A 144,179-nucleotide genomic window follows, 5' to 3' on the forward strand; every position below is an offset into this window, starting at 1 on the left:
GGCGAGATATGAAACCGCATCTTTTCGGACCTGGCAAGGTTGAGAACGCATCTTGTTTTCTCGAGGGCACTCATAGTCATAATTAGCTTCCCTACGAGCGTTGTGGCCCTAGCGGAAGACCCGTTTTAAGGTTGATTTCTCCTTTTCTTTCTTTTTTCTTCTCCCTCGCACATTATGACGAAATTTACACAAGCAGAAGTTGAAAACTCTCTCTAGACCCTCAGTTCAAATGTCATTGACAGTCTGTAGAAATGGACTGATAATGTTTAATGATCATAAACGGGCGGTTGAATCACTCCATTACATTTCTGCTGTATAACCTTGACTGCGTACAGATCAAAGTTGTCAGCACAATGCATGTATTAAACAACTGCATCCTATACAACTTCATGTACACTTTTGTATGACTTCTTGTATGTACTTATTGATCAATATAATTGATGCATTTCCCTGTTTGATGTGAATTCCATTTAAAGAAATACATACAGTACATGTATTTCTTTGTAATGGTTCACATCAAATTAGCCTGAATATGCCATATTTTAGGAATTATAACTCTGAAAAGGGATATGTACACTGCACTCCCCTTTACCCCTCCCCCCCCCCCAAAAAAAGTACATCCCACAGTATGTGCAATACAGAATTACCAAGGAGGTATATACCTGCTTGAGGTTACACTACCTTTTTCCAGGGGGGGGGGGGGGCAATACTGGCTCCAGTACCAACGTTCAATGACCCTCTATGAAATCTTCCGTCTACATCAATGTATTACAATAAAAATGCAATATTCTGTGGTGATGAAAAGCACTCTTTCACGTGTGATTTCAGATTGTAACTGATATCTCAGCAATACATGTCACATATACTGTACTTACTTCAACCCCATATTTTTTATTTCTGTCTTGTTTTATTCTTGTGATTTTTTTTCTTACTGTCCGATTTGATCTTACTGCCTTCAAAGTCACCTAGAACACAAACATGGAGTTCATCTTTCAGACGAAAAATGTCACGATATTGTGGCACTAGGAAATTAATTCGCTTGAGTGCATGGACTTACACCTGACAAACTAATCCATCTGACAGCATCAAACATACAGAAGTTTTATATGCAAATACAATGTACACACACACACACACACAAACATAAACCTGAAAGGGCATAATATCATACACATGGATGTACGCACAAATATACAGCAATGCAAAACAAAATCATACAAACACACACTCTCACACATGCAGAAGATGACACATATATGATGGCAGGTGAAAACAAACAAACAAACACACACACACACACACACACACTTTTCTGGGAATCTATCTGATACCTCACAAAAGAGTGGGTTCTTTTTTCTTTTTTTTCTTCCTTTTTTTTGGCCACAATTTGTTATGCCAGCTTCATGCTATCATATTGCATGCACGTTTCTCACCCAGAGGCACAGCTATGCCTATCAAATTATTAATCTGGCTCCTTCCCCCCCTAAGGTACACTGAAATTATCAATCACTGGACACAATCAAAACAAATGGACACAGTCTAGACATGAAATTCTACCCAAGCAAACAGTGTGTATTTCTGTACAAAGCTCGTTTCTCTGTTCCTTCAATAATGCGAGAGAAGGTGACGTGAATAATAATTCAAATGCAATTTACCACATGATCATATTACATCTGTATTTGAAATATGTAAATACTTTTTGCCATACCTCCAGCAGGCTTGAATAATTCAGTCAAGTGTTAGAACTTGACTGAATCATTCTGACAGTATTAGCAAGAATACCATGGGTGGGGGTAGTTGTAGTGTTTTAGCTAGTTTCTTTGGCCATTCCTCCCATGATACAAAGTATATTGAAATCATGCTCCTTGTATCCTAGCCAGATTCACTGTAGTTTTGTAGGTTTTTTGTTTGTTTTGTTTTGCTTTTTCCTTTTGGGGTATATAGAAATGTGCTTGTCCCAAATAAGAGATCTGTGCACTAAGCACACACACTTTTTTCATTGATAAAGAATTCACCAGAAGGTTATTTTAAATGTTGTTTATAGAATTGCTCTCATCAGTGGTCAGCCAGGGAATGTATCTGAACACAATATAATTCCAGATAATGGCTTCAGTATCCTACTCCCAATCAAAGGTAAAACCACTCCTAGGTCTGGTCAATAACTGATCATGGTCACTATTCCGGATCTCAAGATATGGCTTCTCACTGCTTCAGGCTTTGAATTCTCCATGGTACGGTCACAGTCCAGTGCATAAAAATTGTCAATGTCGTCAAATCTACTGCCGCTCTGAGTGACAGAAGGGGCAGGGATGGTTCCCGCAAGGTGATGACTGAAATCGGTATGACATGGACGCCGGTGTCTAACACTTTGATCAGTGTCAAGAATAGACAAAGTTTGCTAGAGTAGACACGTGTGTGTGTAGAGTCCCTGGTTAGATCTTGTTGAAAGCAGCAATGTCCACAGACTGCACGATCTCCATCTCCTCTATCTCGTCCTCAAGATCTTGTACGCTGACCTGAATTTTTTGAAAACAGAAAACCACAAAACAGTACAATGCTGTAAGAATTCTACGAAAGTTGTTAAACTATACCTTAATGGACATATGTACAATACATAAACATGTATATTTTTATATACATATTTATTTATTGTTATTTTTATTTATTTATTTATTTTCTTTTTTTTGTGGGGGGGGGGGGCATGTTATAAAACCCCATGGTACATATCATATGTATGCAGCATACCTGATTCCCCAAACATCAGTAAGATTGGGAGATAGGACAGTTGCATATTGCAAAACATGATGATAATTCCAAAGACAAAAAGAGGGCAGAGTCTGAAGAAGGAACTCTAAGCTTAAAAATGATGTATAATTTAATACAGGTGTACACATAAAATTTCCTAACCTATCTAAATAATGGAAAGAATGTGCATATTCTGGAAAAATTGTTTACTGAGAAAAAGAGGCTTTGAAGCATGGGGTCTATTCAAGCACTCAATCTCACCCAGCTGTGCTCAATGTAATGCATAGGACAAAAAATAGGATGTAAAACTCCATAGCTACCACAATGAAGGGATTATCAGATTAAGCTGACATTTTGAGAACTCCACTAACATATTCCATTTCTGACTACAACTAACTTTCAATGCAGTAGTATATGCCTTTCAAGAGTTGAAAGCAAGTGCCTGTAAAGGCTTTTGAAGAAAAGAAAGAGGCTTCTCAGACATACCTAATCACTAATTACACTATTCTATGAAAAAATATTCTAGAAAAACTGTCAAAATCAACAACCACCCCACAATTTATATTCATTTCGTGGTCTCAAACTTGAAAATTATGTAGAATTACTTGTTAAGATAATAATAAAAAGCAACTTAAAAATCATATAGAATGACTTGTTTAGATTAAAAAAAAAGATTGACTAGGTTGACACATTTCACCTATTTAGAGTCCTCACATAGAATTGGGTTGTGTGACTTTTTGTTGGTTTTGGGATGCATGGTCATATATGATGCAAAGGCAAAATCTTTCTGTCACCTGCAAACATAATACTCTGCTATTTTTATCATTTTTTAAAGAAATTAAAGAATAAATTGTACCCTTTCCAAGTAGTTATTGACTGACTGTTGAGCAATGGTGACTCAAGAGACGGAAAGCCTTAAAGCTGCTAGATTGTTGACAAAGAAGCTGATTACCAGAACAAGTGAAAGTACACTAAACATTTTCATAGCTCTCCTTATTTCTTGTTCTATATTTAGAAAAAATAACCACAACTTTCTCTGCTGTTTAATTTCTGCAGGCTCTGAAAGGATTATGAGACTATTGCCCCAAACTACTACCTAGAAATCTAGAAAAATATCACCCTTGACTCCTGGGTATACTGCAGTATTCTGAATCGTCAAAATCCTGCCTCTTAATCTCTGGTGACTGGATAATGCCTTGGGCAGTCGGGACACACAATGGAACAGTCCAATAATGCCCAGTATTTGTTTGCAACTTTTGTATACCACAGTGAGAGGCAGTTTTATACAAGAATTTTTACCAAAAACCATTCTCGTGTCCAAATGTCATCAACAAATGGACACTGGAAGGACACAGAAATAAAAAGAGACCACCTCTGACATTTTTTCAACACAGTTTTCAGCCTCCCCTTGGGTTCTGTCAATTTTTTGTATGTTGTTCTTTTAATTGACAAAAAAAAAAGTTTGATAGAAAAATCATGGCACAGCATTCAATAACATAAAAAAAAACAACAAAAAGAAAATATTGAGTTGGATTTTCAAGGCCACTCCAGGGATAAAACTAGAAATGTCGCTACAGCGACTGATGCCTCCGCCATAATGCATGATTCTCCCAATAGATGTATAGTACAATGTCTTGACAATGTGTGATGACAGTTTCACATAACTGGCAAAATATCGAAATAACAGGTTTGTCAGAAATATCTTGAATGTTCACTTTCCACGAACTGGGTTTGCTATAATTGTCTATTAAAGAGTGCAGGTACACATATTTGGGGAATTGAAAATTTTTACTTGACTTCTGACCGACCTTATTATAAGTTTATGCATTGAGTATAATTTTCAAGGTATGAAGAAAGAGTGTAATTACAGTACAAAATATTTTTTTTTTTCATTTAAACCTGACCTTTGACCTTCTGGCTGGAAATTTCCAAGAGAATCTCCATCAAGTAATAAATGTACATATATTAAACACTTTTAAAACTAATAATGCAATCATTGCATATACTAGTATACATGTATGAGGGAAATACAGTAGTAACATTTTGAGGAGTTGACCTTGACCTTTGAACCCCTGACTATTGACCCATGACCCCTAAATTCCCTAGATAATCCCTGCCAGTCAGTACATGCATATGTACCATGTTCCATGAAGATACATTGAACCATTTGCGAGAAAAGTGATATTGCAACATTTTCACCTAACCTTTGACCTTTTGACCTTTGACCTTATGACATGAAACTCTCTCTGGAGAATCCTTACGCAGTAGTACATGTCTACACTAAGTTTCAAGAAAATAACTGTGGGCATTGCATAGATATGGGGGAAATAGCAACATTTTTAGCATTTGACCTTGACCTTTTGACCTTTGACCTCTTGTCAATGTCACTAGAATCTACTCAACTAATTGTCCCATCATACATCATCCTTGGACCAAGTTCGGTGAAAGCTGCTTCCTCCAGTTTTGAGTTATCACATAAACAGATAAATTTTAGGATTTGACCTTGATCTTTGACCTTTGACCTCTGTCCGATTTCACTGAAAAACTAATCAAGTAATTGTCCCATCATACATCATCCTCCAACAAAGTTTGGTGAAATTTGCTCCATACAGTCTTGAGTTATCGCGTAAACGGATACAATTTCATGATTTGACCTTGACCTTTGACCTTTGACCTTTAGCCGATTTCACCCAAAATCTTATCAAATCGTTGCCCCATCATACTTCATACTTGGACCAAGTTTGGTAAAATTCCAGTAAATATTACTCAAGTTATCGCGTAAACGAAAGCGGACGGACGTACGGACGTACGGACGTATGGACGTACGTACGGACGTACGTACGGACGGACGGACAACCCGAAAACATAATGCCTCCGGCACCACTTCGTGGCGGAGGCATAAAAAAAACCAGAAAGCAACAAAATTGCAGCACTAACAGTGAACAGATCTATCACCATATTGAAACAGTAGGAAATAAAAGCTTTTCCCTGTCCTTAGCGATCTGACAAACGTTTGGTTGTTTGTGTGTTTGTTTTTTCCCCCAATCACAAATTTTTGGCTTTGACAAATATGATATGCTAAGGGGTCTAGGGCAATTACCCCCTGGGCAATTACCCCGGACCCTCCCCATGGCCCTAATCTAAATCCTAATCCTGAACCTAATCATAACCCTAACCCTAAACCTAACCCTAATCTTTACTCTAACCTTACCATTAACCAGTATTTAGCCGGGGGGTAATTGCACTCGGGGGTAATTGCCCGGACCCTCCCTGTGGCCCTAATCTTAATCCTAATCTGAAACCTAATCAGAACCCTAACCCAAACTCCTAACCCTAAACCTAACCCTAACCCAGTCTTTACTCTAACCTTACCATTAACCAGTATTTAGCTAGGGGGGGGGGGGGGGGGAGGTAATTGCCCGGATACGATTTACATGACTTATTTCAAGATCTATACAAGTCCTGTACAAGCTGAGAAATTGTCACATTAAGATATTACCTCACTTTGTTACCTCCTGGGTGCTATCAATAAGCCAGTTTACAGTTCCACTTTGCGCATGAGCAGAAAAAGGTCATTTGTACAATCAGGCATGTTTATCGTTATACCTCCGCCAAGGAGGGAAATTATGTTTTCTTCAGCATTGGTTTGTTTGTTTGTTCGTCCATGTGCAAAATAACTCAAAAAGCTGTGAACAGATTTGGATGAAACTTACAGGAAAGTTTGAGAATGATACAAGTAACAGATGATTAAATTTTGGTAGGGATCGGGCAATTTTTATGGATTTTATGAAGGATTTTCGATATTCTGGCAGGTAGGGTCAATGAACTTGGGAGTTCAAGTTGCGCGTATTTGAGGTTTTCATATGCGCACTAAAGTGCGTGCTCTAGATTCTGCTAAGGCGAGGTGTGCTATGCAGCTGGAAGTTGATGACGTAACAAAAGGCTTCTATATTGGGAAATCGGGCGACTTTCAGCACGCATATGATACATATGGGTGGAAATCACTGTTCTCTATGGAAGAAAAAGATCAGTGGTGGAAATGAGCTGCTTGGTGGAGGTCTACCCTCTCAGAGTGCTTCTAAAGTTAATTTTGTAGTTGTGAGGGTCTTGTGCTTGTCACTTCCCCTTCAATGAAAATACACAGTGTACAAGAATAACAAATGACAAGACTAGTACGAAATGTTTCACCCAGTAATACCCAGAATATAAACAAGTGTGTTCTAAATTCAAAGTCCTGTACTAGCATCTTGTTTCACTCCACATGTAACTTCATCGTGGCCCGTACAATATGCTAGACCTAAACAGTTACTCTTGGGCAGTTGAGCATGATCCAGCCCTAGCACGGGTCTTGATTTTTCAACTTGTTTGTTTGTTTGTTTTTTTAATAAGAAATTATCTTTTGTGAAACTGAACCACAAAAATTTCAGCTTACACAGTTGTTGCAAGCTCTTCATCCCCTCTTTCCCCTTCCCTCTGAGGTACCCACAAAGTACAAGCATATTGTTTTGAATGGGTACCATAATTTTTTTTTTCCCCCGCAAAATATAAAAATATGTTTGTACTGTAAAAGTGGTTTCTTTCGCGTACAGAAACTTTTGCGGTTTCCATCGGTGCCGACTTTTTTCGCATGTGCTTAAATTCGCGGTCGGTAATGATAGCGTTGTAACAAGCGACGAGTTCAAAACATTTTTGCGTGATGTTAAATTCGCGGTTCAACCTCAAAGCGCGAAAATAAAACCACCGCGAAAGAAACCACTTTTACAGTATGTTATATTATACCTCTTCTTGAAATGATCATAGACATGAACATGTTATCCTCTGTTTAGTTTGTATCATTTGATAAAATGCATGTACAATTTCACACATTACTTTGTAGATTCTGTTGAAAAAAAGAAAAAGAAAATCAAATATGAATATCTACACAACATACCTTTGCATCTTCAACAGTGCAGAGGATTTGGAGCTTCTCAATTCCATAGCAGATTGGTACGGATTTACCTGTGGGTCACAAGAATTACATAACCTCAAAACAGATCTTGCCATATAAACAGAAATGAAAAAGAAAAAAGATTTATAACTATATCAGCTGCAGAGGGTTTATCAAATCATCAAGACGCTTGACATAACCATTATACGTAAAATGGGAGGAGAAAAAAAAAGGTCAAGCCCTAAAATATGCCTTTACGAAACCTGTGAAATAGAAGACACATACTCTAATTTTTATTTATACATGTATATATCTTTCAGTGTTTTCAAAGCAGATATTGCAAGACAAAAAAAAAAACACAACAACAACAAAACTTTATATTCACGCCTACTAGAAATGTTAGTTGTGATGTTTGGTCGGATCCTGATTTTGCTATATCAACATGCCTCCAAGTCACATCTTACAATTTCTTTTTCTTGTCACTTTTTGTTTAATTATCAACAAAGTCATGAAAAATGTAATTTACCCTTATGTCCAGCATGAAAGCTGTAAAATTAAAGCTAAAAACTAAGAGTGAGCTTATAGACCAAATTGGTTTAGGTACTTTTTTTTTAATGGTAATTTCTAATTGGGGGACTTCAATTAGCCTAACAAAAGATAATTTATGCACTGACATACATTGTAGGAGTGCTCCTGGCTCATTGCATAACCTATTAAAAGTGTTTTGATCTTCTTTGGAAGCCCCCCAGTTATAGCTGCCAAAAGTTACAGTGCTCTGAAGTCAGATTCATCTATTGGATAAGAATTGTTGGGGGCAGTTTGAATGATGTCCACAGACAGCACACATGCAGTACCATTGCAATCTAAATGCATGGCTACCTCAATCATATGACCAAGGGCATCCTCAAATACCCATCTGCTTTTTCCACAAAAATAATCTCCATTTCATTGCAGGAAAAAAAATTCAAGGCTTCACACAGATTGAAGCAAATTATATTTCCAGCCATACACCATAAACAAACTAAATGAGGTTTGCAGCAACAATACTATTACAAAAGGTAGCTATTTAACCAATGCACCTGATGCTAATAAGATGCAAATACATGATTGAATAGGTCTGAATCATACATGCTGTACCAATTGTCCCACATTTACATCTTAATCCATCTGCTGCTAAAATGCTTCATTCAAACATTCAAAATAAAGTGTATAAAACCTGGTAAGCGGTAGGTTGTAAGCCGCTGATAAACTTAGATTAGTTGTCGGATACATCTATTACTACTTTCTAATAGCACTGCGCCATAAGCATGTGCTGAAACGAATGCCAAATGATTTAGTTTTATCCAGTTGGGGATGTATTTCTGTGAAAATTGACACCTTGCCCTCAGTACCTTGAGACTATCTGCATTTTTTTTTTTTTTTAAAATTCTAATAGCATCACATATACTTACTGGCACCCCACTTCAGGCCATCCTTTTCAATAGCTCTGACGGCCTTCTCGATGTCGGATAATTTTGTCTCGTCGTCGCATGGTTTCACGTCGAAAAGGATGCTGGACTTTTGGATGACAACCTCTGTGGAAGTCAAAGTGGAAGTGAGAAGGGACAGCAAATTGATTAGGGTACAAAAAATTGTAAATTACATGTGCACCAGATGGCACAATTAGGTCATCCATGGTAATTTTGACTAACCTAACCCCATCTCTAAATTCATCCTTGCACACACATACTTGTACCATTATTATGAGTGTAACTGTCATCTCAGAATGCCCTGGTTGTATCATTGCAATGGTTACTCATACATTTTGATCAACAGGTTCATGAAATCATGCATTTAAGTCATCCTGAAGGGTTTCTTTTTTATGTATATTGGTGGCATTAAGGCTGTACAGACATTCAAGGTTAAATGGTTTACCTGTTATATTTGAGGGTGAAGACACTTCAAAGGCAATATCGTGTTTGTTTTTTTTTTTTTTCAAATATAACAACCTAGCACGTGATTTTCAGATGACTTTCTTTCAAGAGCTTTTCCTCTCTTGCACAGACATAAAATTTCTCTCCATTTACTGATACTCACTCGCTGGTTTCTTGGCCACAATTTTGACAGGTGTGGACTACAAGGTGAAAGAGAGAGGGAAAAAAATGAGAACATCAAACATTTGAACATCCATGAAGTGCACGACAGTGTAAGCAGGGGTAGTTCGAATTCAAAAACCTGCATTACACCATGGTAACTCGAGACAGGCTAAGCTTATACATCAATCATTCATGCACAACTTTAATTTCATGCATTTCATGTATTAGCAAACACTCACACAAGCACATAAAGAAAGACCCATCCACATACATGTGGTAATGTGTGCCATATTTGTTTATTTTTTCTACAGTGTAGGCCTACTCCTGTTATAATGAACACAGTTATAAAAAAGTTCTGGTAACAAAGAAGTTAAAATTCGGGCTGCAACATTATCCACTCAGCTTTTTTATTGTTTATTAGTTCGGTTAAGACGAAATTTCAATAGAGCGAAAAAAAAAAAACTGCCGGTCCAGAGGACTTCATTATAATGGGAGTCCATTATGTATGTATGTATGTATGTATGTATATATACATATATATTTTTTTTTTGAATAAACATAAAAAGAACAGTGCAGCACACTTTTTTTTTCACAAATTGATGGGAGCACTGGTTTCAGTTTTGATCCTTTCACCTACATCATCGTCATCAGAGTCGTCAGAGCCGAAGCAGTCAAAGTCATCAGAGTCGTCATCTTTGGCTGCTGGAGCAGCAGTGCCGGATGGGCCGTATTCCCCAAGAGCCTTCTTGACACCAGGGAGACTGGAACGAGGGTAAAGCAAAATAGAAGTGGCTTTACACAACAGGCACAGTCAAAAACAAAAACAAACAAACAGATGGAATTCATGGAACCACAAGGAAAGTCTCTTCATAAAGCTTGGCGCAAGTACTTGTACTCTTTTGCTGTCACATTATTCTTTGCCAGACATAAAGAGTGTACAATGTATTTGCACAAAGCATGGTTGCTTTTTTTTTTCTTTTTTGTTCCCCTAGGCATGAACTGCAAAAAGCTGGTCTAAGTCAATTATCTTTGTAGATCAAGTAAAAGAATTGGGTTGAAGTGACTTTTTTTCCCATTTTCTCCCCCTCTCTTCATTTCATCCTCAATCTTAACTACAAAAACATATTGGGCCGCTTTTTGTTGGTTTTCTCATGCAAGGTCAAATCATGATATCAATGCCACAATTCAGTGCAAGAACTGTTATGATTACTCAGTTAGTTACATCTTGGCTTTCTTACCATAGTTTCCTCTGGAACTCTTACATATTGTATGTGGAGGAAGGGAACTCATCAGTTCAAGTCGTACAATTGTACAATAGCAACTAAATATAGCAACTAAAAATCTTTAATCTTTCTTTGGCCATTAATGCTCAATAGAATGTAGGTTGCAAATTATGTGCAACACATGATGGGTGCTGCATTATTTCTGACAATTATGGCTGCCATGATAGTACATTGTTACAGTATGTTGCTCGTCAAAGAAGTGACTTTGCACCTGAAAAAATTAAAACTTTACTCTTGTAAACAGTTGGTCTCAAGAGCCAATTGCTTAGAGCAATTGAGTAGACATAGGAATAAACACTAATTCTTGTACAAAGCTCATCCAACCATTCACCTTCTTTTTTTGTACATGATCAATACAAATGTAGCTCTGGCAACATACCTGTCAAACTGGGAAGAATATGACTTGATCTGGTTGTACCATCGCAGGGCATTGAAGAGCTCAGCCTTGGGGGCACCACTCATCGCCTTGAAAACAACCACATCAGCCTGGGAAGGTGTGTACCTGCAGTTAGAAATTACCATTGTACCACAATAAGTTACCTGGTACACACCAATCGCAATAGATGCAATTGGTCATAAACATCCTAGTTAAATACAGATACCCATTAGTTTAAAAAACACAAAACAAATGGCCTTTCTACAAGAAACTGAAACAGGTTCTGTTTCTGCTGCAGTCTGAAGACCTCCCAAATGCATTTTCTTTCCCTGTAGCAGTAGTATAATATCACTATATACATGTAGATGTACCAATGTGCCAGTCTACTGTAATTATACATGGAACAGCATCCGTACATTATGAAGAACCCAAGATTCACATTATTATCATTTTTTTTTTTTTTTTTGGTGGGGGGTTAAGATTTTTAAACCAGGGATTGTTTCACATGGATGCTCAAGTGCAAAATGCGATGGGAAAAAGCATACAGACAACAAAGACATTTGTGATATTTTGTGCAACTTACAAAAAAACAAAACAAAACAAAAAAAAAAACAAAGAGAAAAACAAAATTTCTGCCAGGAGCCATATGAATTGCAAGCTACATCTAATCTTCCTAGGTTTAATGCTGATTCAAAGGAAATATGACATATTTTGTTTTATTGGCTAAGGGCAAGGCAGTCTTCATTGTCATAGTCTTCATGATCACTGTCATACTGTGTGTACACTTTATGGTAAAATCAAACTATTAAAACAATCTGTGATATAGGAGTTAATTTTCATTTGCCCAAATATTCACACATTTTGCATATCACATGTAAATAGCAACCTAGATGTTAAAACATAAAAGAAAAGGACAACAATCAGGAAAAGGAACGAGTACAATAGTGTAGCCTACATGTATTCATTAAAACTGATTAAAACAGACAAAGCTCTACCCACAGTATTCTCATGAGAAAGATGCACCTACACTATCACTGACTATAAATTATAGTATAATGGCATAGAAATAAATAAATGGATGAAATAAATCTGAAGACTGCATACTGGAAGTACTGCATTTATATTGCACTGCACTTTGGTACGGATTCTGTATACTTTGCAATATAATTTGCACCTCAACCTAGTTAACACACACACACACACACAAACACACTTCAACTTCAAGATAAAGAAGGATCAAGGAGGCAAACTGAACCAGAAAAATTGAAGAGAGTGATAGAGCCACTCTACTAGAGTTATGTATTATATTTCTCTAGGGCCCTACTCTCATATCATCATGAATTTAGAAAGTCATCCATGTTTTTTAGATCATGAATCAATGACAGTGCACAATTGCAAATCAATGTTTTTGAAAGTGATTCATTGATTAGATATTGCAGACCATGACAACCTACCATGGAGATTAGAAACAATAATCAGCTCATATTAAAATGAAATGAATGTAGAACGTCTACAAGTAGCATCTAGACAGTCTATCTCTATCTAGTATTCGAGCAATTTCGAGGTCCCGACTCAAGCTGTCTAGCTAGATTTAGCAGGGCTGCCAACTCTCACGCATTGAGCGCGAGACTCACGCAATTCAACCAATTTGACTGTCTCACTCTGATAAACGAAATCTCACGCTAAACCCCCAAAATGGAATGTATATGTCTACAAAAATAAATTTATATAGGGTCTATCTCTAAATTCTCTGATATTCCGAATATCGATATGCCCACCAAGCCCAAAATTTCGAGATTTTCCCGCACGGGTGTAAAGCTTAACCAATAATAATCGTTTTCGGTTCACGCGCAAAGACAAGCTATTATGGATTACGATTGGTTTCTACCTATTTATTCCACGTGAGCGTAGCTTAGTACTTTTGGCAAATTACAATACATGTATGGCTATGACGTGTGCTTTACATCGCTTTACATACTGGTACACCGACTGTGTACGTAGTACATACATATGTACGGCCGCACAGCAGGCCGCCAGGCGCTAGCCAGGATTTCGCTCCGCTCCCTCGCAGTGTCTCTCACGCCAAACTCTCACTCAAGGTTGGCAGCCCTCGATTTAGTTAGTGTAAGTAACCAACCAAGTCACTGTAATTAAAGTTTGATCTTATGTATGAATCTGATGTAGGGCAGAGCTAGGGCCTCGTCATTCAGTTTCTGCTTTTCAAAGTTTCAGTTCTTGTTCTTGACTTTATGTCTATGAGTATGAATATGATGACTGAATGAGGCCGATCTCTCACACTATCGCAACTCCCCGCTGCATGCTGACTGCGAGTGAGATGTGAGTTGAGCGCGAGCGGTCGCCGTCGTCGGTAGCACTAGCTCTTGTGACAATTGTGTTGTGTCGTGATGACTGATGTCTGTTAAATTTTTTTCGCAATTTAGAATAAAAAAGAAACCTACCCTTCAATGTAACTGCGATCAACTAGAAATTGGTTGAGGGCTGCTTGGCCGCTTGCGTTTTTCAGGTCTCCAAAACCCATTTTTGTCATGTATTTTGTGAGAAACTACGGAGACTGAGAGAGGTGTCCTTCCTTGCACACGTGTGAGTTGCGAAAGGGCGTCGACTGTTCAGCATGTGAAGTCAGTGGTCTATGCACTATACACGTATGTTTCGCTGTCCCAATTCATCGCGCAAGATACATAAGGTGATAATGAGAGCAGCCAACTGTGCTGTCTATGCTGAACCTCAGCATTGCGCGAGCATAGCACAAAACAGGTTTGACGGTGTGTTTACCAGAAGCAGCGAATTTTGAATGGGTGCACGTGTAGTTGACAAGTTGAGTGCTGCATGTAAAGCTCCGCTCGACTCCCGCTCCTCCGCTAGCTCCATGAACATGATGAACATGGAGTCGAAGGCACCGTCTTTCCGAAATCTGACAAGACACGACTATGGTCAACCTGAAGGACAGCAAAACCAGGTTTCACCTGCAGTTATATCGTTTTACCCCTTCTTCTTTTATGAAAATCCTTAATATGTTTATATTTATGAGGAGTGTGTCGTTTCAAATGTTTGACATATTTTCAGCTGCGCCTGCATAAGCAGCGTTTACGAATACGTCCAATGGTGTAATGCTGTGGTAATGCAAAGCCGCTCTGTTTTGGGAGCGCTGTTGTTGTTGTAGAACTTGCAGGCAGGGTACTCCAGTAACTGCTCTCACAAGTCACAGACTAGTAAGGAGCGCCCCGGGTTACAGGCAGGGCAGGTGCTGCTGCACTGCTATGATCTAAAGGGGGGGGGGAGATCAAGAGAAAAGCAAGCATGCTATAAATTCAGCCCTAATTATATGATTAGTTGTAGGGCATATTTCGTATGTAAAGTTGTATTCGAACTTGTCACATGGTCACTGGCACTGCACTGCTATTAGTTGAGCAAGCAACATGCAAGGCATGAGATGGCATTGGAACCTTGGCAAAGCTAAGGGTTAAGACTAAGTAAGTATATTAGTAAGGAATGAAATTGTGTAAAAAACTTACTGTCCACACGTCCACGTCCACAGCCTGCAGGCACAGCACAGCTCCCAGCACAACCACAACCTTTCCAGTTCTTAATTGAGATAGGAATTGGTCTAGCATGTCTAAATTAGTTACAAATACAATCAATGACAATAGTGTACAAGGTAGTCTTTTCTGTGTATTATACTGTACCATACATCAATATCAGATTCTAGCACCTTTGACTTCCGGGCATGTTTTTCATGTGACGATTTAGGGTTTCAACCCAAATTGGAATGGAAGAAATTCTCATGTTACCAGCAATGTCTGGTGTTAACTCTTCAAAATTTTCATCACTACATTTTGTATAGATCTGACTCAAAACAAACCTGATATTATAGAGTAAGTGTCCCAGTTTGCAGCCGCATATTACCTTAGGGTTTTTCCACTCTGAAATGCAAGCTTGCAAATTGCTTTAACCTAGGTTTTTATACTTTTATAGAGGTTGACCACTTACCAATTCACGTTATTGTCACCATTGCAAGACCAATGTCCATTGCCATAGTAAAAAAAAGACCACGGCCGCGACGCGATCCGGTACAGCGCGCAGCATCTGCCGGTTCGCGACTGCGGTAGTCCGGTTCGCGGCCTGATATACAATTCCTATGCGATACGTACGTGCTCCACGATCTTCTGCTGAACACCTTTATTTGGCTCATGAACGTTGCATAAGTGCCAAGTCCCATTGCGAAAGCACATGAAATTGGCTCGCACGCTTGCACTGACCGCAAACAGGCATGGCGGTGTTATTGTTGTCTTTCTCATGTTTTTCCTATTTTTTCGATTGTAACATCTACTTCCGGAAAAAAATGGCGACCCACATCGGCTTGCGAAAGTTCTACTACGTGAGGACACGTATTCATCATCCCTGTGTGCATTGATGTAGAGTGCCTTATTCTCTTTAAAAATGTCTTCACCTGGCTTAGATATTGCCAATTTATGTTTGGCTGAGTTTAACCCCAGGGCGCTCCTTGTACACAGTTATACACTGTGCTTCGTGTTTGGACTGGTCGCAGTTAGGCTGAGTTCACACATATGAAGCACCTCATAAGTGGTTTGTCATCATGTTCCCCTCCCTGTCTGTTACAGCTGCTGCAAAATGCCGTGCGACCTCATATCGAGTCTTTCAACTATGTGCTGGAGGAGGGTCTATCCCAGGCAGTGGGGAATATGTCACCTGTGGAGTTTCTGCTGAACGATGAAAGAGTGTCCCTTTCTCTGGAGGTAAAATTGACATCTCGTCAAAAATGGAATTCCTTACTATGATATACATGTACAGTACATGTAATCATTGATTCGTTGGGGAGGATATCTGACCTGTGCATTGAAAGGGATACGGCAGGAGTTACATATGGTATACAATTTATCAGAACTGCAATGCTTTCTGATAGTGAGTTGAAGGGTGCAGTGTATACGTAATCAAAGAGGGTGGTACTTCCTAGAGCGGGATGACCTAATTTTGCATGGCCATGAGTTACTAATCAAAGAAAGAAAAAACAATACATCACATTACCATTTGTTTAAGTTAGCCTTTGATTAAAAAAAAAAGTAACATACAACTATGAGACAAACTGAATGGTAAAGAAATCTTAAAGTTTTCATTAATCAGTGACATAATTTGCAACCTTTTAATCAGTTTGGCAGAGGAGATGATGTCATTGCCTCACCAGTTTTCCAAGAGAGAGGTACTCGGATCTTCATGAAATTTCCTTTGAAGATATTCCAGACAATTTTCAACACATAATTTCACATCATACCCTCTCCACCTCTCATCTGATTTGCTCGGTGACAGCAATCCAAATGCAGAAAATGTAAACGAGTTGTGTGACAAGTGTAATGACTCTTGGAATAATTATTTTGCTCTTTCCATGCAGGAAGCATCCATTGGTATTCCCACAACGGTGCATGGGAATATCTATGCCTCAAATCTGAAAGTTTATCCATCAGAGGTAGGTCCTAAGTGTACTTTGCATCAGTCACACTAATCTAGCTTTACAGAAAAGTGCTCAGCAAGAAATATGAAGTCATACACTGTCCATGATTCACTGATGTCAACAATTGAAATTATTTCAACATGTCTTCGGCTCTTCTGCTTCAGTTCTAAAGCATTTACATCCTTTGCAAATGGGCCATCATAACATTCTATATTACCAGAAAATCTGGAGATAAGTGCATGCATTAATGTAATGACAGCTTCCAGTCTATACTCCTCTAACACTATGGTTTTCTGTGATCTGTTTATTTGTTGCAATGTAAATGTTCAAATTGATTTGTGTGTTTGGCTAATGCTCAAAGAAAATTAGGATTTACACATTCTTGTCAGGTTGTTGTGTGAAGCTATACTTAAGGATCATATGAGTAAATGTCATTATCATAAACATGGTTTAATCTTGTTTGAGTGCACTTAGATTCTACCACTTTGTCATTGTACAGGTGTATATGTTAAAGTCCTAAAAAAAAAAAAAGAAAGGAAAAGGAAATTAAATGCAGATGGAAAAGGGGGTGGATGTGGCACTGTGGATAAGTCCACAAACTTTCAGTTGTAAAATCTTTTGTTAGAGGCAGCTGGTGGCGCTGGTTGTGCCCCTATGCAAGGCACTCGCTCTTCGTTGCCAAGACCTTAAGAGGGGATTGAAGACATTGGTTCCTCGGCAGCTCACTTATATGTAAGCATTTAAGCCTTTTCATAGGGGGCATTTAGAATTGACCCACAGATATGGGATTATGTAGAATTATTCCTTTATGTTGTTGGATGTTGTAGTGTCGTCAGAGAGGTATCACATACCAAGCCCCCATTCAGACCAGGCTGAGCTGGCACAGTAGTAAAGGAGAGAGTGGTGCAATGCAAGTTGGCCTGGGCTCCATACCACTTATGGTGAAGGTAAGTTTGTCCAGCTTATGTGTTTTACTCCAGTTGTATCACGAAGATTTCCATTAGAGGAGAAAAACAAATAACCACACCAGTACACTGTATTTCTTGCTGTAAGAAATTCAGAGCTGAAAGATGATAAATCATTGAAATACGTGACTAGTATATAATGCTAATAATACTGTTAGAAGTGATGAGTCATCAGATAGTAATTTTGTAATGTTTTTATTGTTGCATTGCTGTTGTCAACAGTACCAGTAGTAGTATTGTATAAAAAAAAAAAGAAGTACCAACATTAGTAATAGTAGAAGTCATTTACAGGAGGAGTGGTAGAAGTAAAAGTATAACGTCATAGAAGAAGATGGGGAAGGAGGAAATGAAGAAGAAAGACTATGTGATTATGTAATACAAATTCATGATTTTTGTTCCATGTCACTGCATTTCTTGTCTCCACCAGTGCAAGAACTGTAACCTGCACAACCTCTCCCCCAGTGAGCTCATCAAGCGGAGAGAGGACAGTACTGAGATGGGTGGCTACTTCATCACCAATGGCATCGAGAGAGTCATCAGGATGCTCATCATGCCAAGGAGAAACTTTGTGAGTGATTGATGGATATCACAGTCTCAAGGGTCAGAGGTCATACATGTAGTTAATACCCACGAAGTATCATTGTGTCTCATGGCCAACTTTGAATGGGTGACTCATGACTCATAGGGATTACTAAAGTATTGTAAGCACTGTATCAAAGGCAATGATTATATCTAATATGATATTGAATGTGATAGATCTTTCACTTTGTCCCTGCAGAAAGCAAGACTATACATTATTATGTAATATGTACTATCAATACTTTTTAAGGGATTTGTTACATTTTCTCACTTTGAATTCTTTAAATGGGGGTTATGGTTATCATACACTGTAGTTTAAAATTTATGTTAAGATTATATCCTCCTTTTCTCTTTATTTGCTTCTACAGCAGGCTGAGATTAATCTTGATGGCTGCTAAGAGCATTTTGACCACTTGTGTTTAGAATTTATAAAGTTCTGTGATGAAATGTCATCCTTCATAAAAGTGCTGCATATCACCTTTGTTTAGATGTAGATGCTTTATACTACCTTGGTACTGATTTACATCAAGTTTAATGCCATTTTTTGTATCTTTTGCTCTGTTTTTCTCTCTCTTCTTAAGTTCAGTTATCATATTTTGGATTCTTGTTCCGCAGCTCCCATAGTGTTGTGACTTGATATCAAAATGCATGCCCAATTTCACACTAAATGCATAGCAAAAACCTAACAGGTAAGAAATATATACAATGAGTAATGATAAGTACTTCATATGTCCAGTATGTTATACACCTGTTTAAAGATAATGTTGCATGGTGCACCAACAGTTCTTTTCTCACTTTTTCTATCTCTCTCCGTGCATGGTATTTCCTTCCACAGCCGATGGCCATCAATCGACCGAGATGGAAGACAAGAGGAAAAGCGTTCACAGAGTTTGGTGTGTCTATGAGATGTGTCCGGAATGATCAGTCAATAGCTGTAAGTCTCATTCCTGCTGAGTTTAGCACAAAACAGTGATGGTTGTAGCAACCACAAATTATAGGGGAAAAAAAGTCTCCTGTAAATCTTCAGACAAGTTTTCACCCAAGTTTTTTATATGATATGAAATCAAAAATGAAAACTTGTATCATTTGCATCAAATTTTTTGATGTGCTTCAAAACTGTTCAAAGCAGTAGTGACTTTGTTCTTTGCATGGACAGTCTAATAGCTGCTTGATCGTGACTGAAAACACAATTGTTTAGAGATAGAGTTTGAGTGCAAACATAACGCCTATATCACTTAGGTTTATTTGCATATGTGTATATGACTGCAATGTAGTAAAAACATTTCAAATTTCAAATTCTCTAATAAAGAATCACTTGTTGTACCTCTTTCAGAGAGCAGGGGGAATAATATTGCCCTTTTAATAGCATGATTATGCCAATGACAAGTCGAGGGAATGTTTACAATGTACTTCTCATTGAAAATAAAAAAATGAAAGTTGTGGAATTCCCTTACATTTTCTTTACATTGGTGTCCTGCAGTGATGTCACAAACTGTTGTAGTCTTCTCATCCAGCAATGGCACTTCAAAACTTTTAATAAAATCGTAACTTTTGAATGGATTGTCAGATTTTTTTTTTTTTTTCAGTTTTCACTGATGTGTCCTACTAATATCATAGCATTTACTCAATCCACATAATGTTGGGTAATATTCCCTTTAAGTCAAATTTTGATGAAACTTATAACATTCTGTTTTGTTTATTTTTCACTTTGTTTTAATATAATTCATGTGGATTAAAAAATGACATTGAACAGCACTGTAACTCCCCTCTCCATCTCCACCCTTCTCCTGACAGAACATTACTCTTCACTACCTCACGACAGGGAACATTGTCATGAGTTTCTCCTTCAACAGACAGATGTTCTTCATACCTCTGATGCTCATTCTGAAGGTAACACCCATTCACTGTGTAACCAGTATTGAGCCAAGACTACCCCTATTCCCTTTTCCATGGTGTGGCCTATTACAGCCAGCAATAATTATTATGGATTTTGAAAAGAATGAAAAAAACATGAAATAATCATTCTCCTAAGATGTTTCCGCAAAATTAAGGAATGATATCAAATGAAATTAAGTTATCAGTAATGGATCGATTAATATGAAATTCCTGAGATGAATTTTTAATTCATAATGATGATGCACCATTTCATCGTTGTTATGAAGTAGTGATGTTAATTTCTTTTTCTTTTCTTTTTTTCCGCCATTACAATGCTGTTTAGGGAAAAGAGTTGGTGTTAAGTAATTGTTATGAACTTGTGCTGGTTTATAAGAATTCCTCACTTTACAATTTTGTGTTTGTTTGTATTGTATTCACACGTCAGGCACTCGTTGATACTTCTGATCAGCATGTATACGATGAGCTCGTCAGGGGGAAAGAAGATGACACCTTTCTCATAGGGTAGGTGATGAGAGTTTTTCATGTATTTCTTGTACGTATCTCTGTGTGTGTGTGTGTGTGTGTGTTTGTATGTGTGTTTGTGTTTATGTGTAATTTTGTTTTCAGTATTTTCAAGATTGAAGAAGCCGGTTCACAAATAATGGCATAAACACTTGGCAGACGTAATAGTCCTCAGTATGGCAAACATTGATAAGAAAATTTTGTGTGCAGATTTTTTTCCCCCATTTTCAAGAATTAGATAATTAAGTAAGGGAAAAAATAAAACAGATGCTGACTGCTATCTTTCAGGTCATGGTTAAAACTATTTACCCTTGGTGATTACCCAACAGCACTGTTGAGAAATCACCTCTTGGCAAATAGTTTTAACCATTTTCCTCAAAAGCAGTCAATATTTTTGTAATATACTTACATATATAACATGTACATGCAGAGATGCCAACTGTAACTTTTTAAAATATTTTGTACAGTTTTTGCCAACATACTGCAGGTTTCATGAAAAAAAAAAAATCACCATAAATATACAGTACTTTTCCAGCCCCCATAATGTTGCCATGCTGTTTAGAATAAAAGGTTGACATCCCTGTGTATACGTAACCATACACAAACCTTTACATAAACCTTTACTTGTTTATGGACAATAATGTTAGTTTGTTTTAATTTCGAGATTTCTTTATTCATTCCGTCATTCAGTCATTAAGAATAATCTTTTCCCCTCCCTGCTTGTCCAGGTGTGTGACTGGAATGCTCCGCCACATCCAGACCCTGAACCTGTCCACCCAGCAGGCCGCCCTCCAGTACATCGGCCAGCTCTTCAGGGTCAAGCTCTACCTGCCTCCGTGGTACAGTGAGGAGCAGGTGGCCAAGTTCCTGCTGCAGCAGTGCATCTGTGTCCACCTCACCTCCAACCAGGACAAGTTCAACGTCCTCACGTAAGCAGAGATCTGACAGGTCTCCTAGATTGAGCACACAGCAGCTCACAGAAAAGATAACATAACTAGAATATTGCTTCATACCTTGACTAGAGAATGGATTACACTCCATAATTTCAAATTTTCTTTTTCTACTGAGATACATGGGATGCACAAATATCATCTGGAGGGTGTTTCACAAAGCCGTTCTTAAAGTTAAGAAGGACTTAAGTGCGACTGGTGATCAGTTCTTGTGTGCTATACATATCAGAATCTCAATAATTCGGCAGCACAAGAAATGATCACCAGTTGCACTTAAGTCCTTCTTAACTTTAAGAACGGCTTTGTGAAACACCCCCCTGGAGTGCTCCAGAGAACTGCCTTGATTTTGATATAATGGAATGTTGGCCGCCTTTCGTTTGACTCAAAAAGATGGCCTCCTTTTTGTTAGAGCATTTCATTCAGAGGTTTTAGACACCTATTGATATTATTCAGTAGATTCATTTTGCACTAAATGGAAGTTCATTTAGGACATTGCCTCCTTTCTTGGCTTTGAGATAGACCCTGCATGTATCAAAGAATAAGTGATTACCTTGGTATTTTCAAAATTGAAGCCATGCTCATACTCTGCAGTCAAAACTCTGCTTTGTACTGTCTTGACAAATGAAGAAATTACTGCAACATGAGGTACATGTACATAGCGTATATGGAACACTTCTGATAGTGTTCATGCCACAGAAATGCGCGAAGTGAAATTACTACAGCTGTAACCAGCTTTGTTTAATCTTCTAATCTTTCTTTGTATAATGTATAATGGGACTATGATAAACTTTCCATTGGCAGATGTAGCAGAACTATAGTTGGATCTATGACAGATTTGTACCCCTTGCCTAGTTTTATGAAAACAAATGGTATTGAGTAGTGGGATTGTTTGCTTCTGCAGTATTGGTTGCATCAGATGCCGGTTGGGCTCTTGAAGAGAATATGTCCTGCAGTAGTTTCTCATTGACCACTTGTGATGACCTTTGATCTTCTTTTTTTTCGCTGACAGATTCATGACCAGAAAGCTGTTTGCCTTCACCCAAGGGGAGTGTGCAGCAGAGAATGCAGACAGTCCAATGAACCAGGAAGTCCTCCTGGCTGGTCATCTGTACCTCATGGTGCTGAAGGTTAGTCTTCTCTCAAATGAACCCGTTCCTTATGGAAACCTGGTTTACCAGGTTCCCAAAATTTAGACAAGAGTGTCTGCATTTTGTAGCCTAAATGCATGTTTATTTGTGTTATGCTGACCAGAAAAATTACTTTGATCGAAAGATTAGAGTTTCATCTATCAATATCCGTTCTTCTTGTTCTGAATTTAAACTGCGTGTATATTTGTCTAATTTATTTTTTCAAACATAGTATTGCGCTTGTTTTGCTGTAAAACTCATATGAAGACAGTGAATAGTAGCAATCAAGGCTGAGCTGACTAGATTTTGACTTTCACCGACCCTATTCCGGTGACCTTATTGTGTATATCAAGAGTTTCTTTGCCAATCGACACATGGCTATTTACTAGTATATCGTTCATCCAATCGATATTGTGCATTGTTCAATGGCACAGGCAGTTCATCGTGGAAATTAGAAACATGTATGGCTTGACTACTATCGATTACCAACCTGTCCATTCTTTGTCGACGGACAAGAATGATTTCATTTGAGGGTTCTCAGAGAATTGCGGAAACAATGATTAACCCATGTCCATTGTATGTCTAGTTTGTGTTGCAAAATAGTTGCTACAGTGAGTAATTTGATATAACCATTTATTCTATATGGAAAATGCTCTATAAAGGCTGAAGCCCTCTAAATTCCCTTTTTGCATTTATTGGTCTAAAAGCTGGTTAGATTTCTTTTTTTTGTGTGTCTATTTTTAAGCTGCCATGTGCATAGACTAGTGATTTTAAGTCATCTCTCAACTGTGGCCAGGGCTCGTACGGGTCAGGGAATTTCTGGAAAGTCAGGGAATTTGAAAGTGCTTTTTCCAGAAGCAAAAAGTCAGGGAAAGTCAGGGAATCCATCTATTTCTTCTGGAAAGTCAGGGAAAATCATTTTTTCAAGATATTTGCTAAAATGGTATTTGATTTCTCTTATCAACGAAGGAAAAATAGTTTGTCAAGTTTGTGGTTTCTCGTATTAAGACCGTTATCGTAATAAACTCCACGCAGATATTGTGTTGCGTCCTTCATGTGCATGTGCACGTGTACTTGTGTGTATGACTATCGACTTGCAGTGGTGTAAGGTGCCGTGGTGCCTTTGTGTACACATACATGTATGTATGTGTCACATGAGCGCTGCTGGTGATGTGATTGCGTGCATGATCGAAGCGTCAGCCATCTAATAACACAAATGTATGATTACTTTTGGATCGAGATAGTGCTTTGATTTTGATATAAAATTTGAATTAAAGCATTTTACCACAGAATATTGACAACACAATCATTTCAATGTAAATAATTTTGCATCATATGCCACTCATGTGTTCTTCAGAACCAAAAAAAAAAAAAAAAAAATCGTGTGTGCTTAGCTTACTCGACGGACGATATCGCAACCTCGTGGTTGCTTATTTAGTCCGCATTTAGGCTGCGCATGCGAGCTCTAGCTAGCTAGCGCTAATTTGCTGCAGTGCGACCAGCCTATCTCATGGTTGTTTTCCGCAAGTCTGCCTTTTTGTAGGTACATGTACAGTCAACCTCGCGTAAGTCTACATAATCGGGACTGAGCAAAATCGCGAATGTCGACTTATAAATGAAAAATAATTTCCCTTGTACAGAGTAAGATTTGGATCACGATGCGGATCGCTACCCAAATCTTCCTCCTTTTGCCGCCAAAACATGCCAACTGACACTAACGCAACAATAATGTTTTAGCTTATGCATAATGTTGCGCGGGTTAGTAACGACAACGCACATTTCCCAAATCTCTAGAGAGATTTTGAGAGAGCGGGATCGGAAACTTAGGCCCGTTTCTAGACACTTAACGTTTTAAACTTGATTTGAAATATCAAACGCAAATCCCCAAATTGCATTAAACTTTGCGATTTAAATTCAAGTGCGTCGCTGCGAAGATATGCGTGTGATTTCGTATGATTCTGTCGAGATGATTCTGTATGATTTCGTATGATTCTGTTCAGTGCCGACTGAGTTGAAATATGTGTGATTTTCCTTCCCCAAGTCGCCATATTTGTTTTGCTTAAATTTCTACTGCCATACTCTGAAAATGAATTGTTCGCGCGCTCCGATTTGCAACATTAATTACCGCTCTGTACGGCGCGGGCCCGGCTGAAATAAAAAGAAGAAGAAAAGTTTGTTCATGCGAAAACGACATCTTTCGGACTACTAACCTTCGTAAAAACAAACCTCTTTCCATTGTCGGACTAATTTAACTTTGGACTGAGATTTAAACCTGCGGCATAGCGAACTTAAACAATAATTTGTTATCATTTTTCATTGACATTTCGTGAAGCAGCATGCGTTTCGGTAGTTTGAAACGTCAGCATGGTCAGTGTAAATGTTGCGATGTCTTTCCCCTGCAAGTGCAGACTAAGTTCGGTCACGGCGAAAGTTCCGTTACGAAATAAAAAATAATGCGAGTCTTTTCAACAATAACGCACTTCCGTAAATTTTTATACGTTTAGACGCAGTTTCTAGTTTCGGACAAAAAACGCAAGTCTTTTCTGCAACGCTCTTGCGTTTTAAATATAGCGTTGCTTGTGATTTGATGAACTTGCATTTGATTTTTAGAGTTGCGTTTATACGCAATTGAGTTTAAATTTCCTACATTATTTTCTAGTTTTGTATGAGTTTTTTTCAGCGTTCCGTGTGATTTGAGGGACTTGCATTTGATTTTCAGAATTGCGTTTAATTCATAATTTTGCTTACGAAATAAAAAATAATGCAAGTCTTTTCAACAATAACACACTTCCGTATATGTTTAGAGATTCGTTTAAACGCAGTTTCTTGTAGTTTCGTACAAAATCCGCAAGTCTTCTCTGGAATGCTCTTGCGTTTGAATACAGCGTTACGTGTGATTTGATGGACTTGCATTTGATTTTTAGAGTTGCGTTTAAACGCAATTGAGTTTAAAAAAAAAAGTTCCCTACAATTTTCTAGTTTCGTATGATTATCAAACGCAAGTCTTTTCAGCGTTCCGTGTGATTTGATGGACTTGCATTTGAGTTTTAGGGTTGCGTTTAAACGCAATTGAGTTTAGTTTCCTACAATTTTCTACAAATCGTATGATTATCGACCGCAAGTCTTTTCAGCGTTCCGTGTAATTCGATGGACTTGCATTTGGTTTTCAGAGTTGCGTTTAATTTTTGATTTTGCTTACGACATAAAAAAGTAATGCAAGTCTTTTCAACAATAACGCACTTCCGTATATGTATAGAGATGCTTTTAAACACAGTTTCTAGTTTCGTACGAAAACCGCAAGTCTTCTCTGCAACGCTCTTGCGTTTAAATACATCGTTGCGTGTGATTTGATGGACTTGCATTTGATTTTTGAGTTGCGTTTAAACGCAATTGAGTTTCAGGTTCGTACAATTTAGTTTCATATGATTATCAAACGCAAATCTTTTCAGCAGCGCACTTGCGTTTAAATGCAAAAGTTGCATGTGATTTGATACACCTGCTTTTGTTCGTTCATTTATATTTTACACATTTCACAAATGAATATTTTCATTCGTTCAGAATGGTCTCATAATGAAGATAGGCGCAGAAAGGATCCCGAAATCGGCTTTTCCGTGTACTTTTTAAGAACACATGCACAAAATGTGAAGAGATAATCGGGAGAAAAAAAAAATCATGAAATCATCGCAGTCCCGCTGACATAATTATTTGAGGTACTAGAAATCGGCCCAACAAGGATCATGAATTCGGCCACGTCGTACACCTTTCAATAACGCATGTACGAAATGCGAAGAGATTATAGAGGAGAGAAAAAAAGAACACATTTGGTGCGTGCATCACAAAAGATTACAGCCGAATAACAATTCATGAAATCAACGCAATCCCGTTGAAATTTGAGGAAACAATACAAAGGCGCAAAAAAGGATCTTGAATTCAGTCCTGCATGCCGTGTTGGTTATCAAAAACGCATGCACAAATGCGACGAGATTATCGGGAGAAAAATAAAGAACACATTACCCTTCTGGTGCGTGCATGACAAAAGATGACAACCGAATTGATTCATGAAATCGCCACAATCCCGCTGATATTTCAGGTAGAAATGGGCGCAAAAAAGGATCGTGAATTCGGCCGTGCCGTGTACCTTTTAAGAACGCATGTACGAAATGCGAAGAGATTATCGGGAGAAAAATAAAGGACACATTTTCAACCCCTTTTGGCGCTTGCATCATAAAGATTACAGCCGAATAGTAATTCATGAAATTATCGCAATCCCGCGTTGAAATTTGAGGAAACATAATTGGGCGCAAAAAGAATCTCGAATTCGGCCCTGCATGCATTGTTTAATTTTAAAAACGCGTGCACAAATGCGAAGAGATTATCGGGAGAAAAATAAAGACCACAATTTCAACCCTTCTGGTGCGTGTATCACAAAAGATTACAGCCGAAATAATTAATTAAATAATCGCAATCCCTTTGATATTTGATGTAGAAATAGGCGCTAAAAGGATAGTGAATTCGGCCGTGTCGTATAGGCCTACCTTTAAGAACGCATGTACGAAATGCGAAGAGATTATTGGGAGGAAAATACAGGACACATTTTTCAACCCCTTTTTGCGCGTGCATCATAAAGATTACAGCCGAATAATAATTCATAAAATCATTGCAATCCCGTTGAAGATTAAGGAAACATTAGGCGCAAAAAGAATCATGATTTTTGGCCGTGTCGTATATCTTTTAAGAACGCATTTACGAAATGCAAAGAGTTTATCGTGAAAAAATAAAGGACACATTTTCAACCCCTTTTGGCGCGTGCATCATAAAAGATGACAGTCGAAGTAATTCATGAAATCATCGCAATCCCGCTGATATTTGAGGTAGAAATAGGCGCAAAAAGGATCGTGAATTCGGCCGTGTCGTGTACCTTTTAAGAACGCATGTACGGAATGCGAAGAGATTATCGGGAGAAAAATAAAGAACGCATTTTCAACCATTCTAGCTGGTGCCTGCATCACAAAAGATTACATCCGAAGTAATTTATGAAATCGCCACAACCCCACTGATATTTGAGGTAGAAATAGGCGCAAAAAGTATCATGAATTCGGCCGTGTCGTACATCTTTTAAGAACGCATTTACGAAATTCGAAGAGTTTATCGGGAAAAATAAAGGACACATTTTCAACCCCTTTTGGCGCGTGCATCATAAAAGATTACAGCCGAAGTAATTCATGAAATCGTCACAATCCCGCTGATATTTGAGGTAGAAATAGACGCAAAAAGGATTGCGAATTCGGCCCTGCATGCCGTGTACCTTTCAAGAACGCATGCACAAATGCGACGAGATTATCGGGAGAAAAATAAAGAACCCCTTGTGGCGCATGCATCAGAAAATATCACAGCTAAAATATTCATGAAATCATCGCAATCCAACTGAGCACCAAGAGTGAATTACGCAGCAAGTTAAGAAACGTATACGTGCGCCGATGTTGAGAAAAAGTCACAAACGCATTTGATACGATCTGATTTTACACTGTAATTCACAAACAAACATTCATTCTTTTTCTTATTCTTTTTCAATTTCTTGTGCAATAAACAATGCAAGTTTACAAAATACTAATCTGTAAAATGTACATTTTTTTTTTTTTTGGGGGGGGGGAGGTAATAGTAGTCCATTAAAAACAAAATAAATTCGCAAGTCATTTAATGTTTTTTTAGGTTGTTGTTTTTGACCAGTAAATTTTCTGCTCGGCCAGTAAAAAATTGTAAAACGGGGCATATACTGGTTCGACAGAGACAGGTTGGACCGGCAGAAAAAATGGGTTAGTGTACAGCCCTGTATACACACTTATTTTGCTTCCTTGTATTATGATGATGTATTTTTACACACTTTAATACAGAATAAGATGTGCACATCGTGTAAAATGGTCATGGAAATTTACATTTTCTGCTCTGAAAAGTCATGGAAAGTCAGGGAATTTTGAAAATGTGGAAGTGTATGAACCCTGTGTGGCGATTCCTTCTTTGTAGATTCAAATTCAATTTCATCAGTATTCTTATTTCTGGACACTGTGACTCTTATTACAGGAAAAACTAGAGAGCTGGCTCTTCAACCTTCGCTTCATTCTGGAGAAAAAAGCAAAGGATGCCCACAGATTTGTTTTCAGTGAAGGTAATGACACAACCTTAATCCTTACCAGATTGTGCAGTAGTGTATAATATACCGCATGTGCACATCTCTTGTGCAGCTTGAAATCTTGTAGAAATGTCTCTTTCACCAATTTCCCATCTTTTTCATTTTGCTCCAATTTACAGCAAAGTATTATATTGAATGGAATAAATGTTGTCTTGTTACATTTTTATGTGTTTTTTTTCTACAAAATTGTACAACAAATTATAAAGTTATTAAAACATACATTTTTTAGATTAGGATTATTGAGATGTATGGTTTTATGTATACGTTTATAGAAATAGTATTTGAAAAATATATCAATCATTGATTTAAGAGTGCATTTTATATTTCATATCCATTTTTTTTATAGTATTGATAGCATTGTTATGTTCACTGCAACACATAAACACAGGTACTGAAAGCATTCTTTTTAAACAAGAGAAAGTTGTTTTCTGTGAAGTTTGATGAGTTTTAAACAATATAAATGTAGAGTATTTCAAGAGTACCAATGAATGTGTTTTACCATTCCATACAAAGCCTCTGTGAGCATGGCTGTCAGAAATGCCGGAGATTTGACCAGAAAGATGGAATACCTCATTGCTACGGGAAATGTAGCTTCAAAGACAGGACTCGGTCTGATGCAGGTTTGTGTCGTGTGTCCCCTCCTACCCTTCCCTTCCCCTCCCCCACCCCCTCAAGAGTTCATCTATGTAGGTATTTGATTCTAAAGCTGACACATTGGTCATAGGGACCATTGTTGAAACTTCGCTGTGAGAATTTATCTCAGTTCGGTAAGTAACTGGTGATGAATGGGAGTGAAATAATCGTGTAAATCTTGCATTACAATGATGCACTGCATTACCATAGTAGCTTTAACTATCTCATATCACATTCACCTCATAGTTTGTTTGCTTGTTTTGGGGATCGGGTGTGTTGGGGATGGGGTAGAATGCCACCCAACCTGGCCAGACATGTTAAAGTGTGTGATCTATAGCCTCTAAATTGGTAGATTTAGAATTGACAACACTTTTAAGAAGATTAAAGGTAGTGTTTCAATATCAAATTGCCAAATCTTTGGAAATATCTTTTTCCTTTTCCTGATATTTCTTGTCCCTCACCCCCCTCCCCCTCCCCGACATTTATTGTTCTACAAAATCTGTACATCATACATACATTCAATGTTCATCGAAACAATTTTTTTTCTGATACAGCTGTATCTTGTAGCTTCTCTGAATTCATCCTGTACCCCGTCTAATGATTCTCAAATGTTAGATACTGAGTAAATTTTAGAGTTGCTACTTTAGTGAGGACAAGATGAGAGTCTAATTGGTTGTGAGGAGCATGACTTCACGACTTCATCTTCTCACATTCCTTCAATGTTTGCAGGCCTCAGGGATGACGGTGGTGGCAGACAAGCTGAACTTCATGCGGTTCCTCTCCCACTTCCGATGCATCCACAGAGGTGCCTTCTTTGCAGAGATGCGCACGACGTCTGTGAGGAAGCTGCTGCCAGAGGCTTGGGGTGAGTCTCGTGTTGGGATGTTCACTTTCCCCTAGGGGTACTTGCCATCAATAAAAAAAAAAAAAAGAAAACACTTACCATCTTATCAACTCCTGTGGAATTGTTTCACCCTCTACAGGGCCATACACATGCATGAATTTTGTCAAAGTATACCATCACACCACTTTGAGGTAATCCTTGGATCAATTTGTACACCATATTTGATAATTTTGTGAAGTGTTCGCCAATTTGAAAGTTGTAATTTTTCACCCTTGCAGGGTTCTTGTGTCCAGTTCACACTCCTGATGGGGCTCCATGTGGATTGATGAACCATCTCACTGCATCGTGCCAGGTATGGGCATTCCTGTAAAACGTGGAGTACGTATCTCCTTCAGATTTGATAAAGATAAAGCTAAAACAACATGGGAAATATGCCTAATAGACCAGTGTGTGGTAAGCATCATTCATTTTGTCTTTTACTGTGATGAGTCATTTTCCAGGGGCATGAATTACACAGTCTGGTGAAAATATTATAAGTTACTTCAATTAGTAGCTCTGTGCTGCAATTAGGGGCTCAGTACATTCCATTTTTCATTACTTTTATGTTGTGTTATGTATTGATGAAATTTCTGCTGATGCTGAGGGGTTTAGTCCAGGGCCCTGTTTTATAAAAACTCAAGTTGGTTAGTTGATTTCAACTGTAAGTCTATGGCAGCCTGTGTGGCAAGGAAATTTAAAATCAATTTTATCTTTTAGTAAAATGGGGCCCTGTTATGTTAACCCTAAGAAGTGTCTATTTTCAAGCAACTCTAAAGTAATTTCGTGTGTGATATCGTTATGCTCTCTTTGCCAAGGTTGTGAACACTCAGCCGATGGTGGTACCAGTAGCCCGTGCCCTCTATGACCTTGGCATGACCCCTCTGGATGGCCCCCTTCCCTGCAGGGCTTCGGACTGCTATGTGGTGGTGCTAGATGGGCGTGTCCTTGGTTACCTCCCCCACGACATTGCTGCTCAGGTGACATCCAGAATGAAAAGCCTCAAGGTCAAGGAGGAGAATGGGGTAAGAGCCGGAGTCTAAAATTTTGAGGAGGATTTCTTAGTTTTTCTGCTGCCATGAGTTTGGTGATGGCAGTGGTAGTGGTAATTCTTTTTGCTGGTGTCATTGTTGTCATCATTATTTCTTCTGCCAAAGGTATTAATGTTTTTGGCAGCATTGGTTTGTTTTTCTGTCTGTCAGTTTGCAAAATAATCTAAAAGTTTGAACAGATCTGGATTAAGTTTTGGTAGTCACCATTCTGGATCCAGGATTTGATTTTTTTTTTTTGATTTTTTTTTAAAGGGTGGAAATGTAATACTTGGCATGCATCTGTGTCGTGTGAGTGCTTTTCGATCTACACCCTGTAGTTATCTTTTGTTTTCTTGTGTTTTGATTGTCCAGCAGCCAATGATTTCTCTAGGGCACTCTACTTTGAGTTGTCCTTGTCCAGTCTCTTCTTTCTTTAGGCTCTCTGTCTTTCTTCTCCTTTCCTTCTGCCACTTTCTTTTTCTTCCCATAAAAATTTGGTTAAAAACTTTTCACATCTGTCAAAGCTGCCAATATATTCCATGTTTTCATTCTATTCACTGTGAAAGAAACCTGTCCGAGAGATGATTCTTCTGTTCGTCACCATCAGAAAGAAAATAGAATGTGAAGGAAATAGACTTCCTCTGCCTCTTGAACTAACAGGTGTCATCGACCACTGAGATAGTCTTGGTCCAGTCCAATGGCAAACTAGGGGGACAGTACCCGGGTCTCTACATCTTCACCACACCAGCAAGACTCATGAGACCGGTTCGAAACCTGGCCCTCAAAACGACAGAGATGATTGGCACCTTTGAGCAGGTCTACATGGACATAGCAGTCACTCCCTCAGAGGCACATGAGAAGGTCGGCATTTATTCTCAGTCTATTTTCTCTTTTCCTACCTGTTCCTTTTTTTTTTTTTTATTGTCAAGTCCTGTTTTAAGAGACTTTGTCCAGATATCATCTCAAAAATGTTCGCACAATGTCCAGAGAACAAACACAGGAAAACATTTCTTGCCTTGGGTAATAAAATCACAGGAGGGAGCTAGAGCCACCGTCTTGGCAGACACACACCGAAAAACCTTTTTTAAAGGTGGTATCCGTGTCAACCAAAAGATTGCCTCAGCAACATCCTTTCAGCACTCAGCGTGGAGTGTTTTAACAGGCAGAATGAAAAAAAGACTGTCTGAGCATTGTTGTGGTGGAGTGTAAGTTTTCATGATGACTTCAAAGATATTCTCTGTACTATTCCATTGTTTACAATTGTGTCAGATAGCTATACTTAATTAAAGGGAAGATAAACCCCAAGAACAATGTGGATTGAGTGAAAGCAGCAACATTATTAGAACACATCAGTGAAAGTTTGAAGAAAATCGGACAATCGATGCAAAAGTTATGAATTTTTAAAGTTTTGGTGTTGGAACCGCTGGATGAGGAGACTACTAGAGGTTATGACGTATGAGTGGACTACAATATCAAGAAAATATAAAGAAAATACTACAAAAATCCATTTTTCATGAAAATTACATATTCCATCAACTTGATACTGACATAATGTTAAGGGTAGCAATTATTCCCCCTGCTTTCTGAAAGCGGTTGGTCCACTGCTCTTTCATAATTCAAGAAAAGTGAATTTTTGTTGAATATCCTTTATATTTTCTTTGTATTGTTGTCCACTCATACCTCATATCCTCTAGTAGTCTCCTCATCCAGCGGTTCCAATACCAAAACTTTAAAAATTCATAACTTTTGCATCAATTGTCCGATTTTTCTAAAACTTTCACTGATGTGTTCTACTAATGTTGCTGCTTTCACTCAATCCACATTGCTCTTTGGGTTTACCTTCCCTTTAAAGTGCTACTTAGTGTAGAGCTATGATTGTTCCTATCTGGTATCGTTGTGGTCATTATCAAAGCAGTTTCAAGTTCATAAGGTCTATTGAAGTTTGTAATTTATTTGCTGTGTGTAGTTTCAAATGCTGTTTAAACATGATGATAGAATTGGATGAATAATCTATAAAGTTTAGATACACATTTAGTTAAGTTTAATTCTCCCTAGGAAGAGGCAAATGAATAGTTTACTCAAACAGGACCCAGAAAATGTTCTTCTGTTTTTTGTAACTCTTGTGCAGTCATGTCATCCCCTTGTTAACAAAAAAAAAAATAATGATAATAATAATCTCATGATATCACTCATTTTGTTGTTACAGACTACCCATTTAGAGCTGGGCGAGGGCAGCATTCTCAGTATTGCAGCAAGCCTGACTCCATTCTCTGACTTCAACCAGAGTCCAAGAAACATGTATCAGTGTCAGGTAGGGATCAGAGCAGCCTAAGTACAGTATTAGACTATCCGACAAAGAAACAACCTGGCAAGTGGCAAAACATACTTCACTCACTGAGACCGAAATATTCTCTGAAACATCCAAAGAATTGAATGCTAGCAGTTCCTGCAAATTCTCAGAGCACAATTTGAAAGCAGTTAAACATAATGTCTGCCAGAGTCAGACAGTTTTGTGCAGAGTCTATGTTAGGTAATTAGCAAAGTTGGGGGAGAGAGGGATGGGTTATATGGTTAATTGAATCCATTTTCTTTACCACAGCGTACATAGTGTCAGCATGATTAGTACTGTGTTTTTTTTTTTGTTTTTTTTTGTTTTTTTGTTTGTTTGTTTTTTTTTTGTACCAGCTAAGCAGTGAGACAGTCGCTATCAAGAACTCAAATGTTAGATAGATCTGAGAAGGGGTGAAAAATAGTGATATTATACTTTTCATTCATTTCAGACTGAAGGTAGGGAGTTACTTTTACTTGCTTCACTTCAGTTTCATGAAAACTTAGTCTATAAAGTGGGTCCAGCTGACACATAAGAGTTCATTTTGATCTAACTGTTCCTTGTTTCTCAGCGTCATGTATAATTTCAAGACTACATAGATTGTGTTTGTGATGTTCACTTCACTGAAACTGAAGTCATTAATGATATGTTTATGATAATAAATAGTTCATGAAAAATGACCCTTAGTCACACAATCATGTGGTAACTGGTATGTATCCATTCTTCTTTGACCTTTGCATTTCCCATTAGATGGGGAAGCAAACCATGGGATTTCCTTCTCACACTCTCCCCTTCCGAGCCGACCACAAGATGTACAAGCTGCAGACACCCCAGGCACCGGTTGTCAGACCGCACACATACGACAAGTACGAGTTTGATAACTTCCCTCTAGGCACCAATGCTGTTGTAGCTGTCATTTCTTACACGGTAAGTTCAATGGCATAAGCATGCCTTAGTCCCCTTATGACAATCATGTGTTTTCACTGGTTTTGCCACTGTGTTAGATTTTTGCTTGACTTGTATACATCTTTGTGAATTCCACCATTTGCTCCTATTGCTGTTGTATTGGTTATGTCTCCAGTCCAGCTGTATCGGAAATAATACAGCAAGTACTGTCATTTCAGTGCCAATTCAGGTTCTGTGTCATTGATGATGTGTGATTCAAGATCAGTTTCTATGCAATGTCCTGTGCAGGCATTACCACCACCAGTGCTTTTACAGGGCAGTCTTAGCCGTGTGATTTTATTTGGTATCTCCTGTTTGGGCATTTAACATTTAGACGGGGCTTGACAGAAGCATTTGCCTGTGGCAAACGGAATGATATGTCAGGCAAGTGAAAATATAAGAACATTAAACATTACTTGCCCTACCAGACAAATAAAATTTTCACATCAATAGACATATCAGAAGCTCCTCATACACAAGGCAATGAATACATTATTGCTAAGTTTGGCAAGTACTCTTTCCTGTTGGGCAAATTAAAATCTGAAAAGTTATGATTTTATTTGCCCAATAAATGGGCAAGTAATGGGCAAGAGATTGCGAATGTTAATGTTTGGCCCTGATTTAACATCAGAAAGTAAAATCTTTACTAGATTCACACATGTTTATGTAAGGATACATAAATGTGTACTTTACAGGAACAGAGGAAATAATATACTGTACGAGCTGAAATTTTCGCGTACAGATATTTTCGCGAATTGCTACTTGGAGGACATTTGCGCGTGTTGTTAATTTCGCGGTTGCGACGGTCTAACTGAACGTAACTATTTGCGCGTTGTTATTTTCGCGTGTTGTTATTTTCGCGGTTCAAAGGCGATTCGCGAAATTCGCGAAAATAAAACCACCGCGAACATTTCAGCTCGTACAGTACAAAAGACAGGAATGTGGAAAGATAGTACAAGTGATAGTTGTACTTGGAGATATATACAGAACAGATAAACATATTGGTACAGTGACAGAAAAAAGGGAATCAGAGGACGTTTTTTGAGTGATAGAGTGATGAGTCTCCTCCATGATGCTTTTTTTCTATCAGGGATATGACATGGAGGATGCTATGATCATCAACAAGGCGGGGCTGGAGAGGGGTTTCGCCCACGCCTCCATCTACAAGACAGAAGAGATTGACCTGAAACAAAAGACTGGTGATAAACGTAGTGCCGTCCCAGCAGTTTTTGGTGAGTGTAGTCTCAGATGAGGTCACTTGTGATCGTATTACTACTCTTTAAAAAGACATTATTGTCACATAAAGGGCGTCGTGAATTTACATTATTTGAATTACACGTTTAATCCCTGACTAGTTGTTGTATTTGCTCCTCTTCTTCTTTTCTTTTCTTTTCTTTTCTTCTTCTTTTTCCTCCTCCTCCTCCTCCTCCTCTTCTTCTTCTTTCATTACAAGCACAGCCCACTGTCTGGTGTATCAGCCTATTGTAATGTAATAGAACATTGTGAAGAACATTGTGAAAATATGTTTTGTGGAAGGAAATCTGTGGAAAAAAAAAATATATATATGAGAAAGACTCAGTATACTTCATAGTTCAATGTTTTCATGACATCAGTATGATACACAAAACATTTCAGAATGGCCCTCAATTCAAAGTCACAAACTAGGTTTACTCATAACCTTAACCTGTTGAGGACGGACTGATTTTGCTACAACATGCTTTTCCCAAAGACACCTGTCCGAGTATACTCAGGACTTGTCCTTAACGGGTTAATGGTGTATACAGAAAAACCTATCAAGCGCAACACAGCAGCCTTTCAAATTAGGTTTCACTATTGATAAGATGATAAAGAGTTCCCTTTGCTTGAAAATGAAGCTAAGTGTTTGATGAGCAAGGGTTAGTTATCAGTACCAGGATGCACTGCTGACATTATTTTGTTCAACATGGCAGAACTTCTGAAAACACTATCGAAAGCAGTTGGGGATCTGCATAATTATTGAGTTTGCTGTGTGAATTCTTTGCTTGCACAGGAGCTGTGTGCATGAGCTCTCTCTCCCTTATCGTCACCTCCACTAAAAATGGAAAAGGAAAATGGATGTGAGATGTACCATTAACCCGTTGAGGACGGACTGATTTTGCTAAAACTCATATTTTCCATAGACACCTGCCCGAGTATTCTCGGGACTTGTCCTCAACGGGTTAGATGAATAAAACTTATGGGAAAATCCAGTTAAGTGTACTTGACCCATTGTGGACGAGTCTCTGATATACTTGGGCTGCACAGGGGTATATGGGAAATGCGTGTTGTTGCAAAATCAGCTCGTCCACAACCTCAAATGGGTTAATAGCTATCTAGACAATGTACTTTGACAACAATTACACATACCCTCATAAAGAAAGTTATGCAGATTAAATTGTCTCTTTGGCTCTGGAACATTTAGGGTGCAATGTGGATGATCCAAGGGTGAAAGGTCAGCTGGACCAAGATGGCTTTCCTCCAGTAGGGACAGTTTTACAACAGGGAGATCCCTTCTATGCGTAAGTGTCTCTACACTCCTCATTTATATGCCAGTCTCTTATTACTTTATTTCCATTCTTTTTACTTTAGTTTTGTTTTGATGTTTTTGTTTTTTGTTTTTTGTTTTTTGTTTTGTTTTTGTCGATATCTCAAGAACCGTGTGGTGGTTTTACATCAAACTTGGTGTGAGGGTATATCCTTGGGGGATGATACTTTGTGTGGATTTTAGGGTCACAGGGTCAAAGGTCAAAGGTCACAGGTTATTTTGTGAAAAAAACATTGAAATTTCATGTTTTTCTCCATATCTCGCAAATGGTTCAAGGTATTCTCATGGAACTTAGTATATATGCTTGTACCGATGGGCAGTGATTATCTAGGGAAGTTGGGGGTCATGGGTCAAAGGTCAGGGGGTCAAAGGTCAAGGTCAACTCCTCAAAATATCACTACTTTCCTTAAAATGCAGTATGCCTGAAGGTTTTTTTTTTTTTTTACTTGATGTATGGCATGTATTACCCAATATATATTTTTGGGGAAGTTTCTTGCTCAAAGGTCAAAAGGTAAAAGGTCAAGTGAAAGTGCTAAATTGCACTTTTTCCTCCATATCTCGAAAGTAACTCAAGGTATCATCATGAAACTTACATATTTATGCGTGTTTAACCTAACAGTGATTCTCTTTGGAACTGTGAGGTCAAAGGTCAAAGGCCAGGTTTAGATAATGCTATTTTCCCATTTGATACTGAAATTATACTTTTTCTCAATACCTTGAAAATTACTCAATGCATAAACTTATAAAAGGGTCAAAAGTCAAGTAAAAATCATCAGTTCCCCAAAAATCTGCACTCTGACATTTTAATCATTCATCCAATTGAACCTAGTTCTAGGAAAGTGAACATTCAGCACATTTGTGTCAAACCTGTCATTTTAATATTTTGCCAATTGTGTGAAACTGTCATCACACATTGTCAAGACATTGTACTATAGACCTATTAGGAGAACCATGCATTATGGCGGAGGCATATCAGTAGCCATAGCGATATATCTAGTTTTTTTTTGTAGTCTTTTAACAACCATGGATGTTTCCATTGTTTTTTTGAACTTCAGTCGAGCACTTTTTTTTCAACGTACAGAAATGTGGTACAAGGTACATGTCAAAAGTGGGAAGTATTTAAATGTATACATTGTACCTACTCTAAACAAGTCTGATGAAGTGAAGTTACTGTGAATATTGTGTTGCTATAAGCACTGCATCTTGATATTGAATGAAGCCAGTGGGGATCACAGACAAAATGTGCAGAAATATTTATGCATTATACTTGGCTTGAAGATAAGGATTAATCACAATGTCATTTGAAAAAAAAAAGTGCAAGGGCTGGAGCCTGATTTTCTGCATTAAGTCGTGTTTTGAGCAAAATGTGATGTTTCGTTGCACACCTGTAGTTACATCAAGACGGACTCAAACCAAACATTTGTTGAGAGGTACCGTGGGTCAGAAGTGGCTGTGGTTGACCACATCAAACTGACCGGAAATGACCTCGGCAACCAAGTTTGTCAAAAAGCCTTCATACAGCTCAGAATACAGGTGAGATGGTCGACCTCCTTTTATCCAATTCTTTTATTTTTTTCCTTGGTCTGTGCCCTTTCTTTATGTTAGATGATTTTATAACTAGTGACGGGGATAGACTAATGCAGTTTAAAATCATTTTCTTGGAATGTTACAAAAAATATGATGTGGCAGTTTCTTGAGTGGTGCTTTTTCCTTTGCGAATGTTTGACATATGTTACCATAAATGAATGACGGCTTGTTCATTCAGTATGACTGAACTCATTGTATAATAGGCAGTATGTAGACAAAAACAAGTTAAGTCTTATTTCTATAATTTGCATAAACAGGAGCATCATATATAACAAAGTCTCTGATGCATGCATTTATGCATTCACCTTTACAACATTGAGTACCATATTTGATTTATGTAGTTTGAATAAGGACCTTGCGGAAAAAGGAAATCAGGTATCACAAGATTATAATCATTTAATTATACTGATGGCTTAGACAATTGTAGGATATAGGGAACAAGAGCACTGGCTGGCAGAAAGGTCTGAAAAGAAAAATCTTTTTATGTGCAAACACTGATGGCTGCTTCAGTCTCAGCAAGAAAGCAGGAAGATAGTGTAGATTTCCATTGTTGCTGTGGCAGTTTGCAATCATGAAGATGTGATGCACTTTGATGTAATTCCAGTGAGAAAATGATTCCAGGGCTGATTGTATTGTGACAGTCTACATTCTATACCTTTACACAGTCTGCCTTGATACTCATAACTAGAACAAAAACAAACAAACAGACAAACAGCTCCTTTATGGGCATTAAATATAGTGAGATATTGTAAAAGAGGAAATTTTTGCCATGACCAGAAACAAGTGCAAAAAATAAATGCAAACAAATATTTGTACTTGCTATATGTAATACTATTTAGTACTTTGATTCCTCAGAAAACAAAAAATTGTGAAGTTTATCTTACTCTGCTGAGCACAAAGATTTGCTCACATTAAAATGTCCGCCTTCACAGTCGTTGGGACAGAACAAGATATGAGTGTGGATGGTTACCGTGGAACTGCTATGGGGATATTGTACTGAAAGAATGGCTGTCCTTGGGGAATGGTCTTATAGAACCTTGTGTTTTAATTTGTCATTGCAGAGGAATCCCATCATAGGAGACAAGTTTTCCAGTCGCCACGGCCAGAAGGGGATCTGCAGCCAGCGATGGCCACAGGAAGACATGCCCTTCACTGAGAGTGGCATGACACCCGACATCATCTTCAATCCGCATGGCTTCCCCTCCCGTATGACCATAGGCAAGTCACTTATGCAGTTACTCTGCATTTTTTTTTTCTGTTGTAACAGATCTCAAATACAGGCAGGGGTGTGAGAATTCAGAGTTTAATCTGATTTCAGACATTTTACAGTGTCTTAAAACCCACTTTTCAGGCTTCTTTTTTTTTCACAGTTTAATGCACTTCAGGCTTTGTTTCACAAGTTTCAGATTTTTTCAGACATTTTTCAGCAAGTACTCTCACATTTCTGTATAGGGGAACCTTGTTAAAATGAGCTGTTTGGGAGCACTGAAATTTCCTCTTTACAATGAGTATCTCATTTCATCAGGGATAAATTCAGAAGAGTATATTTAAATGGAATACAGCCTGCAAAATAACACCTTGTTAAAATCAGGTGTCTCACTATAACCAACCTTGTTACCTTGTTATGACAAGGTTTCACTGTATTTTACTTATACAGTGCTTATGTTGTCTTGTCTTGTCTCATATTACTTAGTAAGCCTAGAGTATTTTTTAAGACAAAACATCTCTGAAGACTGCCAGGATATGAGTAACTATGTCATTTTATATCAGTTCAGTATGGATTCCTGCAAAATGATAATTGACAAATTGGCCAATCACTTCACAGAGCTATGAAAGGTAAAAGAAATTATGTAGTGTATTAGCATGCCATATCTTTCTTTGCTCATTTATGTGTCAGATACCACAACCAACTGAAGGACTCCAGAAATTAAAATTTTAATTGTATCTTGTATTAAACCTTGTATGATTAATTATGTCATTCCGTATCAGTTCTGAATGACTTCCTGCAAAAGTGATACTGTAGTTGACAAATTGACCAATCACTTCACAGAACTATGAAAGCAAGCCATGGTAAAAGGGAAAAGGGTAAGAAGAAATTATGTACCCTATTAGCATGCCATATCTTTTTGCGCTCAATTTATGGTGGTTACCACACCCAACTTAAGGGCTGCTGAAACCAAATTTTTATTGATATCCTGTATTGCAATGGGGAGAAAAATGAGTTGTACTTTTTGCACTATAGCACTAGTAAGTGGCACTGAAACAGGAGATTACGACTTGATTTCCATTGCTGTACAGGTATGATGATCGAGAGCATGGCAGGAAAATCTGGCGCCCTTCATGGTCTGTGTCATGATGCAACACCATTCACTTTCTCTGAGGACAAGCCCGCTGTTGATTACTTTGGCAAGCTTCTAACTGCAGGTAGGTGACCAGTTTGGCATTGTTGAGGCAGATGCGGCAGACATTTATGCCTTGCAATGTCAATGAGCGTATCTGCCACTTTGCTTTGTAGGTAAATCAGCTTAGAAGACCTGATAATGAGACATGATTTTTAATCCTTTTCCTACTTGTGTGGCTAGGCCTTTTTTTCAAATTCGTTGTTTGTTTATTTGTTGTTTTTTTTGTTTTTTTTATAAAGCACATAGAGACGCAATCAGTGACAGTGATATTGGCTGTATAAGCACCATGTTATGTTATTATTTGTGTGAGACTGGAACAAGTTGTCATGTGTGAGTTGGTTCTTAATTTTGTATTGGTGTTGCTGTTTTGAGTATTTTCTTTGGAGAGGAGATTGAATGAAACAATGGTGTATTCATTGCTCTTTGATCTGAAATCTGTATACAAATTTTCTGCATGTTTTAGGAGGATACAACTACTATGGAACAGAGCGGATGTACAGTGGTACGTCAGGTGTGGAGCTTGAGGCAGACATCTTCATTGGTGTTGTCTACTACCAGAGGCTCAGGCATATGGTGTCGGACAAATTTCAGGTAAATGGGCCTACAGCGGAGGCTGTATTGACTTGCCAGTGCCAATCTGCATATCATTTACAACTTTTAGTTGATGCTATGGTTGATAAGAAACATAGTATAACTCATACTGGAAGGTAATCACAGGATCTGGGGGTAATTTCATTTTTGGTCTCTGTTTTCATAGTCTCTCTAGGATCCTCCTACAACATACTAGGTAAACCACAGGGTCATTTGGGCCTTCGCTTGCCCGACATATTTTTCTTTGTCTCCAACACCTTGCTTATTCATTACAGTTCCCCCCTAGGACAATTACCCCCTGGACTATTACCCAAGACCCTTCCCCTGTTCCTACCCCTAACCCTAATAATAATCCTGAACCTAATCCCAACTCTAATCCACACTTTAGCCCTGCCCTAACCCTGTAATCTTTACTCTACCCCTATCACTAACCAGTATTTAGATTAGGGGGGTAATTGTCCCCGCCGAACGAGTTCGAGCAGGGGACTATGAAACGGGCTCCGTACGTGTGTGTGTCCGTGTGTCCGTCCGTCCGTCCGTGCATCCGTGTGTCCGTCCGTGTGTGATAAAAATCTTCAATTTGCTACTTCTCTGTCATTTATGAGCCAATTTTGATTCTGTTTGCTTTATATGATAGCACTACATGGGAGCTCTGAAACTTCTACACAGAATTTCAGTCGTGACCTTTGACCTTGACCTTTGACCTATATTGTACATTTTGCTACAAAATGCTACTCCTTCGCCATTTCTAACCCGATTTCGATTCCGTTTGCTTTATGTGATGGCACTAGGTGAGGGCTTCAAAACTTCTACACAGAATTTTGACCTTTGACTTCTTTGACCTTTGACCTTGATTTTTGACCTGTATTGTACATTTTGCTACAAAATGCTACTCCTTCGCCATTTCTTACCCGATTTCGATTCCGTTTGCTTTATGTGATGGCACTAGGTGAGGGCTTCAAAACTTCTACACAGAATTTTGACCTTTGACTTCTTTGACCTTTGACCTTGATTTTTGACCTGTTTTGTACATTTTGCTACAAAATGCTACTCCTTCGCCATTTCTTACCCGATTTTGATTCCGTTTGCTTTATGTGATGGCACTAGGTGAGCGCTTCAAAACTTCTACACAGAATTTTGACCTTTGACTTCTTTGACCTTTGACCTTGATTTTTGACCTACAAATTTGTATATTGTACATTTTGCTAAAAAATGCTACTTCCGGCGGGGACATATATTACGCACCGTGTAATTTCTACTTTTCCTTGTTGTCTTGGGGGTAATTATCCTGATATGGTTCATTACACAGTCCAGTTCTTCATTAGTATAACACGGTTAGATCTCTATCAATGTTGAGGGAGGTGGTGAAGGAAGTGAGGTTTAATGCCTGTCTTTTGTGTTTGGCTTTTACTCCCATTATTTATCAGTGACTCCGACATCATCTAAGGTCACCACAAGGTCTCATTAGTTACATTCAGACGACATGCCCTAACCTCGAGGTTAGGAAACCTCGAGGTTAAGATCTTGCCCCCAAACTACGACGTGCGTCCACACGACGAATCTTAACCTTGAGGTTAGGAAACCTCAAGGTTAAGCTCCTGCCCCTTTGAGTACGTTGATTTTTGTGTCCACACGGTGCTTAACTACAAGTGGGACCCCCGCAGCTCGTGGTTAGAGCGCTAACCATAAGATTTCTCGTGGCTCTTAACATTGAGCTAACCTCGAGGTTAGCTAACTACGAGTGCGTCTTCACAGTCCCTAACTACAAGCTCTAACCTCGAGGTTTCCTAACCTTGATGTTAAGGCTTGTCGTCTGAAGGTAACTTTTGTTATACTTGCATGATTAATTCATATTATGTTTTCATCAACCTCCCAGGTGAGGTCAACAGGACCAGTGGACATCCTGACCCACCAGCCAGTGAAAGGGAGGAAGAGGGCAGGAGGCATCAGGTTCGGTGAGATGGAGAGAGACTCTCTCCTGGCCCATGGTACATCGTTTCTCCTCCAAGACAGACTTCTAAACTGCTCGGACAAGAGCCTGGTAGGTATCACTGCATCAATCTGTCAAATTCTCACCTTCGGAGCAGTTTCCCCCCTGATGTTTGACAGAAAATTTACAATATGTATAGTTTGGTTTTGGAGAAAAAAGTTGGATACTTTATAGTGAACATTAGCATGGTACTATTAAGTGTTGCAGGTTTTTTTTCCCCCTACAGTGTATATGAGTTGCCCCTTCTCCATATCATGCTATTAAAATGAGCTTTTTACTTCATCAAGTCATTTTTGGAAGGAAATCAGTTTGAAATGATTTTTCTAATATTTTTGGCTGAGGTGGAACATAGATGTTTTATTGACTGAAGGGGGGAAAAAAGCAATGCAGAGATGCCAAGTCTTCCTGATTCTGCTGTAGAATTTCAGAATCTCCCTGATTTGAGGATTAATTTTGCCCATTAAGGAGAATGGATATGCAAATGTCTCCATGGTACTCTTTAAAATCTCCCTTATTTTTGTAGGTGAATGTTGACAGCAATGGCAGTTATTGATGCAAACACAAAACTGTCTCCAAAAATTTAATGTCAGGACCTTTGTCAGTTTACTTAAATATGTTAACAGAAAAGAAAAAGTTCTTCTTAATCGTGGACTGTTGTTAACATTCATTTTTCTTCTCAGTGATGTCACTGACATCACTTTCAATAGTGAGACTTCTCTGTAAGGTATTATATGCAGCAGTTTTGTTTTGTGTGGAGATGCTATTCAAGTTGATCTTGGGTTCCTTTTTGCTGAAATATTCTGTACAATGCCTACAGAATATCATGACCTCTGACCTTTGATCTCTGACCTCCCCAGACACGGGTGTGCACCAAGTGTGGCATGCTCCTAGGGATCCACCTGGAGAAGCAGAGCCAGAAGACTCGCGACGAGAAGCCGGACCTCCAGGACCTTCTGACCAGTGGCCACAGGAAGTGGGTCTGCGCCACCTGTGATTCCTCGGACAACATCGAGCCGGTCACTGTGCCCTACGTCTTCCAGTACCTTGTGGCTGAACTCAGTGCCATGAACATAAAGGTTACCTTGGGCGTGAAGTGATACACCCAAACAAACGATTGCCAAATAAATATTTGTCAGCTAGAGAGATCACACCAGTGTCTTCCAGAACAAAGTTGTTGGGCACAGTGTCACCTCTAGGATGACTGGAGCACGAAATGATGCATTTTCTCCCCTCCAGTGGTTGTCATGGAAACAATTCCTGAACAAGAAAATGTGTTTTCCATAACTTCATGGCCACATGCAGTGCCATGAACACCACGGTTACCTTGAGAATATCCCCATGTGTCATGAACTCATTCATCAGCATATTGATGTTTTTTGCTATCTTCTGCCAAGCTTAGAGCAATGAACAAAAAGGTTACATGGGGAGGAAATGTTGCATTCTACACAAAGATTGTCAAGGCAACCTGCTATTGCATCCAGAACCTCGGAGATGAGATCAGTGCAGTGAACTTCAAAGTACCTGAACATGAAGTGATGTACCATGTGCAGTGGTTGTTTGGGACAAACACCAGCCGTATAGACTATTTATTTGTATTTGTAATACACATGCTTCACAAATTTGTACAATGATATCATCAGTAACTAAAAACTTAGAACCGTTTTTAGGTGGTATGCCGTTTTGGATTTTGTACGTACAACTAGCAGTTACAGTTGTTGCCATGGCAATGCCCAGAATGACCATACTTGTGATTTTGCTCCAATACTTTAAAGATTATTAGTCCCAATCCACATGCCACGTTGCACAAAGGAATTAACTCTGATTTAGATATAAATGAATAGCAATACGTGATTTACTGAATGAGAATATTGGTTATTAGTGAAGATGACATTTCATCATGCATTCTTTTTGGGAGGGGGGGGGGGGGGGGTGTGGTAGGGATGAACCAAGAATGTAAAAAAAATGTGCATGTCTGTTTGTGTCAAAGAGAAAGAGCCAGTCATTCCAGGCCACAGTCCCTGAAGGAAGATCTTTCAAAGTTGAAACTTGCTTACGACTGCACTTCAGACATTGAATTGAAGCGTCACTCTTGTAAAACATGAGTGCAAGCATTTAGAGAATGTGCAATGCTAATGAGTTGCCACAGCTCCAATCTCATTTTGTTTCATTTATACTGACAATTTTGAAGTGCATATATTCCCAGTTTACACATTTCCAACACATGATGCACTTCTGGTGTGTATTAGCTTTTGATAGGTCCATAGCCATTGCAGAAGATAGACGAGATTCCTGCTGACAGTGGCTTGAATTTATTATTAAAGCTGATCTTTGGACAATATTCTTTTTCTTTTTTACAATATCTGTAATGATGCGGTATGGGCCATGCATTACATTGCCAAAGTGTGTTATGGTTCCTTTATTATGAAAGTGCTATGTGGGCATGTTGCACACAGAGAAAACAAGAATACTACGTAGAAATATAATTTTCTCAAATATGAATTTCTGTGTGGTATGTCTTCATTTCTCCATCCTGTTCAAATGAGTTGCCATATTTTTGAAAAACAAAGATATGAGTTTGAATGTAAATGCATGAGAGAGAGAGAGAGGGAGAATGAACCAAAATGGGGGGGGGGGGGGGGGTAAAAAGGTAAGTGTTATCCTCTGTGTGTATTAGTGAATGATAGAGGGAGAGAGAGATTGAGATTGCAGTGTAAAAGGGATGAGTTTTATACTGCAAGTCTTTTTTTTACCTTCTTCTCCCAGGACACAAAATCTTCCTTCAATATTGCTTTCCTCTTCCTCATTGTCCTTTGATTCTTATCTTCCTCAATCTCTTTATCTTCATGTTCCACATTTCCTCCATCTTTTATTTCTCTCCATCATGGGGACTGCACTTTATAAGCTTCAAAATAGACTTGTGGGACAGAGAACATGGCTGCAGAGGATTAATACTGTATTAAACTGAGTGATACAAATTGGAACAGGCAAAAAATAATTCTCTTGTTTTATTGGTTTATTACATCAATTCTGATATACTACATTGTAATGAACTGTATTCATTTAGCATAAAAAAAAAACAACAACAAACAAACTGCTGAAAACTGCCTATCCAATAGTGGCCATGCAGCCAGTGGAGTGAAATTGAGTCAAAAGGGGCCCAAATTTTTTATAATGGCAGAATCTTCGTCAGAGGCAAAATGACAAAAACAAGTAGGGAACACAATCACATGTATTATGGACTACACACAACTAACACAGTCTGAGGAGGGCAAGGGACACAGGACAATGAAAACAAAAGGGGTGGGTTAGAAGTTAAAGGCAGAGAGCCAAATGGGTACAGTGTACTAAGTATTGGAAGGGGGATTAAAGCAAGGGGGTGAACAGACAAAAGGCAGAGGTGGGCCAGTGATGATCCCAAGGATCAAAGGGGGCAACCTGTGAAGGATGATGATGAATAGGGAGGCAACATCAAACAAGATATGGGACAACAAAAGGGTAAAGAATAGGAAACGAGTCAAATAGGAACAGCACTGATTGGTGAAAGGGTTTGGGGGGGGGGGGGGGGTGGTGAACAAGCAGTGAGCCCTAACCTGGTGTACAAAGATGTGGCAAAAACATGAAAGTGAGAATTAACCAACAAATGCAAAGTATGAAATGTATCAAGGTACATCAAAAGAAAAAAAAAATACATCGTATGCAATTGCTATCCCATATTATGTTTATCATTTTGCCTCTGATGAAGATTGTGAAAGGGTTGAAATGAAGACTCCTTTTTGACTGCATTGATATGATTCAGTCGGTCACTATTCAATTCTTCTCTTTTTGCCAGTCTTGATGTTCTGCTTAAAAACAAACAAACAATTATCCAAAACTGGCCATGGTTTTCTCTCTTTCAAAAGTTCAGCATTCTGAGAGATAAGATAAGGGCTATAGCTCCTGCAAAGTACACGGCAGTGTTTAAACCATTTAAACATGTAACTTGGCTATTCACAAGTATAGCATATCAACATCTCCAGTACCAACTGCCCCATCCTGTAGCACATGAAATGTACAACCCACTGACTTGTTTGATGGCTGGTTATTTTGTAGGTTTCTAGGTTTTTCCTGGTTGTTATTTGGGTTTGCGTTCCTATATCGTTTGTGTGTGTGTGTGTGTGTGTGTGTGTGTGTGTGTGTGTGTGTGTGTGTGTGTGTGTGTGTGTGAGAAAGGGTGATGTCTCTATTATTATTATTTTTTTAAGTGAGCAGTATTAAGTTCATTCCACTTTTTTCAAAAGAAAAATAACCAAGTTCATTCTGCTTGAAATCATACTAATAAAATGCAGTGATATTGCTCTTATACACTTTGTTTTTCTAGTTGCTTGTAGATGGCATCCTCATTGATACTGCGTATTCAGTTTAGAAATTCAGTTTAGAAGTTTAGGCAATATACGGAGGACAACAAGAACTTTCTCATAATAACAAAATTTGAATGAAAGTAGCGCTCAGATTGATAGGCCTACATAAAATAGACACATGGACTACAGGTAGTCACCCACTTGTAGGTGAGAGATTCCTCTTGTGTGCATTATGTTTGAATTACTTGTAATGCAGAGTGTTTTTAAAAGTAAATTGTGAAAGTGCATTTGTAAATTCACAATAAGGAGGGGGTACAGTCCATAAATAGTTTGCTGTCTAATACATGTACATAAAACAGTGCCCCAAGCCAGGTAAAGTAAACTCTGAAAGAAACGCATGAAATTTGTTACAAATTAATGAATCTATCACATTTTGCATATAAACTTGCAGCAATGTTAGGATTCATTGGTATTCATTTGCTAAAATGCTAAAAATTGCTAAAAATATTGATACCATGTAAATATAGTAAATGGCAATTCAAAATTGTTAATGGTGCATTTAGGCCTAGCTATTGTTATATTGATATGTTACAGAGCTCAACATTTGCAGTGGCCGGGAGGTTTGATATAATAATATTATGGAGTTTACTGTCTTATTTAACCTTTCCTTTGATCCCAATGTTCAAAGTTGCCACTAAAAACAAATTACAAAGTACAATGCACAGTGTATGTGACTTGAGTGCCAAACTGGATCTGCCTTGCACAAAGAAAGGCAGTAGCTAAATTTCTCTGGTCTAGTGCAATACCTTAGACGCCAGACCTTTCCCCTTACCTTAATCCTGAACCTAATCGTAAACCTAATCCTAACCCTAACCCTAAACCTAACCCTAACCCTGATCTTTACTCTAATCTTACCACTAGCTAGTGTTTAACTAGGGAGAGGGAATTGCCATGGGGGGTAATTGCCCTGATTCAACATTTCTCATTGCATAATTGAGGCCCCGAGCAGTTACTCTCTATAAAAGATATGCCTCTAAAGTAATATTTTACTTTTCACCATCCCTTATACTAGAAAGGTGAGACTAACACATCTCTCTACTAATACTTACATCGAGCAGGCATCGAGTGATAAAATGATGCAATGTACATTATTATAGACATGGGGATGCGTGAATAGAAATGACGCAAAGATTAATGAAATCGAAAAAAACAAAAACAAATACTTGACTTATCATGTCTGGGCACTAATGTAATGTATTCATTTATAAAGAACTAAAATAACATGCCTTATCATTCTTATTAATCAATTTAAGTGCAAAGCAATTAATTCGGCTTTCCAGGAGGATAGAAGCCTACGTTTTTAGACGGTAAATGTGCTCAAAATAATATAATGTTTTATATCCAATCCTATTTTTTTGTCTAAATCGTATACTCCAATATTCTTCGCTTCATTTATCATCATTTAATGGTATTACATAATACTTTTTACTACTCACTTGTATATAACATTTTACACATACACATGGCTCATACACGATTAAGTCTTTATGTAAGCACATAATTTCATTGTTAGCATGGCATTATCTTTTCTTTCAAATTTATTACACTATTTTATATTGGTCTAAATTTCGTAGTGGCTCCATAAGTTTAATATACAATCATAACTTCATAGTTCCCCACAATTTGTAATCATAGGGAGACTGGTATGCAAAAAATGTTGCGATGTGCTGTATGCAATTAATATTCACGAGTTCAGAGGGTTCACAATAATGAACAAATACATTTCAAAAGTCGGAAAAAAACACTTTCACAACATGCACCTGTTTTGCACATGCAGTATCTGGATGGTGTTGACTTGTTTAATCCATGCGATCAAGAGATGGAGTTCCAACTGGCTGTAATTATTCAAACAGCTGTCAGTGTTCTATTGATGCACAAAAGAATTCCACAGTCCCTTTGATGATCGGGGTCTAAAGCACCGTCTATATATGATGCACCACGCGCTACCCCGGGGTATCGTAGTAACCCGGGGTACCACGTTGTGTAGCGCCATCTCACGTTCACTCGAGTACAACCGCAGAGTTACTGCATTACGTATCCGCACTGTACTGACCCGTGGTATGGTGCGATACTCAGTATAGCGCTTCATGCACTGACTACACGCACTATTATAATAGCCCGCTAGCTGTGCCAAAGTTACGATCTCGTAGACGTAGTTTCGATCCCGTAATTTTGTAAGCTTTGTGCACTTTGTGCCGAACAAAATATCCTTTCGCAATTAGGATCAAGCTGCAAAAATGCCAGCAGGTGATGGGGGCTATGCCGCACTGAAAGGAAAGGGCCGGAAAAGAAGGAAAATTTCCAGAGAGGAGAGGCTGGAAAACGCGAAGTTGGGGAAGGAAGGGGCCGCCGATGTTCTGGAGGTGTTTCAGAAGGCCAGTGACGCCGGGGATAGTTACTCATAACGTTAACAAGGGATTAATTGAGAAAACTACAGGATGAAGAGGGTTTTTTTTTACAAGAACAATGGCCATAATTGAATGTTGAAGAATTCATCACACACCAAAAAATTAATTTCCCACTTTTTGGTAACCCAGGGTACAGCCCTAAAAAATAATAAATAATTCAACAAAATGGCCGATTTTTTTCTGGTACCCCAGGGTACCATTTATGTCATCATATGAGCAATTACAATATTTTTTTTTAAGAGCTATAACACAGCCATTGTCGACTACTATCTTGCTTGTTTATCTATCAAATAAAATTAAATGAAATTTCACTTTATGATAAAAAGATATGAAACAAAAGTCCATTCCGTCCAAATATTATGTGCAAAAGTGTAAATCTGAGCTGTATGTCGGAGAGTGCTTGAAATTGTACCCTCCTGAGAAGCCGGTTTTATGACTATTCCGATTATTCCCTTCAAATGAAACTAAAATGTTATCATGTTCAAGTTTAGTTCGTTATAAATAATTGATATGTCAGATTAGTCTTGTTACGAATTAATTTGGCCATGTAATCACTTTGATATGTAGTTTTGTGACCGGCAATGATCATGTTTTATAAAATGTGTGTAATCAGGTAACTGATACATGTGTGCCATCACGAATGTGTGTAAACACTCCTACATAGTAGCTTTTGTATCGCCGATTACGTAATTTTAATGCTGAGTTGTTCGCGGTATTCGTTTCAAACCGCAGCCTCATACACTTCACACATTTTAGTTTAACGTCATGAGTATATCAAGATGGGCGTAGCTGATGGAACTTTCCATGTATGTGAGTATGGGACTGGAAGTTGGCTCATGTTAAACTACATTGGTCGCGCGTCAGTCGACAATCAGACTCCGTGTAGAGAGGACCGTTATATAGCTTTCTTACAACGTTCCCGTCCACGGTCTTTAGAGAAATTGCTTTCCTTAAGACAAATATTCTGCTAACTGAGTAAAAGTGCTAAACAGCAGGGTGATCCACAAGATGCCAACCTGCTTCTGGCCTGTTTTCGTTGACTTGGCCAGACGAACCACCAGGCGGTCTGGAGCCAACGCCCACCTGCGAGTGCTACACGGCAACCGATGGGAGCCACGCCAACGTCGATCCAGGGCGTCGAGACAGTATGAATGGCAACCAGCACCCAGCGGCCCACGCCCTTCTGTCAGACATAGTTGCGGAGCTGCAAGCATGGGATAGCGTCGGCCGCTGATTCGTCGACGACCCCCGTTCATCGACGCGTTCTCCACGTGATAGCGTCTAGCGTCGCCTCCCCGTCATGTCGCAGACGAGTTGAGCCCCGACGTTGGTTCTCTTAGGGTAAAACCCTGGCCAGGTAAATTTTATCCTATCTTTATTTAATTTAAGTTAAACTAAATTCACCTTTAGTTGAAACGATCCCATCTAACCTTGAATTGCTATGGTTAATTTCACTGCAATGCTCTAGAGTCTAAGCTACTACTGATTATTTCGGTTGGAAAAGTTTTGTTAAGCAAACTCCAAGTAAAGCTTCGGAAGATTGTCTAAATTTCAATTCACGCTGACCGTCTTGTGACCGTCTTCATTAAATGTTTGTGTGAACTTGACCATATAACAGTGTCCGGACATGTGCAGTCGAGTAATTTTGATATTCATTTCAGCATTTTTGTTTTGCACACCCCTATATCTGCACCTGTGTAAATGTACCGCCCGTGTTTTATAAGAAGGAACAGCGAAAAGTTAAAGGGATCGTATAGTATTGGGTGAGACCTAATTTCAGCTTTGTAACATTTTTTGGTGAGATAATGAGAAACCTCTTAGGAAACACGAAAGAGCATGTAATTCTATGAGGAATTCAACATTTACTTGATGAAAATTGGTTTTGAAATGGATGAGATATCCAAAAAAGAGCGATTCTAATGAAGTGTGGGACCCACACTTTATTACGATCGCTTTGTTTTACTTTGTTTTTGGATGTTTTAGTCATTCCAAACCCGATTTTCATCAAATAAACTTTGAATTCCTCTTAAAATGGTATGCTCTGTACTATATCATAAGTGTTTTCTTGGTATCTCGCAAAAAGTTAACAGCCCAATTCTCATCTCCACCAATATTGTACTATCCCTTTAAAACTTGCCATCATAAAACATATCTCCATTACTAGAGAGTGACTATAATCATAGACATACTCATGATGCAATAAGATATCAGTGGGGCAGCTCCATTTGAGCACATCCTTCTTTCAATATTCTGAATGGCGGAATTGAACATAGGATCAAAGGGAATAAGAATGTTGGTCCTCCATCTCTTAACCTCCTTGGTTTTAGTGTCGGGTGAAATTTCATATCACATAATGAATTTATGTGAAAAGCAAGCGAAATCTACCCGATATTATGTTCTGCACTAATTTCTAAAATAAATATTCAGCTTGATGAAACCTTCGGCTTCAAACCTCGATCATGAAAGGCACAAAATGCACCTGTGGAATTCTTGTGTCCATCAATGGTGATAAAAGGCATAACAAATGCACCTGTGAAATTCTTGTGTCCTTTTATAGAAAACTGACAGCTGTTTGAATGACAATAGGAACTCAAGTTCTCGAACCTCATTATTATTCAATATTTTTGTACCATACATGGAGGTGTCAAGAGAAGGAGTGGAATCCCTTCACGATTTGTGCAGATGTGTGCGTATATAGGTTCTATTGATGGCCTATTAATAGCATGATTATTGAATGCGTAGCATTTTTCTTGCTTTGATGTTCCATGTTCTCAGCCACGTACTCTTCCAGTTTGGATATTGAAACCAAAGAATAGAGGTAACTGCATGGTTCTTGATGTTTTAACAATTTTAAACTTTATGGCCTATTTCAGAGAAAAATAAATGATGAAATCCTGTATGTAACCTGGTGGTTATGCGTGTACGGTATGACCGTTAAATCTTTTCAATTTTTCTTCAGTGTTGTCTTGTTTCTATCATACCTCGGGACTGAAAAAAACAAAAACAAAAAACAAAAGAAACTCATCTTTTGTTGGCCAGATTTAGCACTCGAAAGCATTCGAGTTTTTTTTTTATTGTAAAGCTTGTCTTTTACGTGAGCCTCTTTTCCAATAATTATTTTGAACAATTAGTTCCATCTGGGAGGTGTAAGAAAAGGAGAGACAACTCCTGCTCTCCTTTGAAGGATGCGCGGCACCGCCGAGAAGTTATGCGCTTAACTACAGGTGGAAATCGGGTGCTTTGACAAAAGAGAGCATCAATAATCGGGACTAGCGCTCTCACATATAGAAATACTTGCCCCTACTGCATTTCGCTCTCTCTCTTTCAATGTGATGGCAGCAATGAATTTGTGTACCTTGAATTGGAGCAGCGAATCAAAATGCAGTGTAAAACTGACAATTTTAACAGCAAATAGTTTAAAAGCACGCTGGATCACGCCTTAGCGGGGTTCTTAATTTGAACATCAGTTGAAAGATCAAAATATCCCAGATTAAAGGATAGAAAACTAACATGCGGAAATGTGCGCATTATAGAAAAATATTAGGTTTTTAAGAGGGCCTAATTTTTATTTCATTTCGATTTGCGCATTACGAAGAAACTAGAAAAATAATACATGTTTATAATATTGAATTCTTCCCTAAACTATACTTTTGATCAATTCGAGTATTCGATTTAAAATTTTGTGGGGAAATAAAGCTTGTAATTCAACGAAAGGTGAAATGCGTTTTTCGTCTCCGAACTTCGCCTTGCAACTAGAGCGGTGCAGAGCATGACTCCAAAGCGTATAGTGGAATGCTAGACATCCCATTGTAACGCCTTGAACCCAAACATGTGTTTGCATGAATTACGAGGGAGTTGTCTCTCCTTTTCTTACACCTCCCTGGTCAAAGTAACATACACCTGTGCATATATAGCTGGCACCTATCATACGCATTAGGCGTTTTCACATCAGCCCGATGTTTCGAAATAATTCGGGCTAATTCTCTTCGGGCTGATGTGAATAGGAAATGAAATAGCGAGCTAATTCGCAATCGCGAAAAATATCTCGAGCTTGGATTTTCATCGGGCTGATGTGAAAACGCCTATTTATAATTCGCCGCGGCAGAGAACATAAATAGGATTCTTGTTCTTTATCTCCTTTCCCAACATCCCTGCTGTTATTATTCGCCAAGGAGGTTTAAAGGGGAAATCCAGTCCAAATATAAGTTAATCTGACAAGAAAGAGCAAATAAATACGAGTTCAACGGTTAAATTTTGATCGAAATCGGAGGAAAAACAAGGAAGTTATGACATATTGAAGTTTCGCTATTTTTTTTTCTTTAGGAAACAGTTCTTGAACGGTCAATATGAATATGCAAACTGCAAAGTGAGCATGTCCATTCCCTCACAACTTGCCGTATAGTTTGTACATCAAATTTTAACTTTTTTAGTTTTTCATTCAAACGCAATTATACCCGAGTTAAATCCCGGCATATCTAACGGGGGTATCTCACTGAGCGGCGAACGTTTGCGAACGTAGCGAATTTGGGATTTCGCCAGGGTTCGTAAAGGGTTGCAAAAGGTTCGTTAACAGTCGCAAGAAAGTTCGGAAACGGTTTTTATTGTCGCAAACAGTTTTTCTTGTCGCAAAGAAATTTTGAACATGTTCAAAATTTCTTTGCGAACCTTTGCGAATTTGTATTTTCGCTAACAGTTGCAAACATTCGCAAAACACTTGTAAGAATTCGCAAACGGTCGTAATACGGTGTCGCTAACATTTTTATTTGATTCGCCACTGCTAGCGAACAAGTAACCATATGGTTCCTATAAAAGCTTCTGAAACAGACATGGTTCCACTCTAAGAAAGTTCTTGAAGCTCTTGACATCTCCATCATGTAATTGCTGCAAGTCTGTCCTCTGCAACCACTCTCTGATCCAAACAGTTCTTTTCTTCTTCCTTTCTTGTTTTTCTTTATTTTATTTCTCTTATGCTGCACAATAGCTGTAGCAGCAGCCTGACAAAGCAGCTCTTCAAGGATAGCAACACCTTGAGCCTCTTCTTGGCAGAAATTTATTTCCATATACTGGAAATCCATCTTGAACGGTTGTCACAAGAGATCTGAATTCAGTGGAAGGTTTTACGTTCGTTTTATGGGTCTGACTATACATAATCGCCTGGTACTTTTCTAGGTCCAAGAACATTCGCAAAATAACATTGTCGCAAATGATTTGCAAACAGTTGCTAATATTTGCAAAACTGTCGCTAACATTTGCAAAACTGTCGCTAACATATGCAAAATTGTCGCTAACATTTGCTAACATTCGCTAATAGTCGCCATCTGTGTTTCGCAAACACTTTCGCAAACGTTCGCTCAAGTGTTGCTAATTGTCGCTAAACATCGCTAAAAGTCGCTAACTGTCGCTAATGGCAGAAGCGAACCTTGATTTTTCGCAAACGTTCGTCAGAAAAGTTGGCGAATCTCAAATTCGCTACGTTCGCAAACGTTCGCCGCTCAGTGAGATACCAGCTTAACTGATCACTATTCTGAAGTTATTCAACCAGGAATTATATCATGTTTCAGACTTTAATGACAGAAATAATGAATATTATTCCTTTTTTTTTTTACAGAATCAATGGAAAATTGTTCTGTTATGACAAGTTGGCTCACTCATTTGCATATTCACGCCCACTGTACAAGAACTGTTTTGCAGTCTAAAATTAGGAAAACTTCAAAATGTCATAACTTCGTTATTTTTGGATCATCCGATTTCAGTCAAATTTTTACCGTTGAATTCGTAAGTTTTTCCTCTTTTTTTTAAATCAGACTAACTTGTATTTGGACTGGATTTCCCCTTTAAGAGATGGAGTCACAGCAGTCTCGTTTTCTTTGATCCCATGTTCGTGCCGCTACTCAAAAATATTTGAGGAGATTAGATCTATAATGTGCGCCAAACTGGATACGCCCCACCGATCAGGAAAACACGTACAGTGGATTCACGTCTCATTGCATTTACTTGACCAGCCATTCACTCTCCGAGGAAGATTATGTCTATTACTTTTCGCGATACCTCATATAAACGATGAGTGGTATAGTCTCGTAAATCTTAGTGGTAAATGCACGCGGGATGCTAGTGAAAAGAAATTGACTAATTTTCTGAAATGCAAAAGCAAAATTGCTCGACTGTGACATGTCTTGACACTAAAAGCTGTCACATTAATGTATAAAGAACTATTTATACCCTTATACTTGAAGATTATGTCCGCTTAGAATAGTTTGATTTGTCGTTGAATGGAAAGGTAGGCGGGTACAATAAATTACTTCCTCAACATGTAGGTCGAGCTCATATAATACGCATTTATTACACGTACACTTGATATAATCCCTTTTTTAATTACTGGACGGGATTGACTTATCAAAAATGATGCTTATATATATATATATATATATATATATATATATATATATATATATATATATATATAGTGTGATGATGCTGATACTCGTACCGTACGCCTCTGTCATCTTAGGAAGAATTATAGTCGAGACAATGTAGATGACAAAAGATGTCGCATGAAGCCGGCTGTTACGAAGCTTTCGACCTCGGTCTTCCTCAGCTTTATTATCTGTTTATGAAATGAAATATATGTTTTTGAGCATAGCAAATCTGGAGTCATGAACACAATATATTAAATACAAGTTCAGCATGAGTTAATAGCTTTATAGCATACTTGGCAACATTTTTGGCAATTTGCAACACATTCAACAATGTATAACTGTAAATGAATATGAAGTGAGTATAAGTGGCATACAAACATATCATACAATAAATATAAAACATACATCATAAATAAACTAAGTAATACCTGCTAAGTAGACGTGTGAGTTACTTGGGTGTCTTGTGGCTGTCTTGTGGCGGGATGTGAGTGATCATGTGATATTGGGTAGAAGGTTTGTGTGCGGTGGTGCATGTCAGGCAGGAGTGGGGTAGTATAAAGAATCAGTGTTACAAGTGTGTCAGTGCAGATGGAGGGTTGTTAACAATTACGATACAATGAGCATTCTCGTGTGGTCATTAACTCCTACAGCTGGTTTACAACAATCAAAAGAGCAGGCATGGAACCCGGGTACAGACAAGGAGTGGATGGTGTGTTGCCACTTGTCCCTAGGCACATAACACAGAAATATACAATGTACACATATGTATACCAAAATTATTACTGACAAAATCTTCATGCTCTTACCACATAGTATAACAAAACTGTATCGCACAGTATGATTGTTTTTCCTGTGTACACCTCTATCCATCTGTCTATTTATCTATAATCATCACTTCCTATACATATCATATATATATATATATGTATATATACACATACACATACATGCACATATATATATATTCATAAATATACACATATACATATATACATGAATATACACACATACATACATACACATATACATATATAATTATATGATTCCTTCTATTCACATTGTATGATAACTGAGTATATAACAATACCTATCAGTCAACCAATACAACATCAAAAAATCAATCCTTTACAAACATTCTATCTTTTCCGATAAATACAATCTCATTTAACATAAATCCCGGGTACAGATAAAGGGGGGATGGTGTGTTGCCACTTGTCCCTAGGCACACAACACAGAAGTATAATACACTGGACAGCAAAATAAAGTACCCACTTCTGTCAAAGGCCGCACACAAAAATTCAACCCCTTGAAATAAACAATTTTTGTACACAGGTGTGCTGCATTATCCATTAGTAGTCACATACCCAATAGCAAGTGATTATCAATTATTACAAAGGAAAGAATGACATGCACAGCATCTTGGTCACTGAATCAAAAGTCACAAAATGTAGCAGAATGAGCCTTACAAGTTTTATGCAAAAATCGGTGTCACAGGACGAAAAAAAAGCAGTCACAAACATCAATTTTCAATAATGTGTATGTCCTCCTCGTGCCTGGACACATTCCAGGCATCTCTGACGCACGCTGTGGACAAGCTGTCTGGCCTAGTCCTGGGGAAGTTCTGTCCATTCCTCCTGCAGAGCTTGGATCAATGCTGGTTGTTTAAAAATGTTGTCCATTCAGTGGCCATTTTTGCGTGGTGGAAAGTGCTTTTGTGTGGGACTTTTGATTCCGTGACCAAGATGCTGTGCATGTCAATTTCTTTGTTATGAAGACATTCACTTGCTTATGTGCATGAGATTAGAAAGGGGCATTGTCGCACACCTGTGTACAAAAATTGTTTATTTCTAGGGGGTGAATTTTTGTGTGCGGCCTTTGACAGAAGTGGACACTTTCTTTTGCTGTCCAGTTTATATACCAAAATTATTGCTGACAGAATCTTCATGCTCTTCCCACGTGATATAACAAAACTGTGTCGTACAGTTATGTTGTTTTTCTTGTGCACACCTCTACCTGTCTCTGTATCTGTAATCATCATTTCCTATACATATCATATAATATTCATGCATCCATGTTATGATCATATACACATACACACATTACATATGTATATATATATATATATATATATATATATATATATTATAATAATAATAATATATAGATATATTCCTTCTAAACATTTTATGTGATAACTGGATATATGACAATGACTATCAATCAACCAATCCAACATCAAAAAATAAATCCTTTATAAACATTCTATCTTTTCCAATAAATACAATATCATCTTACATAAGAATAATCCAAATACATTTCCAAAATACCATTCTATATTACTCATCTACATTAATACCATACGGTGTGAGTGTTCTAAGTTTCAAGATCCAGTATGATTCCCGCTTCAGAGTGACTTGATTTGATTTTTTGTAGATAAGTTCGATGCCCGTGACCCGTACATCGTCGATTGTATGTTCATGTGTGCTGAAATGTTGTGCTACCTGAATTTGTTTACGCTTTTCTGTGTTCTATTTGCGGATGTCAGAGCGGGTGTTGTTCATGCGTGTGTATAACGTTGTCGTGGTTATGCCGACATATTGTTTTCGGCATCGGGCGCATGTGATCAAGTAAATTACGTAACTCGATTTACATTCAATATGTTGCAGTATGTGAAACTCCTCTCCAGTGACGGTGCTGGAGAATTTATTTGTGTTCTCCATCAGTGGACAGATACAACATTTTTTGGCACTGCATTTGCTTGATCCCCTTGGTCTGTTTTCATGTGCATCCGCCTCGTCGTGCACTTTGGCGGAGACCAGCAGGTCTTTAAGCCGGCTGTTTTTTGTTTGTTTGTGTTTTTTTTCCGACCTCGACGGATACAATAGGAGGTTCAGGGAATATTTTTTTCATGTCCTCTGACTGATGCAAAATTGGGAGGTGTTCACGTATGACCTGAGGGAGTTTTCTTAGATTTCGGTGAAACGATACAACAAAGGGCGTCCTCTTCAGTGGCTTTTTGATTTTGTATTTCAAAAGGTCTTCTCGGGGGACGGTGGAAGCTTTATCTACAGCTTTCTGGACATCTGTTTTGTTGTAGTTGCGCTGTGATAGATGTTCTTGTAGTTGTGCTATTCCCTGTGAGGCATTCACCTCTTCTGCACACAAACCTTCCACCCAATATCACATGATCACTCACATCCCGCCACAAGACAGCCACAAGACACCCAAGTAACTCACACGTCTGCTTAGCAGGTATTACTTAGTTTATTTATGATGTATGTTTTATATTAATTGTATGATATGTTTGTATGCCACATATACTCACTTTATATTCATTTACAGTTATACATTGTTGAATGTGTTGCAAATTGCCAAAAATGTTGGCAAGTATGCTATGAAGCTATTAACTCATGCTGAACTTGTATTTAATATATTGTGTTCATGACTCCAGATTTGCTATGCTCAAAAACATATATTTCATTTCATAAACAGATAATAAAGCTGAGGAAGACCAAGGTCGAAAGCTTCGTAACAGCCGGCTTCATGCGACATCTTTTGTCATCTACACTGTCTCGACTATTATATATATAAATATATATATATACATATTATATATATATATATAATGTAAGTAGTGCGAGAGATAGTTCCCAGATGGCTGGCCGAAAGCTTGACTGAATAAAAGGGAGACTCAAGACCGAGAGCAACGTCCGCCTCAGTCTAATTTCTTTCAGTATTTGATATGCTTTTCATGAGCCGAGGTTTCCTTTCATTTTATATAAATTATAATCGACATTACTGTTAGCGTTAAAAATTACTCTCCAGGGGCATTTCATTCAGCGTTTTGTCGGATTTTTTTTTTCTGACAAATTTGCTCTCAGCCAATCATGCGAGGATTTCAGTAGCATCATTAACTACAACTATTTGTAAGGAGAGAGAGAGAAAGCAAGAAAAATAAAATCTGACCCCCCCCCAAAAAAAAAAAAAAAAAATCGTAAAAGTTCTTCCTATCCGCTCAGAAAGACGGTATCGAACATAAGGGATGGTACAGTATTGGTGTAGATGAGAATTGGGCTTTTAACTTTTTGCGAGACATTATGAAATATTACAGAGCATAACATTTTAAGAGGAATTCAAAGTTTATTTGATGGAAATCTGATTTGGAATGACTGAAACATCCAAAAAAACAAAGTAAAAACAAAGCGATCATATAAAGTGTGGGTCCCACACTAACTTGTTGGAATCGCTCTGTTTTGGATATCTCAGCCATTTCAAAACCAATTTTCATCAAATAAATGTTGAATTCCTCATGGAATTACATGTTCTTCCATATTTCATAAGAGGTTTCTCATTATCTCACCAAAAATGTTAGAAACCTAAAATTAGGTCTCGACCAAAACTATACGAGCCCTTTAACTTTGCATCTGTGGATTTCTTTTGTGTATCCATCGAAAACTGACAGCTTAGCTGTGCTGAATAAAACTACTGGGAGTAAGCAAGTTGGATATTCTAGGTCTATCTCTTGAACCTCCTAATTGCTAGTACCACGGAGCTAACGACTGTTCCGGGACAAATAAACCTACTAGTGTTAGACCCTAATTCCCTTGACTCCAACCCAAAAGTTAATCCTAATCCTGAACCTAATCATAACAAGGTAATATTTTAACCCTAACCCCAATCCTATTCAAATCCTGAACCTAATCCCTTCATTGATCGGTATTTAGCGGGAGGGGGAGGGGTAATTGTCCACGGGGGTTCCGTATTGCCCTGATACAACACCTGTGATAAAACCGCACAAGTGTGTTGTAGAGAGAAAGAAATATTCGCGGCATGAAATTTTCGCGAATCGGAGTCGACGGTCTTTTTCGCGGCATGACATTTCCGTGGATTGCCGCTGCTATTCAAGGATACCCTGACAGGAACTGTTGTCGTTGCAGACACTCTAATTTCGCGAATCTTGCCTCTCGCAATAATCGCGAATCTTGCCTCTCGCAATAATCGCGAAATGGAAATGCAAGCGAAATTTTGACCTGGGGTGAGACCTAGACCCCGTTTACAGTGCGGGGCTGGATCCTTTGCAGGACAAAACCACCTTAAACTATACTAGTTTTCGACGTTGAGGGGTTAATATCCTGAATAGCGAAATAGTACGCCCATTTGGCCAGTTTGCGTTTACACTGAGAAAAGGCCGGGCTCGGCCGCGGCTCGGCCGTGGCCGAGACCACCTCCAGAGCGTGGCCAAATGCGCGGCAAATTTGGCCCCGCATTTGGCCTTTTGCGCATTTACAGTGAGCGAAAAGGCCTTCATTTCAGTGTAAACGCGCAAAAGGCCAAATGCGGGGCCAAAATTGGCCGCGCACTCACTCATCTAAAGTATTCATATGACCCGGAATGATTGAATGAATTACATCACATGATAGTGTTACAATTCTCTCTTTTAATAGAATATTCAACATATTTACATACATAAGCAGGATGTTTTGAAACTTGAGACATGATTCTATATTTACATATTATGCATCTACATAATCAACATTTGTTCAAAATCTAAGACATGATACTAAAGAAAACTTGAACTCAAAGTAATGTTATATTCATACATTAACATTCCGACATATCTAAAGGTATAGGAACTATTTAACCTTTTCAACATATTCACATATTTACATATTATATACATAAGTAATAATTACATATTTACATGTACATAAATAAGATGTTTCGAATAAGAGACATGATTCCACATTTACATGATTATATACATGTACATAATTAGGATTTTTTTTTCCAAACACTATTCTAAAGAGAAATTGAGCTCAAAGTAATGTACTTGTACAGTCACATTTATGCATTAGCATTCTGACATGTCTACATGCAGGTTTGGATATTCGCTTTACCTGTTTCATTAACATGATTTAGAGCACAACTACAGTGCACTCCCGTTATAACGAAATGCTCGGGACCCGCAGTTTTCTTTCGTTATAACGAAATTTCGTTATAACCGAACAAATACAATATATAACGAAAACAAGGAACCACATATATTATGTTTGCTGAATACTCATCATACACGGCAAAGCTATTTGAAATGTGATGAGTTAACTGTATTACAATAATAAACGCAAGTTCCCCTCAGAAACTGTGTGTGACACAAGGAGCGAACACACAGTAGTGTGAAGCGTTCACCCATGCAGAGACGCTATAAATGCTTGTTCCGCTACGTATTTTCGAAAGCAATTCGCATTTCGTTATAACGGAGCACATTTCTTTTGTTTTTCTTTGTCTGTGGTGCTCGGAAAAGACTTCGTTATAATGGAAATTTCGCTATAACCGTGTTCGTTATAAGCGAATTTTGTACCATAGACTTTAAAGGTGATAATTTTGGGACCAGAAGATTTACTTCGTTATAACGAAATTTCGTTATAACCGTGTTCGTTGTAACGGGAGTGCACTGTATTCGTTGTTGGATCAAAGCACATGTACATGTATTTAAAATCCTGAGTGACATGCCAAGATTAAAATTACATTTACCACTTTATTTCATGAGAATATGAAATATGTTATATAAATGAAGCCCTGTCTATAACCGTCAAAAGTTACTTTAAAAATGTATTATTTGGATTCATACGTTTAAACCTATGGCTGCATAATACCTATATGCTATAAAATAAAACTTTTTATGTTCATGACTATGCAACTTTTAACATGAATTAACATGTATTTGAAAACAGGAATAAAACCTAATATACAAGCACCTCAAAATTATGGTTCATAAAATCAATTCAGATCTGCAATGTAAAATTTATTCAAAATTTATGAATTAAACAACGCCATTTATTGAAACGAAATATGCATTAAAGGAACCTTTTAAAACAAATTCTACACATAGTGCTCATATACTGTTAGAATAGTATACTTTTTATCATATCAAAACGAGTATAATATGCATTTGGAAACCCTTTTACATAAATATGAGAAGGTATATTACAAACATGGTTTTATATATTTATATAATTATTTAGAATCTACTTGGATATATTTCAAAATCAAACAGAAAATGACATAACGAATGTCATTAAAACGTAGGTAAGCATGCATTTAGAAGTTCCAAAAAAATATCACAAAGTTACGTTATTATTGAATAATTGTAAGAATAAATTAAATATGCATTTGGTGAACCTACAATTTCAAAGAGAAACAACTTAGTGCGTTGAAAAGAAAATAAACTTTAAATTGAATCGATGATATACTAGATGAACCCTATGAAGGGAGTTATTCTTTCAGTTCTTCATTTACTCAGTTAAGATTGACTCCTTACTCTTTCCACTTGCAACTAGCGCACTCATGTTACCAGTCAAGCAGGATGGAATTTTCTTCAGGTACGTTGCGCTGTACTCCTCTCTGCTCAGCAGGTCGAAATGGTCCCAGTCGATGACCTCGGGGTCGCGCTTGACAAATACAACGGAAGACTTGCTGCGTGATCCACTGCGAATCGACGTCACCTCCCCGACGTCCTTCAGGTCCGACAGCGCCCTGGAGAACTCGATGCTGCTTACGCTCCTCATGGACTTGATGCACGTACAATGTAGATTTGAAGGAACGGTAGGTCAGCACGCTCCCCGGTGTTCTCGCAACAGCGGCAGCCACGGTGGTTGGTGTTGGTTGCTCTTTTGCCGGAGAGGTCACTTGGGCAGTCAAATCTCGAAGTTCCTGTAAACATGAAGATAAAATCGAGAAAAAGAATAATTAGATATATTAGATAATTACCTGCTTTAATTGAAATGGAAACAGTACTATCAGTGATTTACTTCAGTTAAATTAAAAAAAAATAGATTTAAGAAAAAATAATTAGATTTACGAAATAATCACCTGCTATATAGACACACTACTATTTACTGATTAACAGCAATTTAACTTGAAAAAATATTTTACGATCAACTTGCAAAAATGTATTTCGATTATCAATATTTTGTCCATTTCTCAAATCCATACATATAGTATATTAAAAATAATAAATGTGAAAATCATGAATGAATTTAATCAAAAAAGTAAATATTTCCATATCCCTAAAAGTATAAGTTTTAAAAATTGCATGATATCTGCAACATAATAACATAATGGTTTAGGTTTAGATATACTTACCGTTAAAAAAGTCTCTTTCTGTCCCTCGACGTACTCGACGAACTTCTGAGCTGCCACAAGGCTTTCCATGCCGATCTCGTAGTCCGGTGAAGCAGGCGTAACTCCATTGAGCAGGTCCTCGATCACCGATGTCAGGACGTGGATTGGTGCAGCCAGCCGGACGATGATGTCAAACTTCTTGGTCTGTGGTGGCGTCAGTCCTTCAACGATGGCCTGGTTGATTGATTCTATGTACTGTTCGTTCAGCTTGTCCAGTTCCTCTTCACATTCCTGTGTGAAAGAGTACTTCAATCCTTTATCTCGTGAAGGTTCTCCACGATCTGCAGAACATAATGTGTAATTGCTGGCGATCCACAGTCGAGGAGACGACGGCGTGCTTCTCGCGTATCGCTAGGAAACGGTCGCAGACAGTCGGGGAAGTGGATTAAGAGTCACTCGATCATGCCGCTTCCTGTATTGAGAGCGGTCAGTAGGTAGGCTGCTGGCTGGTTGCGTTGCACCCAAAATGGAGAATGCACGTCCAGCTTTTATTTCTCGCTTAATTGCTTTGAGTCGCATATATGTGGTCGAGACTTTCTCACCACTGAACAAGTGGCACAGCGTAGCGATATCCCCGGTCGCATTGTCTCTGTCGTTCTTGGCCATCTTCAGGAGAACGTCGTGTATTTCGCTGGACACCATCATACCATTCCCCTGCGCCAGACGCGTGAACATGTAGTCCAGCTGACGTAGCCTTCCCGATGATGAGGGAGTTCGCGTCATCCCGTGCAGTTGCCACTGCATGGAGAAGGTCCGTGGTTCCCACTTGCATGGCCTGGGACTTCCCAGTCGAGGGAGGCCCTGCTATACGAGGACAATGCATACATGTTGGCGTTCGTCGACATCCCGTTGTATTTTGATCGTTGATCTTTCCGAGATGATCAGGTATACGCTGTTTTGGCCAAGATGCTGTCAGCCAGGGAGGTGGGCACTTGATCCCTGATGGGTAGGGGATCTCGGAGATTCCACTCTTTCTCTTTCCACCTCCCTGTGTCAACTAAGTACCCCTCACAGGTACTAATCATGCCAGTGCGTGACCTCTGAAGTAGCCCCTTACGCTGACGGGAAACATTATACGGTGTACTACCGTAGTCAAAAGGTGATGCTCGTAGTCTTGAATGAAGGTTAGCCCACGTCTTACAATTCGTAATTTGGCGTAAATATATTCTGAAGAGAATGGAAAACGCCACTAAACACAAAACAACAACATTCTGCCTGCCCACCGCGGTCATGCGAGATTACGTTTAGAAGAGAAATTTCGCGAAAATATCGAGAGTAAACTGTGCCCAACTATGTAACGAATGATTACACTTGTTGTTGTTGTTGTTGTTGTTGTTGTTGTTGTTGTTGTTGAGTTTTTTGGCGCTTTTCAGTCAGACTTGACTATTTACGCCACTCTGTACGGTGCGTTTGCAGTTGTGATTGTACAGTGGCTGACTGGGCCGAGGCGGGCTGTATGGGTTGGCTTGTCGAGTCCAGTTCGTGTGTGTCACCGTCGTCACTGCTGGTTGAAGTCGTTTGATGGCGCTCTTTAGTCTGTGTCCTTGCGCAACAGCTCCCGGCGAATATATTACTGCATAAATAACTTTTAATTTTTGTGGTTGGTTAAAACAATTTGCTGTCAACCTGAAACAGATTTTGGTTTTGAAGCATGCACACCGGACACTTTTATCATTATAAATACTATTCCATCAACAACTCAATGCTGAAATATCAATACAAACTATAATATCCAATATTTACCAGTGCATCTAACAAAACAAATAATATACTTTTGTTGAGGATGATTCAATAAATTGCTTATACTAAAATTACTTACTCCAAGATAATTTTGTAACTGATTTCTGTATTCTTTGTAACCCGGACATTCTAGGAGGAAATGTTGCACCGTTTCTAATGTACCACACTGAGAACATTTTACCATCAATATGTTTTCCTAATTTAAACAGTGTTTCATTCAGATATATTCTCATCACGTCTGCAAAACAGATTGCTTTTACATGTATGCTTTATGTTTGGTTGTATGTGAAATAAAAATCGACCTCTTTCAGAGTTTTCCCAGTGTAGTTGCCACTGTTTCATATAATGGTTAAATATAATGATATTCATCTCACTTATACTGCTACGTACTTCTGTTTCCTGAGTGTTTTTCAGCGCGTTTTTTGCTAACGTGTCGACTTTGTCATTCCCTTTGATGTCACAGTAGGAGGGAATCCATTCAAAATTGACTTTAATTTGTTGTTTTGTTAATGCGTATAGTTGCTGTCTTATCTCAATAGTAAAAGGGGATGTATTCAAATCTTTCAAATCACACAGAACGCTCAAAGAATCACAAAAAAATGACTGAGTCAGTTATTTTGTTCTCTTCAATCCAATCTAATGCAAATATTATAGCTAATTGTTCGGCTCGGAATATTGAAATTGATGAAATTTTATGGGCGATTTTTACTTCGTGCTTTGGTATGTATACTGCTGCGCTGGTGTTCTGATATTGGTCTTTTGATCCATCTGTATAGATGTGGGTGTATTTGTTTCATGAATAATGTTAAGCGCTAGATTCGTTATGGCTGCGGTTGGGGTGTGTTTCTTTTCTATTTCGTCGTGGAGTTCGGTGGATACTAATGGGGGAGGCATGAGCCAAGGTGGTACATTTGCATGGGTTGACATGGGGCTTTCAGTTTCCCGAGTGAGATGAAGGACTCTTGATAAAAGGAGATTCGTCTTTGAAATCTAAAAGTTCGTATTGCCGGCAAGGTAATATGGGTTCCCTGACTGGGTGATTTACTGGGTAGCTTTTTAACTTTGCTAGATATTTTGAACTCAACATTTTCCTTCTTAAGTCCAATGGCATCTCGCCACACTCTGTTTGGAGTGCTTGAAGAGAGGTGAAAAAAGTTGTTCCGCTACAAACTTTTAATGCCGAGTATTGTATAGTGTCTATGTCTTGGTTGCAGTGGGTTTTGCCGAGTCGCATACTTCACAACCGTAATCTAAAACGGGCCTTATAAGGGCGCGGTATAAAGTAGGAGCATAGAGGCGGTATCGGAGCCCCAGTCTGTGCCGGTTAGACACTTGAGAACATTTACTCTTTTCATCCATCTCATTTTGATATTGTCTATGTGTGGCTTCCATGAGAGGTGCGAGTCAAAAATCATTCCCAAAAACGTGAAATCTGATACTACTTCAATGTCCAAATTTTCGATTTTTATTGAGGGGCGCTGATACCGTCGCGTCGGTGAGAGAAAACAATACATTTTGTTTTACTAGGGGACAGTTTTGCTCCCCATGTCTTACACCAGACATTTATGTTATTGAGGTCTGACTGTATTTGGTGACTTACAAAAGCTATATTTCTATTTGATTTCCAGATTGCTACCTCGTCGGCGAATTGAGATACTCCTGAGTGTTGAACTGTCGTATAGGTAGGTCATTGACAAAGATATTGAAAAGGGATGGGCTTAATACGCTACCCTGTGGAATGCCATTGGTCTGGGGGCAGACGTTGGACAGACAATTCTTTACTCTTACTTTGAATGTATGGTTTTTAAGAAAAGCTCTGAGCCATAAGGTTGTATGTTTTGAAAGGCCAGTGTTTAACGCATTTATAAGAACTGCGTTGATGGGTATAGTGTCGTAAGCTTTCTCGAAATCCAAAAACGCAGCAATCAAGAATTCCTTGCTGACAATAGCTTTTCTCGCATCTGTTTCCAGGCGGAGCAGGTGTTCGGTTGTATTTCTGCCTGCCCTGAACCCACTTTGAAGGGGGTTGTAGTTGATGTCAAAATAATTCTTTCCATAATCTTACAAAGAATACTTGTCAGAGCGATTGGCCTATATGAAGTGACTTTAAACTTGTCCTGGTTCTTTTTGAGAATTGGGACAAGTATAGGAAAACTCCATTGTTTAGGGATTTCATAACTTCCCCAGATTCTATTCAGTAGTTTTAACAGTATCCTTTAGGCTGATGAGGAAAGGTTGGAGATCATAGACAGGCTAATTCCATCATTTCCAGGGGTATAATCTGTTGATTTTTTAATTGCTGTTTCTAGTTCACTGAACTCAAAGTTTTTATCAATGTCGTTTTCTTTGATATTGCTTGAAAGTTTGTCTTCTAATAGACTGTGTAAATTGCTTGCCTGGTCGTTTGACAAGCTTGTTTTTTTTTTTTTTTAGAAGCAGTGATGAATTTTTTGCAAGGGCGTTTGCCTTCTCTACATCTGCGTTTGCCTGGTCAATACCCCCGGGCAACAATAATGTAGGTATTGTGCTCTTTGGAGGGACATCAATATCATTGATGCTCTTTATTGTCTTCCACACGGCACCAAGGGGTGTAAATCTGTTTATTTTAGAGCAGATATCGTGCCAGTATTTAGTCTTTGTTTCCCTTAATATTTTTTGTGCCATTGCCTTTTTCTTCTTGTATTAAATAAGAAGTTCTTGCGAACACTTTTTTTACTAACTTATTCTCAATTTTGTTCCTTTCTTTTACTGCATTTTTGCATGCTTGATTCCACCAGGGTACAGGATTTTTTCCCGTATGTGCGTGCGGGCCTTGCCTAGCTTTGTGTAGGCATAATTTGACTGTCTCATATTTTCGCTGTGAGTTTGTCATATGAGCCGTGGATATCCGACTCTAGGATATTTTCACTGATATACTTTGTCGAATATGCTTCATATTCTCTTTTATTCGCTTTATTAAAAAGTAGATGTATTCTGCTTACACACTCATCTTCTTTGGCCCGTTTCATATAATTTCCTACTTGGATGTTTATCATAAGATGATCGCTTCCAAAGTTAATTTTCGTTACCTCCCATCACCAAGTGTGCACTTTAACGCCAGATTGGGGGGTGGGGGGGGGGGGATGGCTAGGGTTAAATCGAGGCAAGAAAACTTTCCCGATGAGGGGTCAATTCTTGTAAATTCTCCATTGTTAAGAAGAACTAAATTTGCCTTGTCAAGAAGTTCCTCTATCAGTCTCCCATTTTTTGTCTGTTTTACTATCGCTACCCCATAAAACATTGTGGCTATTGAAATCCCCGCAGATTATTGTACATGTATTCTCTTCGATGTTGGCAGCAATATATTCCATTGTTTTTTTTTTTTTTTTTTTTTTTTTTTGGTGAATGTTTTACAGGGGTTGTACAGAGTGATCACAGATATCTTTACTCCATTAATAATGCATTTTATTTTTTGAATATCAGTTTCTATACCATCATAGGTTATGGTTTCATAGGTTGTTACTAAAATATTTTCTTCAACGTAAATTGCAATTCCCCTTCTTTGTCCTTTTCCCCTGTTATTAGGGTAGCATTTAAAACTCATAATGTTCATCTCTTTGTCGTTTGAGAACCAGGTTTCTTGAACACATATAATTAAGGGCTTTTGTCTTAAATCAAATAACATTTTTTTCAAATTCATTTCCGTGACTTTTTAATCCTTGTGCATTCCATTGTAGGATATTAAAACCTATGTGGTTTTGAGCCATTGGGCCGAATGCATAAAACAAGCAATTGCTTGTAAGCAATATTGCTTCAAGTAAAAGCACAAGCTCGTCTAGCAAAAGGTCTAGCTCAAGCAATATTGCTTAAATCCATATGCATAACCTTTTGCTTATGCTAATACCTTTTGCTTGTCCCGCACAGGCAATTGCTTGCGTTTTCAACAAAAGGGACGTCACGCCTGTGCAAACACAAGAACAAAGGCGAGTGTGGCAGCATGTATTTGAAAGGGCATGTCTGTGTGGAAACTTTCCTGACATAGCAGAAGAGCTATGAAATGCACACACAGACACATACACACACATCTATACACACACACGTATTACTGGCTGATTCCCATCACTGCAGCTTACAGTAGCCCGGATCTGCCAGATCGCACGCGGAGAGAGGTCTCCTTGCTCTCCACCGAAGTCAGACATCCTACCTGTTTTTCGTCACATTTTGCTTGCTAACCACTGGAAATTCCTGTTGTTGAAATGAAAAAGTTTCTTACCCTACTTATGAGTAATTTCTCGTAGCTTTATACCACTCCCTCACAAGTGTGGTCTTTCTTTCATAAATATGAAAAGGATACTTTAAAGGGTACGTTCCGGCTAAGCAAAAGCTCAAGCTCATTTTACAGAGCTTGGAAAATCGTAAGCAATTGCTAGCAAGAACTAGCAAAAGGTATGTTTTATGCATACGTTTTTAAGCAAATGCTTGGTCTCTAAGCAATTGCTTGCGAGCAGCAAGCAATTGCTTGTGCTTGCTAGCAAAAGCTTCTGCTCGCAAGCAATTGCTTGTTTTTATGCATACGGATTCGAGTAAAAGGCTAGCACAAGCAATTGCTAGCGTTTATGCATTCGGCCCATTATGTTATGAGATTGGCCCCTTTATCCAGTAGCTCTATCAACTGACTTTTGTTCAGTTGACAATTCAGGAATAGTTTACTGGCCTGGATAATCACATCGAGTAACATGTCATCTTTTCCAGAGACGATAGTTTGTAGTGTTTTGACGAGAAATGCTACAAAATTGGCCAGTCCATCGTTCGTGCTTGGGGGGAAGATATTTGTGTTTGCGGCTTTGCACTTTTGTCTTGCATTTCCTTCGTGGTTTCGGCCGTCTTTTTACTTTCTGTTGCTTTGATTTCTTGTTTCTTCTCTTTGATTTCTTTTCCTGTCTCGTTTTTGCAGCTTTGTGGGGGGAATGTGTCGAGTGTGTGCCGTTTGTTTAGTTTGCACGTGCTTGACTGCATCTGCGAAAGAGATTTTCTTCTCGCTTTGAACTTTCAGTATTTCTTTTCTTTCTGAGTACTTTGGGCAACCTTTATATGCCGCTGAGTGGGACCCCGCACAATTTGCACATTATTGCACATTTATTGCATTCTTGGAATGTATGTTCCTCACTGCAGCGGGGACATCTAACTTTTGTCGATTTGCAGTACTTGGCAACATGACCATCAATTTGACACTTTTTTTTTTTCATCAATTTGACACTTGAAACAATGTACTATCTGTTCGTTGTATGGCCTGACTTGTATGTGGTCATATCCGAGTTTTATTGATTCTGGCATTGTTTTTGTCCTGAAGATGAGCAATACTGCCCTGGTAGGTACTAAGTTTCCGTCTTTATCTCTTCTCTTCAATCTCTTGCAGAAAGTTACTCCTTGCCTTCTTGTGCTCTCTTGTATTTCTTCCAACATCTTTTCATCATTGTCTACATCTACTGGTATGCCGCTTATAACCCCTTTGTGTTCGGGGTCTGGCGTGTTTCTGACTGTCATTGTTTTCTTACAGAACTCTGTGATGCTGAGAAATGCCTCTGCCTGTCTGAAAGTGTAGCAGTGTACGATTAGCTCTGTGCCTTCTCAGCTCAGGGATCTTATGGTAGAGGCACCAGTGATCTTTCCTATTTCTTTTGCTATCTCTAGTGGGCCTAGTTTGGTTATGTTGAAACCAACTCCTCTTATTCTAACAGTATGGGACGAGTCATTGCTGGTGCTAGGTTGGTCTGTTTGTTCTGATGTGCTACTTGAACTCTTGTTTCTTTCTTTTGGCTGCTCGACTAGTAACAGCGGTGAAGTCCATAGGACTGCTAAAGACCTCTTCTGTTTCGTTTTCGTGACCTTCCATATTCCCTAAGCTTTCAGCCATAGGGCCGGCCGGTGTGGCTTACCTGTTTCCGAAATCTGTCTTAGGTATCCCGGTTTATTTCCAATGGTATATTCCTGAGGTTAATAAAATGTAGTAGAAGAAAATTCGCGCGCAAAAGAGGAGACGAAACTATGGTCGGGCGTCCGCCCGGGCGTCCCCCGCCCCTGTCCTGTCAATCACGTCCCGCGTCCTGTCAATCACGTCCCGCGTCCTGTCAATCACGTCCCGCGTCCTGTCAATCACGTCGCCAGTCGCACGTCCTGTCAATCAATAACGTCCTGTCAAACACGTCCGTCCGTCAGCGCAACCCATCAACCTCAAAAAAAAAATGATTACACTTATCCTCATTACTCCTATTTATACCCTTATCTCTATGAAGTTCAATTAAAAGTTGTATAGCTTTGATCTCACGGTCAACACCGCGGCCTTTTGTTCGAGGATTACTGAAGAACCATAAGCAAAGGTCAATTACCAAATAACCATTGTCTTTTGTACTTCAAGACTAGCACGCGACTTATAATGGCGATTCGCCGTCATGTCATGTAACACAAAAGCTTTTGTTTATTTTTTGTATCTTAGAGTACATCAGAAAGTGTCAGAAGTTACCGGCAATTGAATATCACTGTCAATCAAAACTACGGTGTGCTCCACGTAAATCAAGAGCGCAGTTTTTTTTTTCGTGAATTTTGTTTCGAACTGTCCCAAATATCCATTTACTTAAAAGGTAAATGTGTATGATTTGTATACAATGTATTATCTTTGCTATCTGTTACTTCCTTTCAGTTCAGTATCTATAGTGTTACCCTGCAATAGACACCTTTTATAGCATTATTTTTTCAGTCTGTGTCCTGGGTTTGTTGTTAGCCTATTACATCTTTTTTTGGTCAAAATTTGATGTTTCTAAAACTACACGTTGTACTAATGATTGAAATGAGAATTCATTGTATTAACCTAAATTTCAGCGATGCCCACATATAGATTGTTTCTCTATGACTGTGAAAACAGTTTGCCTATTCTAATAATTATGGTCATAATTCAAAATCTGCATGGAAACGATTCTGTATAGCAAAAAGAAGACGCGCGTCATTTAGATATATATCTCTATGGAGACTCCGATTAATCTCCCCCATGCATGCATATACATAAAATTAGAAATAAGATTAGAAATATATGTATATGGACAATTCCGCAGTTAGGTGGACATGACATGGATAAAAGAAATGTGCCTCTTTATCTTACCCTTTAATCTAGGTATCAACTAATGCCATGGATGTTCACCAATCATTAGGGTCTTTCAAATTCAGTAGATTTTATTTTTCGTATTCATTGATTTTGTGAGATCTAAAACCATCATTTAAAATGTACATGTGGGACTGGGGATGCTGAAATTCACTTAAATGCAAATTACAGTGGGTTCCTTTGAAATTTTTCCTCAAAGTTTTGCTAAAGGGTAAAAGATGAATACATTTAAATACTCCAGAAGTCATGTGACATTTTGTCAATTAAAAAAGGGTGAAATGACCTGCGGAATTACTCCGGACAAATGTAACGTTACTAACCGTAACGTTACTAACCATGCTTTTGGGGGTCTAGCTAAAAAATTATTGGTCGAACTGCTAAAAAAATTTGCATGAACATTTGTCATGATGCAATAATTGAAATTAATGCAACACTTTGTTTGAAGTAACTTGAATTTTTGCACACTTTTTGTTACAAGACATTGATTTTTTTGTCATGTCCTTTTTTCGTAACGTTACTAACCAGCCCTTTAAGTTGCTATAGCAATTCTAATATTTCTTGGATTGTGTTCATTCTTTTCTGTATCATAAACCTGGGAAGGATGAACATGTTTTTGACATAATTTTGACTTGAAGTGAATAAATGGTAATTTAGTGGTAAAAACAAATATCTAAATTTGTTCAATGTAACGTTACTAACCGCGGAATTGCCCCTATCACTTTTGCTTCGTAATCAGTTCAGCAGGTGTTATTGATGCAATTCAAGCACGATTTCCATATAATTTCATATGTGTAGACTGAGACCAGTATACTGATGCATGACTGTATCTGCAGTTAATTGGGTGAATGGGAGTAGGGGTTTAATTGGGAGGGCGGTAATTAGGGGCGGAAGGGATTTCCACATGAAGGTTTTTTTTTGTTTTTTTTTTTCATTCAGGAAAAATTAATTCTAATTACATGAAATTACAAATGAACATCCGCGTCGGCTTTTATGCCAGTGTTCTCGAATGGACCCGAAGAAGTGCATAAGTTCAGTGGCGGCAATTCAATGTAACAAGTGGGGGGGGGGGGGAATAATTATCAACGGAGGACATGAATTATGACAACAAATAATAATGGTAATAATAAGAGAATGTTTTAAACAATTTTATCAATCCTATATATCAGCAACATCATCATTACAAATCTAGTTCTTTATCAAAAGCCATTTTCATTTTGATGGGCCGAGGGACAAACTCAAATTTTATGTGGGTTCAAACTTTCGCATTGAACTCAAGATGTTTATCAAAAGGGAATGGTATATGAGTACAGTTCAAGTATATGTTAATGTTTTTGATAAACATATGTTGTGAATGATGACTGGAAAGCATTTAACCTGTATACCAAGGCCTATTCTTATATACATGTATGATAGCAATAATAATGTTTGCGCCTTAAGCACCTAACAAAATTGAACTGTCAAATAATAATGTACTGATGTACGAACGTTTGCCCTTCAAGACACAGGAAGTGGAACAATAAACGTCATTACCCTTTACATGTGGATAACGAGACGGCCAAATTAAACCATGATCGGCAAACGAGTGAAGTTGACATTCTTTGTTACTTTACAACACACTAGCGAACCATGAACAGGCCTACTTTGAAGGTTACAAAGCAAAACATAACCTTTGAAGTTGCGCGCACATACTACACAATACCCAAGACCAACTTCAAAGCTTACAAAGCAAAAACGTTTGATCTGCGCTGCTTGAAAAAAAAAAAAAATCTGTCAATCAAGACAAATTTGCTCGCGTCAAGCAAGAGCACAATTTTGCTCATGAGTGACTTCAATATATAGTATTCAGTTCGCGTTATTATAAATGAATGATTTAATGCCCACAGATTGCTTCTCTGTGCAAACAGTGTGCCTATAGATTATGGCCATGCATAAAAATTTACCAGACAATACTGTGAGAGAAAAGAGAAGAAGTTCGTTTAGATGTATCTCCACCCCCCATGCATAAATATATATATTTTTTTAAATTACAAAAATGTCAGTCTGTTGATGCTAGAGAGCACTACTTACAGGTGTAATGCACAAGTATTGACGGAAAACAATAAAGATGACTCTGTGTGTGTGTGTGTGTGTGTGTGTATGTGTGTGTGTATGTGTGTGTATGTGTGTGTGTGTGTGTGTGTGTGTGTGTATGTGTGTATGTGTGTTTTTGGTGGGAATGGGGAGAGAGGGAAGGGCGGAAAGGGATTTCCAATAAGAAGTTTTTTGAACTTCCGATATAATGAATTTAAATGAAGGCGGAGTACGTGGGGGACACTTGCCAGATTTTGTATATTAATTTGGGGGATTATGACATAATGATCATGATAATGAGAAAGTCCTTAATTTATCAATATCATCTGTCACTAAACATCATCATTAAAATCTTTTTCTTTATAAAAAGCGTCCTTGTGTTATTCTATATCCGGTGCGTTGGTTCTTTTTTCTTTTCTTTTCTTTTTTCTTTCCTTTTCTTTTTTCTTTCCTTGTTTTTTTTTTTTTTTTTTTTTTTTTTTTTTGAATGCGCTACAACGACAAGATATTGAAAGGTTTGAATTAAAAGCCAGGGCCGAGCCCGGCACTGTAAACGGACAGAATTGCGGGGCTCGGCCCGTAAGCCCCGCACCGGGGTCGTTGACACCACCTGCATTGTGCAGCAGGTGTATACCTGTGTAACGACCAGCGCTGCTGCACTGCTCTACATACATCGCGGTCACACACGCCCCCCCCCCTAACCCTGCTGTCGATTGTGTAGTGTACACAGTAGCAAACGTCAGCACAGCGCAGCGGATCCGATGCCATGTATGTGGAGAGATTCTCGCGGCTACTTTCCCAACTTGGATGTTTTTATCCCATTCTCTGCGCCAGTATGAGTGCAGCTTCATTATCTGAATCAATTATGACTTCTATATGCGCGAAAGATTTGATGGTTATGAGCGACATAGAGGGATATGGGAGCAGAACGAACTCTCTGTTGCTCGCACTTCGTCAACGACTCTCCCCTTCATGCTCCGCCGGAGCGACGGGTACGGTTCATCCTGCCGATACGGGCACGGTCGTGTTCTTCCCTGGCGATGTACAGGTCAGAACGTGTTGAGAATTCAACCACCACGTGCTTGCCAGCCTTGCATGCGTTGTCTTCTAATCTAATCACTTGCGTTGCAACGTCACATTGGTGAGAGAATTGGCAACGAAATCGAGCCACAACATTCAGAATGACATATTAGTCCACTTTTCCTTGTATTTTTGTTGTTGTTTAGAAACTACACATTGTCATGACATGATTATGCATCCCCGATCCCCTAACGTTAACTAGGTGCAAGCAGTTGTGTGTCATGTGTGTGGTCACTGTGGATGTCACAATGAGATCCCTGGTCCTGCTGCCACTGCTGATGCATAATGTGCATGTGTGTGATTCATAGTGAATAGTGTTGATGTAGATGCTTCCACTTAGCTCAGAACATTGTTGCAGCATAAACTCTTCCAGAAAGAATTTGCATTTGACATAATATCTAAAAAGAGTAGGCCTAAACTCTAGCTTTGAAAAAACAACAACAAAAAACCAGATTGAGAGATATCGCAAGACGGGTCCTGTGTCAGCTGTGAGTGATTGTCCGTAGAGCGGTAAATGCTGGTAGGCCTCGCGTTTTGACAGCCGAGGAGCACGCCTTCATAGACCAACTGATTGATCAAGATAAGGAACATGTAAAACAAGTATTGTCCATCAAAATTCAAGCCATTGAGGTTCAGGAACGATTTAGTGCTCCAAGGGAATCGGAGCAAGCATCATATGTGGCATCCAAAAGAACTGAGTGGACCAAATCTTGCGTTAATTTTTCACAGTCAACTTGTCGGAATTTACAACATGGCTTCATTCATCCTCAATTCGAATGTACGAAACAAACAAATTAACCTGTAGGGAAACCTATAGATGCAGAAGAGAGCTCCACGTGGGTGGAGAACCACATACTATACTGTACTATGTCTTGGGACACTGAATAGAAAGATGGGGAAGCCGAAGCATCCCTGCAATGTGCACTTTTGACCGAAAGATCGGTCTGTATCTGTCCGTCGGGGAATGTTCCGCGGAGACTACGTCTGGCTTCACGGATCCCCTCCGTATACAGAGGACAGCGTCAATGGCAAAATATAAAAGAGTCCTCCGGACAGACGGATCTTTCTGTCTATGTGCACTTATGATCTGGGGAGGGATATCTTGACGCGAGGCCACAGTCTTTGATGGCATCATGCGAAAAGAAGTTATTGCAGACCAACTCCTCAGCAACATCCTGATGCCCTTCATCCGTGTAGTCTGCCCGGAAGGTAACCCCGGCGCGGGGCGCTGTTACTAGTTGGGGTCGCTGGTGCGGTTACCCGGAAGGCTGCAGGCTCATGAACGTTAAGGACCCTAGCTATGCACACCAGACCTTATGCAGCCGACGTCGTGATGCTCAATATCTCATGGTGGAGAATTCCGCCTGAATCCCCGGACATCTACCTGATTGAACTTGTGTGGGGGAACATGAAGGTCTACATCAGGATCTAACTTGTTGAAATTGGACCATACTATCCCTTAAAACACCTGAAATATGAGAGTTAGGTGCAGTTCATAGAAAAGGGAGAAAAGAGAATTTAATGATGAGAGTCACTCATGCATGCTATGCAGAAGAATTTAAAAAAATGTAAAAATATTGATTCAATTTTCAACTTTTAAACCAACTTATGACATGGGCTAGGTAGAGAAAAGATTACTCTTTCAAGAAAAGCAAAATTATACAATGTATTTTGGTCCATTACAGAGGATCCTGTATACATATCCGTGACATTTTGTGTGTTTTGAGCTGGATGTTTGCATATGACCAGTTTGGCCAGTACCATGGTCAAAATTATTTTTATGCCTCCGCCACGAAGTGGTGCCGGAGGCATTATGTTTTCGGGTTGTCCGTCCGTCCGTCCGTCCGTCCTTCCTTCCGTCCGTCCGTCCGTCCGTCCTTCCGTCCGTCTGTAATGAATTTTGTGGACAAGGTAACTATCAAAACCTGTTGAGGTATCCTAATGAAACTTGGCATGTATGTGTATTAGGGGGTGAAGTTGTGCCTATCAACTTTTGGGTGCACATGCTCAAGGTCAAAGGTCAAAAGGTCAAGGTCAAATACATAAAATTTCACTATTTCCACCATATCTATTGAATGCCTGAAGATATTTTCTTGAAACTTAGTGTATACATGTATTACCCAATTAAAATTCTCTGGTGAAAGTTTGGGTCATGAGGTCAAAGGTCAAAGGTCAAAAGGTCAGGGTCAAATACATGAAATTTCACTATTTTTGCCATATCTATTGAATGCCTGAAGATATTTTCTTGAAACTTAGTGTATACATGTATTACCCAATTAAGATTCTCTGGTGAAAGTTTGGGTCATGAGATCAAAGGTCAAAGGTCAAAAGGTCAAGTAAAAATATCAAAACTTCTTTTTTTTCTCCGTGCCTTGGAAAATTGTTCAAGGTATCTTCATGGAACATAGTATATACATGTACTGATTGGAAGTGATTATCTAGAGAATGTAGGGTTCATGGGGTCAAAGGTCAGGGGTCAAAGGTCACGTGCAACACTTCAAAATTTTACTATTTCCCTCATATTTATGCAATGCCAGCAGGGTTATTATTTTTTTACACTTGGTGTATGCATGTGTAACCTAATAGAAATTCTCTGGAAAGTTTTTTTTTTTCTTCTTTTTTTTGCCTCAAATGTCAAAAGGTCAAAGATCAAGTGAAAGTGCTGAACTAACATTTTCCTCCATATCTCGAAGTGGCTCAAGTTATCTTGAAACTTAGTACATATTATGCATGTTCTACCTGAAAGTGATTATCTTATGAATTTTAGGGTCAAGGGCTGGATGAAAATGGTAACAATTTACTATTCAATTCAGAAATTGCACTTTTTCTCCACACCTGTACCTTGAAAATTACTCAATACCTAAATGTATGAATGGGTCAAAGTCAAGTTAAAGTCCTTAAATCCCTAGATACATGCTCTCCTATTCATCCAATTAAACCTAGGTCAAGGAAGGTGAACATTCAACACATTTGTGACAAACTTGTCATTTCAATATTTTGCCAATTTTGTGAAAATGTAATCACACATTGTCCACATACTATCTAGACCTATTGGGAAAATCATGCATTATGGCGGAGGCATACCAGTCGCCAAAGCGACATTTCTAGTTCAAATATGCCTTCAGTGAAATAGCCTTGTTAAATAGTTGTGTTTTTGTGCTTGTTGTGTAAGGTTACGTTGCTTCCTTCCCCTAGTTTTTATTTGATTGTGAATTGTTTGATGCCTTGTTACAATGGGTTTGAATGTATGTTTGTGTGTGTGTGTTTGTTTTGTTTTGTTTTGTTTTTTTTTTTCGTAGTGCTTAAAGTCTCAATCCTTTACCCTGGAGCTGGTTTCCCAAGATGAGATTGTGAATTCTCACGTGACACACTAGGTTCCAAACTGGTAGTGAGTTACCTTAGAGGCACATGATGGACAGATGTGATGATCTCTTCTTATTTGTCAATCAATTACAGCATGATTTACTGAATAAATTGATTTTGTTTGCTCATTTCTTCATTAGAATTTTGAGGAAAGAATGAAGCACCATCCCTTCAACAAGGCATGGCGGGCATGGACATTTGAGAACACAATGGACATCTTGCAGAAACGCTTCCCTCATTCGCATGTCATCATGGTCACCCCCTCCAGGCGAGTGGAAGAAGCTTTCAGCTGCTTCCAGAATTTCATGGAAGTGGATGCTACTGGATCACCAGTGAACTACGACCACCATAATGCCTGGGAGCATCTCAAACTGCTTCTTGAGGCAGCTTGGAGAAGGATTGACAAGGAATCGGGGAGTAGCGAGGTCCCCAGTCAAAAGTGCTCGCAAGACATGGTACCGTATGCATATTTTGTGTCATTGTGGCACTAATGCTGTATTTTTACAGGTTGTCAATGGTTATAATTAGAGAATTACACTGAATTGTGGTTTGATGATTACCTTTAATGAATAAAGAAACCAAAGGCACTCAACACAAATTCCAATATGTTTTAAAGGGATGGTACATTATTGGTGGAGATGAGAACTGGGCTTTTAACTTTTTGCAAGATACCAAGAAAACACTTATGAAATAGTACAGAGCTTATCATTTTAAGAGGAATTCAAAGTCTATTTGATGAAAATAGGGTTTGGAATGACTGAAACGTCCAAAAACATAGTAAAACAACGCGATCATAATAAAAGGTGGGTCCCACACTTTATTAGAATCGCTCTGTTTTGGATATCTCGGCCATTTCAAAACCAATTTTCATCAAATAAACATTGAATTCCTCATGGAATTACATGCTCTATCATATTTCATAAGAGGTTTCTCATTGTCTCACCAATAAAATGTTAGAAACCTGAAATTAGGTCTCGACCAAAATTATACAATCCCGTTAAGATGTTATTGGATGAAAAATTCAAGATACATGTACAATGTCGTTAGAGAGTCTAAAAGTTTGTGTGTTTTCAGCAGAAATGGATTGGAATGTTCATGCTGTTTGGTCGCATGAACTGGATATTGCAGCTTTATTGTGCAAATGATTTCCACCAGTTTCCAATTTAAAGCTAAAACATTGAAAGATCAAATCTGTAGTACACTAACAAAGGAATATGCATACAACTGTACATTGACATCAATCACATTGTTGCTTCATTATAATTATGCACCTCTTGCTCACTTAGGTGGAAAATGCCAACACACATGTACCAGCAGAACAACACTCCCCCAATGGTGGCTCTCCTCTGACATTCATTGGTTTCAGTAAAGGCTGCACAGTTCTTAATCAACTTGTTGTTGAGCTACCGGAAGCCTCAAAGAACCCTGATCTCCTTGCATTCATCAGTCGCATTAAACATTTCTACTGGCTCGACGGTGGGCACTCGGGAACTGTCTCGACGTATGTCACTGATGACAGCAGCTTGAAGGAGCTTGCAAAGCTGAAGGTATCATTTTTACTTTCTTACACCTTTTTTGTCTTGCCTGTGTAACAGAGGCAAGACGTAGGCGTCACTTTACTGTTGATGTCGTTGATGTCATCAACAAGTTGGTGTACCCTTATATAACTTTCCACAGCTTAGAACTATGACCACCAAAGACTCCCAAACTCACACCACAGGTACAAAACCTAAAAATACCGGTCAAGTGTGAATACCAGTGAAGTCCAGCAAGGTCAAAGGTCAAAAGGTCAATGAACTTGCCCTGGTAACACTGTACAGTACATGTACTTGCAATTTTGAGGTGTACGCTCAATAACTTTCCATATATTTGAGCTATGACCTCCAAATTCACCCCACAGGTTTGTACAATGTACATAACCTAAAGATGTAGCCACGTTCAGATATTGGAGAAGTCCGACAAGATCAAAGGTTAAACAGTCAATGAACATTACCTGATAAGCTCTTGACAGATTGTAAACTGTTGTGATCTCAATCATTTTTCACAGTTTTGAGCAATGACAATCAAATATACACCACATGTGCATCACCTGAAGATACTGGTCAAGTTCAAAATTGGTGAATTCCTACAATGGAAGCAAGACAGCATTAACTCACTAAAGGTTTTGAACCTTTATTTGTGATCTATCATGTCTACTCTGAATCACAGTGAGTTCTTATGCTGTATGCCTTTGTCAGCTGATGCATTGTAAGGGCAAGATATATTGCACCTGCTTCTCTAGGCCAATAACTTGAATTTTTTTTTTCAGTTGATGCAAGTTTTTTCACAGGGACAAATTTTAGCCCAGTTCATTTAGAAAACAGAAGAGCCATGTAGTGAGTGTGGAGGGAACTGTCACATCCAGCAGGCAAAGAGTAGTTTGGAGATTGTATGAAAGTCAGAAGTAAATGTCATCCCGTCAGTGAGGGGTACTTAGAAATGTTAACCAGGAAACTTATATTCTCAAATTTCTTGTAAGATATCACCTGTGGCATTTTTGGTAGCTGATCTTCCTTAATTTATTTTTCATTTTTGTGCAGATGTCTAAAGAAACAAATTTGAGGGAAAAATGCTATTGCACTTAACTTTTGAGCTTTTATAGGAAGTCTTGGTATGATTAGGACAATACATAGAGAAGTGATTTATTTTTGAGTGATAGTTTGCGTACTGTATGAATTATGCAGAAATTAGAAGCTGTTTTTTTTTTTTTTTTTCGCTTCTCTTTCAGGCCACAATACATGTGCATGTGACACCTTATCAAGTAAAAGATGAAGGACGCCCTCACATTGGAGATGACCACCAAAGTTTTCTCACATCCCTGCTCCACCATGGAGGCAATGTCCAACGAAAGCTGCACTTCCCAGAGGAGCGACGGTCACTAAAACGGCATTTTGAAGTGTTGAAAGTGTTCTGATGGTGTGTACTTTGAAAGGTCATTGGTCTAACTTGTATGATGATATCCCTTTCTATTAATAGTCCATGGGCCAAGACCCGCAAAATGGGTTATTGGTACCACCTGAGGTGGCAAAACCTTTTTGGTGTCATTTTGTTTGTCGGGCATAGGTAATATGCTTATCAAGCTATGATAGCATTTCCAAATGAGTAGCTTAGTCATAATAGATGAATTTGTAACCAAATTGGTCTCGTTTTTATGTCCCTATACTTCTGACTGAATCGAAACTAACCACTATACAAAGAAGAGCACTGTCTTCTGTATGTCCACAGGTGTTCTGTTGTAAACGCGGTGCCCTTAGTCTTTGTTCAATCAGCGAAGGGAATATCCAAAGGTTATGATGTCCACAGCTGTCACGCGGTGCACTTAGTCTTTGTTAAACACTGCTTTAGTAAACACTGCTAAAAAGAAAAACAAATAAAACGATGTACCGTCATCATATTATCTAAAAGTTCCTAATAAAAGGGATGTCTTTACACTACCCTCTCAACAAATACATCAGCTTTTAACAAAAATCACTTTGTTCATTTACAATATTATTATTTATTATAATGTATTGTAGTGTACCGGTACATTGTTTTTTGCATTATATTTCATTGTTGGATGGAAATAAAGCGGCATTGGCGTGGCAATAGCGTTTTCACCGTAGCGTTTTCACCGGAAAATGATGAATAATTGAAAAATACGGCAAAATCCATGAGGAATTACTTATTTTTTTTTTGTTTTTGTTTTTAGATGAAGGGAAATACAGTGTATCATAAGCTTTGGAAATTCCCTTCGCCGTCTTGAATAAAGACTAAGCGCTGTGGACATCATAACCTTTGGATATTCCCTTCCCTGCCTTGAACAAAGACTAAGCGCACCACGTTTACAATGGAACACCTGTGGACATACAGAAAACAGTGCTCTTCTTTGCATAGCGGTTAGTCTCGATTCAGAAGTATAGGGATATAACAACGAGACCAAATTGGTTAAAAATTCATTTATTATGACTAAGCTACTTATTTGGAAATGCTATCATAGCTTGATAAGCATATCTATGCCCGACAAACAAAATGACACCAAAAAGGTTTTGCCACCTCAGGTGGTACCAATATCTGGCCTGGCCCATGGACTAATTAGTTTGATTTTTTTTTTTCTGTTTTTTCTGTTTGTCTGACTATCATAATGTACAATCTACATTTTACAAGCTTTACTTCTTAGTACCAGGTAGATAACCTTTTTTTTTTCATTGCTTTATTTCTTTGTCGTTTCTATTGCAAAGTGTGCACATTGTTTTCCTGATATTATATACAGTTGTACATATGTAATTATCTGTATATTTACACCTTGGTATTGTATTATAATTTATGATCTGTATTTCTTTCTTCTTTTTCATTCAAATTACTCAAGTATTTGAACGGACAAATGCATGCTCTGCATTATGCATTACTTTTGTTGATGAAAATGAATAAAAAATTAATTGAACTGAATAATGAATTTCATTACGAAAATAATATATATTTTTTTTTTTATATGCCCTCCTTCATTGTTTCTAAAGACTGTCATAATTCACATTTGGCAAATGACTTGATTCTGGTGGTATTCTTTAATGATGTATGTCTTAAATTGAATGAGTCATCCATCAATTAAACTGCTAGATAATGCTGAGAATTGGAGATCTGATTAAATTATTTTCTTTCAATTCAGACCCAGTGAAAGCTTTGGAACGAAATTATATCTTCGTTTCAAAACCAGTACGACGAACATGAAGTGCCAAGGCATGTGAGAATAAAGGTTCTCTTCCGTCGGAGTCGGAGATGGTCCAGTCACAGTCATTGGATCAGAATCATCACAAGTGACGAAGACAATACAAGGCTTACAAGGAAAGGTCGTAATGAGCAGATTGATTCTTTCACACAAGATTCCATTGTGAGTTGAATGAAGTATCAGTTTTGTTGCACTGTGGCAACAACCTGTGGAAGGTATCTGTTGTAATTACTGCCAATGATCTTTCCAAGCATGGCGTCCACCTCAAGTCTGCTGCTGCATCATAGACTAACTACTGAATGATGTAGGCGTGCAGTTTATCAACAGTGCTACATTGCCAGGAGCCAGAGAGTTTGTGAAGAAATCATTCACACCTACATGTATGGATATGTATGGATGTTACTGAACGCAGGGATTTAATTGCCAGTATTCAGATTCAGATTCTGTCAATGTTTTAAGTTGGCTGGATCATGCCGAGGTGGAATGGTGTCGAACATAAACCCGAGTACTTAATATTGTTTTAATCAGTGTCTTTATAGTTTGGAGATGATATGATATGTGAGCTAGTACAAGACTGATGTGCATTTTTTTTTTTTTTTTTTTTTTTTTTTTTTTTTTGGTCCTAAGCAGGGCTTGATATGCTTAAGGTACCTCAGTCTCGCCTGACAAAAAAAATTTGATGAAAGTATTAGAATTTTTACTGAAAATTACTGGTACAATTGATCCTGTGTTTTTTTAAAGCTTTTCATGTCATTGACTACCAGTGATTGAATGAGCTTCCTGTATTAGTGTATTATTAACATTATTTCCTCCGCCAAGCAAGGAAATTCTTTTTTCATCAGCATTGATTTGTTTGTTTGTTTGTCTGTGTGCAAAATAACTCAAAAAATTGTGAACGGATTTAGATTTAGAAAAGTTGATAATGACACAAGGGACATACAATTGAATTTCGGTTGTGATCCTTAGATTTTTTAGTGAAATTTGAAGGATTTTTGATATTTTGGCAGATACAGCCGTACCAAACATCACTGAACTTGGAAGTTCAAGCTGTGCATCTTTGAGGTTTGCATACATGCACTAAATTGTGTGCTCTGCTCAGGCTGCGCAGCTGGAAGCTGATGACGTAGACTAAAGACGGCTGTAATACACTGTAATAGGAAAGTGGGGGATTCTCATCATGCATTTATGGGTAGAAATGAGCTGCTTGCCGGAGGTCTCTGCTCTCAGAGTGCTTTTTATTTCTAGTTCTTATTATCGTCATTCCTGAACAAGTCTAAACTGACTGGATTGTATGAATTGTATTGTTGATGAAACTTTTCTAATAACTAATAGATAATAGCTAATGATAAACAGATAACTAAACAAATAAATGTGTATTGTAATGCTATCCCTGTGGCATGATTACTGAAATCGTTCCTATCAATTGTATTTTAATCATAGATTTGGTTATTGATCAATCACATTACATATTGATATAGATAAAAAAAAGAACAAAAAGTTGTATTGAAAACAGGCATTATATGTGTACTTTGTAATAAAGTGACTGGGGTTTGATATAAATGTTTGTTAATTATGTGAGGAATATATTATGTAATTCATGTAAGTTAGTGTATAAATTTTGTTTTAAGTTTGAAATCCCCCTTTGCCCCATAATTGTTGCATGGGGGGGGGGGGGATATCAGGCCAGGATTATTGCACTCGGATAATAGAGAGATCTGGGTAAAGGGAGTCAGGATAGGAGAGGTGACTGTACAATGGCTATACCATAATATTTTATGGTCAAGTTTATGATTGACCTACAAAAAACAACTTAAACACATTTTCTTATAACATACATTTACAACAAATAATAAATAAGTAGGAATCATAAGAACCAAATGTGAGACCCAAAATCAAAAGCACGGCTTGTGTTATGATGTATGTGGATATCCACCTTACTCTTGCACTTAGTGCAGATTGTGAGAGACACCTCTCAGGAAATCCAACATATGTTGGTCACGTTAGCCTTCTACCAGTCTCATCAAGCGTTGGTGTATTTGCTCATAGATTCTTCTTCAGGGCTGGGCAGCCGTACTAACCTGGGCCTGCCCTTTTGTCACTTCCCTTGTAGCTTGTTCTGCCTTGAGGCAGTCAAGGAACACCCAAAAGGTTGCGTGGCTGTCCCCATAACCAACTTGGAATCGCCGGTGCCTTCCCTCTACATTGTTAGTGGTGCCAAAATTTTGTTACCAGCTCTAAACTCTCGGTCTGGTTTTGGATGCGCACTGAGTCTCCAACGGCCAACGGTTGGAGATGGTGGGTGTGTTCAGACAGGCATTCGGAAGCCCGCATGTGTCGATGGCGGAGCGCTTCCTCCCGAGCAGTTAAAGTGTCCTTCCAGCTGTGCCTGTGTGAATCTGCAATGGTTGAACTCCATTGTGGTGTCTAACTCCTGAGCTAAGCTCACCGTATTTCAACCATTGAGTGGAAGTTTGCAGTTTATATCTGTTCGAGTTGATGATGAGGAGTCGAAAAAATTCTGACATCAGCTACTGGTCAGTGAATACTTTTATGGCTCATGGTGGAAATAGCGGGTCAGCACCTTCCTTTCTTGGGAGAAGGTCTTTACCGTCTAGGTGCATGAACCATTCCATCTCCACCACCAGATGACTGAGTTGTAGTCTTCCCTGACGTAGCTTCTTTACGGTGATTTGAATGACCCTGTCTTCATCCGCTTGCTCCACGTCCACGTCTGACGCCTTTTCAACGTGAGCGGCTGACGCTACTGATGATGCTGGAGATGATGAAGTATCACTTGATGCAGACGACAACGATAACTCGGACAGTGCTGGTGAATGTTGCGGGGTTTCCGAAGCTGTGAGACTTCGTTCATTGTGGTCCAAGCCCAGACTGATTGTTGGCAGATTGTCAACATAGATAAGTCTTTGACTTTTTGCTTATTCAAGTCGCAGTTCTAGTTGCTCGACTCAGACGTCAGCAATGTTGACAATCTGCGGAAGATGTATAAACAATAGAAAAGTAACACTATAACATATATACAAGTTCCTCTACAATGGGGTGCAAGGAATGTGTACATGGGTAGCGTGATGCGTTGATGGATTCGTAGAGCACACCGCAATCCCCTGGCTTGTCTGGGGATTGTTTGAAGCCAGTTGAATGTCCTAATGGGATAGGGAGTTTTGTCGATTGTGCGGATTTCATGTTGATGTGATGGGCTGATGCACAGGTAGGGTTCAGAGGAATATGCATCTCATGAAAGGCTGCAAAACAGTCATGCTTTCATCAGCCTTTAATACCTGATTGGGAATTCAATCAAAGGGGAGCTTCAAAAGTAGAAAAGCTCCAAAAGGAGGTATTCATGCAAAATGACTTTGGCTCATTGTGGCACCAAAAATTATTTATTCAACTTTGTCATCAAAGAGGTGGGTAATGTCATGGTGATTCATGCCCAAGAAGCCCTTGGCATACATCAGACCAATCAGTGCTCCAACTTTTTCTTCTTGTGTGTTTGTTTCCTGGAGGTGGGTGATTTTATGGTTTGTCAACTATGCAGGATTGGTCTGCTGTCTGGTGTCCAAATTCATGAATCTTGTCATTTGTCTCCCTTACAACTACGCCATAAGTCCATCATGTTATCTGTGAAGAGGACTTTCATACTTGTTTGTTTGTTGAAATGTATGCTTAATAAGAACTATCCTTTGTGTTAACATTGCATTTATACAATAAAATACTTAATTGATACTAATATTGATACTTAATTATTGACCTAGGGATTTTAATCACCCATCTGGAGGTAGGGGGATGGGCACACGTGAAAGGGAATAATTGCTACCAAAATTGAATCTTCTTATTCAGTGCATCCCAGTAAAGAAGGAAATCAGGATGGCCACTTATTTTGTGGGTGAAAGAAAATAGTCTGTGAAATGTTGTATACATTATGAGGTTCAACATTTTTTTTCTTTCTTTTGACACCTGATGTAACATGATGAAATGGCCACACATGAATGAGCAAGAACAGTGGAATTTTTGAATTGTCTAAAGCAAGTTGAACATAATGAATAGTCAAGATTAGCATGGATGCAACAACATTTGATTGTTGTTCATTAGCGTTTATTACACTAATTTCCTTAGTGAGGGTGAATACAGATTTAAGCAAGAGTTTTCACTAGCCAGCTGGCAATGCAAGCTTTCAATGTTGCCACAATTGATCACGCTTACCATGACCAATTCTCTCTTCCACGATTGAACGGGAGGGGAGTGTAAATATGGGAGATGACTGGGGGGGGGGGGGGGGGGCGTTTCTGGTATCACAAGGGGGATCCAGCTTCCACTGACCTATCCCCTGTCTCTACCCTTGGACTGAATTCAAGCTGCTCAAATAAATCCCCACTCCCATACTCCCCCTTGGTCTGCACCATGTCGGGAGTAATTCTCCCATACTCCCTTCTCAATTCGAGGAGATGGTGCGCCTGCGCAGGGGTTGCTCCCACTGCCAACAAATCAGTATAGCTACACCTGTTAACAGGAACCTTCCCATGTGTATCACCTGTAGCCATACTGTAACACTTTCCCTCTCTAAGGAGGGTAATTCCCTTAAAGACACTCGATAGATATAAAATCCAATATACCCTGTACACAAGAGGATTACATACCCTGTACAAAATAGGACTGCACTATCACACCACCAATCCAACAATGAGAGCAATATACAAGTTTTACTCAACCCCCTACTCAAAAAAGAGAGAGAGAGAGAGAGAGAGAGAGAGAGCAGGAGAGTGAGGAAAAAATGAAACAAAAAAACTTCTACAATTCTTGAAATAAAAAATCCACCAAGAATTGCACTAACTCCAAGTGGGTAATGAGTCCCTGCTTGTATGCTTCAATGAAAAACAGTAGTAACTGGAGGCGGCCCTGAATGGCTATCCAGAAAACTTCCTGGTCTTTCGCATCAGGCATAACCTCCCCACACCAAAGATAGGACTCGCCTTGGAAAAGCCAAGGCAGCCCCAGAAAACTAAAACAAGTAAAAAAAACAAAACAAAACAATACCAACTTACCACAAAAGCAAGAAGGAATACATGTATATTCTATATGAGAAAGTGGCTGTCAATAAGTCTTATGTCCGACAGTCGATATGTCTTACAAATCAACATATACAACAGATAATATCAAGTCGGCAACTGCTAACCTAAAAAAAAAAAAAAGTACTTTACTTCTCAACTAATCTTAGAGCAGCTACACACACACAAATCGCACTACAAATAATGTACGTGGAACACACCACAAACACCTCACACACTATAATCACTACTAACCAATTACAAATACAAACCTTAGCTTACTGAAATATTAGCGAACGTAATCAAATCCCTATGCATAACCTAAAATGATATACAGCTGGTAGATGCAAAATAACTAAATAAAATATCCAAACAATGAATTGTTACAAAATGAACGGACTACTAATACACGGTTAGTATAAAAACAAAGCAGTAATGTACTTACCAACGTGGAGTCCCCCTATGCCAGCGCTATGGCAGCAGCAACACAAAAGAAAGCCGCCTACAGTAATGGGACACCATATCCCAAAACAGTACACTAACAATACGAGCACGGAAGTACATAAAAACTGTCCGTGACGCCAATGTAGTGGAATCGCACATCCACAAAAAGTATACTCGCCATTCGTGAAACTGTAAGTCTTCTGGTAACAACTGATCCAACCCAGGCAATAACGACTTCTGGTAACAAGTGATTCAAGCAATACAAATAACCGGGCACCAACTGAAGATGGCGCAAAATGCTGCCCCCTTTTATACTGTACTCCCGTGAGGGATGGAATGGGATACTCCATTTTTGCCGATAGGGGCGCTCCTACTAAAACATCATCAAACTTCATCAAAGTTGTTATGGTGGTGGGGATAATACTAATAACATTATAATTGAAATCATTTAGGACTGCCCATGTCCTCAAATTGTTACCTGAACTGAATGTTAGCTACTGTGTTGCACTATGTTTGTGCACCCACAGTATGTGATATAATTTGTTAACTTCATTATATGAAAGAGTGAAAATTGATCATTACTTTCTAGCTAAGTGCTAAATCCACAGTTATAACAAAGAACATGAATTCTCTTTAATGGACTTAATATGCACAGCCTATGCATTTCTAAAAATAGATTTTAATATAAAATTGATCACGTCACTGAATGGAATGCTTAGCCATACAATGACAATGACAATTTTTTTTTTTTATAGAGTTTTTATACATCAGATTGGATTCACAGAGGAAAAAAAAAAAGTACTTCCTGGTGGAATTACAGATTAGATGTCAGATGTCAAATGATGTCTTGATAGTTTGATGTAGAGCATAGAAACTGTCAAAAAAAACTTTCTCTTTATTTCAGACCTGACTGCAAATTGCTTAGTTTGCAACTTGTTTGGCATTCTAATTGATGGCTAACAGCATGAAAAAAACAATTTCAATCCTTTGGCACATCCACGTGCCACTGCTGAGATCTTCAAACGGGTTTGTCCAGTTTTGTAGGAGTCTGGATTTGTAAGAAAAGACAATCTAATATTTTTCTGAAATCATGTCTTTTGATGATACTTTGCCAGTAGCTCAATATGACAGTAACTTCATAAGCTGTGCTGAAAAAAAGAAAGTGCATAATATGCAGGGCACTTTCATGAAGAAGTATTCAACATAAACTTTAAATACTGATGCTGTTATAATGTTACAGGGCATAGGTGAAATTTAAGAAGGATGTGATAAAATTTGTTAACTTCATTGAAATGAAAGAGTGAAAATTGATCAGTACTTCATAACTAAGTGCTAAATCCACAGTAACAAAGAACATGAATTCTCTCAATAATGGACTTAATATGCACAGCCTATGCACTTCTCAAATAGATTTCGATATAACATTGATCATGGACTTAATATGCGCAGCCTATGCACTTCTCAAATAGATTTTGATATAACATTGATCATGGACTTAATATGTGCAGCCTGTGCACTTCTCAAATAGATTTTGATACAACATTGATCATGGACTTAATATGCACAGCCTATGCACTTCTCAAATAGATGTTGATGTAACATTGATCATGGACTTAATATGCGCAGGCTGTGCACTTCTCAAATAGATTTTGATGTAACATTGATCACTTCACTGAAGGGAATGCTTAGCCATGCAATGGCAATCGTGACATTTTTTTATTTTTAGAGTTATTTATATACATCAGATTGGATTCACAGAGAAAAAAAATTGTACTTCCTGTTGAAATTACAGATTGGATATGCTAGATGTCAAATGATGTCTTAATAGTTTGATGTAGAGCTTCGAAGTTATCAAAAAATTGTCTCCTTATTTCTGACCTGGCTGCAAATTCCTTTGCGACTTGTTTGAAGCTCTAATTTATGGCTTACAGCATGAAAAAAAAAAACAATTTCCATCCTTTGGCACATCCACGTGCCGCTGCTGAGATCTTCAAACAGGTTTGTCCAGTTTTGTATGAGTTTGGAATCGTAAGAAAAGACAATCTAAAATTTTTCTGAAATCAAGTCTTTTGAGGATACTTTGCAAGTAGCTAAATATGACAGTAACTTCATAAGCTGTGCTGAAAAAAAAAGTGCATGCATGACACTTTTATGAAAAAAAGTAATTAACATAAACTTTAAATTCTGATGCAAATACCATGTTACAGGGCATTGGTGAAATTGAAGAAGAATGAGAAAATAACTGGATGTAGGGCACCTAATACCTACCTGTATTGCTGTCAAGAGTAAGACATTTTGTGAGCCTGACAACTTTTGTTTCTACAAGAGTGTAGACTCGTGTTGCGATTGCCTTCATTCCATACCACCTGGTAGAAAAAATCCTCTTTACTATCGGGCAACTTGACCTCATTTGGTAATCCCTTCCTGTTGGCATAAATGGGTCCTACGATACTACATTTCCTTTTTCAGCATCCATTCCGTGAGATGAAGGGGCGTGTTCAAGGAGATGAGTTGCATTGTCTGAGTTGGCCGTGTGTCATCGTGTCTGTCATCATTTCTTTGATGACCTCTTCTGTGCCAAACTTGTAGAAAGGCATTGGCTCTTCAAGTAGGTTTTCAACAATATGAGGCTGCAAGGAATGTGCACATGAGCAGTGTGATGCATTCTTGATGGATTCGTAGAGCATACAGCACATGGCTGACTTGTTTGGTTTGAATTATTTGAAGCAGACTGGATGTCCTAATGGGATAGAGAGTTTCACCGATCGTGAGGATTTCATGTTGGCGTGATGGGCTGATGCACAATTGGAGTTTAGAAGAGTATGCATCTCGTGAAAGGCTGCAAAACAGTCATGCTTCTGTCGGTCTTGCCTGATTGGGAATTCATCAAAGGGGAGCTTCAAAAGTAGGAATTCATGCAAATTGACTTTTGCTCATTGTGGCACCAAAAATTGTATTTCCAACTTCATCATCAAAGAAGTGTGAATGTCATGGTTTCACACCCAAGAAGCCCCCCGCATACATCAGACCAATCAGTGCTCCAACTTTTTCTTCTTGTGTGTTTGTTTCCTGGAGGGTGGGAGATTTTATGGTTTGTCAACTATGTTGGTCTACTGTTTGTCCAAATTCATGAATCTTCCTGCATAAGAAAGATTTTACCTGCTTGCACCCCTTCTAGGTATAGGGACACATTAATCTGTAGTGCTCCAAGTAGACTGTTTTGTGTGACCTATTCAACAATGCTGTCACACAGTCACAGGAATCTTTGTCTGCCATATGATATAGTACAACAGGATGGGAGGGGGGACTATAGTCTCACATAATAAGGTACAGACCAAGTTGCCAGATAAAATTAGATACAGCATTAAAAAAAAAATACAAAAATGATTGACCTTTGCAACTCTTCATGAAATTCTAATTTGCCCACAAAAGTCTTTTTCTGGAAATAATGAGAATAATAATGAGAAATGTTGTTTTAAAGTTCATATCCCCAGACATGAAATGCATCTAATCTACTATCTAATCTACGGATCTAATCTAATATATCTAATCTACGGAGCTGTATTTGCACAGATGGATTGGGTCTAAATTGACTTTCTAACTTCTAACATAACAAGTTGGTCGTTAGGTAGCATGGTTCATAGGTGCCGAGAGAAACATGATAGAAATCAGCGATGGGATGGCATCGATGTCTTGCACTTGCAGTAGTGTGCAATAAATAATGACTAGACTACTGTAAAATTGTTAGAGTCTATCGTACATGTGTACGTGACAGTGTCCATGATCCAGCTATAATACCACAACATTATACACTCGAGCCTACTAGTCACTAGATCTACAGACAGACATGACTCAAATATCTCGTTTGAAGAGGCTACACCCCGTAAATAATGCCAGTGTATATCTTGGCAATTAATGACTTAAAAACCAAAGATATATAAACACCTGTTTCTTGACCCTGGCCTAATCTAAGCATCAGTCATCGCCACAGGCGCCACAGGGGGGGGGGGGGGGGGGGGAGGGGGGGGGGGGGTGGCACCGCGAGAGGAGGAGATTGTTTTGGTTTGGCATGGCTATGTAGCTCATGCGTGGTGTGTGTGTACGTGTGTGTGTGTTAGTGTAGACATTCAGCGTATGCAGACAGAGCATGCCTGTACTGCAGTGACCGGAACTATTTTCATTCCATTTTGTCTCTCCCCTTCTCCCTCCCCCCATCTCTCCCCCCCCCCCCTCTCTCTCTCTCTTTCTCAATGATCCAGACAGCAGGCTGATTGTAACTCACTGCCAAATAGCCGTACACAAACCTCAGTCTGGTTGTTGTTTCAGGAAATAAAATTTGAACAAAGTGAGGTACTTTTTATTGAAATTAAGGTATTTAGTGGCAAAAACATTATTGTTGGATTGATATTAACCACCCAATACACTTAATAACTCATTCATTCATATTCTACATGCAAGTCTCAAAAGTTACATTTCACCAATCCAAAATTAATAGTAGCGTATAAATCTATAAGACACAAAGGCCTGACCTATGGAACAATCTCCGAGCTACAGTTTAGTCATGTATCACGATTTATTCTTTAAAGCTACCATGAAACGCAGCTTGCGTTTATAATTCACTTAATACATTTGATAATAAATAGATTAGTACTTGATTAAATATGAATTAATTAATTTTCCAATTTTCTAATTACTCCACACATAAATATAAATTAAATAAACTTGCAATATCATGCATAATTTTGCGTGTATGTACACAATACACAAAGATGGTATACACATACATACAAATGATAATCATGCCCTTTCGTGTATTGTGTATAATTATGCAATTTACTATGTAAACCCAAATTAAGTTTCATACTTGTGCAATTACGCATACAAACACAAATGCACATTTATACTCACATGCACACACACACACACACATCTTTATGTACATATATATGGGTCAATCCACGTCAAATCATCCAATTTTCAGAAAAGTTGTCACCCGACCCCCTCCGATTTTCTTTAAAATCGCACCAAATGTTCCCCAAAGTGTCTGACGGAAAATCCCCAAATATTTTGCCCCAAGGTCAATTGGTTGCTAAGATACAGCCTCACATAGCAACCGGTGCGCATTCCAAAATATTAGTTAAAAGAAAATTAGGCATTTTTGATTGACTGTTTTAGCATGGATATTAATGCAAAAATGTTCATTATCTGGAAATTAAGAGAACTTTATAGTCTTTGCAAGAAAAACTTACTGTGACGCGAAATTGACTTTTCGTGAACGTGCACGAGGTCACCGAAAATGGTGTTAAATGTTAATTTGAAAATTTTAATGCATATTTAGAGGCTAATATTTTCCACTTTCATCACCTTAGGTTCTAAAATATTATGCTGTTGAAGGCTTTGACTTGCTCAGTAATTTTGAAAAAATCAGCGCATTCATGCGCACCGTTTTTAAGGAGAGCGCCCTCAAAGTTGACAAAAATGAAAATGTGCCAAATTCAAGGTCACGGATCACCCTTCGTCCCACCTAGGAATGGCATCAATTTTTGTGTATTGATAGACATTTACCTATATCATCTTGGGTTACCAAAGAAATTTTGCTACCGAAATGTTCAATGGCAAATTTACCCCACCGAAAATGGTCATAAACGGCCAAATTTCCATGTAATATCACATATTGGGTTTAGAGGACATTTCAAATGTCCACACTTTCAAGATGAAAAGCACTAGCCCTGTGATATTTGCAGTAGGCATAGTCTGTTATACATATTTCAGTAATATATACCACAAAACACTTTTATTACTTAATAATGACCTTGAAATTTAATCCAAAATTTGGTAAAAACAATAAATTGCTCCATTTTCCTCATTGCACTGCATATAAATACGTGTTTTGAAAGACATTTCACAGAGCAATATTTCAAGAATTATGAAAGCTGAAAGCCTACCTTATTAAAGTTCTAAAGTATTTGTGCTCTTCTTTCAGATTTAGTGTCAATTTGATCATGAATGTTTTACCCTTGACCTTGAAGCCCTTCTAAAAATAGCTCTAAATTTGTTAACTACAAATTACACACACGACAGGTGTATTATGGCATGATATACTTGTGTTTCTTTCACAAACACAAAAGCTTTTTATGGTATAAATGTATATACTGGAATTAATCTACACTCATGCTTGCAAGATAACTTTGTTCTGACAATGACCCTCAATTTATGACCTTCAAAATCATGAGAAATGCCTATTCCTCTCCATAAAGACCTGTATTACGTACTGAATAATAGTTGATAAATGGACGTTGCGCCCAACATAACGCTGGTGTTTTCACGAACCGGCACAGCCGGCCCCGGAGCCGCGAAAGTAATTTTCGAGATAATCGCGTTTGAAGTTTTTGCCTTTGCAAAATCCATGATTGCGCCTATATTTCACGTCCAGTTACCCAAATATCACGCTATACGACAGATTAGGAGTCTTTTGTGTGTTTCATGTTCTTGGTTCATCGTGAAATATCGGGCAAAGTCCGTCGTGCCGGTTCGTGAAAACACAAAAACACGTAAACAACGCCTCCAATATTTTCACGAACCGGCACCGTCGGCCGTGCCGCTTTGATTCTTCGCGCATGGTGCAAATTTCATTTTTCACGAAGTGGCACCATCGGCGCGCACGCGCTGCGCGTTATGTTATCTTCATCATTTCTCATAGCCGCGCGCGCACATAATCGAGCGCGCGCATTAGCGATGCTCCTTTGTATACTAGTGATATGAATTGGGCATGAAGATTTTGTTTGATATATATATTTTTTTTTTTTGCTCTTCCCCTTCTAAATCTCTCATCCATTCGCAGAAAGGCATTATTATTGAGTTGTTCTTCATATATTACACATTGATCATTGCTCTCAGCTCATTGCATCGGTCTTTATGCGCATTATTTCGGATCATAATTTTCAAGATTCACTCTCTTCCTCAAAGCATTACTGTATCTCGTGCTATAACCACGAAGCATGTTGTTTTCGAATATGAAATGTAATCTATTTGCTCTATTGCTTTGTGAATGAGTCATTCTTGTTAAGAAAATAATTCTGCGCTGGTAATATCACTCTCTTTTCCACTCTTTCTTTCGCTTTCTTTCTCTCTCCCTCTCTCTCCCTCACACACACGCACGCACACACACACACACACAAACACAAACACACAATCTCTCTCTCTCTCTATTTCCTACACGTGACACCTTACAAAACTTTTTAAATTACATAAAAACTAAATGAGCTTTATTTGGGTATCTTTTCTCATTCCCAGATTTATTATGACGTGTGTACACGAGTTTTAATTATGGCTTTTCAATAAACTATACGTGGATCATACTAATCATATAATATAGATTCCAACTTGAATGAAGTTAAGGTACAGTACATTACCTTTCATTTATTTTTCAGATGTAACGAAGGCTTCTGTTTTGTTCTAACATACCAAGCTCTGTATGTATCACCCACCTTGATGATATCTAAATTTATGGCATTCAGGGTACTACAATATTTTTTTTTTCAGATTCAAAAATGTTAGTCAGATGTATGAGATTATACTGACTTTTGCCTTGAAAGCTCAAAAATCCTACAAAATAATGGTCAAAATGTTCCACCTCCCTCCATATCCCATCACCTAACTTCAACCTGGTCAAATGCTGTTTACCAAACATTAACTTTATAATGAATCTAGAATTTGATATGAATACAAGTACTTAATTACAAAGACACTAGCTGATTTGGTATGGATAACCTTCTTCATATTAAAGGCAATACAATCTTGTAGACAGTGACTGAACTAATTGATGTTTAAATTGCTGTGACAGTGCATAAAGTGTATTATCAATCTTCTGCAAACAGTCTTGATCTTCCCTAATTTTGTAAAGGTTTGTAAGCACTCATATTATGCACAGTATGTGCCTGAAATTTAATTTATTACCATATTATTTTGCAAGATATATAAATCCTCATGTTTCCCTTTCTTTTCTCTCACTGCTAGAGGTTACCATATACAAAGTTCCTTATCCAAGCTCTGTAAGAAGTGAGTTATCAGATCTGCATTTACTCATTTTTTGTTTCAAAAATAAAATCCACTAAAATATACAATATAAAAAGACATAGATAATGATGTCTAGGCCATAATTTCTGATGTGGACACAGACTGCAAGAATATGGCTGTGTACTGCAGTACATCTATCATCCAAGAAAATATTTTCTGTCAAAGTTTATTAGTCATTCTTGAGTTGCAGAGAGAGAGCAAGCAGAGGAAATGTAAGCATCCAATGCTTATATCCCTCTTGCAGTCTACTAATACCTTTCTAACTTGTACAACTTGACTTGACTTGGTCCTGACTTTAGTTTTCGTCTGCTGTGGGTGTCACAGGTGCTGGGTAGGCATGATTCAAAAATACTGAAAATTGTTTACGGGCTTGGCCTAATGGTGGCTGGGCTAAGGGAGACAAAATGAATACCTGGTAGTTTGATGGGAGAGCTGTAAGTAAAAGAAGAGACATCTATTATGGTATTTAACATTGGTATGGTTTTGTTGTGAAAAGCACTGTTTAAAGTCAGAGAGGGGAAGCATAATACAGTTGGAAATTGAGGATGACATCATTGTGACAAAGCTGTAGGGAGAGACCCATGGATTGATGGTTATCAATAGTAATATCAGTGAATAAGGTGACTGACAGTGAGAGATACAGTATGTAGGATTAATGTCCCTTAATGTCTCCTTGATTCTTTCACATACAATGTTTGGAAATTTGAGACTTTACTGATAAATGCACAGTAGTACATTCAGATCATGGTTTCTTAATGTGACATGTTGATTTTGTCATTAATTACTTTGTGGATTGTCAGTCAAACAGATACAGAGACTACAAGCTATTCCAAACTCTGCTGCAAGAGTAGTGTACAAATTCCAAAAACATGAACAAAAATTTCACCGGTTCTAAGAAGCTTGCACTAGCTTCCAGTCAAAATTCATATACAGATCAAAATGTTGATATTAACTTTGAATCCACACTGGTATTTGAAAGAACTAATTTAAATAGGAAACACACCAGAGAAACCTTCGTTCAAAAGGTAGTGACTTATTTGTTATTCTGAATAAAAAAAAGCAAGGCATACATTTGCTTGTAATGTCTCTACCACATGGAATAATCTTACCCAGAATTTAAAATGAAGTACAAATGTTGACAAATCTAAGTCTGCCTTGCGAATACCTGTCATTACAATCTAAACGTGAAACAAGGTATTATTGTTATTGCAATTTTATGTTTTTGTTCGATCATTTCTATCTTGAGCACAAAAAGCATAATGCAGAATGTTCCATATGCTATATAAGCACTGTTGACTATTATGATTATTACTATTTTTATTTTTATGATAATGATTATGATTATGATGATGATGATTTTTATTATTATTATTATTAAAAATGATGTTCTATTTTATGACACCACTACTCCCCCCCCCCCCCCCCCATTTCTGGACACATACAAACCCAAAGTCATTAAATAGAAAATCAAAAAGAACATCGAGATAATGTTCTGCCAGAACCTGCCTGTCCATTCATAAGGCACACACATTTGTGAAAAGTTTGCTGCTGCTGTGTGGAGCAACTCTGTGAATGTGGTGAAATATTGCTATGATCTCCTTCCATAATGATCCCATGGCTTGGACTTTCGTGCAGATGTTCAGCTCAGCCATCCTAGTCATTTGTAGCTGTTTCGGGTTTCTCTTGGCCTTCTCAAGTAGACAGTTGTCATCTGCTTCTCTCCCTATGCAAAGAGGAACAATTGTTTTTCACAGACAATGTTAAGACTTCTCCATTGCAGAGGGGAATGATGTCATTTGATACAATAGTCATAACATACTTCTAAATTAATTTTCCACATTTTTAAACTACACCAATTTCCCTAAGAAAATAATTATATGATAATGTTCCTTTCATATCAACACTTTGGTAATGTTTTACTCAAAAGTGCTAATGCATTTTTTAAATCATAAGTTTAAATCAATGTGATAATTTTTAAAACAAGACTGTACAAGGACTACACCTAATTGTCCACTGACACTGGATTTTCTTAGTAATTGTCTATGACAAAATAAAACCAAATACTACATGAAAAGGTGTTGCATGGATTGCTGTTTATATCTTACTTACCTTTAGCATGGGGCACAATGTACCCTTGCAGTGCAGTAAGAAGAGGATGCTAAGCCAGACGAAATGGTGAATGAACACATTGTAGATTAGAATCAGGAGCAGAACTAAAGTAAAGAATAAAGAAAGCATAACATCACAAGTGAAAATCAGTGACATAGTCAATTCCATGTAAGTAATGTCTCAGACTCTTACAACATTTGACTTCTGAGTGTACAAAGAAAAAAAAAACACATTGACATGAGTAAAACTATAAATGTATATTGAGACAGTTCATTTTCATTGTCTCTGCCAAAAATTTGTCATACAGTATGTGCCATTGACTTTTGCAAAGTTGATGGTATCTCATATCAGTACAGAGTGTATAACTGTGCTTCCTCATCTCACTCCCCCCCCCCCCCAAAAAAAAAAAAAATAAAATGAAAATAAACACACAACAATTAATCAAACTAACAATCACAAAACTGTAGTTACAACAGTCCTGAAAGATACATGACACTGAAGAAATGCATACTGGTACCATATCAAAATCAGACTGAGGGACAGCATTGCCTTTATACCAAAATGCAACATGACTACAGGTAATTAGATGTCAAAATGTTGGATTCCATGTTATGTCAGTGCTTCACATTCATGAAACTACAAATACAGGTGTAATTAAAGAAAGAGTAAGACAATACAATTATTTCAGCATGTGGCAAATCATATTAGTAATAGTATTATTACTAGTAGTGTGCCTGCACTGTCTATCACACACTGGTCTGTCTAAATCCTTGGCAGATAGCATTGTAACTTACAGTTCTTGTTCAAGCTTGAGATGATAGGAGAAATCTACAGGAATGCGGTATGGAGTACAATATTGTAAAGTAGCCCATCATCGAAGAACATCACTCATTTCATTCCAGTCTGCAAGTTGTTGGGTTGTCCACACAAATGCCTCAATATCTGTTTGTAAGGGAAGATGAATGCAAGATGTCAGTCACATGAAACTCCATCACTACCAGTACGCACAATTCTGTAAGATCATAAAATTGATGCACAGATTTGCAAAACATCACACTGCCCCCCCCCCCCCCCCACCCCTTTCAGGTCTATATTCTACAGCTTACCAGAATCTGAAGTTTATGAACATCACTCTGGTTTAATTTTACAATTTGCCCAGCTCCAAATCCCCAGCCTCCAACCCCACCCCCCCCCCCCCAAAAAAAAAAAAAAAACACACCTATGTTTCAAAGGACCATACATTGTAGAAAATCAAAACAAACAAAATGAAATATCGCAAACTAAGGCAAAAGTATTTGCCACGTGTAGGCCTATTACATCTACATTGAGGCTTTTAGGCTCATAATATAGCATGATAAAACAATTTATGAATTCAGGTGCTGAACATAAACGTTGCACAGCATTTTTTTTTCTTTTTTTTTTTTGCTCGTTGTCTACCCAAATCAAATTTGCTGGTACGGTATTCACGACAACATTATCTAACTTCATTGTTGTTGATAACGCCTCAATTTAGACAGGGAGGTGGGAAGAGGACCTCCCTGATTTTAGACTTTAGCAGAAGTAACTATTTTTTTTTTTTAATTGAGAATTCAAAGGTAGTCAGGGAAATAACATCACTTTTACAGTAACCTGGGCAGGTAACGCCAACGGTATTCAAGATCACTATCAACACTGTAACACAGTTAACTATCTAAATTAGATCTTGAAGTAGAACTGTTGTGTTGTAGATATAGACTCCCTAACAGTTAGATCTAAATTTCTGGAAGATTCAGACATAATCAGAGTAAGATAAGAGAGTTAATTACCTGGGAAGAAGTAGGTCGCACCATTACATAATGAGCTCGTAATACAGGTAACAATAAAACTTCACAATATATCACCAGTTAGTTTCGATGCAAATGTGAGACGTGTTCATTTGACTTTAGTTCGAATCGCTTTCCCTGCCTATACTCCACTTACACCGAATAATAGATGTGGGACTGCATACTTAGATCACGAAGCTAGGACAGCGCCAAACGAAGTCAATTTGATCTGCAAGAGTACATATTTACGCTGTTTTGATATTCTAATTCCTCATTCATAAATCTACATTTAAGAATAAGAAAAATTCGAACAATCAAAGTGACAATACAGAGCGATGTGTAACTTTACCGATTTCATCTGCATTGTTTCCTTTGCTCTGGGCGCAGCCATTTTAGACGCGCGCGTACGAGGACGTTTGGCAGATAAATGATTTATGATGACGTCCGGCGTATACGCACCATCAACCCGCGATCGTGCCACTTCGTGAAAATCGTAGACCGACCAGTCGAAGTTTTCACGAAGTGACACGGTCGTTATTATTACGTAATTATTTGAGATTGAGGTTCAAAAATTTGTCAGGTTGTAGATCTCGGTATTTACTATCATAATATGCAAAAATCTTAAAATCGAAAATTTACTCGATTTTGGCCGGTCGTGCCACTTCGTGAAAACACCGACGATAATATCAGATTCTTATTCTAGCCTGTGAAACGCACATTAAAAGGACTGAGAGTCTTCTTTTTCGGGGGATTTGTTCTGTACCTTATGAAAACTTCCAAAATCATTTCAATTCTTATGTATTTTCTTGTTTTTGGAATTTCTTATGTATTTCTTTGTTTTTCATTTTCTAAAGCATAACTGTGTTTTCTTTTATTGGAAATTGTCACGGGCCACTTTTCTACCATAACCAGAATAAAATTAATCAATCAAAGTGATAGATAGTAAAAATGGTCAAGTTTTTATGAGTTTCCAAACAAAGCACTGTTTTCCATAGGAAATGCACACAAAATCACAAAATATTACTGTCCCCTTTTTTGATTGAAATTGAGGGTCATTGTCAGAACAAAGTTATTAATTGTAACATATCTTGCAAGCATGAGTGTAGATTAATTCCAGTATATACATTTACACCATAAAAAGCTTTTGTGTTTGTGAAAGAATCACAAGTATATCATGCCATAATACACCTGTCGTGTGTGTAATTTGTAGTTAACAAATTTACAGCTATTTTTAGAAGGGCTTCAAGGTCAAGGGTAAAACATTCATGATCAAATTGACACTAAATCTGAAAGAAGAGCACAAATACTTTAGAACCTTAATAAGGTAGGCTTTCAGCTTTCATAATTCTTGAAATATTGCTCTGTGAAATGTCTTTCAAAACACGTATTTATATGCAGTGCAATGAGGAAAATGGAGCAATTTATTGTTTTTATCAAATTTTGGATTAAATTTCAAGGTCATTAACAAGTAATAAAAGTGTTTTGTGGTATATATTACTGAAATATGTATAACAGACTATGCCTACTGCAAATATCACAGGGCTAGTGCTTTTCCTCTTGAAAGTGTGGACATTTGAAAAGTCCTCTAAACCCAATATGTGATATTACATGGAAATTTGGCCGTTTATGACCATTTTCGGTGGGGTAAATTTGCCATTGAACATTTCGGTAGCAAAATTTCTTTGGTAACCCAAGATAATATAGGTAAATGTCTATCAATACACAAAAATTGATGCCATTCCTAGGTGGGACGAAGGGTGATCCGTGACCTTGAATTTGGCACATTTTTCATTTTTGTTAACTTTGAGGGCGCTCTCCGTAAAAACGGTGCGCATGAATGCGCTGATTTTTTTCAAAATTACTGAGCAAGTCAAAGCCTTCAACAGCATAATATATTAGAACCTAAGGTGATGAAATGTGGAAGATATTAGCCTCTAAATATGCATTAAAATTTTCAAAATTAACATTTAACACCATTTTCGGTGACCTCGTGCACGTTAACGAAAAGTCAATTTCGCGTCACAGTAAGTTTTTCTTGCAAAGACTATAAAGTTCTCTCAATTTCCAGATAATGAACATTTTTGCATGAATATCCATGCTAAAACAGTCAATCAAAAATGCCTAATTTTCTTTTAACTAATATTTTGGAATGCGCACCGGTTGCTATGTGAGGCTGTATCTTAGCAACCAACTGACCTTGGGGCAAAATATTTGGGGATTTTCCGTCAGACACTTGGGGGAACATTTGGTGTGATTTTAAAGAAAATCGGAGGGGGTCGGGTGACAAGCACTGGATGATTTGACATGGATTGACCCAAATATAAAAAATATTACATGATTGCAGTTATGATGTCTGTCCCTATATTCTAACCTCACTTTGTCAACAATTAAATGTCTGCTATTCCTTGTAATAAAAAAATTCTGTTAGCTTAAAAAAAGTGGACAAAACTGTCATGTCCGTTACACTCAAAGTGTCATGTCCGTTACGCAATATTTTAAACTATTAAAAAAGAATGAACAGTAAAACTACTATAAAATAGGACTTTATGAGTAAAGCGTGACCTAAAGGTTTAATCAAGACCAAAACCAGCTGCTTCTTATCCAAAAATTCACAGGAATTTTCATAATGGTAAGTAGATCAAAATGCCTTGTCCATTTTGTGTCATGTCCGTTATGCTCGCAAAAAATGCAATTTCTCGAAAACCACTTAATAAATTTCCATGAAATTTTCTGTGTATGTTACATATACTTAAATGTGTCTGATAAACTCAATTAGAATCTTTTGGAGACTGCCAATTTTACTGTGTGATGGTTTGAATTCAAAAAAAGTTGTCTGAATGTCATGTCCGTTACGCTGGAATTGACCGTCTGTAGAAATATTGTTATGACCGCTGTCTGCAATTTTTCTTTATCTGAGGACAAGCTTTGGTGCCTTTCTAGGGTGCTGAAGTGGTACCTGGATCGAACCAAGAACATATTGCATGATGATGATCAGCTTTTCCTCACTTGTAAAAACCCTCTTTCATTGGGTTCAAAGGATACCCATACTGCACTGCTTGGTAAAAGTCATTATAAAGCAGCAGGTTGAGAGGACCTAGGGGAGAGAACTACAGACCTCATGATACTAGGGGGATATTAAAGTGCATTGAGAGTGCTGTTCACTGGAGTCCCTCTAAGCAACAATAAGTACCACTGACAGCACAGAATGTTGTGAGTACAAGTGTGAAAGTGTGGAGTAAAAAAGTTGATGAGCCACTCTGACCCATTTGACAAGACCAGAAAAGGCAAATGGAATCATTGGGAGACATCAAAACAGACAGAGCCTGGAAAGCAACCTGGGCCAAAGGGAGTGGAAAAGAAGAGAGCAAAAATCAGAGGGAATAGTTGATGACATGCTCAAAGAGCTGAAAGAAACCAACAAACAGGGAATACATCCTTGAGTACGAGGCAGTACATACATGGAAAGCAAAGAGTGAGAACAGACAAATCAGGAGTCTGAGAGAGATGACCATACATTTCATTTGCGGCATAGGGAGAAAAAGTTTATGGTGACAGTGAACACTTTCTGATAAAGTTGGTAATTGACCCTTGACAAGCAAGTTGTGTGTGGATGCTCGTGGGGGGGAATGTTCACAGGGAGGTCAAAGGGAACAACAAAGTCTTTAGGTTGTATTTACTAAAGATAGCTGGGTAGTGGCACATGGGGGCATGCATAAGGGAAGCATACAGATGGTGTTTAAATTGTACCTCGTAAAGTAGATAAGAGAATCAGTTCTCATTCTACTGGTCATTATCATAGATTAATGTGTGAATCTTGATCAATTTGCAATCTCCGGTGTATGAGATTTGAGGCAAAGCATCACACAAAAAGAAAGTGCAGTCATTGCAAGAGGAGGAGTTCTCATTGACAGTCCTGGGACAGGAAGTCACATCTTTTGAAATCTGTACGAGGGATTTCAACCTACAGATATACGAAAACGACTGGAGTAACTGGGTGGACCTAGAAGAAGTACTGCCAACCAATACAAGGTGTAAGTCCAAGTTGTGGGCTGTTACTGTATATTGGTAACATGAAGAAAAACCCAACTCAACAGTCCAGGATCTGGAGGATCATGACACAGGGGATCCCTGTGGGTATGGTTTGTACTTTAAAAGAGTCTTAATGTTGTTGTTTTTTGTAATGCACAAATCTAGCATTTCTTTTGACCTTCAGATTTGCATTTAAGTGCCAGTTTACGTTTGGGGATGATGATTCAATCACTGTTTGAATTACGACATTTGATGTGTATGTATGGTATAATTATATCACAAAACACACTATCATACAAAAATTGCGCCGTAAAACTCTCAAAATTTGAAATAATCACGATGTTTCTGGTCGATCTGGCTGTAGCGTAACGGTACACGGGTTTCGCGCCCGACGCATGTACAGTGTATATCTCCATCGGCCGTTGCTCTGTTGCGCAGTGGGCTACGCTCGGTAAGATGCAAGGGAGATCAGCCGCCGTGAGTTCCTAACCCACGGTTCCCCACGAACATTCCCGTTGATCTCGTGATGAGTGAGAGTCGTCGCTCCCCGCTAGGTCATTCCAGTACGTACTATGCATAGCACATACGCACTGCTGTGGTGTTTCACTGAGCTAGCTGTCCGTTTTGAATGACTGAGCTGCGTCGATATGGTTTCACCGGATGTTTTGATCGCGCGGTTTTTCCTTCAATGTTTACAGCTGTACATTCAACCATGGACGGAGAAGGGGAGAAGAAGAGACCTCGTGTCCCCTCTTCAGAAAAAAAAAAGAAAATCAAAGGAAAGACAAAGGGGATATAGATCCCATAGTAATGTGATATCAGTCTCTTTCACCATACCTAGCGTGCACGGGGTCATATTAATCCCTTCCGATTTCGAGGTGAGTAAACTAGCTAACGTTACTAATAGTACTTACGCATAATACTAACAACAGCGTTAGGCCCTAATTAGTGCATGCCGTCAATCCCTCGTTTAAGGCGAGACCCCACTTTAACGAAGCTGATGGGGTGCTATACCCCCTAACGATCCTTCGTTTGAGAGTTGGGAGTCGAAGTACTTGTCCATTGCAAATTAACTTTCTGCTCAGGTGTGACAAACCTGGAGGCCAAGCCAGGGTTTAATGACTACAGCAGCTGTCGTATTACGTAAGAGCATGATAAGGATATCTGCCTGTGGCAGACCATTGAAAGTGAACTCAATTTTCTCTATCCTTTCTAAAGTTTTCAATTTTATATTCTATTGAGAAATTCTATGGTCATCCATTTTACATTTCGAACGAAAAAAATTGACCCGTAAATAACGAAAATACAGGAATAAGAAGGAGAGCATTGCCAGTTTGCTGGTGCTGACAATGTGTAATGCATGCGTACATGTACACAGATACATCGACCACCAGCTGCATGCATCTCTACATGCGCAAAATGCCCTTACTTGCGCATTGATATGATAATCATTGCGATCGGCAATAGATTTTATGTTGATGTACAGTTTAAAAAGTATGAGGATTCTGTGACAATTATGCTAAGAGATATAAAAGCTATCGATATTACACACAAAAAGGCCCAATATTAACACAGCTACAAAATTTGTGAAAGAACTTCTTTTTTGTATCGCGAACATATGGCGTTATGCCGGCGGTATTTTGGTAACCCGTCCCGTACTACACATACCATACCGGTACACACGTGTGTGCATGCAAATACATGTACTGACCGTCTGTTAATGCAGTGAAGTGACACAGTGCCTTTGGAGTCTTCTCATTCTTTTCCTAGACTGACTACTTAATATTTAGTATGCATTGCTAATTTTGTAAGAAAGCACAAAAAATGCTCACTGTTGGGGATAAAGTACAAGCCGTGGATGAGTTGGGGAGGTGGGCTAATGGGAAAATTGTTGAAATAATCGAGGAGGCAAGTTCCAGTTCCAGCGGCATCACCGCTACTGGCGCTAGTACTACTACTGGTGCTGTCGGCAGGCACAAATGCACCTGTGGAATTCCTTTGTACATCAATAGAAATCTGACAACTGTTTGAATAAATTACAGCCAGTTGGAACTCCACTGTATAAAACGTTGCTCTGACACACCTTTAAGCGTTCAATGGAATACTTCCATTTTTTTTTTTTTGGGGGGGGGGGGGTGTGATTTAAAATCATATGCAATTCGCACAAATTAAATGACAGATTAAATCTTTGATTTGATTTGATTTGATCTCTGCATTTTTTCCAAATCATATATATACATAGCACATTGTACATAATAAGCAAAATGGGATGACAATTATCCATAATAAAGCGAAGCTAGGTTATGAATAAATATGTTGATTAATAAGTTAATTGAAACAATTACAAAGCATAAAATGCAGGAGACCGCCATCACAACAAATTCTCGATCTTGATGGCAGCCTCAAGGAAAAGAAAAGTATTGGCATCTAATGTAATATATAACATCATAGGGCGGGCAACTACGAAGAGAAGAATGAAGAAATAACTAGGAAGAGAGAAAGGAGTGCAGGTGAGAGTGATTAATCTGAGAGTGCATGTAAATCATTATGCAAATTTGTGAAATAAATTTAGGGGGGTTGGTCTTTTTATATATTTACAAAACAAACAAATATAAAAGAAATTCACGGCTGCATCAGCTAGCTACAGTTAGTGAGAAATTTCCAGTTACTACCACCCACCATAGCAAAACAGGACATATAACTATCTTATACTATGGTGATTTTTTTCTTTATGGCCTAATATTTGATACTGTAGTATTATACACTAGCGTAACGGACATGACACCCTTGTAAAAAGAACCATATATTCACTTCGTTGTTTTAAAATAAAAAGATTAAAATAACTGCACACTGCTACTACATTATATGTTCATGAACAAAACATTAAAAAGTCCTTTTGCAGGTTTCAGTGATCTAACAGCTACTCTAAAGCACATGGAATACAATGCCCAGAGTACAAGTGTACCACAATGGCATTACATAGAACATGTCTTCATCTCTGCGGATAGGCAAAGAAAACTGAACAAACCAAATCTGTATGAAATAAACAGTTTGAATGCAATATCATTAAAATGCACTCATGATTGCATCAACTGTTACGCAATGAAACAGGACCACAAAACTGTCTGGTACCATTTTCAAATTGGTGTAATCATCTGAAAAAAATATGGTACGTTTATTTCATTCCTGCAAAGTTCTTTTCATTTAGCATTAATGTCATCCTTGAAGTAGAATCATCCTCTATTATCCAATCTCGGATAGACTATTGTAAAAACTTCAACTACTAGTACTGGTACTTTATCATTTTCAACAAATGCTTTCTTTTCTTGGCTACAAGTGAATGATCAAGCCCCTTGTTTTCTGAGAATTTTCACAAAATACCATTTTCATGTAGAGTGGTCACCTGGGCAACAAAGTATTTCATGTTTTCTTCATGGCAAATTCAACTTGTACAAACTGTATAATCAACTTATTGCTTGCTTAGACACTTCTTGGGGCTTGTCAGAGTGGTGTACTGGTTACCTATTCTAACCAGCTTGGGAGCAGGACTTTTTAAAATACTGGATGCTCTCCCTACTAACTGGTTGCAACTGATTACCATAGTGTACCTTTCAGTGGATAAACATCTTCTCATATGTAGCATCTCAAAATTGTGCTTTTGTACGATGCTGTGTACTGTCATATATACCCATATATCCCTTGGTGTAGAGGTACATCTAGTTTAGTTGTATTGATGAAATGGATAGGCAGCATTCAGACCGACTTTCCCTGACCATAGAACTACATGTACTTTTAACATGCTTAATATCGCCAACAATTCCATCCTCCGCGCTCTTGGCATGTGATATCTCATTAATATGCCACCTAAGGTGTGGATTTATAGAGTCATAGAGAATAAGAGAGGTACATGTATCGATACAGTACAAACTTTTTTTTTTATTTTTGTGAGGCAACACCATCATTGAAGACATTGATGCTGGTGACATTTGGATACTTTGTTGCTGTATCAGCAGTGATCATGCTCACTGGATGCACAAGGATCCATTCATGCAGGAGTTCCTGGCTGTTGTGTTGACTCCATGGTGGATACGTATGTTAGTGGTCTACGATGTACTTATAATCGTAGAAAGTGCTAATTTTACGTATTAAAGGAAAGGCCAACAGTGAAAACTCCATTGTCTTGCCTTTAAGAGTCCATTGTCTAAATACTCCTTGGAATGACAGCTGCTGTTTATCAGTCAGAATTACAAGAGGTGGGAATGGATCAAATTGGTGTAACAGGGTAGCAAAATCATCTAAAATCAACAATCTTCCAGTAGAAGAAAGCAAAGTCTGCTTGTTTGTGTTTTATTGAGTAATGTGCAGACTTATTTATTTACTCAAGTATAAAAATGTCCTATACTATCCTCAAGCAATTGAAACTAATCACCACCCTGTTTCACTGGGCCACAGTATTATTTCTGCCACTTGTCTAATGTGAGGTGTCATCTCCGTTACGCAAAGTGTCATGTCCGTTACGCCATTTACAGGAAAACTAGAAGTGGTATAGAAAAATGGTTTGCACACATGCAAGGGGATTCAATTCTAACATAGAAAATGAATTTGCAGCAACTTTACACTAATTTCCTCTTGGCTATGAAAACTTATAGTAAAAAACGTAACGGACATGACACTTCTAATGTTATAGAAATCACACAACTTTGAGGATCAATGGGTCAAAAAATGATGAATGCTAAGGAAGTTGGTTGTGATTTTCCATTGCTATATACACTTGACTACAATCTAAAAGCTAAACAAGGCCTCTAGGACATATCTGGCCTTCTTTAGAGACAGAAACACTAAACTCTTAAAAAATAGCCAAATGTTTGTGCCAATGCAACACATCATACATTATTTTCATTGACTGAAAAAAATAACAAATTTTGTCATGACAAATATGCGACTAGTGGAAAATGAAAATATATATGTTACTTTTTTAGAATATTTGAGAACTGAAGTGAAACTCAAAACTTCATTTTTTCACTAAAGTGAACATTTCTCATGGAATTGCCCAGACCTACTTGAGACAGTTTGGTTCTTGGCAATAAATCCCAAACAAGGGAGGAACTTAATACTGTCCTGCTCAGAGCAGATGTGACCTTTGGCAGTAGTCACCACATGAAGGGTGCTATGCTGATGTCCAGAGGCTATTGCCATTACAGAAGACTGTCTAAACCTTCCAATCCATGAGCATTGCTGTAGCCAAGGGCTTAAAGGGGAACCTGGCCAGGGTCTTCCTGAACTTTAGTTAATGCCTCTCCCTCCTTGATGCCTGACTTGGCGATGCCTTCAAGCCAAACTACTCCTTCTGGCTTTCTGTTTCTGCATGCATCTTTTCCTCCAAGGGGGCGCAAATGTCTCATGGAACAAAACAAGTCTTTGCCTTAACATATATGTTTTTCAGATGCTTGGCAGCCTCAGAATCATTTACTTTCTGCATCATGTCCACCGAGAAGAATGCCTCCTTGTCCCTATGCTCCTTTTCACAATCCATTCGGGACGCCAAGTTTCAACTAATCCTAGCATTTTCATTTAATGTTCTTTCAATTCAGCACACTTCATACATTTTGATGTGTCTTCATTGTCATGCTCATGTTTGTCATGGCTGCAGTCCATACATGTATATTACTGCTCTCTACATGACATGCATTTCAGCGATCCACAAGTCCATGATATACATGAGCTGCTGAGTTGATCGAGATTGGTCATTTTACAAGATGCTATGCATGCTGCAGGCTGTTATGATCTTGCTGACCAGACACACCTTTTTTAAAAAAATCTTTTCAGATGGTGGTCTTGGAAAATTGAATCTACAATTTGCTTCCTTTTTTGCAAGACTTGGAATGTTTTTCCTATGAATCTGAACAGTAGTAACAATTTCATGCAATTCAGGATCCTCCTCTTTAGATGGCACTTCACAGCAGATATACTTATTGATAAAATCTGCCACTTTCTCTTCTGGATCACAGCTAAAGACAGGAGCATCTTCGATCCATACTCGCATGTGTACATGAGGACTTCCTCTCATCTCATTCTATAAAACTAGTTCTTAATATTACTGTACCTATAGGGTGTGTTTCTGACAAAATTAAATTTCCTTCGGGAAATGTCAGGCAGTTGCCTGTTTCGAGGATAACATCAACAAGAAACCTTAAAAAAACACAAATGGGAAACAGAGATATTAGATCAGTGAAAAAAAAAAATGCAACATAATCCATAAATGTACTTTTGCCGGAGCCGTACGTTTGGACAGTGAAGTTTAGAATCCTACAGGATGCAAAACAAAAATAGCTTTTCTTTTCATTGTTTTCTTAAAAAATCAAAACATACAGTTTTAACGTTTATCAGGAGTGATAATTCTGAATCTAAATAAAGCAACTCTTGCTTAACGATCCCCATACAAAAGACAGGAAAAGGGGAAAAATGTAATGGAATAGACAAGTAAGCGAATAAACAATTGTAAATTAATCTGCAATATTGAGGCCGTGGGAGCAAAGGGTTTGGAGTATATTAATCCAATAAGATTCTCGCCCGAGTATGGTGGTATGACATTCCAGTTTGATAGTTTCAATGCCAGAGATGGAGAGATCGGAGATGGTGTGGTCGGGCAGGTTGAAGTAGATTGTGTAAGGGGGTGTTTTGCGTTGTGGTGTGTTATATTTGTTTATTTTGGTATAGAGTGTGTTTTGTGTTTTACCTACATACCGTTTGTTGCGTTCTTTTGTATGTGATGAGGTAGACAATCCAATGGGATTTGCAGTCTATGGGGGATGTGATTGGAAATTCCAGGTTAGTTTGATACAGAGATCTGAAACTTTTGTGTTTCCTCAGTGTTAAATGCATAATGCACTTTTTTGAGGAGCAGTTGTAGAAGGTCGGGCTTTCTGATGGGATGGGATCAGGAAGTTGATCTCTGGAGCGAACCAAGAGGATTTGTAGAGTGGCGCTTCTTTTGTAGGCTGGTATTGGGGGGTCTGGGATGATGTCTTTTTAATAGTTCCTCTGATTTGTGAAGGATTGGCAGTGTTTCCTTGAAGATGGCTGGTAAGTTTGCGGTTGCTTTTGAGTGTATGACTACGAGAGGGATGCGGTTCAGTTGTTTCTCTTGTATTGCAGCAGGTTGCTTCTTGGGAACTGTTTAGCATTGTCTATCTGCCGTTTATCTAACATTGGGTTGTATTGGCGGCTGTCTAGGTGTGATTGGAGATGGGAGAGGTGATGTTGTTCTGTCAGAGGGGTGGAGCAGGTGCGTCTGATCCGGAGAGCCTGGCTGTATGGGATACTCTTAAACATGTGTGGAGGAGGGAAGGAAGTGGGGAGAAGGTAGGAATGTGTGTCTGTTGGTTTATTGTATAATTCTGTTTGCAGAGTGTTGTTTACCAGCTTGACGAGGATGTTGAAGGGTACACTGGTAGCTGAGGATTCGAAGGTAAGTTTGATCGAAGGGTGGTGCGAGTTTGTGTACTCTTGGAAGCGGGAGCTGTGGGGTGAATGTATCCAGATGAAGTGAATATCATCAATGTACCTGACCCAGGATTCGGGGAGGATGCCATGGTAGGGAGGTGAGATACCCTTCAATGACGCTCATGAAAATGTTGGCATACGACGGGGCTACAGGTGTACCCATGGCAGTACCTTTGATTTGGAGGTAGTGGCTTCCATTAAATTGAAAGCTATTGAGGGTCAGTATCAATTCCAACGGCCTGAAGAGATCATCTGTGGGGGGTGATGGATTAGGACCGGAATCGAAAGCAGTTTTGCATGCTTGTAGCCCTTCATCGTGTGGGATGTTGGTGTATAGGGAAGAGACGTTGGCTGTAACGAGAATGGCACGGGGGCTGAGAGGGGCATAGCGGTTGTCGAGTGATTGAATATGTCTTAAAAGGAAACTGGTCGTTTCTTGGAGGTGGGATGGAAGTTGATCCATACCTGTCAGAAAGGCTTAAACGAGGGGAAGCTGCTTCTGTTCAACAAAACCGTATATCGTGAAGAATAGAGAGAAAAGATGCGGGGCAGAAGAAAAAGTGCCATCCATATAATATGTGTCTCTCGGCATCAGTCGAAGAGCAAACAGTGCGGTGTCTATTGTCATTGCATACATGGTTGAAGAGGATAAACAGTTTGCCGGTGACGTTTTGTCCAAAAAATCTTGATCTTCGGACCCCCAAGACGTCTTAGTTATGGCAGCAAGGCTTTCTTTTGTGAACGATAAGCATTAATGGCTAACGATCTAGGAGAAAAGAGAAAGAAATGATTACTTACACTGTTTTGTTGATTTCCTGTAAGCAATAAATATTTACCAAAGAGCATAAGAACTGAATCAAATGACTACCAGGAGCATAGGGATCGAACAATCAGGTCAAGTAATCAGAACAGGCGGTGCAAAGGTGAAGAAAATGGCAGCCTATTGTTACTGGGAAACTTTGATCAGTTGTTGCGGAAAAATTTATTGTGTGTTAACGACGTCACGAGAATGGTAGAATTACTTGCTAGGATTGGCGGCAGAAAATCAGAGCTTACCTCTGATGGTTACCTCTGATGTGACTTGGAGAGTAGAGTAGGGGGAACATGAAGACATTCTCCTCAGTCACCCCAGCCCCCTTTTGTTTGTCTCCGAGGATTTTCAGACTATCCATCATTGCTTCAGTTATCAGCATCGGTAGTTGGCAGTCTGTCTGCTAGATTTTTCAGTGAAATACACAAGTGGGAGAAGAGATACACAAGTTTGCAGTGGCTGGGTGGCACTTTACCAGCAAGAGGGGATGGTCCCCAGTTAGACTACATCTTTCAATATGGTTTACACAAAAACTGTAATAGAGGGTACACCATTCTGATTTGATTTGATTTGATTTGATATAGTGATTACTGCATTATTGTTTTACATGCACATACATAAAAATGTACATGTGTATTAAAGTTGGTACCATACGTAAAAGACAATCTATAATCAAACAAGTTGTTTACAAAGTAATTTTGTCTCCACTGGCTGTACAGGGTGTAACAAAAAGTATCAGTGATACAATGAATAATACAGAAAGGCTACAACTTTAGCGCGAGTCATTCTTTTTTTGTTTTTTTTAAATAGAAATGTAAATAGAAGATTTAGAGGGGTCTACAAAGTTTTTTTTTTTTTTTTACATGGTGTCAATAACATTTAATACAACAACGCGTTGCATTTCGTTTCATTGATTGCATGATGTATGAAGGTGTATCCAATTATTAGTGAACGATTTTTATTCAAAGGTCCATGCATTTTACCTTTGGGAGGAGTGATTTTTTTTTTTTCAAACAAAACTTTAAGACCTCGCTTCTGATGCGTAATTCTAGCTGTTACATCAGAAAACAGCTTAAAAGGTACTATGTAAAGTTTTCACAGTAAAGCTTAAAATATATGTATATAGACATCAGCCATCAGTATTTTTTTTTTTTCAATTAACAATAACTTATTGATGGTTTAGTCTGGAAGCATCGTTATTATGTTCACATTTTTTTGTATTTAACAATATGTACTGTAACATTAATTATACGAATTCAAATTTTTACAGTGGTTGTGAAGATATCGCTTTTGATGCATAATTGTAGGTGTAGGTGTTACATCACAAAATATCATACCAGGTACCATATAAACTTTTTTGACAGTAAAGCTTAAAAATGTCAGCCATAGAGCTGTATTAAATACAGCTCTATGGTGTCAGCGTAAATCTAAAGCTACTTTTATACGGCACAGGTGCAGTCGGTCGTGCGTCGCGTTGAAACCAAAGCGCGCGATAAAAATGGACATAAAATGGCTACCCTACATGACGATACAAAAGAGAGCTAAGTACAAACTCAGTACACCTAGAAACATCATTCATTTCCAAAGATAGCGGTATTCTTATCATCTTAAAAAGATTAAAAAATTATAGTCACATCTTTTTTTCGATTAAGGGGATTACTTTGAAGAACGAGATTTCAGAGTAACAAGGATTATTTCGTGGAGGTAAAAATTTGGCAACAACAGGATCTCACAATCAAAACGATTGGTAAACAACAACATCTTCAAGGACAGCGCATCTCGGGCAAAGACACACATCACCTGAGACGCGCTGTCCCTTGAAGTTTGAAGTTTGAAGTTTGAAGTTTGATTTATTACTCAACGACCCTCATGGGGTATGGGAGTACAATGTCAATTGAAAATACACAAAATAGAAAATTTCAAACAAGAATGAACATATATACAAATATAATACAAATATATACAAGATATCAACATACTTTTCAAATAAAATTTGCATAAAAGTATGTTATAAATAATATACTATACAAAATAAAATGTAAAACTATCACATGAATTACGCACAATGCAGGCACTGCCTGATGCAAATAATCACGCAAAGGGTATATAAAATAAACTAAATCCAACGAAATAATAAAGTGCAGTAACTAACTAAAAAAGGACATTATTACCTTACAAAACCTCGAAATGTTTGTCAGAGTTTGAAATGTTCGAAATGTTTGAAGCCGCTGTTGCTGTTTATCAAGTGTTAAGACAGCGCGTCTCAGTTGATGTGCGTATACACTTGAGGACCGCGCGCTGTCCATTTGTTTTGTACAGGATTAGCGTGCACTTTCGTGTCTTATTACTCTAGTTAAGCGTCTTTGGTTGAAACCATAGACCTAAATACAGCTCTATGGTTGAAACATGCATAAATCCACCCGGACCCACTAACGTTAGAAGAGAAAAAGAAAGGCGATGCTACCGTACCAGTATGTACTAGTGCTGAATGATAGCTGTATGCAGAGGACATTTTGGTGTGCTGGGGTTGGTTGTAATCTCTAGACTCTAAGGTGAGTGCCCAACAAGAAATCTTAAGTTAAAAGAAACTTCAAGCTTATACTTAACACTTACAACTTAGATATCTGTAACAGTTAGCTGTGCCTGTGCAGTGACAAAGTGTAAAATTTATTATACAAAGGTTAGAATTTCTTACCGAACGCGTAACAGTTAACCTATGTTACAGTTATTGTCAATGACAATGGAAACCTGTGTGAAAACGATTGGCAGTTACAATACAACAACTTGTAACGTTAAGTCGAAACGTGATTACTTTAACAGTTAACTGGGTGACACATGGGTCACACATGCTCTAACTACTACGTCTACAGTACACTATGCACCGTCACTTTTATTGTACATTAGTTAAAATTATCCTGTTCACCATGTCACCTCTCACTGACGCACGACACTTCTACCATCCTGGGATAGTTTGAAGGAATTGCTGAAAGGCATTACTACTTCAAGGTTCGAGGTTAACTAAATTTAGTTAGGCCTACAGCTAACAATGCATTGTTTCTTATAGACCTACTTAGGAGTTTAATGTTAGACTATTCCCATTCATTACACTATGTACACAGTCGTGGGGTGAGACATGAGATAACATTAGTGCAGAAAGTAGGTAACCTGCAGTGAAAAAGCACACATTTTGATGAAATTTTGATCTTTGTTAAATACGTTATTCTCCATAGATACTTGGGACTCGTCCTCAATGGTTTAAGTTTGAAACATAATTTCATAAAATGCCCCTATTGAAATTAAAATTAAAGGACAAGTTCACCCTCATATACATGTGGACCGAGTGATTGTAAAAATATCAGTAGAACAAATGAGTGAAAGTTTGGGGAAAATTGGACAATGTCTTCAAAAGCTATGAATTTTTAAAGTATCTGTGTGGTTACTGCTGGACGAGAAAACTATGCTAACAGTTACATGTACAATGTATGATGTCATATTAGATAATGTGTACAACGATATAAAAAAAAATAAGAGAATTTCACAAAATTTTACTTTTTGAAAAAAAGTGTACATTTCCTCAATTTGTGATAGACACGATGTTAAGGGTAATTATTCTCCTTGCCCTGTGAAAGATAGAAGTCAAAAGACCTTTTATTAAGTGAGGAAAGTGAAAATATGTTGAATTTTCTTTATATTTTCTTTATATCGTTGTACTGATGTGACATCACCTTCATTTTAACATAAGTAATGAGCACTTGACTTCTGTTTCATATTAAAGTGAAAAGCAATTACTCTCAATACACCTAGGGCAATTCCACAGTAGGCCTATTATGTAAGACACAGATGTTGAAAATTCAAAATGATATTTCTTGCAAACACCATACATTTTCAGACAATACTTGAGTTGAAGTTTTAAGAATTATTATGTTTTTCAATAAAAGTGGTCATTTTGATTTTGAAAATAGCTGATGAAATATGCTTATATCTCAATTGTAAGAAAGAGTGTTGTGTAACATAACTTACTCTCAGTATGTTCACTTTACTAGTAGTCTACTTGAACAATCTTATCTGTGTAACCGCTAGAGGGTTATGCAGTTACCAGAGAATTCTTTTACCAAATGATAGAAAAAGAATAAAAGGTGGTTGCTTTAAAGAAGTTGATAAAAAATTTTAATTAGTCTTGAAAATGATGGATGTAATGTCAGTTACCAAAAACAGGGAATTTTTAACTTTATTCAAAGAAAGTGAGTTGTATGATGTAAGTTGGGATTTCTAGTTCCTCATGTATGCATGTCTCTCTTTCAATACCAGAAATAAGGATGCTTGTCATACTGGTGAGTCCAAATGAAGAGTTCAAAATGTGTAATATCAGTTACTGAAACGTCACTAGTAGGTAATGTCAGTTATAATGACAGTAATTATAACTGCTCAAAGGTTATTTTTTCTTTATTTTATTTTTTTTTTTACTATTGGCAATCTCAATGTATCGGGTAAGTTAAAGGTTATCAACAAAGAACAGGAATTGCTTAGATAGCGAATGATGTTATCACTATGGTATGTCCAAAGATACATTTTTTTTTTCATTTCATTTCATTTTTTTTAATATTTATTCATTTATTAAATATCATCTTTTTTTTCTTCTTTTTTTTTTGGATGGAGCTGTTGATTTTTGGTTCAGCATAAGTTTAAGGTGAAATTATCTGGTAGTTTAGGTTTACGACCTGCAATATATATACTCAAATCACTATACAATACATTCAAAGTCCTATGGGATGACAAAGTTACTCAAGTTTGTTGTCTTATAGTCCATGCGCCAGGCCAGTTATTGTTACCACCCGAGGTGTCAAAACCTTTTTGGTGTCATTTTGTTTGTCGGGCATAGATATGCTTATCAAGCTATGATAGCATTTCCAAATGAGTAGCTTAGTCATAATAAATGAATTTTTAACCAACTTGGTCTTGTTGTTATATCCCTATACTTCTGAATTGAAACTAACTGCTATACAAAGAAGAGCACTGTCTTCTATGTTTACAGGTGTTCTGTTGTAAATGCGGTGCACTTACGGTGTAGTCTTTATTCAAGGCAGCGAAGGGAATATCTAAAGGTTATGACCTCCACAGCGCTCAGTCTTTATTGAAGACAGTGAAGGGAATATCCAAAGCTTATAATGCAGTTTATATCCCTATATCTAAAAATAACAACAAAAATTAATTCCTTGTGAATTTTACTGTATTTTTCAATTTATCATGTTCCGGTGAAAACACTACGGTGAAAATGCTAATACCACACCAATGTCGCTTTATTTCCATCCAACGATGAAAGATAATACAAAAACAGTGTACTGGTGGTGATAAGCACAATCAGGGTATGCAATCATGACTTTCTCACTTTAAAAAATTGTAACTTCTAAAAGAATGCACCAACTGACTTCAAAATTCACACGCAGCATGCTAAGACATCAGCAATCACATGTGGTAAGAGAATAGCTAATTTCTTCTCATTTACTGTTATTAAAGATTAATTACCAAAAAGTCCCCCAAAACCCTCGTAATGCGTCAAAAAAAGCGTTTTACAACTTACGTAAAATCAAGATTTGAGGTCCATATTTTAAGTCTACCCCTATGTGTTTGGTATCAAATTAATGGATTTTTTCCTGGCATTGCTGGTATCAAATTAATAAATTTTTCCTGGCATTGCAATAAAAAACAGTGGTTCTTTCAGCTGGAAAAAGTTATGAGGTCTGAAGCCCCGTCCTGGTAGGAGTGTAATGCTGGCTTATTTTTGTGACATTGTGACCTTTTAACCCATGCTGTACAGCTATACATGGAGAAACAGCTTATTTTTCTGCTTTTCCTTAAAGTACTGAAGGCACACTACAATATGGTGTGCTGTTTGCCAATAAATGTTCAGCCAGTTTTGTGTTTTGAGCCATTTTCAAATGCTGAGGAAAATAAGTGCAGCCGTTTTTCAGTATATTCAGTGAGGTATATCCTAATTTGACTAGTACTTAAAAGAATCTTTACCCCTTATTGAATATCCTTGTTTTTTTTAGCCATGAATTGTACATATGTAGAAATCTATTATGTGAAAATTTTAGCAAATATGAGCAATAAGAACTTATTTTTTTTTTTATATTTTTACAAATTGCTGACAATAAAAAAGACCGATCCACGCCCATGTTATACTGCATGAAGGTAATATGATAAGCGTTCAGTGTTCATATTGAAATGCTTGTTCAATTTCTAAAGATATCATAAGCCAAAACATAGTATTTTGGCTTCATATGTCATTGTTCGAGTGTCACAGCTTGGATATCAACTCAAGTCATTATAAATCTCACATTCATTCTTCTATCTGTGTTTACAAATATGAGAATGGATCCAAACACTGTGCGCACATTCAAGGTCAAACTGTACAGATAATTCTTTTATGAAAAATATCATATCTTTCAAAGTACCAGCCCTGATTTCATAAAACTTTGTAATAATGGCCAATATATGTCTGTTACCTATTCCTGAAAGTTTCGCCTCTTCACTCCTTGGCAAAAGTGAAATATGATAAAATATGTAAAAGTGGTTTTATTTGAATTCAAAATAATGCCTACAAAATTGATCATCCATTTCGAGAAGTGAAAATATGAAATTTATTCATATTTTGTGATATGTCATGGCTATGCGCTGGTGGTGAATGAAAGGGATATTTATCAGGAATAGATCAGAGATTTGGTATCAAGATCTTATAGAGGTGTGGGTGCACAATAATCTTGATGGGATACAAGTCTGCGGTATGCCAACTCTCCACGTACAAGTGTAAAATGGCTTTGAGTTTGGTGAGATCTCGGGTATCAAGGCATTCCTTGAGTTTGTCAACATTGTTTTACATTCCCGTAACAGACAGCCTATGCACATACTCCAAGTGCTTGGGCCACATTTTGGAATTAGAAAAAAGAACTGGAAATAACTGATAAAGTCAACAGATATTCATCACCTCAGCTTTAGGCCTTTCAGTCACAGAGAGTGAGATGATGATTTTACGATTACCGGTATGATGCTATGTGAGGAACACACATTGTACATAACATTTGTTTGTCATAGAATTGGTTGGATAATCACCCAAATGGTATCAAATTTCCCATCGAACGTGAGGACTCTTGCTTTATATAAGTACAAATATACGGTACTTGGTAGGGAAAAGCAGGCATAAGAAACAAGGGACCAAGTGGTGATGGTGAAACACCAAAACTAGGCTAAAGGATGAACAAAATAACTGAGTTATGGTAAAAATGTGTTTTCTAGGCAAGATGGCAGATACAATGTACATCAACATCCAGTCAAAGTACCTCTGTGCTGGACAATTGGCATATAAAAGGCTTATTCAAGTCATTTTACAAAATTGTACGCCTTGTCTATTGTTAAAGATAATATAAAGTTTTGGTACTCTCAAAAGTTTCCCCGAATTTTCTTGTCTTAGTTTGTGTTTCAGGTTAAAGTACCTTTCATATAACTAACACCATGAGACTTACTCGCCCCAAAGTGCTCTCATGTCTTAGTAATCATGCAATAATGGTTTCGTACCAGAGCCGTTTACTAGTATGCGACGCCGTACGGCGAGGTAGTACACGTATTGTACGAAACCATTATTGCATGATAACTGCGACCGGCAGCCCCATACGCATAGCTAACTGCAACCAGCAGCCCCATACGCATACATGTAGCTAAATGGGGCTTTGCATTGTAGCATTCAGGATCATGACAGATTTAGTATCACAGATAAATATCAACTTAAAATCCAAAAATTTCTTCAATTTGAAGACTTGCCAGTTAGGTTGAAGTATTGAAAATAGGCTTCAGGCAACGTTTGGTTTTGCCAATAGTCCCTTTCTGTTCGAATTCAGATTCAGATTCAGATCGTTTATTGTCATGCACTACTGCATAAAAATCTTTGCAACAGTCTCCATTAAAAATTTCACATGTAAAGGAAAATGAATAATATAACTGAAGGACAAGTAACATAACACTAAACAAAGTACAGCAAGTACACGTATTGTAATAATCAAAATATTGCACTTGGTCCCTGCACATGCATGTACATGACTTATCTTATTACACGCAAAAAGCATGCATGGCTCGTGACCCTACCCATCCAACACTCAAAAACAATACACGCAAACCCACACCCACCCACCCACACACACACACACACACAAGCACACACAAACGCACACACACACACACAGACACACACACACACAGATACACCCGCACCTACCCACGCCTCATACACGCCCACATCACAAATGTACAGCTGAACCAAAGGGCTACTGTAGTAGCTCTGCGGCTCTACATACCCCTACACATATCCATGTTATATGAAAGGTACTTTAACCTGAACACAAACTAAGACAAGGAAATTCAGGGAAACTTTTGAGGTACCAAAACTTTATATCATCTTTAAAGGTCTAAGGAACAAATGTCCATGGGCATTATAAATAATAATAGTAATAATAACAATATGAAATATTTATTTAGCGCTTAATACAACATGCTTCGAAGCACTTTACAATGCTAAACAACCAAACAAACAACCAACCAAACAAACATACAAATCAGCTTAGAATGACAAATAATTTACTACAAATGCATACAGGGCCTACATAATCATTAATTCTGCTCTAAAAATAAATGACTTTTAAGTTTCTTTTTGAAGATGTCAACTTAGGTGGAGGTCTGAATATGAGAATGGAGAGTGTTCTAAAGAAGGGGGGCACAAACAGAAAAAGCACAGTCACCATAAAGCAGATACAGTATTAGCATTGGTTTCACAGTTACCATGCATCCTGAATGCACCAGCTACATACCGGTATCTGCATGACACATACAAGTTACATGTACATGTATAACATAAGTTATTTGTATATTTCTTGTTGTATCGTTGGTAGAAGACACCAGATTGATAGCTAGAACTTGTTATTAAAAGTATGGTAGTCAACATGACTTGAAAAAAAGTACAGAAAAAAGTGCAAAAATGGTTAGTGGGGTAGGTGTAAAGGACAAGTAAAATTTAAAGGGACTGGGGAGGAGTGTTGGAACCCAAAATGCAAAAGTACTATTTCATGAAGTGAAACAGGCAAAAACAAGGGCCAATGCCTATGAAAGGACTAAGCAATGAAAAAGAATCGATGAAAAATACGGCATTATGAAGATATCTATGATTTTGTGAAGAGCGTTACATGTAACGCTTGTCAAAATCACAGGGGGTCGGCTTAGAGGCTCTCCGTTCAAGTGTTGTTTTTGCCTCCCTCTTTTGTCCGATTTTGGCACAGCGTTGATTTGTTGCCTTCTCCTCGGCGAAAAGCAAGCCCAAGATAGAGTGTACAGCTGTACATCGACGCGCCGCGATCGCGAGGCGAAACCCGGGTGCCTGTTCACTGGCTAGCGAGCGTTATCGGTGCATTTCCCGGCATCCGCCCGGCAGCTAGCTAGCACGGGTCCGCTCGAACTCTGCTGGCTGCGTATATAGGCCTACTTACCGTACCACTCCATCCACACAACAATGGAGCAGCAGGAGGAGAGCGAGAGATCTGTCTCCAAGAAGAGGAAGACCATGAAAACCAGTGCCAGAGTATGGAGATGGCGACAGAAAAATAAAATGAAGTCAATCCCAATTCCCCTCAAGACACTAGGGGCTGAACGACAGAGATGTCATTTCACTTCTGCTGGATCGGTAATAAATTTGTGAAACTCGGAAGACTTCATTCAGTTCAGTGTGAGTAACAGTTAACTTCAGTTAGGACCTACAATGTTAGTGTAACATTGCTGATAGAGATGTCACTTAGAGGATCTACACACACTAAAGAACTATTGTTATGAGTAGGCCTAGATTAGTAGTTTTGTTAGGTGTCCTATGCCCCACCCGGAAAGAGTTCCTTATGTCCCCCCCCCCCCCCCCCCCCACCAACTTGCACAAAACAAAGAAACTAGGCCTACCATTCCTTTTTACCGATAATAAACTAAATAAAGGTTATGCCATTTATGGGAAGACTTCCCATATTATTAAACCTTTATTTAGTCCACCATTAGCAAAAAAAAAAAAAAAAAAAACCAACAACAGCAACCTATCTAACCATTATTTGTGCAAACTAGTGGGGGGGGGGGGGACATAAGGAACTCTTTCCCCACACCCTAACTTGTTTCTATTATGGTAAACTAAAAGATATATCACAATTTGCCTGAGATTTTACTCACATTTGAAGAAAGGCCACATGCAGATTCACAAAGCCAAAGGTGTACCGGTATTCAGAATGCGATTGAGGTAGTATGGTAGGTATCCTAGACCAATGTTCTACCATTCCTAGTCCGAGGCCCTTTTTCTCTGCCAATATATTAGATAACTGGATTTTTTTTTTTTTCTCTGCGTAATGACATATCCCAAATTTGGCTCAACAGTTCTCCTTTTTCAAATGTGCTTCTGGCAATTGCACAAAATCGCTGTTCACCTTAAGAAAAGGCACGCTAAAATGTTTTGCTTGTATATACGCGAATTCCTATTTTACCATATTCTGGATTATGTTGCCCTATTCTACCTTCATGTCAAATTATGGGTCTCAAAATTTCGAAATAAGAAAGTTACGACACTCATCAGAACTGCCGTTTGTTACAAATCGGCGATAGGCGAGAAATCCAATTTTACGAAACGACACTGAATGAGTGAAAGTGTCAGCGAAGACCTGCGTAGAGTGATCATCTGGTCACTCTCGGTTTTTACAAATAGTTTGTGGAGAGTCAACCGTGTATATGTTGTCACGGCAGCTATGATCGCGGACCAAAAACGTGAATTCACATGTTTGGTAAGGTACCTAATTATTGTCTCCGGTACACATGGCATTGCAAAAATGTTGATTGAAGTGTATCTATTGTGCGTATACATAAGTGGCTAATGGCGTATATGCATTGCAGCGCAGTTCACTCAGTCCCTAGTGTAGTGGTTAATGGTGTATGCTTTATAACACAGTAGGTGCTAGTTGTTGAGAAAGGTCTGTCAGATATTATTGTGGCAAATGTGGGTATCTTTTGTAGGGCAACAGCCAGCATCACATTCAAGGACCATCCTGACTAGGCAGCTCAGTGAAGCCAGTGACATACCCTCTCGTCAGTTGAGACCAGCCCTCCCAGCTACCGAGCTTGATGTCAGAAGCCAGTGAAATTCCCTCTCGTCAGTTTCGACCAGCTACCCAGCTCGGTGAAGCCAGTGACATCTCCTTTCATCAGTTGAAACCAGCCCTCCTAGCTAACCAGCTTGATGAAGCCAGTGACATTTCCTCTCGTCAGTTTCGACCAGCTACACCCAGCTTGGTGAAGCCAGTGATGTCCCCTCTCATCAGTCGAGACCAGCCCTCCCAGCTACCCAGCTTGATGAAGCCAGTGACATCCCCTCTTGCCCATTGAAACCAGCCCTTGCACTGGTACAAAAGGTTTGTACAAACTGTCTTTAATTACCTGGTACATTTTGTTTTAATACACCTAGATCCAACAACTGTTTTGAACCTGCAAATGAAAATTAATGTTGATATTTAGTAAACAAAACATCAATAAATTGTTCGATTTAACTCTGTGTTCTCAAACGATGCTGTTATTATTCTTGCTGTAATAATTGATAACATTTTTTTTTTTTGAACCCATAGCTGTGGTAGTGGTTAATAAGATTATGGTTGTCTTGATCATTACTTTTAGGGTTACAAGTTACATAGTTTGTACATTGCAGCCACATATAGGCCTCCTATATGATTGTATGTTGAATTACAGACTCCCAGATCCCATGCATGTGGCTGGATTTAAAGACATAGGCCCTATAAGAGCTTGTATACATAGGGCCTACTTTGTAGATGCACAATGAGAGGCTGAGGTCATCCCGACGTCATGTGCAGTGTCAACTCATCAAAAATTTGGCTAGGGTTTGTAGGTCTTATTTTCCTTTTTGCTATTTAACTTCTACAGTAGACAGTCTATTTCTAACATATTTCATGGAGTTTTCTCTGTTGCATATATGTGAGCACTACAAGATATAGCTACCTGGTAGACTCTACACTGAAATAAAAGGGATAGCAAGTTCTGTGACTAAATTTACAGAGTGGTGAAGAACTAATGCGACTATCCTAATTGTAAGTCAGTGTTAATGCCTTTCATTGTGTCTGATATACAGATGAACTCCTGTCCAGATGCCCCTGTGAAATGGAAAAGGACAAGTTCGTGAATGCCGTTGCCTTCTCCAATTAGTTGTGGAGGAAAATGCTACTCTGAGGAAAGGACTTGGGTCAGATTGAAGTGGATCAAAACCTGGTGAGAGTGCTGACAGATATTGATTTTATCAGAGCCTGGGCAGATGTTAGAAGATAACAGGTTAGATGATGAAGACGTCCCTTTGGCATGCATATTTAGGAATTTTTATGTAAATATCATAAATAAAGTGGGCTACTAAGTATTTTCATTGGACTTTCAGCATCTAACATAATTACTTTCATCGGTACTAAACTTGTCATTGCTTGAATGTTAGTCATTAAAGAGAATATTTACTATGTGTAATACTGAATAGTTAATTGAGTCTATATGAGTAGTAAAATAATTTTTCATTGTAAATGTGTAGTAGTTACTATATTACCAACATTCAGTCATTAGATGAGAGATCAATAGAATGTGCTTGTTGGCCTCTATTGCAGTGGAACAGCTAGCATCACATCCAAGTGCCATCCCAGATATCCAGGTTGTTGAAGCCAGTGACACCCCCTCTCGCCAAATAAGACTGCCTCTTCTAGGCTACGCAGCTCAGCAAGACCTGTGACATCCATCTCGCCAGTGGAGACCAGCCCTCTCTACCACCAAACTCAGTGAAACCAGTGACATCCCCTCTCATTAATCAGAACCAGCCCTCCCAGCTACTTACATGTAGCTCCATGAAGCCAGTGACATCCCCTCTCATGTTCTTCTTTGTGGCTGGCAAATGTTTGAAAACTGAACTTGGATGACGTCAATGTCATAATTATGTTGAGTGCATCCAAGTGATGGCAATGATAATAGCTCTGACACCAGCTCTTCCTGTAGGCCTACTGTCAATTTATGCCTTCATTGTGTATAATAGCAAAAGACATGTTAGTAATGAAAAAGCTGCACCTTTGTACCAGGATTGTTGGGGATTCTGATAAATGCACATTGAACATGAATAACATCAATTCCAATCATAGACCTACATTCATGTGATGGCAATACTAACTGATATGACACTACATTCATATTTCTGAACTCTCTATTTCTGTCTTTTCTGTGAGGTAACAACAAACATGTTAGTACTCAAATGTGTGAATCAGAATGAAACATTGAATTGATTGCATAGAAAATTTGTTCTTGCCCCATGTGGCAAGTAGGGAATATAAATCCTGTAAACTCCTAAACTGCATGTGCTTAAATTGTTACTGGAAACTGAAAGGGCTGCAATATCCAGGCACAAAGTGTTTTGTCCTTTTATTTTTTCATTTGGTCTTTTTTCCCCCTGTGTTTCCCAGGTGTTTCAGTGGTGAAAAGCTACAATTACTCCGTTACAATAAAATATTGCATCAGTGTTTTAAAGTGAACTTACGCAGGGCTGTCATGCACAGCAGTGTACATCACTGAAAGGGCCTTTCACACATTTCATTATTGCTCTAATTATTATTATTATTACTACTACTACTATTGTTGTTATTGCTAATGTTTTTATTACTATCATCATCTTCATAATGATTATTGTCCTCATCATCATTTATGTGATCACTGATATCATGCCATGTGTTACATTCAAGTGGCACAGCAGATCCTACACAGTAGCATTGTCCATCAGCATTTTGGAAGACACTTTTCAGCACATAATTTTGTGATAACTCTATCAAATCACATTATTATGAGGACAATATTTTTGTGGTAAATGGAGTTTGTGCCCTTGTAATATTCATTGCATCTATATTTTATAGCCAAAAAAAGGTATGAATTTTGATAAACAAATGTGTTGGAAGTACTTCAAACAAGATGTTCAGTTTTCATTCACATAGATATAAAAATACATTGTAATATACATTTTGGTAGGTCCCTACATGATGTTCTACTGATATAATTGTATACGCTAAAACCCTAAACTGAATGTGTTTTGACAATGCAATATGTAGAAGGTCTCCACACTGAAATAGTATAGTGTTCTTTGTACTTGAAGTCATTAAACCATGTGACATTGATTCTTGGACCTTCACTTAATTTTTTTTTCCCTGCAAATGTGCAAGTTATTTGAAAGTGGTTGCATTTGTTAGGTTTTTTTAATTTACATGTTATATTATTGTTATCATAATTGTTCAATATGATAGGAGTATAATGTGTAGATGCCAAAATTGACTAATGACAGAATGCTGAGCAGTGTTTTTTTTTTTTTTTTTTTTTTTTTTTTTTGCAAATGACTACCTTACCTGTGTAAATTGGCAATCTTTGCTATACAACTATTTCTATTATGACATTTCATATTTAAAAGATATAGGCCTACATGCAAGTCGTCAGCACAGGATTTTGTTATCTCTACATTGTATATCACATCACATTACTGTGAGAGCAGTTTCTACATGTAGCACATTTGCAATTAGAACCTGTGCTCATGATGCAACACCAAATGTGTTTAATTACTGGTACACATTTGATTTATGTCATGTTATTCTTACTTATGTTTTGACCTGTCTGTTTTCCCTCATTTTTCATCTTTCCTTTCGTCTCTTCCCTGTGCGCTTAGAAACATTGTATTAAGCGCATTACAAATGTAATGTATTATTATTATTATTATTATTCATGCAAAGATAAAAGAAAATGTAAAGTCAGTGTACCCTGGTACACACAACTTCTAATGTAGGTCCCATGTACACATGCAATTTTTATGTACACATGAAATTTGTATATGTATGCATGGTAGTATAACGTACAGTGTAAGTGTAGGGATTTACTTTGAACCATTTATTATAAGTGTATCCCCCCTTCTGTTATAACAGGTACCACCCCTCTACACATAAATACGTCAACCCACACATACAGTAGTATTCACATTTACATTCATCCACGCATCCCACCTATCACAGACACACCACATATCACATGACATTTTCCACTCTTTCACTTCTCACCCATTGTTCCCTGTAATACTGAAATCATGCCTAAATCACCCACGCCTACACACCATTTACATATTATGAATATTAGTTTTAACCTTTGTTTCCTTATTTGCATGTTTTGTTATGTTGATTTTGTATATGAATATTTGTTACAACCCACATTTACATGTAAACCCATGCCAAATTATGTGTAGAATAAACTGGCTACAAGTTAGTTAGCCAAGGGACTCCTTCCAAGGAACACATGTGTGCTGCCCTAGTTTGCTTTAAGTGTGACGAGTGCTAGAGAGCTAAGCGAACCCGAGCCCTACATAAGAAATGTGTTAGATTTTTATTCACTGAAATATCAGAACAAGATATTTATTCCTGTGACGGTCTAATTGTTAAGCATCAATTTACCACTGAGAAAAAAAAATGTGTTCTGATGATAAAAACCTAATCAGATTTCTGGATAAAACTGAGTGAATGTTGTTGGCCTATGTGGAAATAATTGACTTGAACAGATTATTTCTTGTGTCTTTTCGCCTTGTAGGTGAATGAGACATATTGCATCATGTATGGTTGCATTGCATGATGAATAAGAAAATGTGTAAGGTAGCCTCAGAAATTGCTGGATTAGTTATTAGACTATTACAGGTGTCACATTATTCAGTCTAGAAGACTGAAAATGATCTGATTCCCAACATTTTTGTGTGTATCTGTGAAATAATTCCAATTAACCCTATTCATACAGAAAAAAAGGTAGGCCTAAGCCATACCAATGACCAATTTTCTAACCTATTCAGTGCATGTGTCAGTTGTGAAGAAAATCATCCACAATAAATGTTACAACTAAGTCACATTTGAAATTATGAATACATGACAAGTTGTACCAGTAATAAAAATGAACTATTGGTTAGATCCAATGCAAGTTTAGATATAACATGGTACCTGGTACTTCTCTAGCCTACTTGTGTTTCAAATCTTTGAAGAACTAAAAAAAAAAAAAAAAAAAAAAAAAAATGGGTTTGCCATGAAGATTGCATTTCTTGACAATGTGCATGAAAAGTTTAAGATATGTATTGAATTACATGTACATGTAATAACACAACCCGTTTGTGTTTCGTGTAATTGTAATCAATAATTGAGATTTCGTTGATTTTTTTTTTTTTTTTTTTTCTACGTAGCCCGACCAGGTCACCAGACGCCGTGCGAAGCACGGCAGCTACTGTAACTGCGTACTGGGCTGTGTCCTTACCCGGAAAAGTTTCTACGTACAGCTACAGGCACAGCCCAGTCGATCGCTGTATAAATAGCCCGGCGTCTGGTCGGGCTACGTAGTACCGTACCGCGTTCACCTATCCCCGCTTTCGGTACTCGTACTTCTCAATGAAGAATCTTGTAATGGAGTTTGATGGCTTTTAGGATACGTAGCCTACCGAGTCTTCCGACGATAGAACTATCTCTCATAGTATCTTGGAAGAAGGACATGTGAATCAGAATCGGAGGATCTAGGAGTCCTTTGATTTTAGGTTAGCGCTCTCATCAAATGAAAACACAACGCGAACTCATACACTCGTACGCAGCATGCAAGAAGATCGTACAGCTAGTTAGCTAGCTAGCTCTCGAGCTTGCACTGCTGCGAGTTATGGCAAGTGTATGATGCGGCCAGCGCTCGCCGCCGCGCCCATAGGCACAGCCAGCCGTCGAACGGTCAGAGCTAGCTTGCTCTAACGTGCTCTAACTACTAGTACAGCTGTAGTTCCGCAGCTCACTCGGCATGTTGGCTTGATTTCGCTGTAAGTTGGCTTGATGTCCGCAGTCAACAAGCAGTATTCCGCAATTCAAATACGTATCGCCATCGTATCGAAGGATCTTTTTCCAGAAAAGTATGTTTTGTTTTTCGCTTTTTAAAACATTTGAGAAGATTTCGATTTCCAAGATATTTTGACACATGTTAAGTTAAATATCTACCTTTCATTTTATACCCAAAACACCTTCTCTTTCGCATGTTTTGCACAACCGAACACTCCTCCCCAGGCCCTTTAACACTAAATATGGGGAAAATTTTAGTATCATGTGGAAGATCTGGTTTTACACTAAAATTATCGTTATGAATACTTCCCTGACACCTAAAACATGGGGTTAGACACCAAAACCATCACAATAGACCAAAAAATAGTTGAGTTATAGCCAAAAATGTCTTTTTTAAGCCAAAACGGTGGCCATCTTGGATTTTTCATGATTTTGACTGGGGCACTCTGGATTTTGCATTTTTTTCGTTCTTTTTTTCAAAAATGGTGTCAGTAGGTACAAAGTCATCAAACTAAGGTGTGATGAGCATGTTCTGAAAATGTGACCAAAAACTGACCCTCTATAGCCCACCTCTATTAAAACCTATTTTTATATTCACAATGCTATAATTTCTCTATAATGTTAAAAAATCTTTTAATAGTTTTTAATGTTTAGCACATCAAGAACAGTCGACGACGTTGAGTTAATTTGGTTGTTGGTTTTCGTGAGACAGGTGATCTTAATGGAGGATCCCGTTTTCGGATTGGATGGCTGCATCATTCCATAACACGATGTTGATGCTATCATTCACGTTCGAAAGTTCAACTCTTCGTCTTTTGTAGCGTTCGGTTTGAACACATTCATTCATCTGTATGACAAATAATGAAATGACAAGTTAGAATAAAGGGTACTACTTTTCATACAAATTTGTGCTTTGTAATATTATACAATGAATAATTTAGATCATTTTTATAACTCAGAATTTACATACATAGCACATCAGTATACATAAATGAAGTATGGTATTCGCAAAACTTGGTATTTCTTATCAAGTTCAGTTGGCAGGAATTCAAGTAGAATGTACTGTACGTGCTATTATGATTGGCAAGCTTTGTGGTGGTTAAAGGATCAATGGTCTTTCATATATATTGTACATGTGAATCGAATAAATACAAAAACTTTAGTATAATAGATGAGAGAATTGTCGGAAAATGGGACAACATTGTTCAAAGTTATAAAATTTCAAAGTTGTACACAGTCACTGGTACATTTGTAGATGAGAAAACAAATGTAAATAATATGAAATGAAGTCATATACCTAAAATTATAAAAGGACAAATATTAACAGGATTTTGGAAAAAAAAACAATTTGTGTGAAAGAGTGCTTATTTCCTTGACTTCTTTGCTTGACATCTATGCTTGTTACATCTGTCTGTTTATATAATTGTGTGTAGAGAGTTTATAGCAATTCTTAACTGGAGTGATTGCTTCTTCATTCAACTCGTTTTGTTACAATTTGTCTATGATTTAAACCATACACAGTAGTTTGAATTGTATCACCTTTGTGAATTTTGGCCACTGTGTACAATGTATATTTTTAAAGGATTTTTGTTACTATTGACTAAATTAATGAACACTTTTCCTTTTTTTTTTGTGGGTTGGTGGGGGGGGGGGGGGGGGGGGGACTGGGTGCAATGTACCTGGGTAATTTTTCCTTGAAGTGAGAATCTTGTTGTACCGTCACCTCTCCTCCCTTTTGCGTCGGCGATTGTGATAAGTTCCGGCCGGAGGAAACTGTCAATCATATTTTCGTCTACCGAAAATTTTTCAGTTTTTGTGATGATCTGTATAAATTGAAATAGATGAATTAATTTCATTGAAATGAACTCAGTGCTCATTGTTTTCAGGTGGAAAGCTCAGTAATGCACAGTATTTAGAGAGCTCGTTGGGAGCTTTCACTACACGTCGAGAAGACTGACAGTGTGGGGAAGCAATCAGCTGTGATAATCAAGACAGTTGGACACCTGTCTTTATCATGGATGTACAAAACAAGTTCCCTGTTCCTTGTCTTTTTAGAAATTGTCATTACAGAAAGTCTAACCTCAGTTATCCACCAATCACTTTTCTGGATTGTTGTATTATTCCGATATGGTCTGGCACATGATTTTCTTTGCACAATTCAGTGCAAAATATGACTAAAAGTGTGCAACACTTTTTTATTCTTTACAAAGTAATTGTGATTCAGGACAGCGTTAATCGCTATGGTACATTATATTTCTACCAACCAAAATACTGTTGCTAGAAGGAATAATGAGGAAGTGTACTTCATTCACATAATCACATTCTATTTGATTTCCGCATTATTGAAAAATAAAACATGAAAATTTCATGTAAACTATAATATTGAATAGTCAATAATATCGTACACAATTTGATTACATGTGTCATGCGTGAGCATACATGTATCTCCCTTATCCAGCAATATCATTTTGTCCAGATATGGCTACCGTTCACGACATGGTTACATGATATTATTGAGGTTGGACTGTATTTCCTTAAAGATAACAAAGTGTGTTACAAGAACTTTTACATCTAAAACGTACGGGGACATTACACGTTGTAAGAGGTGGAAATTAAAAAAATTGAAATGCTCATCTTTTAAGAAAGAATTATTCTTTGTCAATACCGGGTACAAAGAAATTGTATATCGTAGAATCATAATTTTTATGAAAATGGAGTTAGTCTAGTATTTCGATAATACTAAAGCGCATGACGTTTATTTTGTTTGATTTTTGTCATGCTCATTCATAATTGTGATTCATTTCAAGTATAAATGTGCCGAGAGTAATTGATAATTATAATATTATGTACAACATACCTTTGAATTGTTTGTCAGCCGTAAGTTTTTTTTTCGGTTTTTATGACCGAAGTAACAATGACTCTTTGGTGGACCTGAAGTTTCTTCAGCTTTTCTTCGAGTGGAGTGCCTGTATGATTATAGTATATCGGTAGAATTGACACCGATTCCGCCTTTACGTCAACAGCCATTCCTGCCACGTATTTGCGCCCCTCGGATGTGTTCCTTAGTTGAAACGCTTCAACGATATAGAGTTTTCCAGTAGCCATTTTGTACGTTGTAAGGTAATTTCGAATGTAACATCAGCTTTTATACCTCATGCCAAATTCATTTCGCCGCGTAACATCTTTAATATACGAATAACATGCGTTATTACGAGTCCATTTTACGTGTGCGCTATATTCAAATTAGATGATTTTCTTTTTTACGGAATTTCTTGACGTATAAGACAATATATATTAAAAAAAAATGAAACGTGCATGCACGATTAAACATGGTACTGTTAAAGGTATTTTATGGTTTTGGTTCAAAACTATCTTCAAATTTCTTTTTTTTTTTTTTTTTGGTAAGATAACGAAAACCTCGTATGAAATATGAGAGGGCATGTAATTTAAGACGGATTTAACGTTTATTTCATGGAAATGAGTGATATCTAAAAGAGACCAATTCTGATACCCATCTTTTATTTAGATTAGTTTGTGTAACTTTGTTTTTGGATGTTTGAAGCATACCAAAATCGATTATTATCTTATAAACTTTAATTTCTCTTAGAATGTTTTTCGTCTATATTATTTCATATGTGGTGTTTTGTTATTTCGCAGAAAGTTAAAAGCGTAAGCCTTATCCAGGGGCGGATCCAGGAATTCTGTAAAGTGGGGGGGGGGGGGGGCGTGACTAATATTTCTAGTGCCACTTCCGGGTTTCATTTCATTGTTTTTCTTTTTATTTCTTTTGTTTTTTACAAAAATTAAAGGGGGGGGGGCGTGCGCCGGTTGCGCCCGCCTCTGGATCCGTCACTGTATCTCTATATTAATACTGATCCATTACTTTAACAAATGCCGTATAAAGTGATGCTCTGCAGACATGGTCCCCATTTCATAAAAGATGTTAGGCTGCGTTCACATAGAAGTATACGGTATTCGCTATTCACTATTCGGGCACCAAATACACCAATACCCGCATCGTCAACTCACTATCCCATGCAGTGAGGATTTCTTCCTCCTACATTCCAGCAAATCTTATTAACAATTTCTAAACTACATCAGAATGTCAGTCTTCATGCTTATTTTTACTAAAAGGCAAATCCAGACCAAAATTGTCATTATTTCATAAACGAGGGACGGTATACGCTGCAAGAAAATCGAACAAGCTCGATTCCCACTATGCCATACTATTCTATGTTATTCGGTACTTTCGAATAGTGCCCTCTTATGTGAACCGGTGTGAGGAAATCCTACATTGTTCGATTCAAGCTATTCGCGTGCCCTCGAAAACGAGCCCCGAATAGTATATAGTTTCTATGTGAACGCAGCCTTAGGATGACAACTCTTGCTGGAATGACAACTTCCCACAGCAAACAGCCAATCAGGAAGCTGTATTCTTGTCGTTACCATAACAATTGTCATTCCAGGAAAACAGTTGTCATCAAATGAACTCTTTATGAAATGGGGCCCAGGTGTTTCCTGAAAAATTAGTGATGCAATATATGCACAAAGTCACACGTACATGAGATGCAGTGACTGGCATCAAGCGAGGGGACCATAGCATAGTTGACATCAGTAAAAATAAAGAAAAAATGAATAGATATTGAAAACTTCCATCGGGTGAGAGGGAATATTCGATTCTGTTTTTTTTTTTTTTTTCCCCATATTGTTTCCCCGGTTAGTTTCTCTTCATATAGAATTCTTACACTAGGGGTCGAATTTCAAGTTCGTAGTTGCACTTTGCGCATTACAGCACAGTCCACATTAGTAAAAATAAAATATGATTAGATATTCAAAACTTCCATCGGGTGAGAGGGAATATCACATTCCTTTTTTTTTTTCTCCATATCGTCGGTGATACGGCGAACCGACAAAAACCGCCGCGCAGCGCAAAAACACAATTCCGAGAAAATCGCATTTGAAAAAAATGGGTAGCGTCAATGCACTAATTTCATACCTTCTCCCCATCAAACTGATGAGATGTTTGGAAAGTGGTGAGAGTAAGAGTCATGCTTTCAGAAAATGTTGTTTTCACAGAGAAACAAAGGCTAATGTTAATGAGAATAATGTGGAAACAAGGAGCGTCAGTTTGTCGAATTCCCCCTTTTTGCGATCTCCATAGACCCCGTGTATAAGGGCGAGTACGACGAAGTGACAAATACCGCTGTGCGTCACTTCGTCGAATCTCGGCTCGTAGGCGCAACGCGTGTAAGTCACGAGTGGGAATGATGATATTTGTCACTTATTACATGGTTCGGCCCATGCTCTAAAAATGTAAGTGTTCTTTTGTCATGCCTGGAGTTTTAGACCAGGTACCACGCCAAAACAACAAAATAATATAGACGTAATTTGTTGTTTTTCCCCTCGTTCTGTGGATTTCCATGGTTCATTGACAAATCAACTTGTGTTCTTGTTAATATATTATGTACATGTACCTATGTGCTCTCTATTCTTCCCCTTTTTCACATCATTTGGTTCTTAAGAAAAAAAAATCAACATGAAAAGCAACAATAAAAAAAAAACATTTTAGTGTTCATTAGGTCAGTGTTTTTTCATCATTTCTAGCATTTTCTGGTGTGATTCCGTCTTGCACATTGGAGCTCTATGACTTTCGGTCTATTTAATGTTTCAGTATATCTTTTTCTGTATCCTTTTATATCAGATGTGTCGTCTCTACTTAAAAGCGTAAATGGGGGGAACCACCTCACCAAACACTGTCCTTTAGTGGGAACGATACATAAAGGAAATTTAAGGAGGGGCTCCTAGGAAAATACGTACATGCCGCCTTTGTCTCTCTCACACAACTCACAGCTAGCAAATAAACTTATCATCACCGTTTTGCATCATGTCATATTTAGTTATATTGCAAATTTTTTTTTTTTTGTGATTTTGCAAGTGAACTTGCAAAACAGTAGGAAGTACACTTGTAATCAAAATATAAGACTCAAGGAAACATTCAGACATAGACAAGAACGCACACACACACACACAATCTCTCCCTCATACATACACAAATACAAAAGAGCATTCTGTCACCCAATAACTTACGAGTTGAAAATCACTTAAGATTTATTATATTACAGGAGGACAGTGATTAGTAAGCTATTCCTTTATTCTTCTTTTCAAATCCTACAAGCATTGCTTTTAGTAGGTTCCTCATATTTACACATTATATTACATGTCCTTATGCGTTTGTGAAATTATGTCTAAAATTGAATGTTGTGTTATACATATTTTACTCTGAAATCAAATGGAATATGAAACCTGAAATGGAATGTGGAATATGGAACTTGAATAAAAAATAAAAAAATCAAATGAAATTGCACAGATAAATAAAATTTACTAACTGGGTTACATAAAGTTTGCTGTCACACGCCTGGAAGTAGAACTATTAAGAATGCATGGCAACATGACAATAGATGGCTAACATATCTTTCATAACCATTAGAAATATTTTTCATAGTTTATCAAGCAAATCAAGAAAGCAGCTGAACTGCCAGCAAATCTATCATGGCAGAGATTTACTCGCATACACTGACATGTGTTCCAGTTCACATTCATTGCACTCTGAGGTTCTCTGTATCAATGTAACAATGATGATAATAATAATAGTAATAATGAAAATGATGATAATAATAATAATGATAACAATAGTAATGATGATATAATGATAAAATCAAGCTCAAAGAGATTTGCATTTGTCCATTTTAAAATGCCTCCTTTCACTTATGAATCCGTTTGACTTTCCTGGTGCTATGATTAACCCCTATACTATTTATTCTTTTTCTGTTTTGTTTTTGCTTTATTTTGTTTTGTTTACTTTGCTTTTTTTTTTTCAAAGGGGATTTGTCTTTTTTCTGGTTTGGTTGATATCTGGCAGAGCACTTATACCATCGCCTATGGACTCATCTACGACAAAACTCTGAGTGAAGTTCAGGGGTTAGACCGCAACAGTCTGGTTGTAGCTCAACGCCTAATACTGCAATTGTTACCCTACATTTAAAAAAAAAAAATCCTCAAACATGGATTTTTAGTTAAATAGTACATTCTGCATAAGCAGACTCTCAGCCTTTAATGGTCTATAACTCAACTATGACATGTAAGTTCTTTTATATCTGCCAGATGCATGCAACCTGCAGTCATTTCAGCTACTTGCTTTCAATTGAATTGATATTAGATTGAATTGGATTAAGAATAATACTTATGATGAAAGTAGATGTTACATTGCTTTTGCTTTATGCAGGTTCAGATTAAACTGTGATATTGCTGTTCTGAATTCTTTATAATATGTGAAAGTTAGAGACTCACTTTTTCAGACGCCTAAGCTTTTTCCAGCTCAGGTTGAAGAAGACCTTTAACTCAAGGATATCCTCTTTGGGGATTGAGATCCCTGAGGATCCCAAGACATCCTTGAGCTGAGCACGTGTGACCTCATGCCTTAGCTGTGTGGTAGCCCCCGCATCCCCGCTTGCTACCTCTTTTCGCACCACCTCAAGGAGTGAGGACCTTTTTTTCTTTGCTCCGAGCATTTGTCACTGGGTATGCTTGGTGTTGAAATGCAAATGGCGTTAATTGGCTAGGGATAGAGGGCAAGGAATGAGATTATTAGACGAGTACATTTTTCTGCTGATTCATATATGATGTTTTTCACTAATAATATCAAATGTTGGAAAGTATGAATTATCACCACATGTGTATCGAAGAGTAAAGTACGCAAAGATAATAGATGATAATCTGGGGACATAATTTTTTACTTCCTTGTATCAAGGATTTTATTGTAGCCCAGTTTGTGAAAAATGGGAGTGTACTGTCTTGACAAATACAAAATGACAACATTTTTTTTTTCTCTGCTAGAAATTGTGAAACCTCCATGTAATGCATGTACCGGTAATGATTTTTATACTCTCTATATTTTATAATGATATTGATAATAAAAATGGAGTCTTTTATTGTGTAATGTCCTATAATATACAAGATGACAGATTTTATGGCAATCATGAAGTTATATTTTTTCAGAGTATATCTAAATCTAATGCATCCTTGTATAATATCATATATTTCTATGTCTTATTCATCAAATAAATAATAGGAAGAATATAAAGTCTTGTTTTTCTTTTTTGGTGCAATATGATACATTTATCTAGATCTAGAGTCAGAGATGCATTCAGTTTGCATAGTTGTATCATTTGTACAGCTAGCATTTAGTTATTCAAATATATACAAAACAAAAGTCAGTTGTAATGACTATTCAGTTTATGGTGGTAATATAATGTAGACCTACTGGTATATGAAACACAATTGATCTGCGTTAAATGAATATAGGTAGACCCCTATAGATCTACATGTATTACTATATATACTATAGGATGTAAAAATGTGAAATTGTACCTTTCCACGCCCAGGCACTCCGATTGAGGCTGACATGCCTTCTTGGGGCATTTTAGCTTCAATAAAGCGTGTCACGAGTTCTTGGCACTGCCGTGAGCTGACGTCCATGTTACGTTTGTGTGTTGTTTAGCGTATGCGTGATCGTAGTGTTGATGACAGTTGTGATTGGCAGCGTTTGTGTAGTGAATTGATGTGTTGCATTGTTTGCACTGAATGTGTAGGTTTTCAAGAAGACCAGCAATGTACTTTGGCGTAGTCCACTTCCTGGACTGTATTCGTAGTGTGCCCGCGTGTGTACGGATGTACGTTGATGGTGTCTGTATGTACACTCTGTATTACACAATTCGCCCCTCCTGAGGAGTACCAATGGCGGAGTGTCGCAATCAGCGGTTGGGCGCATTGGGTGGGTGCCGAGTGTGTGGGGACTGCGGATGATAAAAATCGTCCAGTATCTGGACTAACTTTGGCGGTGCTTGTGTGTGCGAAAAGTGGATGTGAGATCCACACAGAGGGCAGTCAACAGAAACTTTGCCAAACAGAGACAATAAACAATCCGCACATAGAGATGACCACATGGCGTTTCAGTGGGACACACTATGACACATTGACAAACATGACAGAGGAGGAACTCTTGTGACTGTTCCATGTGAAATATGTTGCGATCAATCTTGTGCTTTTGTGCTGTTGATTGTGATGACTGCGGTGACTGCGATTTCAAGTGTTCAAAGTGTTTTTGCGGAGTCATTGGCGACTTCGGTGGACGACCACCAGCTGTTCTTTTTGGAGGTCTGCCTGGCTTTTGAGTGGAATTGTGCAATGAACACGTTGTGCAGTTTTTGGTTCGGCTGTGTTCAGCGCAGTCGTTTTTTGGTTGCCAAGATGGTGAGTCATTAACAGTGAGCATGCAATAGCACGCTGTGCAGAAGTGAGATGGATGAACATCAGCACAATCCTCTGACAAATCAATGCCAAACTTGGTCTGGGTGAGCTGAACATAATTGGAAACCTTGTAGGCATGATTTTTCCCTTTTGCTTTTACTACCCTACCCCCACAGAATCTGCACAACTGTGCCAGGCAGAGCTTATGGTGCTCCATCTATTTGAATTCCCGTTGGTGTGAAATTCATCAGCCCGAAGCAGTAGCAGAAGGTCAAAACAAGGAAAGAATATGATGTACAAAAAACTCAAGGATGAACAGAAACCACAGACAATTCTCACAAATGACCTAGATATTATGAGAAAGAACCTCACACCAAAAAATTCGGATGAACACAAGGAAAAGACAAGAAAATGTGTAAAAAGTTGATAATAATTACGATTTTGGCTTGTGTGTGTGTTGGGACTGACTCAAGCAGACGGTGACACACAGCAAGACCATAGCGCGTTACGATTTGAATGTCTTGTTAGGAATGTTCCAATTTTTTTCAGTGATTGTGTAGGCCTACACGTGTGTGTCACTGGTCTTATCTTTCATTGAAATATGTTTGGTAACCAGTCTGAGATTTCCCAATTACGTCAGATAGATGACTCATCTTGCTCAGCTAGCGTCGGTAGATACGAACGTAGCAACATCGATCAAGTATTTTTGAAAGGTGAAGTGAGCCCTCTCACGACGAATGTGCAAACAATGGCCGCGCGCACCACCCGATGGCTGTGTCCGTAATTGCGTGCATACATGGGGCCGGGGCGCAACTTTACGTGGGCGCAACGTATAGATAAATAAAAAATAAAAAATGGCGCCCCCAATATACGATCGGGGCGCGCATGATTGTTCTAGTATCTCTATTAATTTTACGTTTCAAAAAGGGTGGACGTAAAAAATAACTATATATAGCCGCCCCGGTGAAGCCTCTCCCCCTCGCCTTTTACTGTGTGTTAATTGTCACCGGGTAATCTGTAGTTTGTGGGAATTTTGATACTTGCGGGACTCTCTTCCCGTTCTGTAATGTCCTCCAATTGGGGATCGGGTATGAAAAGTAAAAAAACAAAAACAAATGCAAAAACAAAATCCACCTTTTACATACACCGGGGCTTCCGCTAATAATAAAGAGGGTGGCATTTTGAAAACCTGCAAGGGCCTGCCTATCGCATATAGGGGGCCTATTGAAAGAGTGGTGGACGCACATCACTGAGGTACGGTATATGAAAATGCAAGTGATACTGACTGCCCCCCCCCCCCCCCCGATTGCTGTGCAATTCTGGGCCTAGAGATAACATGTCGAATTTGATGCTTTAACCTATTTTACAATAATACACGAATACTTCAAGAATGAAATGAAAAGAAATGATAATTATTCATTTTATGAATTTTACGACTTCATTCATTCAAAAGGGTGAGTGACAGAGCTTTGCTCGACCTCCCGTTAATTTTGGAGAAGTACAGACGCCCTCAATGTAAAAATCGAATGGTATGAGGATCGTGACTGTTATCCCTTTTGCTTCATACTCAAGTTTTCCTGCATGGGGAAGGGCAAAATTTTCAAAAACATTTGACATATTTTTTGCCGTATAAATACTCAAGAACTAGGTACATGACCTATGGAATTTCTTATGGTTTCCTTTAAATGAGGATCAGTATACTGAAGTGAAATTTTCTCCAATTCTTTGTTTATTTGTTTTACCTTTTGACATATTTTTTGCCGTATAAATACTCAAGAACTAGGTACATGACCTATGGAATTTCTTATGGTTTCCTTTAAATGAGGATCAGTATACTGAAGTGAAATTTTCTCCAATTCTTTGTTTATTAGTTTTACCTTTAATTAAAGATTTATTGTCATAAAATGGTGACGAGACGGAATTGGAAGCGTTCACCCAATGCTAAAGTAGCCGGGAATTATGAATAATCTTTAATTTTAACACACGAGTTTTATTACAAGCGTGCGCCCTACACCTGCTCAAGGCTGGTTGGCGCACTTCTACAAACTCCCACAATTCCGTGCGGGAGGGTTTCACTTTTTGGAGAGTAAAATTGTCGATCTTTTATGTATGCAGAATCTTTGTTTTTATAGTTAAAATTATTTTAACCCTATTTCTGTCACCAGATACGCCGTAGCCAGACTGCTCAGACATTTTGCAGTGCACAGACACAAGATTTTTGGTGGCCATTTGTCAGCGGTTATTATTGTTCTTGACATTCATGTGTCTTGTTATACGTCAATATTTAAAAGATTTTGGTCCAAGCTTTCATAATACATAATAATCTGATTGAGGATGTTCTTATAGGATGTCCTCTTATACCACTACAAAAAGGTCTCGCAGATGTTGTAGAAAATTTATTCAGCTTTCAGGTGATATGAATTTTTCATCAAAAGCATCATTACCTTTTATTTTATGAATAAAATTATTTGGCGATTGCAGAGTAGATTGCACACATTTTTTGTAA

At 38.1% G+C, this 144,179-nt stretch overlaps 3 protein-coding genes and 1 long non-coding RNA gene across 5 annotated transcripts; 3 read left to right on the forward strand and 1 right to left on the reverse strand.

Moving 5' to 3' along the window:
• Positions 1-1,546: 1,546 nt before the first annotated feature.
• Positions 1,547-14,020, reverse strand: LOC140244118 (elongation factor 1-beta-like). Its single transcript, XM_072323762.1, has 7 exons — positions 13,866-14,020; positions 11,410-11,532; positions 10,385-10,508; positions 9,749-9,785; positions 9,124-9,246; positions 7,676-7,743; positions 1,547-2,516 (listed from the first exon to the last, which is right to left on the reverse strand). Exons 1-7 carry the CDS (start codon positions 13,952-13,954, stop codon positions 2,433-2,435), a joined length of 648 nt encoding a protein of 215 aa, XP_072179863.1. The 5' UTR covers positions 13,955-14,020; the 3' UTR covers positions 1,547-2,432.
• A 240-nt stretch (positions 14,021-14,260) lies between these two features.
• Positions 14,261-46,516, forward strand: LOC140243908 (DNA-directed RNA polymerase I subunit RPA2-like). The gene is made up of 26 exons (XM_072323578.1): positions 14,261-14,383; positions 16,047-16,181; positions 16,832-16,906; positions 17,719-17,838; positions 18,284-18,424; positions 19,271-19,369; positions 20,230-20,325; positions 20,756-20,832; positions 21,561-21,761; positions 22,792-22,909; positions 28,988-29,072; positions 29,610-29,716; positions 30,459-30,594; positions 30,852-30,925; positions 31,428-31,634; positions 32,301-32,501; positions 33,847-33,951; positions 34,720-34,896; positions 36,005-36,146; positions 37,355-37,451; positions 38,869-39,010; positions 40,126-40,282; positions 41,363-41,488; positions 41,930-42,057; positions 43,934-44,098; positions 44,905-46,516. The coding sequence occupies exons 1-26, from the start codon at positions 14,294-14,296 to the stop codon at positions 45,142-45,144; spliced, it is 3,441 nt and encodes a 1,146-aa protein (XP_072179679.1). The 5' UTR covers positions 14,261-14,293; the 3' UTR covers positions 45,145-46,516.
• A 5,541-nt stretch (positions 46,517-52,057) lies between these two features.
• Positions 52,058-86,049, forward strand: LOC140243840 (mitochondrial protein C2orf69 homolog). 2 transcript variants are annotated; one of them, XM_072323508.1, is made up of 5 exons: positions 52,058-52,209; positions 80,975-81,289; positions 82,121-82,381; positions 83,602-83,789; positions 85,516-86,049. In XM_072323508.1, exons 2-4 carry the CDS (start codon positions 80,990-80,992, stop codon positions 83,785-83,787), a joined length of 747 nt encoding a protein of 248 aa, XP_072179609.1. In that variant the 5' UTR covers positions 52,058-52,209; positions 80,975-80,989; the 3' UTR covers positions 83,788-83,789; positions 85,516-86,049. The 2 variants fall into 2 exon arrangements, with proteins under 2 accessions (XP_072179609.1, XP_072179608.1); XM_072323507.1 differs by lacking the exon at positions 52,058-52,209 and adding an exon at positions 77,149-77,439.
• Positions 86,050-126,753: 40,704 nt separating this feature from the next.
• LOC140243706 (uncharacterized) lies at positions 126,754-129,850 on the forward strand. Its single transcript, XR_011902246.1, has 3 exons — positions 126,754-126,877; positions 127,606-127,742; positions 128,120-129,850. It is a non-coding gene; the product is annotated as an uncharacterized lncRNA (long non-coding RNA).
• The last annotated feature ends 14,329 nt before the right edge of the window (positions 129,851-144,179 follow it).

The sequence above is a fragment of the Diadema setosum genome, chromosome 20 (assembly GCF_964275005.1).
Source record: "Diadema setosum chromosome 20, eeDiaSeto1, whole genome shotgun sequence".
Lineage (NCBI taxonomy): Eukaryota > Metazoa > Echinodermata > Echinoidea > Diadematoida > Diadematidae > Diadema > Diadema setosum.

Bases quoted from the DNA above. Each gene is read 5' to 3' on its own strand.
- LOC140244118 (XM_072323762.1), bottom strand. From the start codon at position 13,954: ATGACAAAAATGGGTTTTGGAGACCTGAAAAACGCAAGCGGCCAAGCA. The intron at 11,533-13,865 runs GTAGGTTTCTTT...TTCTAACTGCAG, and splicing joins GATCGCAGTTACATTGAAGG to GTACACACCTTCCCAGGCTG. The intron at 2,517-7,675 runs GTATGTTGTGTA...CAAAAAATTCAG, and splicing joins GCACTGTTGAAGATGCAAAG to GTCAGCGTACAAGATCTTGA.
- LOC140243908 (XM_072323578.1), top strand. From the start codon at position 14,294: ATGAACATGATGAACATGGAGTCGAAGGCACCGTCTTTCCGAAATCTG. The intron at 16,907-17,718 runs GTAGGTCCTAAG...TGGATGTTGTAG, and splicing joins TGAAAGTTTATCCATCAGAG to TGTCGTCAGAGAGGTATCAC. The intron at 20,833-21,560 runs GTAGGTGATGAG...CTGCTTGTCCAG, and splicing joins GATGACACCTTTCTCATAGG to GTGTGTGACTGGAATGCTCC.
- LOC140243840 (XM_072323507.1), top strand. From the start codon at position 77,158: ATGTATGTGGAGAGATTCTCGCGGCTACTTTCCCAACTTGGATGTTTT. The intron at 77,440-80,974 runs GTCAGAACGTGT...TTTCTTCATTAG, and splicing joins TCTTCCCTGGCGATGTACAG to AATTTTGAGGAAAGAATGAA. The intron at 82,382-83,601 runs GTATCATTTTTA...CTTCTCTTTCAG, and splicing joins AGGAGCTTGCAAAGCTGAAG to GCCACAATACATGTGCATGT.